We start from the raw sequence: 144,179 nt of genomic DNA, 5'->3' as shown, positions 1-144,179 counted from the left end.
TTAGCATGTTCTTGTATATGATTTATTAACTTTCTTTTCGCAAAATAAATAAAACCCTGAGGACAACACGCAAAAATAAATTTATAAACAACAAAAGAAGATCTTAAAGGTGGAATACGGTTCTTAAATTAAGCAAGAGGACTAACTTTAGAATAACGTGAAGCTTTAAAAAGTATTAGTAAGAAAACAATAATACTGCTGTATATAAATCGAACAAAGAACAGTATTATCGTTTTAGATAAAAAATGAATATTTAAGAAAAGCTGAAGAAATTGTATGTGATTCTACTAAGTTTGTAGAATTACAACATGATCCTACTGGTAGAAGTGAGACTAAGTTACAGCAATATTTGTTACAATTTAAGAAAGATAATTATTTCAATTAAGGACAGAATTGGAACATTAGACCATCAGGGAGTCATCCAATAATCCTTCATGGGTGATCAAATGTTCAAAAAGAAGAATACCTATATAGCGTCTAACGTTGGAATACAATCATGCTTTGGCTGAATTTTCAATGAACTTTTGAAGAAATGTATTACAAGTGAATATACATTAAAAGAAATTTTGCATTTGTCATGAAATTCAGTAACTTAAATCTGATAGCAATGTTTACTTTGCCTGTTGTGTCCTTACGTGAATATACCATTGGAAGAGACAACAGGATTTTGTATTAATCTAATTTACAACAGCAATTTCAATGGAGATAGCATTCCGAAATATTTTTCTTCAAGTTAATCAGTTTTGCTGTCGAGGAATAAAATTTTCATTTAATCTTTAACTAGAAGTTCTATGATCAGATTAATGATGCTGTATCTTTAACTAGAAGTTCTATGATCAGATTAATGATGCTGTATCTTTAACTAGAAGTTCTATGATCAGATTAATGATGCTGTATCTTTAACTAGACATTCTATGATCAGATTAATGATGCTGTATCTTTAACTAGACGTTCTATGATCAGATTAATGATGCTGTACCTTTAACTAGAAGTTCTATGATCAGATTAATGATGCTGTACCTTTAACTAGAAGTTCTAAGATCAGATTAATGATACTGTACCTTTAACTAGAAGTTCTATGATCAGATTAATGATGCTGTCAAGGGTTCAAGGATGGCCCTATCTCTTGCCAACCTGATTTTGTGTTTCCATGAAAAGCAATGTCTGGATAATTTTTCTTTAGAGTTTGAATTTATTTACTATTGTAGGTTTGTTATATCTTTAAGAATTCTGATCAAATTTCCAGAGTTTTACAACACTTTAATAGTGGACATGGTTATATGGGGTTTACTGTTGAAAACTAGTAAGATCGTAAACCTTCATTCTTGAACTTTCTTATGAGCAATAAATAACAATGATAATGAATAGTTTTAAAAGTGAAGTTTATCACAAAAATGTATATTATATATTATATTTTAATTTTTTAATGTTTTATTCTTGCTGCTTGTTTATGGAGTATGTAGTGAGATACGTTTCACATATTTATGTGATAACTAATATATGGGATAATTTACATAAGGAACTTTTGACCACCAAAACATTATTATATAAAAAAAAATAGTTTTCCAACACTTTGTTGTTATTTAAATAAGCGAAGTGTAATTACATTTTGTGTTTGTGATGCACCAAAAATATTGTGGTTATTAGTTTACCTTATACAAGTAAACATTCTTTAATCGTTAAGTCAGCTGAAGAATGTTACCTACAGATAGAACTGAGGTGCATGTTTTAAACATAACTGTCCCGTTTGTTCTTTTTTTAAAATCAAGGACCAAATTCCATGTTCACAAACTTCATTCGTTGTTTGTAAATTTATTTGTGCATGCTGTCAGTAGAGCTTTATTGATTCTACTAAGAAAAAGTTAATAAGTCATATACTAGAACAAGTTAATGCTAGCTTTCTAGTTAAGTCTAACATGTCTTAGATGGAATGTGACGTTCCTGTCCATTGTAATTTATTTAAGATCATGACTAGAGCCAATGATAAACAAAGCCTCTGTATTAAAGAGATCATACTGATTTATAAACTTCGGTTCAAGATCAATGTTCTGAGTTCGGTTTAACAGTTATTTCAATGTGAAACGTCAAGATACATAGTTAACGAATTAATTTTCAGTTTGCTTGTCACATCTAACTTTATTTACAGTTAGCATTGTAGATCAGGTTCCATAATAAAAAGAGAGAAAATTTTAGTAATCATAGGAGAGGTCAGTATGCCATAAAATGGCTAATTTTAGTGTGTGTGTTTTTTACAACGACCCTGTCGTATTTCGACCAATTCACGTGGGGTTTGGTTCCAGAGGTATATATGTAGACAATTTTCGTTACCTTTTATTTTTCATCTGTACAGTTTTTCAGTGAGAACATCACAATTTGAAATTTTCGTGAACTATCCATGTGTATGTCAATCAGCTTACATGGGATTTGGTACAACGTGAACTATCCATGTGTATGTCAATCAGCTTACATGGGATTTGGTACAAATGTACCTTCTTGTAGATCTCTGACAGTGATATACTTATTGAAATGAAATAAATTGTGACACAGCACATGCTCGTGTTACAATAGTTAAGACTGGAGCGTCATGAGAACATTCAGAGAATCATATACTTGAAAAAGGATGTGTTTTAAATTAGCATAAACATTGTTTTATTTTACATCACAGACTGTGTTCCCCAAATACCAAATTGAATGGATGTAGGTTTAGTGTTTTGTCACAGAAGAAATTACACAAGGTTTTAAAAGTCCTATTTATTTTAATAGGTTGTTATGTTGTGACGTCACATTATAAAATTATTTTCAGGTAGATTGTATAAAATTCTCTATGTTAAACCTCTAACGTTTTCATTTAAAAACAAGAGTTATTTGGTTTTTAATATAAGTTTTTACAGTATTTGTTTTAGAGCAAATGTTTGTTTAATGTTTCTTTTTTAATTTCGCGCAAAGCTACACGAGGACTATCTGCGCTAGCCGCCCCTAATTTAGCAGTGTAAGAGTAGAGGGAAGGCAGCTATTCATCACCACCCACCGCCAACTCTTGGGCTACTCTTTTACCAACGAACAGTGGGATTGACCGTCACATTATAATGTCCTCACAGCTGCCAAAAAGGGATACAATTTACAACGTTTCTCTTCATATTACTGTGATTTACTCTTTTACCAACGAATAGTGGGATTGACCGTGTTTGGTGCGACATGTTTTGTGCGACAGGGATTCGAACCGTCGACCTTCGGATTACGAGCTGAGTGCCTTAACCACCTGGTCATGCCGGGCCCAATACTTTAACGCTGACTCAGCAAACTGTGTGATACTAATTTAATCTTACTGACAATAGTGGTTCCCAGTGACACAACGGTATGTCTGCGGACTCACACCACTAGGAACCGGGTTGCGATATCCGTGGTGGAGAAAGCACAGAAAACACACTGTGTAGCTTTGTGCTCAATTTCAAACAAACTAACCAACAGAAGTAGGAATTAAGTTTTGTAACGGAATAATGAATTATATTAACATTATTAAACATTACTTGTATAAAACATAACAATACAAAGGCTGTCTGTAATATATATTTCTCTGAATATGTTGAAACTTCTGTGTAGCAAGTGGTACTCTGTCTTGATACTGTTGTAGACTATGTTTTATAATTTGTATTGTTGTTTGATCAAAGGGAAGCTTAACGTCACGTGATGAGTGCGAAGTTTAACGTCGAAAATTTCATCCAAAGTTATATAATAGTTTAAGCAACATAAGTCACGAGGTAGGCTATTGTAGATTATTAGTGATAATTAAGTCTATTAGTACGTGACATAGTGTGCAATATTGAGTTACTGAGTGAGTTTGCGAGTCACTTTTCTCAAGTGCAGTATTTACTGAGATTGTGCTTCGTCGAAGTAAAACTTATGTTATAGTGCGAACTTAGACTTGTTTGACTTGCAGTCCAAAAAACAATACAATAACAGACGTTTTCTTTATAATAAAGTGAACTAGGCTTTGTTTACCTATTAATCTGAATAAGAAAACTGCCAAAGAATAAAAACCGTTACAACTACATTTTAATGCATATTTCACTGTACTTTTGTAGGAGTAATGACATTATGACAGAGGACCAAGTCATCTGAAGTGGGTATTCAACAGCTTTGTTAATGTAGTTTCTGAGCATCTTTTATGAAGCTCGAAATAAATATTTTTGTATAAATAAACTAAAACGAAATACACAATTAAATTATAAATAAACAAAAACAATAACGTAATAAGCTTATGATAATGAAAACATTTCCAAATAGAGACACAACATCACTACAGTACAATGATGTAGATTACATGAAGTGTCTTCACTTGGAAAACGGCCTTGCGCTTGACCAAGACAAGAAAGTCCACATACATCTACGAGTTTCCACAGCTGAAAATATTGTGGATGGTGTCTCTCAGTGTCCTGATAACCACGTGATCACTGGTAGGATCTCTTCCTTTCTGTGTATAACTATCTTAAGATACGAACAGTTCAACTGGGTGATGAAAACTGTGGTTTATATAAAAACAATCGGTTAAAGGCCATTCTTGTGTTCTGATATATTAGCTTTACTTTGTGTCTATAAAAGTTAACCGTGCAATACTGGTATTAAATGTTAAGTTAACGAACCACATTTTAATTAATACAGAATGGATTTAGTGATTTTCTACCATTTTTGCTTTTCAAGCAGTTATCATCAGAGACAAAATCAAGGAAAGCAAATCCACTGCTAAAAGTTTCAGATATTTAACTTAACTATATTACTATAAAGATATAGTTGTAGCCACTATACATTCTGAAAATAAACAGTAGAGAACGCGAAATTCATATAAATACAGTTTGTTTATGTTGGAGAACGTGGGAAAAGTTTAAAGCAGGATAAAGAAAATATAATATTTTACCTTAAAATATTATCCTTATAAAATCCCTAAAGCCTACCTTAAAGAAGAGAACAAAATATATAATTGTAGTCTCTTCTCACATTGCTACATAGATGCCTCATTACCTTTGCTTCAGTTTTTGCGTATAGATGCTGATATATTAACATATTAACTTCCTTTGAACTAAAAATGACTCTGAAAAGGGCTCGGAAAAGATCCTATAACGTATGGAAAGTTCGATTCATATGATCTCTGTTGATGCTCTAAAAATACATTTTATCATCTCTGTTTCCTTTACCTGGAAACATTTTTCGATGCATACACTTTGAATACGAAAACGTATTATTAAAAACACAAGTAAAAGAGTACGGGTTTAGAAACAAAAGTTTAGAATATGATGATATAAACGTTACGATTTTAACATCATTTATTGTAAATAAACTATTGTGAACTATTGGAAATTGGGTCAATCTATTTTATTTTTCTTTCACCCTTATGAAAGGCATCTTAGTATGTGTAATGTATGTATATTTATATAACGACTTGGTCTGTCTATTTATTAATCTACTAGTGTATTTATGTAATGGTATACTATTAGGTTAAGTTTAAGGTCAAGACCATCAGAGGTCGCTCATTTTCAATAAAACTGATTTATATTTCTTAGCTGTAATAGATAATGACGGCGCTTTCCGAAGTGTCGACTATGCAACCTGTATGTCACTGACCAATGGATGGGAAATTGATTACTCCGACTGTTGGGTTCAGAAGCGACTAAAACAACACTATCTGGGAAGCTTCGATCCAAGCATGACCTGGAACTTTGAATGTCCTCGATCTCGGTGGGAGATTAAAGTTGTTGTGGGATATATTTTAAACGGAGATATTATCCTTAAGTGTTGCACCCTGAAGAAAATGTTTTAATTTTAATTGTTTAATTTTTTCCCATTTCATTTATGCGGATAAAAGCACCTCAGTAGAACATTTTTAAAATGAGTGTAACAGCACACAACCTTTCAACTTTGTTAATTTCTCTCACCCTCTACCCCCGTGGACAGACTTAAGTCTATAGATTTACAATACTAAAATGAGGAGTTCGATTTACCACGGTGGACCCGCCAGATAGGTCGTTGTGGCTTTGCTGTAAAACGCACGCACATACTTTTTTCATTTTCGACGTGTTTTATGTTTATAACAGTTAAACAACGTTAAATGATGTGAAATCAAACTAATACTATTTCCGTTAGGAATACTTCTAAATCCAGTGTTAACCGCTACAATCCTTAAATGATGTCAGGTTATACAGGGTGACCAAGACACGTTTCATCTGGCCTACAAGTAGTCTTTGATGTTTGATTATACTTAAAAAAAAAAAAAGAAAGAAGAAGAAGAAGAAAAGTACTTCATTATTAAATTTTCACTCAAAATTCTGTTTCCTTGTTTTACTATTCAGTATACATGTTATAGGTGCGTCAGCTTTTGTAATGCAGACAGTTGATAATTTTAACCCACACTTTCGTGGTTTTGTTTTGAAACAAACTGTTTAAAGAATGAGTTTTAGAATAATATAGAGAATAAAAGAATAAAAGGTGTTAAACAGTACAAGTAGACAACAAGAAATAATCACGGACAAATTAAACATGAATATTCAAAATATGAAGCTTTGTTTATTTTTTTAGATTTCGCGCAAAACTACACGAGGGCTACCTGCGCTAGCCGTCCCTAATTTAGCAATGTAAGACTAGAGAGAAGGCAGCTAGTCATCACTAACCACCGCCAACTCTTGGGCTGCTCGTTTACAAACGAATAGTGAGATTGACTGTCGCATAAAACGCCCCACGACTGAATGGGCGGTCATGTTTCATGTGAAGGGGATTCGAACTCATAATAGGCGTTAAACGCCCTATCCATCTGGCCATGCCAGGACCGAATATGAAGCTTCAATTGGTTATTCATGAGGAAATGTCTTTAAAATGGGTGAGTATGGTAGGACAAAAGGGCTGAAAGCAGAAAATAAAAATCCAGAAGCTCCCTTACAAAAAAAAGTCAAAAATACTTTTAGAGATTTCAGTTTGTAAATCCTTCCCTCCAAGAAATTGGATTTATATTTGTCTTTCCTGCAACTTACCCATCTTTTCTAAAGACAAAATTTATTAAAACCTACTTCTGGTGGCTCGGCATTACCAGGTGGCTAAGGCGCTCGACTCATAATCTGAAGGTCGCGGGTTCGAATCCCCGTCGCATCAAACATGCTTACCCTTTCAGCCGTGGGGGCGTTATAATGTGACGGTCAATCACACTATTCGTTGGTAAAAGAGTAGCCCAAGAGTTGGCGGTGGCTGCTGATGACTAGCTGCCTTCCTCTAGTTTTACACTGCTAAATTAGGGACGGCTAGCGCAGATAGCCTTCGTGTAGCTTTGCGCGAAAATTCAAAAACAAACAAACCTACTTCTGGAGAACCATCTAGTGGACAAAATGAGATTAAAAATATATCTACTGAGATATGTGAGCTTTTCTTATTCATACAACGATATTTTTGAGGACGTCAAATTATGTGGGTTCTAATAATTGGAAAATACTTAACATAGGATGAAATGATTTGTACTTTAATTTTATGTTATGACACAGCTACTATAGCTATTTGTCACCATCCCTTATTTTTAACTACTAATTAGAGGAAAGGCAACTAGTCAGCGACAAGCACCCTACTACTACCTGTACATAAAAATAAGGGATTGCTTGCTACACTTATAATCTACGCACAGCTTAAAATGCTGGTAATATATTGTGACATTGCACGAATTTGAACCCGGCTGGTCAGCTACGAAGCTTGTAAATCTGCCACGAGATGAGGATAAAAAATTATACAAGGATTGGATAAAGGGAAGTTTGTTTGTATAGAGTTAAGCTACACAATAAACTATCTGTTGTCTGTCCACCACGGACATCGAAACCCGGTTTTTAGCGGTGTGAGTCCGCAGACATACGGCTGTGCCACTGTGGGGGGAAGGGGTGTTACTTGTTCCATATTTAGTGTGGATAGAAAGGGCTATGAGAATGGTGAGTAGCTTCACTCACTCTTGAACCGGATATATTTATTGGTGAGTATTTCATTGTGGCTAGGTGCTGTAGTGATGTTTAGAACCACTTAACTTACAAGTTCACAACATAAAAACAAATAAACTAGCGAAGTCATATAATAACTTTAATATCATATGTATATATATATATATACTCACCAATAAAACAAATTTAACTTAGTAGAGAAACTATAATAATAAATAATTAGACAAAATTTTCCTTACTTTAGTCAAATGTAACAAATGTTGAAGTTTCTGTTCTCTACTCTCAGAATATAAAATTTTGTTTTAATCAACGAGCCTCCTTTGTTCCATTCTTCTGTGTCATAAATAATACAAGTATTTAAAATCTTGTCCGAGGTAGTTAGGGTTAGTGTACTTGGACTGTGATTTCGAAGGTTCTAGGTTCGTGGCTCTTCATTGGAGTCGTACATGCGCTATAGAAGACTGATGGCCAAATCCCACCGTTCGTTCAAACAAGAAAAGCCAAAGGTTAGGCAGGAGATGATGTTGACTAGCTGCCTTCTCTTTAGTCTATCAGTTTACCATTAAGAACGGCTTTGCAGGTATACCCTTTACGGTTCCTTGTGCGAAAATTTCAAAGAAAGCGACAAATATTTGTTGCATAATGTGTATGATAATCTATTTTCCTTCAATAAAACTAATATATATTTTTTAAATTTGAGTTCTTAAACATTTTATAATTATTCGCCTTAGTAAAGTACTCATAGTGTTTATCCGTGGTTAAAAAATATATGTTCCTTTTGTTTGTGAATTTCGTGCAAAGCTTATTGAGGGTTATTTGCGCTAGTCATCCTTAACTTTAGAATGATAAGACTAAATAGAGGGAAGCTAGACAACATTATTCACCGTTGGTTACACTAATCAAATAATGGGACTCGACTGTCTTGTCACTGAGTTTTACTGTTATTACTAAACCACAGTTTTCGTTTTGTTTGAACACAAAACTGGAAAGTGGATCATCTGCATGGTGCCTACTGGAGTGATCTAATCGGATCTCGAATTTTAACAACATAAACCGTAAAGCTTACTGACGTGTCGCAGGAACGTTGGGAATGGAGGAAAAAAAATTGAAAGATAAAAATGTTTTTGTCTCAGTTCTCTTAATTATGCTTCTTCTCAACATAATATTTTGTTTCACAATATGATTTCCACTATTAAGTTACCATTAAGAGAGAGATGGGGTTTATGCATTCTCTACAAGTGATATCTGATTTCTTTGGCTAAGGCTAAATCTATTTGAAGGGTTTCTGTCCTATTTGTTCTAACATTCTATTATTCTTTCTACAAATTATTTGAAGCCTAAAATTCGATAAATTTGAGAGGAATAGGGTAGTAATAATTAAAATAATCATACATCACTAAAGAATGTACCATCATTAATTATCCTAATCAGCACAGTATTTATTACTTCTAACTATCATCGCTCACAAAACTACAACTTGTTAAATTTGATTTTTTAAGCATTATAGTTTTTTGTTTTTCATATCGTATTTATTGACAGCTATCTATAAATAAGAGTATTAAAAATTAAACATGACATTAACATTATATATCTAATAACAAAAAGGAGTTAATTCACAACGATAATTACTCAGAGCCCATATCATCCGAATCTTCATACTTATCTTATTCAGCGCAGAATACTAATTTTTTTTACCTTTTTTTTTGCGATGCGTAAGATGATGTAGTTATATATGTGTTTATTCAAGTGTTAGTGAAATACAGCAGTGAAATACAGTAAGATGATGTAGTTATATATGTGTTTATTCAAGTGTTAGTGAAATACAGCAGTGAGACGTTTTAATTTTAGATATTTCGCAAAGTTTCTATAATAAAATCAAGAAACGTAATTTGTACAAAGTTACACACAGAGCTAGCTATCTGTGCTCCACGTATCGCGTATTTAATATCATTGATCAATTTATTATTTTATTATGTATTCAAGAGATGGCAGCACTAGCAATAAACAATTTCAAGCAATAATTTTCATGGCAGTGGAAAAACAACTCATTGTAGTGGTCTGCAATCTCAAATACCTTTTCTTTAATTATATTATTTTTAAATTGCTTGAGCTACAGTCATTTTTAATTAAATTTTCGTTATGTCTTTACAAAGTAAACTTTATTGTAATATTACTTTTCCTTGACTTCTATAGGTACTTATGTTATATAAGATACCAGTAGCATTATTAAAAAAATAGTTAAATATTCACTTTACCTTTGATTATACCACGATGTTTTATTAAACATACCAGCAGAATCTATATCCAGTTTTATTCGTAATTTAATAAATAATTATATACTGAGAAGTAAGTCATTAAAATAATATCTTTAATAGAAATGACACAACACCTGTTTTTAATTTTGAAACATTCACTTACACAAAACGAACTGAATTGCTTACTCATGCTTGTAGTTTCTGCACCCATCTTGACTTTAATTGAATTTACTTGATCGGAACTTCATGAACACTCTAATTAACAGTTAAATTATAACATTGAAAATTTAGTTCATAATATTTAGTTGATTGATTTGGTTTTGAATTTCGCGCAAAGCAACACGAGGACTATTTGGGCTAGCCGTCCCTAATTTAGCAGTGTAAGACTAGAGGGAAGGCAGCTAGTCATCACCACCCATCGTCAACTCCTGGGTTACTCTTTTACCTTCGAATAGTGGGATTAACCGTCACATAATAACGACCCCACGGCATGTTTAGTGCGTCGGAATTCGAACCCGCGACCCTCGGTTAACGAGTCGAACGCCTTCATCCAACTGACCATGCCGGGCCTGGAAGATAGTTAAGATTGTTGTTTGTACAATACCTCAATACCAGAAGTAAAGTAAAATCTGATATTGTAATACGATGTAAGAGTCTATTGGGTAAATAAATACGTTAGTAACAGAATACTGACCTGTTTATAGCGTATACGAAAATGTCAAGAAACAGAATATTTACAAATCTACAGGTTAACTACTACGGCTTCAACAACGTAATTGTTCGAGTTTAAATAAATAGGTGTACAACAGATACCACTAACTAGACTAGTGGGCATGGCCAGGTGGATAGAGGCGTTCGACTCGTAATGTGAGGGTCGCGAGTTCGAACCCCCGTCCCACCAAACATGCTCGCCCTTTCAGATTTAAGGCCTTATAATGTGACGGTCAGTCCCATTATTCGTTGATAAGAGTAGCCCAAGAGATGACGGAGAGTGATGATAAGTAGCTGCATTCTCTTTAGTCTTACACGGCTAAATTAGGGAAGGCTAGCGCAGGTAGCCCTCGTGTAGTTTTGCGCGAAATTTAAAACCAACGAAACTAAACAGGTACGCAATTTACAGAATTTGATAATTGCTCATGTTTGAATGATTTTTTTTTCTCGCGGAAAGTAACAAAAGAACAATCTTAGAGTACGATGTTACATTACACACTTACATCAAATGATTTATTGTTATTCTGAAGGAGATATTCAACTTGAACAATGTATATTTCCTGTCGGATTCTAATAACTTTTACAAGATTTCTCACACGATTGTAAAACACACTGTTTTGTTACGAAACATGGGATTAAGAGATAGAAAAGCCATACGACCTACAGGTTTATATTTAGGTGCACATTTATAAAAACACATTTTATTAAAAACTAACCTTAGGTGACACAAAAAGTGACTTGCGTACAAACACACACGCAACAATATATTTCATTCAAATATAATCTTAGCTCTAAATATAGAAGGAAACATTGATAACAGAATGACAGTTGACTGTACAACTTTCGATGATACAGTTAAGCCTGATTGATCAGAAGCTGACATACAAGCCGTGCTATTATATTTACCTATAGTTCATTGCTTTTATTTTACTCTCCTAAACCTGCAACATTTAATCTTTACATGTTAGTATATACGTTGATTCTACAACCTGTTCTTGCGTTTATGTCTGTAGATACAGAGAGACAATTACTACTTTGTTATGAAGAATTTCCCTATTTCGTTACCTACTTTCCAAGTTGTACTCGATTATTGCGTACTTGTTAAAGAGGTGTTGGTCATAGTTGAGAATGTAGAACCACCTTTTTTCCACACCCACTTTAAAAGAATAAAATCTAGGTTTCGCTACAGAGTTAAGTATTGCTGTGAAAACAAAACTAGAAAAACGTTAAGCACTATATTCAGTACACTCACCTACCACTATAAACTATATCCACAGCATCCTTTACCTAAAACGTATTTTTAAATAGAACATAATTTTGAAAAAAGTACTAAATATGATAACAAATAGAATTATTCTTTAAATATTCAAAATAACCAAGTACTATTTTTTTAGCTTGTTAATGTTAAAAGAGAACGTCTCATGTCAAAATTTGGTCTAAGGACATTTAGTACATATTTATAATAAAGACTTACTTGGGTATTGGGTAGTCAGTCGCTGTTGTTTCCTACGGTTCCATCGTTCGTTGTTTTGTTTTTTCCAGGAAATATCTCTCTTGTCCAGATAGAACTCTAATTGAGCACTTTAGTTATCATATCACCAACAGCACAATGATGACGTCTTAGTTTAGTTTGTAAATAAGCACATTCTTTTATATATTTTTTGAATGAAAGTTTGAGTCAACGTAGTTTTAATAGTTAACTTTATCGGGTAAGCTATATTCACATTGTAATGGGTTAAGTTTCAATACATAAACGCGATACTATAATCAACTGAGAGCCGTAGTTTAGAGTAGTGTTAATGCCGTCAATCTATAAATATTGTTGGAATTACGGCCAAAAAACATCGTTAATAAATGTTGTATACTGAACAGATGGTGATGCATAGTTTTATTTTGAATATTCACATTTTCTGTTTAATTATAAGCAAAATTATTGCAAGTAGGAACTTGTATGGGTGTGGCTTATGTTGATAACCGTGTTAGAAAAGTCCCCACAGTTTTTCACAACGCTCACTTTGTTATGATGAAAGCAAAACAGTGCACTTGCGTTTTAAGTTATAGTCAACGCCCTGTTAAAAAAACAGCGCAATTTAAGAAACAGGAAATTAAAAAGAGAATTATTTCATAATACAACAATATAACTTGAGAAAAAATCTAAAAACTGCTTTTTAATATGTTATCAATAATTCTCAATTCATCGATACTTAAGCATAAACATTTAAGGACAGGAAAGAAAGTAATAAATCCATGGAAAGTAAAGAAGCCATGTTTTTTTTGTTTGTTTTTTTAATTTCGCACAAAGCTACTCGAGTGCTATCTGTGCTAGCCGTCCCTAATTTAGTAGTGTAAGACTAGAGGGAAGGCAGCTAGTCATCACCACCTACCGCCAGCTCTTGGGCTACTCTTTTACCAACGAATAGTGGGATTGACCGTCACATTATAACATCTCCTTGGCTGAAAGGGCGAGCATGTTTGGTGCGACGGGGATTCGAACCCTAAGAATACGATTCGTACGCCTTAATACATCCGGCCATGCCGGGCCGCGAATGAATTACACCATCCTGAAATTCTAAAGTGTAGTCTGAATACATGAGGGCCTGGCATGGCCGAGCGCGTAAGGCGTTGACTCGTAATCTGAAGGTCGCGGGTTCGCGCGCGAGTCGTGCCAAACATGCTCGCACTCCCAGCCGTGGGGGGCGTTATAATGTTACGGTCAATCCCACTATTCGTTGGTAAAAGAATAGCCCAAGAGTTGGCGTTGGGTGGTGATGACTAGCTGCCTTCCCTCTAGTCTAACACTGTTAAATTAGGGACGGCTAGCACAGATAGCCCTCGAATAGCTTTGTGCGAAACCCAAAACCCAAAAACAAACAAACAAACTGAATACATGATTTATCACTGATTTATTATTTTCAACTAACGTCTATCTCTTTGTTTATTTATACTGTGTTTGTAGAAGTAGTAAAAAACGATAATAAAATACACGGAATTAATATAGGTTTGTGCCTTGTGCATGGCATAGCGACCAAACTGATTATGCAATCCAAAAACGGATACTTGCCCTAAAATGTGATGGATTATATTCAGCTATTCTAGGTTTGTTCAAGTATCGAAGAGTTTTATGACACATTTCTTTCGAAGTCACGACATTTCTGACCATCTTAAGAGTGGTATGTTATAGTAAGTCAGTAATAATTTCTGGAATATTTATCGTGAAATAAAAACATTTATTGTAAAGTAACCTAAGGATTTATTCAGCATTACACGTAATAGCGTACTATAAGACATCGTGACTTGATGATTTACTTTTATTTCTGCCATCTGTGTTGTTTGTTTTATAGTTAACATCTTAGAATGAGTATCGGAAGGTCTAACGTTCGAGCACAGGGTTTACTTCCAATGACTTACAGATTTGGATACGTTATAACAGTGTCAGTCTCACTGTTCGATTAATGATAGCCATGTAGGCTATGCTCTTCTACTGAAGTGTAAAAGTTACAAAAAATAAGTTGTAACAGTAACTTGTACACGACCAAGTACTGATCAAACTATTCTATCATAATATACACTAGAATTTCCGATTAACATCACTCGCATCTTAAGAGAAAAAAATGAGATAAATGGCTACAGGTTTGAAATTCTGTAGATAAGTTGAGAGTATCATAGAAATCCTCAAAAAAGAAAAAAGGGAGAATAGTACAAAATATGTAAAAAAAACATGAAATAAAATTGATAAAACAATAATGGTATTCAAAACCAAGTCGAACGACACATAAGAATAGTTTTAGAAAATGTGGAAAGTGATCACATATTTTGGAAAGAAATGATAACCCAGAAAACTATAAAGCTTGACCAGAAATAGTTACATTAACGTAAAAAAACAACAAATCAGTTTAAACATGCAGATATTGCAGACAATATCATTTGTTTGTTTGTTTTTGAATTTTGCACAAAGCTACTCGAGGGCTACCTGTGTTAGCCGTTCCTAATTTAGCACTGTAAGACTAGAGGGAAGGCAGCTAGTCATCACCACCCATCGCCAACTCTTGGGCTACTCTTTTACCAACGAATAGTGGGATTGACCGTACCAGTATACCGCCTCCACGGCTGAAAGGGCGAGCATGTTTGGCGCGACGGGGATGCGAACACGCGACCCTCAGATTACGAGTCGCACGCCTTAACACACTTGGCCATGCCGTGCCCGACAATATCATAAGAGCTACATCACTAAATAGTTCTTTCGAAAACAAATGCTATTTTAACATTTCAGGAACCAATAACGAAAACTAGGTTTATGAAATGTCAGGTTGTAAAAATTTACTTTGAGTTTAGAATGTTAAGACAAAAGTCGGTTGATTTTTTTAAATTTCATTTTTTCAAATTACTCTCTGTAAGATATTTCTTTACTCCTATTACACATGTTTGAAATATCGCTAACAAAAGTGAAAATGAGTACAAAAATTTTCAGAATGTGTGAAACGTAAACAATATAAACAAAATACTCTAAATGTTTTTTATTTTAAACTTCGCGTTGTGCATCACGTTTCATTCGATACATTAAACATAAGGTGCCATTCGACTTTTGTAAAGAAGGTGCCAAAAGAAGTGGAACAAAAGAAACCAGAAAACCTTTGGTGGGTGATTTCTTATAGCACAGCTACATCGGGCTATCTGCTGTGTCCGCCGAGAGGAATCGAACCCCTGATTTTAGGGTTGTAAATCCGAAGACTTACAACTGTCCCAGCGGGGGACAAAACATTTGGTACGGCTCCTGACTTCTACATTACAGACACCTTGTAGCATCCAGACAGATACTAACGTTATTTTCTTATACTGTTTGTCCTTAATATTATTAGCTTCATAAATTACCTTCTCATCTGAGTGACTCCAAAAAAAGGTTATTCTGACGTTTACCTATAAAATCCAGAAGTGATTTGGATCCAACTAGAGCTATAAGTGAGCTTGAATTTTTATTTTCACATAAATGAATACCTTCCCTTCACACTTGTTTTGATTTACGAAGCAAAAAATTTGTTAACCTGAACGATTTCGTTTTCGGAAGTCAGGTGTACTTTCGGATAGGTTTCGGGTGATCGGATTTCTTGTTTTCTCATTTTTCTGTTTTTAGCATCATACTTGTTTCAACTTTTGTTCACATTCAGATTTTTGTTTATAATATTTTTATTCGCGTGAACTCCGGTGTATTATTATTCAATATTTTTAACTATTCTTTGCCAATGTTTTATTTGTTTCATAGTGAATGAAGTTTTCCCTGCATATTTTATTAAAATTCAAACGACTAGTTTGTATAACTTGTCCATGTTTGATAACTTTCGTGTTTCATTCTCTTATTCACTTTTGGTATTACTGAGTGTTTCGGTTATAATTCATTTAATTATGGTTTGTCGGTTAAAAATAGAGCAAGCGTCATTTGTCATTAGTAAACTTTCTATTTATGTAAGCATATTACTCTATTTCGGCCACTTTAGGTTTAGGTTTGTTTTGCATTTCGTGCAAAAACAAACCAGTACCTAAAGTGACCAAAATAGAGTAATATGCTTACTTCAGGTTTTGGTTATTTGCGATTGTCATTAAACTTTTCACTTCTCCGCTATTATTTCCTGGTAAACACTAGTGGATACTGAAATTAAATTATTTTGAGCTCGCAGTTTACTTGAAAATATTTTTTTTTATTTAATCGCTGCTTAATGTCTGTATTCTGGATAATAACTTCCTCTGTCTCAACTAATTTGTTTTAAATATGTAAGTGAGGTAATAAACTATGATGTTGAAACACCTGTTCTTTAAAGAGAATAAAGCATAAGTTCGAGTGATTAGATTGAAAATATTGAAGTTAATGAAACATGTTAATGTACCCGTTTTGAAGCTAAGCACAAAGCTACATAATGGGTTATTTGTGCTCTGTACACCATGGGTATCGAAATCTGTTTCTGGAGTTGTAAGTCCACAGACATACCAGTGGGGGGATAACAAAACTGAAGCGTATTTAGTACCTCCATGATGTTACCTCACAACATTACTTTTGCCCTCCAGTAATACGGCTGTATGACCACGGACTTACAAGGCTAGAATACAGGTTTCGATCCCCGTAGCGGGCAGAGCACAGATAGCTCACTGTTTAACTTTGTGCTTAACTTAAAAGATAAACACAGAAACATTTTGTTGACTGTTTGTCTATGTCAGGGTTGAGGTGTGTGGGAATTTTGTAAATGTTGATCGAATGTATTATCAGGCTGGTCCCGTGTCGATCAAATGTATTATCAAACTGGTCTTGTGTCGATCAAACGTTAACAGACTGATCCTGTGTCAATCAAACGTTAACAAACTTGTTCTGTGTCGATCAGACGAATTAGCAGACTGATCTTGTGTCGATGAAATGTATTATCAAACTGGAATGTGTCGATCAAATGCATTATCATACTGGTCCTAATTAGGTATAGTTGAAAAAAAAAATACATCATTCAATTCTTTTATTTATTTTATATTCCTGTGAAATTTGATGTTTTACTGGAGATTTGAAGATGTATGAAAAGTTATCCTGTCTATATTTGTTTTTTCTGATTGTTGTCTGAAATATTGGTCCATCATGGTTTATGCTTTTGTCATGGGTGTGAAGTATTACGAGAACTGTTCATTTTCTTTGAACTGGTTAGATACTTACTGACACTGCTACATTTATGTAAGTTGTTATCCTCTTGTCCAGCCTCTCCAATTTGTGACAAGTATTTTTTATCTTCAATGGGCAAGGCGTAAAGAAACCCTCTCTTAAACTCAAACTTATATTGTCTTGTCAGAGAAAATCTAGTCCTAAGATCTTATAAATTACCTTTCTAGTTCAATACTATGTCTTAATCTTATGTTTTTCATTCCAAGTAATTTATTACCATTGACCAACATAACTGGTATTTTACTTGGTATGAGTTTATTTATTGCAAAAACCCCTGTAACAATAGAAATTATTATGGGTGTGATTTTAAACTGGCACTCTATATGCCCATTCATGGTTTTAAACGTTGTGTATGTGATTGGGGTTTGAAATTAGTATTATATAGGCTCACTTGTAGTTTCTTCTGTTCTGTACGGGATTGGGTTTTAGAAGTGGTACTGTAAAGGCCCACTAATAGTTTTACCCGTTCTACATGTGAATGAATTTTAAAAGTGTTATTCTATGGATCATTTGAGAATTTGAACTATTCTTTATATGATTGAGATTTGGAACTAGCAACTATAAGCCCATTAATGGATTCATCTTTTCTGTATGTGACTGGACTTTATAACTTATACTCTATAAGTCCATTGACAGCTTCATACGTCTGTATATTACTGGATTGCAGATTCTTGAATCAGAGTAGTTTTCGTTTGCTCTTTATGGTAAGTTTTATCTGAGTTGGTTACAGATTATTATGAGAGAAGATTCACTGGAGTGTTTGATCAAGTACTAGCATTAATCACTTTAAATCTATTAGATTTGCAGTGAGTTGTTCTTATGCGTTTGGTACCGGTAAACATCAGCCATTAAGCTTCTATTTGATCAAAACAATTTAAACTTTAGAAAAATTACAACCTTAAGTATTACACAAATTCAGTAAATGTGCTTAGTTATTGGATAAACCAATAATTAGACATCAATTCGCCTTACAATAAACGATTCAAATTAGTTTTTCGTGACAGTAAGAAAAGGAATGTCATCCTAAAAACTGGATATTTTATTCTTTACCAAGAATTGGTTTTCGTTCTACTTATTTTTAATTTTGTAAAACTGAAGAATGAACATAACCGAATAGAAGATAGCAAAACAGTAGAAGCAAAACAAAAAACTGAAACACAGAAACAAAGTATTTAATAAATCAACCCATAAGGCATTATTCTGTTCCGAGCAAAGAGCTAATGATATTTACTAAAATGAAATAAAATTTTAGGCACAAACAAAACTAAGGACAACAGTCCACTCCCATCTTTCTTCAAATGAAAGGACAGAAAGGCACAAACTTGTTGTATCGCACAAGATTGCTATGTATCTAGATGAACAGAGAATTGCATCAAACCTGCCACCCTTTCTGATGGCTAAAAGGATCAAAATAAAGAAGCTAGGAGCCAGATTTAATCGTAAATTAATTTGGTTTATGGAAAGTTAAAACAAAACATTGGTGTTTATGGATCAAGTGTCGTTCTAATTTTAGAAGATACAGCATTTTATTCGGTTAAATTATTTCATGATTATTTTATATACTTATATATTTATATTTGACCAACAGGTTTCTTGTTATAGTATTTCGATGGAAGATACATTAATGTAAGCCAGAGTTATTCGCAAATACAAACAACAGTGAGAGGTTCTACATAGTTATAAAGTATGTTACATTAAACTTCAATAAAAAGAAGAAATGAGGTTAGATGAGTACATATGCAGTATTTTTGGTATAATTAAGGTCACTGAAGGGTGATTTAAGTTAAGAGAGTATTAAAGAATCTGAAAATAGTCATTAAGTGTAGTTACTGTTCAACTTCTACTTTATCGTTCTAGTTAGGCTTAGCGAGTAAAGTTATACTCAAAACTAAAACTTTTTTTAAACGATTTCAGTGAAATTACCTATAGACTGGTCTCAGCAACCAAGTCGTTTTCCAAATGGAAACCCCGTTTAATGACTGTTGTTACTTCCTGAACCTTTCAACACACACAAAAAAGAAAAGAAACAAATGTTTAAAGAATATGTTATTAAACGTGCTGATGAAACTAATAGCAAGTTTATCTTTACCTGGGTGTTTAATATATTGAAACGAATGAGATACTTTTAAGGCAATTTCAGTAAAAAAGAATGACACTTTTTTTGTCGAAATTTGTTTCTGTTTTCTAAGCCTACATTGCATTACAAATGTTTAAATTTTTGTTTATAAAATTTATTTATGTGTTCTAAGCCTACATTACATTACAAATCCTTACATTTTTGTTTATAAACTTCACATTTGAAAGACATTTGAAACAAAACCCCAAAATTTCACAAATAATGCAAGTGATATCAAAAAACGCGACAGGATTTGGCATGGCCAGGTGGTTAGGACACACTTAACTTGCACTCTTTCGAAATCTTTCACCAAATATGCTCACCCTTTCAGCTGTGGTTACCGTTATAATGCGAAGGTCAATTTCATTTCCGTTAGTAAAAAAAATAAGTTTTTTGTTTTGGTGTTTGAGGTAGTCGACTCGTAATCTAAGGGTCTCGGGTTAAATTCCCGTCACACCAAACATGCTCGCTTTTTCAGCCGTGAGGTTTTAATAAAGTGATGATCAATCCCACTATTCGTTGGTAAAAGAGTAGCCCAAGAGTTGGCGTTGAGTGGTGATAACTAACTGCCTTGCATCTAGTGTTACCCTGCAAAAGTAGGGACGGCTAGCGCAGATAGCTTTAGTGTAGCTTTGCGCGAAATTCAAAGACAAACAAACAAACAAATAGAATTCTACGAGGATTAGCAAATGCATTATTAATTATGATGCATTTTTTTTTAAATCTCATTGTATAAAGTAATTATCTTTTAAAGAAACTTGTTGTGACGTTGAATTTCTTTTCGGCTAAACGTTTTACTTAAATAATTGAACTATTTCACTTTCTATATATAAACACATGACTTCAAACACCGCTTAATTTTCTGGATGAATTAAAATAGCAAAGTTGTAAAGATTACATCGATTTTTTAAAAATATAATACTGATGTTATACCGTAGGTTGTTGAAAGTAGGACATATTCATGAGAAAACATTTAGCCGGCAACGCCGAACGTGACATGTCCTATCTGTGAAGAAATGGGCTTCCGAGATTAAATACAATGGGCAAGTTTTTCAAGGTCGCTAGTTTTTATTTTATTCGCGATTAATGACTAAATCTTGAATCTTTGCGCATACGCACTTATTTCCACTTTTCGTTTAAGTGATTCTATTAGTTTTATTCCTATCTGTGTCGTGTCCACCACGAGAACTCGATCTGTAGATTTATTTTAAGTTATGAGCCTCACCGCTGAGACGCACCTTATTTCCATGAATCATTGGATATATAAAAAACATTTGTGACATCAGAATTTTGGTTCTTTTTATTACTATTGTTGATATAGCATTGAAAAATTAAATTATATTTTTTATCCATTGTGTGTGTATTTTTCCTCGCAAGCTTAGAGAACGTTTGTTTGTTTTTAATTTCGTGCAAAGCTACACGAGGGTTATCTGTGCTAGCGGTCCCTAATTTAGTAGTATAAGACTGGAGGAAAGGCAGTTAGTCATTACTACCCACCGCCAACTCTTGGGCTACTCTTTTACCAATAAATAGTGGGATTGACCACACATTATCACGCCCTCACGGCTGAAACGATAGGTATGTCTGGTGGGACGGGGGATTCGAACCCGCGACCCTCAGATTAAAAAAGAAGCCCAGTGGCGGTGGGTGGTGATGAATAGCTGTTTTCCCTCTAGTCTTACACTGCTAAATTAGGGACAGCTAGCCCTAGTGTAGCTCTGTGTGAAATTAAAAAACAAACAAACTTTCCACATAAAAATTATAACCAGATTTGTGTGCTGTAATTAAGTTGTTGCTGAGAGCATTCTAGCGTCTTTATCACAGATTAGGAGAGAGTCCGCTCCACGCTTGTACATTTACAATATTAGTAGGTACTATTTTAAGGTTACATATTTCGTCTATCATTTTAAAGCTAGAGTACAATGTTATATAATAGTATATTTTATTGGTCGGTATGTGTTTTCTTATAACAAAAGCCACATCGGGCTATCTGCTGAGTTCACCAAGGGGAATCGAACCCCTGATTTTAGCATTGTAAATCTATAGACTTACCGTAACATCGAAAAACGATGTATGATAGTGATATCAATTGAAATAGATTGTTTCCTCCCTCCCCTGCCCTCTAGTGGCACAGCGGCGCGTAAGAGGACTTACACTGCTATAAACTAGGTCTCCATACCCATGGTGGACAGATCACAGCTCGCCCATTGTGCAGCTTTTTGCTTAATTTAAAACAAACAAATCTCTCTCTCCCTACAATACTGGACGATTTTTTATCTTTCCTCCAGTAAATGTTTTGAATCTCATTTCATGACTTTGAGCACTTTTTCATTTTTTCGTTTAGTTCTGTACAACTATCTCAACCCTTTACTATTTTCATATCTCCTGTGTTTGTTACACAGATCTGATCCAAGAACGAGACTAGGGTGTGGTAGCTTTAATGTTTACTTCGTGTTGCATAATTAACATAATTTTGATCGAGTTATTTTCCGATAGACATACTATGTCTTAACATACCTAATGTCTCTCGTAGTTAAAATACCTAAAACTACGTTTTAGTTTACAGCGCAAAGAACATAACGACAGAGAGAAGACACAGAAACCGACGTTGCTGTAATATTCTAATTTCTTCAGCTTAGAAACCAGTTTTTCGGGTAAAGAAAGAAATATTAAAATCGAGGTGGGGTCACTCCTAAATGTTTTATTTTGAAATTCTCTAACCAGTTGATTAATGAGATCCAAATAAAATGCTAGCTTTAATAACTTTTTAACTGGCCAACTTAATGGATTTCAACTGGATCGTTCTACATTTTCAAACTTGATGAATTAAGGCTTACCTTTAAAATATTTACAGTGTTTTTATTTCACTATCTAAGTAAAAGTAAAGCTAAACCATGAAACCAAAATGCTTCCAAACTCTTGTAAACTACTCGGAAACAAAAACTCTCGGCCGTTGTTAGTTTTGTTAGAATTGTAATCTGCAGAATTCTGTTAAGGAGGATGAATCGCTTGTATTCTTTACCTTAACACACACGAATCTTAAGATCTGTTAAAGAGAATAAAGATACGCTTGCTTTCTTAACATATATGAACTTTAAGATATGTTAAAGAGGATAAAAAGACGTTTCTTTTTTAGCACGTGTATCTTAAGATCTGTTAATGAGGACAAAGAGACGCTTGTTTTCTTAATACACATGTAGCCTGGGATGGCTAGGTGGTTAAGGCGTTCGACTCGTAATCCGAAGGTTGCGGGTTCGAATCCCCCTCACACCAAACATGCTCACCCTTTAAGCCGTGGAGGCGTTATAATGTGACGGCCAATCCCACTATTCGTTGGTAAAAGAGTAGCTCAAAAGTTGGCAGTGGGTGGTGATGACCTCTAGTCTTATACTGTTAAACTAGGGACGGCTAGCACAGATAGCTCTCGTGTAGCTCTGGACGAAATTCAAAAACAAACACGTATGTATCTTAAGGTCTGTTAATAAGGATAAAGAGACGCTTGATTTTCTAACACTCACTCATATTCAAATTTCACTTGGTCTTATTTTTGTTTTTTTCATATGTTTAGAATATTAATATCACGCTTAAACACTATGAGAAAAAATTTGGACCAACAATTAAACAGCCAATTATTTCAATTTTTGAATCAGTGTACAATTCTACAGTATTCTGAAAACAGCCACTACATGTAACTTAGTGAAAACATTTTCTGTTTCTCTGCAGCGACGTACGTAACAACGTGGTACTCGCAAGTTATCAGTTCTAAGAGCTGAAGCAAAATTAACTGTACAAAGTTAACTTGAAAGTTCATGTTTTTAGTTTGACGACTGTTTAATCAATCTAGAAGAATATGTTATTTGCACGCAGAGAAATTAACACAAGACACAACTCGGTAACTTTAGTTTAATAAAACTTCTGTTATTTTAATTTTAATATTCGTTTTATTCCTCACAACTTTCGCCATAGGTTACATGAATAAAAACAATTATCTTTTATGTCTGTCTTTGATGTTGTATTTTTAACGACATGGGCTGTCTGTGCCATGTCTATCGCAGGAATCAGACCCTGAATTTTACTGATGTGAGTTCGTAAAGCACCTCTGACTCAGTACGGTATGTATGTTTTTGAACTTTAGAAGTCACAACCGTATTCGAGAATTTCGAGAACTTATGAGTCAAATTAATTGTTTGTTTGTTTGTTTTGGAATTTTGCACAAAGCTACTCGAGGGCTATCTGTGCTAGCCGTCCCTAATTTAGCAGTGTAAGACCAGAGGGAAGGCAGCTAGTCATCACCACCCACTGCCAACTCTTGGGCTACTCTTTTACCAACGAATAGTGGGATTGACCGTCACATTATAACGCCCCCACGACTGGGAGGGCGAGCATGTTTAGCGCGACGCGGGCGCGAACTCGCGACCCTCGGATTACGAGTCGCATGCCTGGCCACGAGTCAAATTAATAAAATAAAACATATCTGTTTAATTGGTTGTTATTTAGGGAAATTGTCAATACTTTTGCCCTACTGTTACTTATTTTTATTCTACTGTTTTTGGAACTCTTTTGTAGTATTTTTTAATTATACATTTTCTTTACGATTGTGTACTGGATTTTAGTTTCTCCATAACTGTTTAGCAACGAAACTTCATGTTAATTGTGTTTTATGGCAAACCCAGTAAGGCTATTTACTATCGTCCCTAACTTTGAACAACTGTGCATATGTGTGTTTTCTTATTGCAAAGCTACATCGAGCTATCTTGTGAATCCACGGAGGGGAATCGAACACTTGATTTTAGCGTTGCAAATCCATAGACTTACCGCTGTAACAGCGGGGAGCTTGAATAATTTTGGCTTTGAGCATTAGCGTTCCAAGAAGTCATCAAACCACAAACCAACAAGTGCGTGGTCTAGAATCAGGAAGATACGTAAAAAAAAATGTTACTGAAAAAAATTCAACTTTAAACATAAAGATCTTGTCGATTTTTCATTCTGAATTACAGTTTTGATCGGTAGGAAAGACGAGTGGTAATTTGCTAGAAACTTATATTGTACTTAAACAATTTGACACTCACTTTTTGTAATACAGTAAAAATAAATTGTACTTTAGCTTTCGACTTTATCATTTATTCACCTTATCAGTTTATTAACCCTTTGTATATGATTTTCAGTTTACTATTGACTATGTGCTATAAATGGATGAACACAAACTGATTTTGGTTTTCCTTGTTCTTAAAGCCTGATACTTTAAATATATATATACATTACCTGTATGATTCCTTTTGGAATGACTTAACATTATTTTATCTTCTGAACTTTCTTTATTTTATATTTCTGATTGTATTTTACCATTTTATTTCGACTATACTGCAAATTTTTACAACAGTCGTGCGGTACGTGTCCTGAGCTTCGTGTTTCTATTTTAAACTTTGCCGTTATACTTGTTCTAAAGCTATATGTTTATACCTTCAGTTCTTTAGGATTTACTTAATATTCCTCTCACTCATAATTTTGGTACGGGAACAGCTAACAAGTCCTTTCTTGAGAGCTCACGACAAATCTACCTATCTTAGACAGAAAACGAACCTGTTTACACAAATCAAGGAAAACGAGTGTTTGTGGACATCTGAATCACCGAAATACATCTGACCTTGTTACATCTGTACAAACAGGAAAAGTTTAAGGTTTGAAATACGTGACTACTGTAAGTAAGACCTGAAAATAACAGCCCATTTTTTTTGTATCTCAGTCCTGACCAACCAATATTAGAGATACTATTATTACATGCTCTACCTTTATCATAAATTAGGCCATGGTTTTGTTCATACATTATCTGTGCAAAAAAAAAATCAACTGAACGGTAAAAGTCGACGAAATATATTAGTTTGTGAGATCGGTTTATTTGCAAACGAGTTATAACAAAACTTCGAGATCTTTCGTTCTCTTAACATCTACCACCAATCAGTGCACGAGGTGAGCGTTACTTTCTTCGAGTTCTTGCGCAACAACAAGTTATATGACAGCGTGAGCTTTTTCGTATCGTATCAGAACTAGGTTGAAAGGACTTGAGCATGGCCTGTTGATGTTACCTTATTAGTCTGACAGCAAAGTAAGTATTCTGGCCTCCAGTTGCATCGCGATTATAGAATAGGAAGTGAATCAGGCTGTCCAATACGGAACACCCAATCTGAATAGATAAAAACCCAAGCGAGAAAATAAACATAACCTAACTGTTATCGCTGTAGTAGGGAATAGAATAGTTGTAGCTAATTAACCAGACTTAAACTTGAAAAAAATTGTGAAATTTCTCATGCTTTATCCCCAATTTACGCAGTAATAATATATTAAACCACCTGAACTTCATAGTAGTGGAAATTAAAAGAGTAATAGATGGAAACGGTGAGAGATTTTAGAGTTTCAACACTGGTGTCTGATCACAGTAATTTCCCTCTCACCAGTCATTCTAATCACCAGGTACCGTCTGACAACAGAATGATAAATCATTCGAATATCTGCTTCCGATGTCAGGGTCCAGTTTATCCTACAGAAAAAATTCAACCAAATCAAACAACCAGCTATCACGTGAGATGCTTCAAATGCAAAACATGTGATCTTAAATTAGCTTTACAGACGTTCTTCACAAATCAACGAAATTCAAATGATGGAAACGTTTACTGTCGTGCTCACGTACCCAAACTAGCACCTGGAGTTGTTGATAACTTGGCTTTGAGCATTAGCGTTCCAAGAAATCTTCCAAGAAACCATCAAGCCACAAACCAACAAGTGCGTGGTCCAGAGGCTGGGAAGGTATGTAAAAAAAACAAACCCCAAAAAACATTATCGAGAAATATTAAACAGAACAATTGTGTTTTAGACTGACATAATTCTCACCTTGTAAATTAAATAACGTCTGTTGTTATTTAGATGTATACGTTTCCTTAACAAACGTTATAACTTCAGCCTACTTTAATCAAGTGCGCTGGATAAAATATATTCTAAATGTAACTGAATCGACTGTGCCATGACTTTTTTACATCATACGTTTGGATTAGAAATAGGATTAAGGTGATTAAAGTAAAAACTTATCAGATATTATCTCAGAATCCGAGCAACCGATAAAGTGTAGGTATATTACAACAAGAATTATGTTTGTGAGGTAAGTTATGTGAAGTTAACTTTGATTTATTATCTCAAACACATTTTAACTTTCATGTAAAGTGTGGTTTAATTTGTTTGTTTGTAGTTAAGTGCAAGTCTACACAGTGTGCTATTTGTGCTGTGCTTTCTACGGATATCGAAATCTGGTTTTTAGCGTTATAAGCCTTCAAGCTTACCCACTGAGCCACTAAGAGACAAAGAAAAGAGAATTAGCTAATTAAATATTTAAATTTGGGGTATTTTTAATTTGTGTTATTACTAAAACCATTTTATGAATAAAAAAGCATTTACTCAGAAGCGACAGCAGACATATTTTGTGTTAAACATATTTTGTGTTGTTCATAAAATACAAATATATTTAAGTAATTAGTTAGAGAATGTAAATGGTATGTATACTTTCCTAAAACTCCCTCCCCAGTGGCACAGAGTACGTTTTCGGACTCATAACGCTAAAACCGGGTTTCGATACCCGTAGAGGGGGGCAAAACACAGATAACCTATTTTTGTGCTTAATTGCAAACAATCGAATCCTAATGCTTCAAATTATAAATTAATTATTTCCGTGTGGGCCCAAATATCTTTTTCAAACTAACTGGAGATAATTCATGTATACTTTCTCCACATTTGTAAAATATATGTATATATAAGGCTTTGAATTTGAAAATCATAAAATAAAAATAAGAAAAACAAAAAATGTATTTTTACGATACAAAATTTGATAAGATATCAAAATATGAAACCAATACTCAAACATGTTTACCAATACCTTTATATTTTGAATGATCTAGTATCACTTTAGAATAGTAACAATAGAGACTTCTATAGAAAAATATCTCAGTGTAACGATGACGTAGCGCTTGATACAGGAAAAACAGATGTTGAAAATACAAGCTTATTGCCCCATAGGAGTGAGGCGATATGAAAAAGTCCAACAGATCTTGAAACTTCGAAACACAAACACATTTTTAAGACAAAACAAATAATTTATAGTATATATTATTATAAAGAGAAAAAACTTCTACTTCGCATAATGTGGTATGAAGTGTAACTCGTTTCCATTATTTTAGTTAAACTTTCAGTTTCTATTAATATATATATTTACATTACAGGGAGCAAGATACGATAATGACGCCCTCTGCATTCAAACAGCACTTCGAGCACCGAGAGTCTGGGAAAAACCAAGAGAAATGTTTCATACAGAAAACATAGCTAAGGAGACTGTGAAATCTGATGTTATCGGTTTAAAGTACTTCTAGCACGTGACAATTGAAAGTATAAAATTGCGCAAATGTGATACAAAATCAATAAAAATTATACGATTTTTTCTTCAAATGCACGACTAATTTATTTAATTACAACAGACGAAATGCAAATAACTATATGAGTGTTTAATATATCTAAACAAATACAAGATAATTCAAACGAAGCGCATTGCCACGATATTATTTTTAGCCTTGCCCTTACATGTAACAACAGTTAAAGATGTGTACTAATGGTATTTTAACAACAACATAACATATTCTTGCAATGATAATGAGGCTTCCACATACAATTGTAACAGAAAAAAGAGACAATTAGTGAAACATAAACATGACTTAGAAATTTACAGCAAAGGTGATGTTTTTGTTTGTTTACTGAATTTCATGCAGAGCTATTCGAGGATCATATGTGGTAGTCGTTCTTAATTTTAAAGACAGACATTCAACATCGCAAACTCTTCAGCTAATGTTTTTCGATCGAATAATGGGTTTGGTTTGGTTTGTTTGAAATTTCGCGCAAAGCTACACGGAAGCTATCTCCTATAGCCGCCTCTAATTTAGCAGAGTAAGACTAAAGGGAAGGCAGCTAGTCATCACCACCCACCGCCAACTCTTGGGCTACTCTTTTACCAACGAATAGTGGGATTGACCGTCACATTATAACGCCCCCACGGTTGAAAGGGCGAACATGTTTGGCGTGACAGGTATTCGAACCCGCGACCCTCAGATTAGGAGTTACACGCCTTAACACGCTTAGCCATGCCAGCCCTTCAGGCAGAGCGAGAAACAGACTATTTTATTTACACGCTGGAGTTTGGCACAAATCTCTCTTCGAAGCATGTTTCTTAGTGCGCTCTTAAAGTAAAGTGAGGAAAACGCTGTTCTATTTACACGATAATGTGTGTGTTTTCACATAGCAAAACCACATGGGGCTATCTGCTGATCCCACCGAGGGGAATCAAACATCTGATTTTAGCGTTGTAACTCCTTAGACTTTCCGCTGTACAAGCGGGGTACTTACACGTAAAAGGAGTCTACCAAGGCATCTTCTCCTTACTTTTGCGAGTCCTCTCGTAGCATGTTTGACAATGCGCAGTCCAAGTAGTTTATTTAAATGATGGATAAGTTTTGTATAGGCCATTCTTTCCTCCAATTGCGAAAATATGACAGCACGTTTGGCAGAGCGAAATTCAGGTACGGCAACGAATGCACTTTATTTTATTGGAACAAATAAATGATTAACACATAATGCGCTTTTGTTAAACAAATTTTGTATTAAAACATTGTAAGAGATTATCTGTTAGAGATACTGTTATGTCCAAATGTGTACAAATCTCACATCATTTCGCGTTTTGAGTAAAACAGGCCCTCTTTAGTAAATTACAGTTAAAAACTGAAAAAATACTGTTGTAGTTGAAATTCTTCAGGGTTATGTCCATTAAATCACTTTACAAATAACTAGTGTGTTATTTTGTTAACCTCATCTTTAAATGAAAAATCTACACTTAAAGGCCAAGTTAAATAAACGTATGTTTCTATAGACCAAGTTATTTCTCTATATATATGATTTGGAAGGTATTTCCCTATATACATATATATTTTAGTGAAAATTAATACATTTTGATAAAGTTAAGTAAACAAGATCACAAGAAATATGCCATTAGTTCAGGCTATTATACTTAATTTCATTAAGATTGAACATATATATATATATAATTTGGAAGTAACCAAATCACTGTTTTGCATATTCACGAGTTTGAAAAAATACCGTTATATTATAACAACATATTCAGTTTTAATACTGGATGCACAAGAATTTAATAATAAAATTAATTATCGAGAACAATGAGACTGTTTTAGTTTTATATACACTCCAGTCGAACCGGAAGTGTTTGATTTCGTATGCTAAACATTTTCATGATTCTCTTTGCTACACTCTATAGTTGACTGACTTAGTATAATTAGAAAGTATAATTTACTACAGAGTAAAACGAGGTTGTAGATTTGTAGCACAGCCATTTCCGCGTTCTAAAAGAAGAACGGTTATTATAAACTTCGATCGTATTATTTCAATTCTTATTTTGTATGAGTTCTTTCTGCTTAAATAAAAATCAGTACAAAAGGCAGCACACGGGTAACATACTTTGAAACATGTATTGTCCAGATGAAATCTGTACAGGTTACAGTCTTCCTTGCAACTAATTATAGAGAGACAGAATTAACATACACAAAAATCTAAATTTCTCCTTAACTATATCAGCCTTTATATAAGTGACCAAATCAGCAACATTGAGTGATCTGGTAAAACTGTGCCCAAATGTTGACACTAACACACTGGGTGTTGCCTCCTTTTCTTATTCAAACACCAACAATCAGGCATAGCATGACAAGGATTTTTTGTTACAAAAATGCCTTCATGATTTTGATGACGTTTTATTCTGATTGTCTGAAGATTTCGAACTAGAGAAGCTGGATATTTAGAAGAGTTCTCTACTCTAGTAGACTGAACAGATGCAGGATGAGATGTCAGGAACTTCATTTTATGAAAAATAGTTTTATGTGTAATTATTACAAAGAGCAGATGTTTCAACTTCCTTTTCATCCAAGTAAGTTTTTAGATCGTCATGTTTGCAGCGTTTAAATTTCTCAATTACATATAATTAAACATAATTGTCTTAATTTGTTGAAACTGTTGCCAATATGCATAGACTTACATCATTGACCAAAATAAACCTCTTTTTCATGGATAAATTTCATATAAGTTTGATTATCTTGCTTGCAATAAACTCGAAACTTTTGCTTTGAAAATAGCTGCTTTAACCTTATCATAATCCGTCTTCTTGAGAGAGAGTGGCATAAGCTTCTTGAGTTTTACATGTTAAAACACTCTGTAATAATAATGACCATTTTTCGGTGGGCCATTCCATGGTTTAGGAAACTTTCTCATAATGTTGGATTAGTTATCAACTTCATTTTCATTGAATTGTCGTACTTTAATATATTGATTAAGTTTAAAGTTGCCATTTTGTCTTGGTCGTTCTGGAGTTGAAATTAATTTCCATTTATTTTGGCGTATTCGTGATAACGAGAAATCGACTTGAAGTGAAAATGTACTTCAGGCGGCTGGTATGGGTATCGAAACTTATTAATAAAGAGAACAACGTTTCAGCCTTTTTAGGTCATCTTCAGGTTAACAAAGAGAGAGTTTGCACTTGATCGTTACCGGGTACTTGTCTTAAGGACGAGAGTGTAAGTGGGTACGGGATTGTAGGGGGCGTTGCAATTAGATGTTAGGTTATTAATTGGTATAGATATAAAGGTGTTCTTTTATATTGGTTTAATTTTGGTTTTAATTGTCGTATAAATAGGATTTCTTTGGTTTTGCGTTTGTTTATATTTGTTTCCCTAGTTAGTATCTAGATGTTTTCTACGGTTATGTTGTGTTTATTTGATTTGCAGTGTTCAAAAACGTTATGAAGGTGTTTTGTCTTGTGTGTTATTTGAACCTGTTTTCCATTTTTCTGCTTGTTTCTCCAATACAGAAATCATGGCAGTTTGAGAACTTTGGCAAAGCTCGAGCAATTCACTTTTGTTATATGTTTTTAGTTGTTCGATGAAACGTAATTCAAGAGAATCGTGACAATCAGACATGATCAAATCTTGTTGGAACTGATAAATATAAATTGAATTATGATTGTATTTTGTCTCTGATTCAGATCCCCCCCCCCGCTGGTGCAGCAGTAAGTCTACAGATTTATAACGCTAAAATCAGGGGTTTGATTCCCCTCAGTGGACTCAGCAGATAGCTTGATGTGGCTTTGCTATAAGAAAAGATAAACACATTCCTTCAATTTATTATGTTACGTACAACAATTTCAAACAGCCTGAAACTGAGTTAAATGATAATTTAAAGTTAAAAGTTGAATAAATGTCAAAATATATCTAATTTATAATATTTACCAATAAGATTAATACAAAAAAAAATTATATAAAAATTTGTTATTATGCAGACACTAAAACAATTTACAATAATGATGATTACAAATAATAAATTACGTACAAGAGTTTTACAGACTTATAAATAATAGAGTTCTCTATCTAGTTTGGAACTTCATTGGTATATTATCAAGGGTTCACAATGAACAAAGTAATTTGAAGTGATGTAAATGCAATTCATTTAATAGTGAGCTAGCTAGTTCTGCGTTCTTCGTTAATCACACATCGAGTTTTTCACCACTGAATTTATATACTGTATTCGTAAAAATACTGATGTCCTGTGTGAAGCTGCTTTAGTTGAAAGGTTTATAGTGTTCGAAATGTATAAACTTTCTTGGTAAAATATCTGAAGTTCCCGATTGATAAGCCTTAATTACAGTTGTAGCTTCCGAGGTTTATAGTATACTAGCTGTAGCAAACTGATAATAGGTATAATGTCTTGGCGCGTCGTTTTGGTTATATTTATAGTCTCCTACTTGAATCCAGTTAAATTGCGCTGTAATGTTTGAAAACGCTGCTTAAGGCCATACACTATGAGTGGATATACCTTAGAAAAGGTGTGGTGGTCTATTCCATTAGATATGGCCCGGCATGGTTAGGTGGTTAAGGCACTCGACTCATAATCTGAGAGTCGCGGGTTCGAATCCCCGTCACACCAAACAAACTCGCCCTTTCAGCATTGGGGGCGTTATTATGTGACAGTCAATCCCACTATTCGTTGGTAAAAGAGTAGCCCAAGAGTTAGCGGTGGGTGGTGATGACTAGCTGCCTTCCTTCTATTCTTACACTGCTAAATTAGGGACAGCTAGCACAGATAGCCCTCGCGTAGCTTTGCACGAAATTCAAAACAAATCCACTAGACATATACCATTAATTGCAAGTGTTAATATTAGTTTCCACTTTGATGGTTTCAACGTTAAAAAAGAGTACCTTCTTTCTCGAGATTTTATGGCCTAGTACTTCTAGTCACATGGTGTATGTTTGTATGTATTGTACTTTTTTTATAAAGTCAGTAATAATCCCACATGAAATACAAGTTCTTAACAATGAAGCTATATAATAGTTTTATCATTTCATTATACTCTTTTTGTTAGATGTAAAAAATAAATAGACGATAAAAACAACATGCTTTCAATATACTGTACAAAGTAGAGGATGCTCTATATCATATTAGGGGTCCGTTTTATAGTGCGATTTTAGTTTATAGAAACTTCAGTGATGAATCTAATTCCTACATTATTAAACTAATCATTGTTTATATTTGTTGTCTGTCAGTTAGAAACTGTGTGATTAAATCATGTAGCAATATATACCGAATATAATGAGAAAATAAATATACGAAATTTATACATATACACATTTGTAAGAAAAATGGCGTTACTTTAGACTCCTGACCGTGTAGTTAGCGTGCCGGACTGTGGATCTAACGTTTTGGGTTCATGTCCTTTTATCGAAAAACAAAATCGGGTTCCACACTTTGAAGTTTTGGTTGGGTTATAAGAGTGATGGTAAAATCCCACCATTCGGCCGGACAAGAGTAACTTAAAAGGTGGCGCTGAGTGATGCTATCTTTCACTTCAAAATTCGGCATGGACTCGCAATCTTAGGGTCTTGGGTTCGAATTCAAAATTTTCTGTTATTTCAAAATTCGGCCCAACATGACCAGGTGTTAGGGCGCTCGATTCCCAATCTGAGAGTCGTGAGATAGAACCCTGTCTCTCCAAACACGCTCGTCCTTTCAGATGTGAGATCATTATAATGTTTTGATCAATTACACTATTTGCTGGTAAAAGAGCAACTCAAGAGTTGGCGGAAGGTGGTCTAGTTGCCTTCTCTTTAGTATTTCATTGCTAAATTAGAGACAGCTATGGCAGATTGCTCTAGTGTAGTTTTGCGTGAAATTAGGACCAAAAACAGTCGATACATAAACATGTGTATTATTACATTTTTACACTATATTATAAAATCATTCATTAAAGACACACTCAAAAATGTTCATATTAAAAAGCATATTAATAAAATAATGACTAATTAATTTAGGTTAAGGCTTGTTTTAAATAATCTAAAATGCAATTCTATACGGTTTTTGATAATTATGATACATTTGTCGTACCATACATCTTTCCTGTTTTGAAATATTTTGGCGATAATCCAAATACATGTTATGGTTTATAGCTTCTGTCGTTGAATTACAACAACATTGCGAGTTGCTGTAGTTTTACGTGTTATATAACGACGTATTTTATCTGTATTTTTCTGACTATCGGTTAATAATTATGTTATATGCCCTATAATTATAAATCACTAAATCATCGAAAGAAAGACAGAAAATAGTGGTACATTTAAATGTTGATAGCCACTTAAAATTATCAAAGTTGTACGTGTTTAGCTATCCACTTTTGAAGGCATTATAAAAGGCTTTTTAGTGGCACGAAATACTTCACTTTTACTTTTAAGAGTTTATTGAAATGAAAGTTATTTTAAACGGTAAAGTTATCCTAGCTGAAAATGGAAATACATTTTATTAATTTTGAAACTTAATATATTAAGCAATGTTACCATGATATTCGATCCGATGAAATGTGCTGAGTTTCGTATTTTCCATCTTCTTATTGTAAATTGTAAAAAACTAACCCTCTTTTGATTTTTAAGCTCAAAGCTGCAGAAAGGTCTATCTGTGCTCTACCCATTACGGGTATCGAAGCACGGTTGCTCGCAGTATGAATCCACAGACATACCACTATGCTACTGGGAGATATGAAACATAATAAAACAGAAAACTGTGAAATTTATGAAGTTATGAATAGAAAACTTATTGTTTCAAAGAAACAAAATCACGTGCTTAAGATTGTTTCTTGTTAAATATTAATTTGTAGTGGGCCAGATGTCGACTAGGAGTCGATGTGCCGGAAGTGAATCCGTGGATTTTAGGTTTGCATCCGTTACCGCAAATAAAAGAAATTGCATTCCGCACTTAGAAGCCACTGATGCGTCAGTTAAATCCCATCATTCTATTATTGTATCTAGTTTATCAGCTCAAAATTACAGACGACTAGTGAAGATAGATCTCTTGAAGTTTTGCGAAAATATCCAACAAATGAAAAAAATTAAAATTTGTTTATTAAAGTTTCAGTTTTGCATAATCGAATATTTTATTTGAGCATTGCTTTGTCAATACTTAATTAGATAATATTTCAACTTTCACTTAGAATTATTTTTATAACTAATATATAATATGATTAACAAACCTGTCTTCTTAATAGTTATAAATGAAAAACAAAATTTGAATATGACATCCAGTTTATAAAAAAATTAATTAATGAAATTCGTGCTCCTATTAATAACATACGTTGATTTCGTTTTGTTTGTTTTAAATTTCGCACAAAAATACACAAAGGCTATTTGTCATAGCTATCCTCAATTTAACTATAGTTATTGTTGTTTTAAATTAATCACAAAGCTACACAGTGTGCTATCTGTGCTCTTCCCACCATGAGTATCGAAACCTGAATTCTAGCGGCGTAAGTCCACAGACATACCGCTGTTCCGCAAAACGCGTTTCAAGTAGTAATTACGACATTACATTTTCGTGACGTTTTTCAAACAATGCAGACACATATGTGTAAAATGTCCTCAGATGATTATTCTGAAATACTACGAGATCTTGTTGGTCCTAACATGTCAGTGTAATATGTAAAACATTTTATTATAATCTTGATAAATACCAAAAACACAAAAATGATATTATCATTACACTAACGTAATAAGAAGGATTTTCATATTGTCTAATAAGTTTATCAACTACATTTAATTAGCACCCGCGTTTGCATATTATTGTCACAACTACTTTATATAAGAAATTATAGATTATAATTATATGAAATACTTTTACTTCTAGATTCTATAAGTGGACATGTAATCGTATCAAACTGTACATCTCTTAAATGTGAAAGACAGGTCATCTATACTGTAATTTTATGACAATGAACATTCTGTATACTGGTAGAAGTCATTATGTACACCACTTACGCTGCTACCACCACTTCATGGGACTAACATTCCATTAAATGGATCACGTTAGTATACAGAAATTGGAAATAGTTTTAGGTTCACTCCAAACGAACATACGGTTCTTATTTGACTGCATGTGAAGAACAATATATCTGTAAAAGTAATATTTTTCCACAGATTGTGTTGACACATAAGCAAGCTTTGCGAAATCTCTTTCTAGCCACATGCACCTGGCTCGTTTCAGCTATAAAAATTTGATTTCGTCTTAAAGCTACTATTTTATAACTGTGGCGAATCATAATCAACAGATAGTTGTGGTCAATATGCATTGCGAATGATGATCTGGATGACACAAATGTTCAAAAAGCTATGCCATTGGTCTGAAAACAGTTCCACATTATTCTAAAGACACTAGGACGAAACTGAAACCAATACGTAGATACCTAATGCGTTTTTGTAGTTTCCGTTCTTCTAATGACTCTCCAGGTGAATAAAACCTTAAGATGTTTTTCTTGAGATCTATTCACTACTCATGAACAAAATGGAGCAACATAAACTCAGTGACTTACTTCGAAGTGATAAGTAAGAAACGATTGTGAGAGAGACGACATAGATTAAAGGACCAATCATCTGCATTTCAAATCATATTACTGACCATCAGATGTGTGGTGTGTATAACAGTGCTAACAGAGATGACCATCGGGTGTGTGGTGTGTATAACAGTGTTAACAAAGGTGACTATCAGATGTGTGGTCTGTATAACAGTGCTAACAGAAGTGACCATCAGATGTGTGGTGTATATAACAGTACTAACAGAGAGACCATCAGATGTATGGTGTATATAACAGTACTAACAGAGGAGACCATCAGATGTATGGTGTGTATAACAGTACTAACAGAGATGACTGAGATTATTTTTAGAAGCTTACAGAAAATATTTATTTGTCCGTTATCCAGGCCACGTTTTTGATTCAACGTAGAACGTGATGGTGGGTAGAACAAAACACGCGGCTTAGCTAAATGAATAAACATTTACTGTCTTGGTAGAAATAAAATCCTTATAACAATATAGAAAACTTACTGAGAAACGCACAAAACATTATCAACATGCAAAGTCGTTAGTGCATAACATAAAAACTGAAATATACCTCAATTTTCGAATTAAAAGGATAACAATAGGAGCTCATGATTAAAACTTCTATAATATACCTTTGAAAACACCTCCTTAGAACTCATGAATATCACTAACACATTCTGTCAAAATTCTGTCGATATTCCAGATGAAGAAATTTTCTACTATTATTACCTGTACAACTCTTCACTGGAAGAAAAATAACTACAAAAGCTTACAAATAAACCTAATACATTCATTCTTTAAAAAGAATAACAAAAACCAGCTTTCGACCAATAACATTCAAAAATCGCTTCTAACAAAAGTATTTCTGTAATAAAGAAACTACCATAACATTAAGCTGTCTACCAGAAACTATTAAAACCCTTTATCTCACAATGAACAAAGTTTAAAAACACTTCTCATTCTGATGCACATAAGCCTTCTCGAACTAACAAATCTGTTGAAAAAAGGGTTACAGGTGATGTTTTTTTCATTTCTACCAAGACTTCTTGTTTTCTAACATCATGAATGAACAGTTGTTGTGAAATTCTTATCAATGCTATAAAAGTGTAACTACCAGTTTGGTAGCTAATTTTAATTCCCTTCCTTTAAGTTATACTCTCAATCTTTCTTTTGCAACACATTTTTTTCATACTTAATGTGTTTTTGATTGGATACTGATTTTTTTGTTTATGATTTTTCTATCAAATAAAATTTCCGTACCTTATGTGCGAAGAAAAAGACAAATATCTAATCAAAATTGGAAATTTTATATCTAGTATGTTCTCTGGTGGATAACATTGATGTTTGGTATCTGAAGTTAGGATCCAGTGAAGAACATCCATTGAAAACATGTGATAGTATTTTGTGATGACGAAAAAACCCACTTGAAGAGAAAAATATATATGTAAAACGGCTGGTATGGGTAGAGGAGCGAACAACGTTTTGACCTTCTTCGGTCATCGTCAGATTCACAAAGAAAGAAAGAGGTCACTGAGCGATAGCTGACCACATGTTTAAAGGTAGTTGTATAATTAATTGTAGGAATATAGAGGGCGTACTTAGATGTTGGATTACATTTATTAATATAGTTATAAAGGTGTTCTTTGTATTGGTTTATTTTGGACTTGAGTTGTTGTATAAGTAAGGCTTCTTTAATTTTGCGTTTGTTTATATTTGTTTCTTTATTTAGTATTTGGGTGTTTTATATGATTATGTAGTGTTTATTTGATTTGCAGTGTTCGAAAACGTGTGAAGGTGACATTTTGTGTTTTTTGAATCTGGTTTCTATTTTTCTACTTGTTTCTCCAATATAGAAGTCGTGGCAGTTATCACATTGTATTTTATAAATAATGTTGGTGTGGTGTTTGTCAGTGTAGTTTGAACGTAGTATAGACCTCAGTTTTGTGCCTGGTTTTTGAATACATTTGGTATTAACTGGAATGTCATATTTTGTAACTAGTTTTTGCCAAATGTTGGTTATTGTTTTGCTGATATCGGGAATATATGGTATGCAGCAGTATATAATTTCATGATTTTTAAATCGTAGGGCATATTTACTTTTCTTAGTTGATTTTTCTTTTTGTCTAGGTGTGTGCGTATAATGTTTTCTACGGTTTGTGGAGGAAACTTATTGATGTTGATGAAGTATTGTTTTATTTTGTCAAATTCATCATTAATTTTATATGGTGAGCATAGTTTTATGGCTGTGTTTATTTGGTTTCTTAGTACTTGAGTTTTTGTTTTGTTTCATGTGCTGAGTCCCAAGAAATGTATAGTCCAGTACGGGTGATTTTTTCGGTGGATTTCGGTGGAATAAAGTGTTTTTGAAAATGTGTTGGCTTTTTTCAGTTTTAGTAGTATTTTGTTTAGTTGCGTTTCGTGTGTCTTTGTTGGATTTGTGTGTATTGGTTTAAATTTGTTTGTGTCTGATAGGATGTTCTTCATTATTGGATGTATTCATTCGTATTCATTATGACTATAGCGTTTCCTTTATCTGATTTTAGAATTTTAATGTTTTAGTCTTGTTTTAGGTTTTTCATGAGATTAATGTCTCTTTTTGTGAGGATGTTTTTTAGTTTTCTGTTTTATGAAATTATGTTGATGGTTTTGTGAGAAAATTCTTTGAAAAAATCGTTTAAGATGTTGTTTTCAGATGTTTTTGGAAGATATAACTTTTTAATTTTTTCTGGGAAGTTTGGCTGTTGGTTGTCAATAGAATTGTTGAAGTTGCCATCTTTCTGTTGGTTGTTTTCTTGTTGTGTTTGTTTTCTGTGGAAAGTATCACAAGTCTCCTGGCTAGGTCTTCTGAACATGCTTTAATTTCTATGGTTGGAATGTATCTAGGTGCTATTGCGAAGTTGAATCCTTTGTTACGTAGATGTACCTCGTCTGTGGTCTGTGTTTAATTGTCGATCGGATCTGTTAATTATGAGATTAGTCAACGGTTTGTCGTGTTGGTGTCTTATCTGTTGTTTGCAGCTTAGTTTTTCTAGTTTTTGTTGTGGCAGTTCTTTTTGTCCCTGTCATTCCTAGTGTTCATTTGGTTTATGTTTTGTTGTATAAGTCTGTAAATCTCTGGTTTAATGTAGCATGCCAGTTGACGGTCTAGGTTCATATTTTGTTTCTGTAAGTCATGTAATTCTTTGTATTTCGTGTTCAACACGGCTTTAAGCAGTTTTTTTCTGTAAATTTTGGATAATGTTTGTGCTTGATTAGAATTTTTTTAATAGTTTTACCTTAACAAAGTTAGAGGTTAGTTGTTCCTTTCTAGATTGTTGAATGAAATAGATGTCATTTCTTCTGTTGATAATTCTTTGGTTTAAGTTTCTTAGTTTCTTTACGATCGTGGGGTAGTTCGGATAATATACGGGTTGAGATAAACCTCCACTTATATTAACAACTCACAGTATATCCTACAGGTTGTTTTGGTCAGAAGACATTTAGTTTACCGTTCGTCTTGACATTCATCTTCATTCTCTGAATTATGTAAATAGCTATTGTCGTCGACAGCGAAGAACATATATGACACGTTTTGAATAACAATATCATGTTATCTATCATTATTTAATAAAGGTGATAAATATAATTTTTTTACAAAGTGATTTTTTCTACTTTAATAATGATCAGGAATGTACTTTTAAGTATGAATATAGAGAAAAACATTTTCAATACGTTCAGTTCAAATCATTTATTGCAAAATTCAGGAATGGGAAAGCAGTAGGAAATTGTAGTGTCATCTAGCGACAAGCTAAAACATTAAACTTTGTTTTACAAAAGTTCGTAAAAGTAGAATATTTATCTACGTAAATAGATAGACAGACAAGTAGATAGATATAATAGCTAAATGTTTGTGTGTCACCTGCTACGCTCTGTATTTCCTGAACAGTTAACCGTAAAAATGAAGATTATGTGAAACGCTTATTTTCAAAAGTACATTTCAGTAAAATTAATATATTTTTAATGCAGTTCCTAAAATTTAGATCGATATCTACAACGACTTGTTAGTCTTCACATGTGCTGAACGGTCAATGTGAAAAACGTATTAAGAACAAAAATATTTTTTTTCTAAGGGAATTTCACGAAAAAAAACGAGACTTCATTGGAAGGCTGATTGAAAGAAATATATCAAAGGTGGGACATAAACGGGAAAAAAAAACGCATAAAGAGAGTAAAGTATTTGAGTATATATATATAGATAGATAGATAGATTTGTAGTTGTTCGGTTTATATATTGTCTATATTATGTGCATGAATAATTTTATTGTAATATGCTGAATAAATTTCTCTATCTATAAATATCTCTATAGATGTAGGGAATAGAATAGACCATTGAATAGCAATTAGGCTGGATAAAAAATGAAGCCCATACACAGAATGTTTGAAAGGGAGGTTCTAATTTGTGAGATCAAAAGTCAACACATATTTTGCAAAGCACAGTCAGCATACGAAGCATGCTAATGTTACGAGGGTCTGGGGAGCATACCCACCCTCAGACAATTTGTAAAATGTAGATGCTTAGAGATTAAATCTGGAAACAATTTGACATGAAATATAACTTCAACAATTCCATGGCTGTTCACATAGAATCCACAAACATCCAATGAAAAGTCAGCAGATCACCACTCTGTTGTAACACTGCATGAGAAGTTAGACTTAAATTAGCATAAATACGTATGGTTTATTATAGTAAAATACTGTACTATCTACGTGTAGAGTAGTTGTTGATTGTTACTAATTTAACTAACTCTGTATAACAATAGTAAATTAGGTATTTCAATTGTTGGCTATCATACACATACATGTATATATTACTGAAATAATATGCTAGCATGATCCATTCTTTTGGGGCGTTTTCCATAAAAAGAATTTACATATTGTTTCAATGTTAACAGTCTCTCTTCGGTTCGTGTATACCTCAGGTAATTATTCAACTGGCGGCTTGCAGATACAGAGCATTCACATGAACATAAATTTAGTGGCAGCGTGGCAAAACGTTTCAATGATATAAAGGCATTTGGTACACTGAAGCACGTTTTAAAATCATTCAGCCAGTATCTGGGGCCTGTCCTGAAGAGGTATAGAAAGTCATCTTGTCTTCCATTGATAAAATTATCGTAAAACATCAGTATTTGGTAAATCATTCCCATAAAATCTATAGCCTGTCTGATATTAGACACAGAAAACTCTTGTGTGAGATTTGATGGCATAAGTTCCTGAATTAATGCTGTTTGCATCAAATCTAGAGAAAAGATTTCTGATAATGTGGCCAAGAAAAGGAATGGCTGCTGTTTTCTTAAAATATGGAACTGTATAAGCACGTTGGAGCCAGAGAAAGACTGAGATGGTAATTGAATTGTGTAATTAGGAGTATCTAAAAACAAAACTATATATAAATTTTGAAGAGGCGACCAGTAAGTAGTTTTAACTTAACATTGTCATTTATATGACACATAAAATTTATAATAAAAATTGCTGTTGTACTCATATGGTTATATATATACGCATTATAATATTACGTATAGGTAGTCATAGATTAAACACAAACTTTGTAATATAGAAAACCAGACATATAATATAATATAACATAACGTTTAGGGACAACAAAGAACCTCTTGTTTCATCTCAGTTTCACATCCTCAAAATTAAATTATTATAACTTTTTAAAAAATCTTAAAGCCAGCCTTTATTATTCATATATCTATCAAGCTTTCTCTAAACCTACTCAAATTTACTGCCTGCACAACATCTGAAGGCAACCCGTTCCAAAGGCTAAACACCCTTATATAAAAATAAAACTGTCTTAGCTGAAGATGCCTCTTACCTTGTCAAAGTTATATTCTTGTCATCTACTCCTACAATTCTTGTCATTAAGTATGAAAAAGAACGATGCATCAACACTATCAGTTCTCTTTCAATCAGATCCCCTTTAACTTTTCTTTTTTCTGAAGAACTCAATTTCAGAGATCTTAATTTCTCCTCATGTGATGGACCATCCATCCCAGGTATCATCCTAATTACCCTCTCCTCAACAGTTCAACGTCCTTCCTAAGGTAAGGAACACAAGACTGAAAAAAATTACTCCAAATTAGCCTAACTTGTGACCAACACAATGAAATTATAACATAATTAGACTTGTATTTAATATTTGTCTAGATAAAACTAGAATTCCTACCACTAGCAACAACAAACTACTTGAATGCTTCAGAGATTAACCGATCATTATATCAAGAGCATACTTACTAGCTGGGGTACCCGTACCCTGGATGGAAGTTATGTAAATTCATGATTAATGCAAGGTTATCACAGGAAATGCAAAGCTGTTTCCTCTACATATAATTTTAAAAAATCAAAACACCTATAAGAAGAGTAAAACGGAATATATGAAACGGTAAATTTTCATATATATCCTTATGGACCCAACAAACCTTCATGCCAAATTTGGTGAAGATCCATCAACAGGAGCTAAGCACTGATTAAAAAACATCCCCACATAAACACTAATAAAAACCGCAAAATGTAAATCTGAAAATGTGTGCGTATTTTCCCGTGGATCTAAAGAACTTCCATATCAATTTTGGTGAAGATCCATTCACACCCTCAAAAGTATTTACATGAACATACAACAGAGAGTACTATTATTTTATATAGATGGCGCTAGTGCATTTGATCCGTGTGTGAAGTATTTATAACGTCATATCTGTACCCTGAGAATGGAAAAAGTAAAGTTCTCCATGACGGGAAACGGAGGCGTAAGGGAAAAATCGTGATCCTTATTACAAATCTACAGGCACACACGATAAAGCTCGGCATGGCCAGGTGGGTTAGGCGTGCGCCTCGTAATCTAAGGGTCGCGGTTTCGCATCCCCGTCGCGCCAAACATACTAGCTTTTTTTAGCCGTGGGGGCGGTATAATGTGACGGTCAATCCCACTATTTGTTAGTAAAATAGTAGCCCAAGAGTTGGCGGTGAGTGGTGATGACTAGCTGCCCTCCCTCTAGTCTTACACTGCAAAATTAGGAACGGCTAGCGCAGATAGCCCTCGAATAGCTTTGCGTGAAATTCAAAAACAAACACAAAAGATAAAATTTTTGCGAAGCTGGACATTGCATATCGCGTAATAAAAACGTTTTTCCAGTATCATATAAACAAAAGTTCCATTATAGTATGATAATTCAAGTTATTATAACTGATATACATTATCTTGCATTTATTATAATTACAACCCCTTTGCCCTTTATGTGTCCAACTTATTAAATGACCTAAATCCTATTGTAAAGCAGCATCCTCTTCACAACTATCAACACCTAAGACCTTAATATCATCAGCAAATTTAAGTAATTTATTGAACAATTCTTCCTCTATATCACTGATATAAACAAAAAAAGTCCTAAGACTGAGCTTTGAAGAATCAGACTTGTGAAATTAATCCAGTTTGACTGAACTTCATCTATACCAACTCTCTGCTTTCTTACATCCATTTTATTTCTTATTCTTCTAGCATTGCAATAGTAACAATTAAGCCTATCATTAGAACTACTTCTATACTTATTTCCCACATTAAAGTTTTCTCTACACTTTTTTTTCGCATTTAGTTTCTCCTGGCCCTCACCACTGTCTAGACGAAGTTTAACTCTTCTCTTACAGCTGAGTTAATTAATAGCCCTTGCAAACAGGACAGACCTTATCATATTTAAGTGCAAACCATCCATTCCAAGAAACTCCATTCTGCTACTGAACTGATCTCATAAGTCTAACAAGTCTATCTGATCTCACAAGTCTAACCAGTCTATCTAATCTTCCTTGCGTATTAATTTAAGCTCAGCATTTAGCTTTATTGACATTCTAATAATTTAACCACACAGTTAATTCTCGGCAGTATTTCTGACACAATTAAGCTGCGGCGTTTTTCTTTAAGTGCTTCTAGCAACCCATTGTACTTATTAACTAGCTCCTCTGACGTACCTTTCCCCATATCATTAGCCCCTACATATACAGCAAAAACGGCATCTTTGCTAGCCCCTTTATTTTATCTTCTGCTTTCCTAGTTATATCCTTTACATGTGCCTCTGGGTAGAACAATCTGATTATTTATTCCCTATTTACCCCACATACTACTCATGCCTTGTCAAGAAATCACCTATAACTATAACCTTGTTACCTTTATCATCATCCCTTTCAACAGTTGGCCCGGCATGGCCAAGCGCGTTAAGGCGTGCGACTCGTAATCCGAGGGTCGCGGGTTCGCATCCCCGTCGCGCCAAACATGCTCGCCCTTTCAGCCGTGGGGGCCTTATAATGTGACGTTAAATCCCACTATTCGTTGGTAAAAGAGTAGCCCAAGAGTTGGCGGTGGGTGATAATGACTAGCTGCCTTCCCTCTAATCTTACACTGCAAAATTAGGGACTGCTAGCACAGATAGCCCTCGAGTAGCTTTGTGCGAAATTCAAAAACAAACAAACAAACCCTTTCAACAGTTCCTCATCTGCACCAGTTACTTTATGAGATCTGTTGTTCAATAGAATAGGCTCGTCACAATTAAATCCACTACTTGTAGTTTTAGACCTAAAAATACTCTTTTTGGCTTCTTGAAAGCCATTGTTAGCTGATGCATCCATTAAATATAAATATTTCAGCTCTTCTTTAAATATTGCTGTCATTACCAACACAGCACAAGGTAAGTATTCTAACTGCATGTCAAAAGCCATATTCGATACTCAAGCAGCAAAGCTACTTAGTATTGTACCTTGATAGTCATGAACCAATCACCTTCTTCAAAAACATTCATATATTCAATTACAGTGTCAACATAAGTCATTACATGCGACTATTTCAAGCCAAAAGAGACTGATGTTTCATCAGAATATTGTAGACTGTGAAGAACACATTGAGTAGCATAAGCAGCTGCTCTATTACTATATCACCTATTAACAATAGGTGGTTCAGCTAAATTCCCTTGAATACCCCTTCCCTGCATACGAGCGTGAAGATTGGCTTGACTTGTTTTAAATTTCATGTAAAGCTGTTCGAGAGATATTCGCATTAGTCATCCATAACTTACTGATAATAGACTAGAGGGAAGGCACTACCCAGTACGAACTCTTGGGCTACTCTTTTGCTAATGAATAGTAGGATAGGCCATCACGTTGTAAAACCCCATATTCTGTAATGGGAATTCGAACCCGCGACCTGTAGACTGCGAGTTGGCAGGCCTAATCACTAGGCTATGTTAAGCTGCGGAGGTAAAAAAACCAAAGGTTCAATCAAACTGGATTAATATCACAAGCCAGGAACTTCAATCTTCAGTGTTAGGGTCTTTAAACTTTCTAATTTACATCAGTGACATAAACAAATGTATGATAAATAAATTATTTAAAGTTGCTGAAGATACTTAGATTTTGTAGGTTGCTGGATATCACAAGAGAGGTACCTCGAGGCTCATTCTAAACCTTTTACTCTTTTTTTATTTAATCCTTGGCATAAATAAAGGGTATGTATATGTATGTATGTGTATGTTTACTTGTAGCAAAGCCACATCAAGCTATCTGCTGTGTCCAGAGGAATCGAACCCTCATTTTATCGTTGTAAATCAGCAGACTTACCACTATCCCAGCGGATGACCATAGCTAAATAAATGATCAATAAATGGTTTAAATTAGCTGATGATATGAATGTCTTGGGCATTGAGGGTACTACTACTTTACAAAATAATTTTTACTATTTGATGAATTGGGCAAAAAAATGGCAGATGAGTTTTAATTATAACAAATGAAAGGTAGTACATATAGTTTGTCACAATTTGAATTATAATTTAGATAGGAATAGTCTTATGAAAGAAGGGTATCTTGGTGTTTTAGCTGATCATTCTCTTGAGATGCGCTGTTGTTAGTGGAAAACGAAATAGAACTTCAAGTTGTACCTACACAAATATTGAATTACAGCTTAAATCGGTTATACTCTCATTGTATAGATCATTGGTTAACCCAACATAGAATACTGTATTCAGTCTTCAGTCCTTTACCTTAGAAAGAATATTGAATTATTGGATATGGTTCGAAGAAGAGCCCCTCGCTAGTACAGCGGTATTTCTCCGGATATACAACGCTAAAATTAGGGGTTCGATTCCCTTGGTGGGCTGAGTAGATAGCCCTTTGTGGCTTTGCTATACGAAAACCCACACACTCGAAGAAGAACTACTAGAATTAATTCTGAAACCGAAATGATGTCCTTTATTTTTATTTCTTAAACGTGTTTGTCTGTAATTCCTGGGAACGAGCTCTTTTGTACTGCAATTGAAAATCTCACTGTCCTGTGGTTTATTTTTTCAGTTTTGAGTTGCCAATTGACTTGTTATCCTTTAAGTTTTTAATAGAAGGTTCCATATTATTTGATTTGATGATTCCACAATTTCTCGATAGTGCTTTTAGATATTTATCTGCAATTCTAATTTATTCAAAATCCATTGTTAACCGTACAACTTTCTTTAAATAAGTACATTCACTTCACTTTAGTCTAATTCACATATCCTCATTCTCTATAGTATCAATGGAATGTATTAATGAATCAATCATTTAACACAGATAAGCCTTTTTACATCTTCAGAAAATCCATATTCTTGCAATAAAGGACTATGTAATGCATTATGTACTCCGTAGTTAATGTGTATATTTGCAAAGTTTCTTTTTATGCAGTGTGGAGGCAAAACGTTGTTCGCATAAGTCAATCAATTTTTTTCCTTCTCAAGTGCACGTGGTATGTGAATTCATTCATCCGCAATTACTCATGTTTTCTCATAAAAAAAGGACTTGTGGTGTTGTGAAATAGACAACTGTCTTTTTTTGTCAGCAAATCGGGTAATAACTAAGGGTTACCATGCCCTTGAACTCAAATCTCAGTGAATGAAGTTAACGTGTGCATAATATTTTGTACCTTATTTGACATTAATTCTAAAGTTCACTATTTCAGTAAACTATGATTTAAATCAGCATTGAATTGTTGCAGTTTCTAACTTTCAAAGAAATTGGAATTTGTTCTATGTGTTTAACTTATAGTTTAATTATTTGACTTTTTTTCTGATTTAATGTGGGTTATTTTAGACTTTGCTTTTTACATTTAACCTTACTTTTAGTGTACCTTACAAAAGGAAGACAATGAAATGGTAAGAGAAAATATTAAAAAATTCTCTACTTTTTCTTCCTTTTCAGTTCAATACATTTACTATAAAAATTTACTCCTGTGTTTTATTTTTGTCTTTATTTATAATATAGATTTTGATTGCGCATTTGGCTATTCCGAAGAAGATCTACAAACTTGAAAATAGCACAGAGTAGAAGAATAGGTGAGGTTTTGGTGATATGACCAAAGGATATAGTTTTTGTAAAGGTTTATGGTATTTGTGAATGCATAAATGGCCAGACTTATCTATACCCCAGTGAGTGATGCACATTCATAACAGTGCACAGTTAGTTTTAACTGTAGAATGTGGGATGTACATTTTGTAGGAGATTGAGGAAGGAGCCAAGACATGGAGGCGAACAAGTAAGATGATAAGACCAAGGGAAAGCTCTCTCTTGGATATGAGACTTTTGTTAATGATATGAAGGTCTTTGGAAGCTATCATTCTGCAGCTGCAATTTAAAGTAGAGCAATGAATACTATATGATGTACACAAAAGGAACAATAAAAGTTCCTCTTCATGCTGAGCCTTGGTATGAGTGTACTCCAGAAAACTGAAAAATTTTGAAGTTACAGGTAAGCTAGGGGATCCAAAACTGAGTGGGATGGTCTCTCTATGGCTTCTAGATATTTGCCAACCAGAAAGTAGATCTTTGTATCTGTGCAAGTCAACATCTGAAACAGAAGAGAGAAATTCTATTGGAGGACGAAGTCCACCACCAAAAGCTGGTTTGCTGGTAGACGAGACTGTAAATATTTTATTGCCGATGAGATGAGTAAACAGCAGAGCAATGGAGAGTTCTTCCATACTAAAAATGGCCCTTGCAGACCCAAGACTCATTGCCACATGGTGAAAAATACCAGAAATAGGATCTGTTTTGCAAGCAGGAAAAATAATGGCCATTGTCAAGAAATCAATGATTATTTGGATGGGAGGGAGTTTCTCTGTAAAGGGAAATGCATATTCCCACTGTGAGTCAGAAGCAAGAAACTGTTGATGTGTGTGTGTGGTTTCTTATAGCAAAGCCACATCGAATTATCTGACGTGTTCAGCGAGGGGAATCGAACCCCTGATTTTAGCGATTTTAGTGGTGTTTCAGCGGGGGAGAAAGTTGTTGGTGGATGAACTGTATAAGCAGAAACTGTTTAACCCACAGGTAAAATGATGATGACATTAAGTGAAGTGACTGATCACTGAGTTTAGGGTCAGAAGTGAAAGGCTACTGGTGGATTAAACCAAAAATAATACCTGCATTATCAGTAGACGAAACAATAGACACTCACCAATAATGCTAGCAATTGGTAGAATAGAGGAATCTCTTCAAAGAGAGGCCTCCTTGAGAATTAGAAGTGAGGCAACATTGGTGGATGATTTCTATTAATATGAACTACATTGATGACTACAGTGCAGTGAATACTCATGGAGAAAGAGGATTAAGTATGGAGCAACAGAGACTTTCTTAAAGAAGAGAGGCAAATTGCCATGACAATCACAGACTTTAAGCTGACTAGTAGTCTGGTAGGATCCATTTAAGAAGTGTCGTGACCCTTTCATGATTCATCTGATCCATGGTTGGAAACTGAGCTCCTGAGAGTGTTTGGCCCTCACATTCCACTTAATTGAAGGTACTTCATCATACCAGACAGTCTAGTCTGTGGTGGGAAGCTTTGAATCATCCTAGAAAAGATCTATTCCAAGACTACATGGGTGCATGGTAGATGCAAAGCAGTTCACCTTCTGAAGTTCAGAGGAGAATCATAGACGACTGACTATTTATTGAGGCATTTCAAATAAATAATTGCTTGTAATCATTGGGCTCAGGAACAAATAATGTAACACCTGTTTTGAGCTTGGATGACCTGACCCTTGACGCTAGTGAGTATGTGATGGAAAAACAGCTTGAGAAGTGGGAAGCAGTTTTAGCCAAGCTGTGGTGACTGTTGAGTCCAGTATAAAACTGAGCTGTCCATCGGGTTCCGTTTAGAGCTCACAGAAGGGGTCTATCTGAGGACCTAAGTGTCTTTGCTCATGAGTTAAATCATTTGCATCGAAAAACAAATCTTACAATGGTATTGGCAGGTAATTAGGATGCCCTTGGCGATAAATCTCTCAAGGTACAACTGAGTGAGACCATAATACATCGTTTAAAAGTAAGAGATATTTATTCTTTGGCTGAGGTGGTATTAGTGGCACTGAGGTTTGAGATGATTTTCTAGAATAAATCACAAAAAAAGAGAAAAATTACAGCAGTAGCTGTCATGGTGCCTCCTATAAAATTGGGCTGTGTCAAGAATGAAGTAAAAGCTGATACCTCAGGATAACTAGTTTCGTCAATGAGTAGTGCTGCAAAGATGCTCCTTTGGTTTTGATTCAAAAGCGAGAACCCAATAATGTGCTATATTTCTAAATTAAAGAATTCATTTCCACACATGAATTTTTCATATTTAACAGAGAGCAGTATAAATGAATCCTTTCACCCAAACCAACTGCACAGAAAATGATGGAAGGCCAGCAACAAATTGTCACTACTATTGCTAAAGCTTTGGAAAACTGGCAGGACCTGACTTGGGAGAGCACAACAGACAGTTTGTGGTGAAGAGTGATGGTAAGCCCAGCTCTTTACGAGTTGAGTAGTGCTTGGTATGTGAATGAATACACAGTACTAAAATGGAAATCCTTGGTGACACAAAAGAAACAAGAACTCTAATGGATACTACTGTATATTGGGCACTCTAAGTAAAACCGCCAATTATAGATGCTCACTTTATTTTGGCAAATGCAGCACAATAAATGTGAAAGGAGAGGCTTGTCTCTCAGTATGACTGGACCACCTGAATCTTAGAAAGAACACTATCCTTGAAATGGACATGTTGCAAAATTCCTCTACCAACTTTGCCTGTGCAACAGATGAAATGAGTTTCAGTAAAAAAATCCATTCAATGCCATTCAGAACTGGTCCAGGGATAATGTATTATTTGTGTGTACTTTGCATAAGAAATAATATTACCTCCAAGTATGCAAGTGGTGTGCTGGTTTACTAGTAACCAGATCGAGCTTATTGATGCTACCTCATCCAGCAGATAACCAATGCACGAGACACTCTGTCTTTTATCCAGCTTCCCAAAAATGAATACTCTGTTACCAGCCCACCAAAAATCGCCAGTTGAGGATTTCAGGAGCAAGATTGACTCAGAAAAGTACTAGAATCTTTGTGATTTTTGGGCTAAGTAAACTACCGTACTTTTTGAACTGGAGAGCAGTTTTGGGAGAACTTTAATCACATGCCATCACTTAAAAAATGGATTATGAAATCCTAAAAAGTAAAAATTGTGCAGTCTTCTTCGTAGGTCTAAAAATGTTGTCAGTGTTAAAATAAAATAGATATTAATGGATGAGATGATATAACCCATTAAGAATGCATTAGCATATCCAGTGATGATTTTTAGGAAGAAATATTCTAGTAACAGTTTTTTGCTGCTTTTCTTTTTCTAAATACTGTTAAATATATTGATTCCATTATATTATCGCCAAAACTTGAATATCTGGATGCACTTGATGGAAATCCTTGGCGACACAAAAGAAACAAGAACTCTAATGGATACTACTGTATATTGAGCACTCTAAGTAAAACCGCCAATTATAGATGTTCACTTTATTTTGGCAAATGCAGCACAATAGATATTTGGTCTCTGTAATGCTCCTACGACTTTTAGAAGTTAATAGAGCTTATACTTAAGGCTTTGTAATGAGAAAAATACCTAGTATATGTAGTTGATATCTTGGTAATTGACCAAACATTCATGTCTGATGTAACGAGTTTTTACATGGTTTCGCAGTGGATATGATAAGTAGAATTTCAATGAAAACCCAGAAAGAGTATGTTGTCATTCACGTTTGTATACTTTTTGGTATTATTTTAAGTGTTGTAGATGATTTAACTGACCCCGCAAAAATTTGTCTTAAAACATGACAAGATGAGAAATTAAAAAGATTCCTTGGGTATTTTTTCTTGTATTGACACTTCATGGCCAGTTTTTTCAAAATTGCTGCACCAGTGTATGCTCACGCGAGAGCTGACGTACATTCAGGTGGACCAAGGAATTCAAGCATCCATCCTGTTCTTGAGGAATGCTCGGGTGGAAGTGCCAATGCTGATGTATCTTCTTCAGTGTTGTGAGTTTCCGTTAGATACTGATACTGGTAGTGTTGTCACAGTTGTAGGGTGTGGCTGGAAAAGCTATAACATACACGAGAAATGCACTAACTGCTTCTAAAATGCGGATACTGCAAGACAAGAAAAGAACTGCTTACAGTTTTACCAGTACCTCAAGAAGAATTATGAATCATTGAAAAATGATACTGGCCTGTTAGGCGTTATTTAAAGCGCAGCATGCCTGTTGATTTTATTAACATGGGTACGAGAATTCATCAGTTTTCATATTGAAACATTCAACAGAAAGAGAGTTTTATGTAATGAATTGAGAGTAAGTGATAGAGTATGATATGCTTCCAATAAAATTCAGTTTGTTTTGTGTTTCGCGAGTATTACCTGGTATATTTTCACTAGTTTGAATTGAAATGGGCGAATGAAATGAAATTATTTGTGAAAAGTAAAATTCATAAAAATAACTTAAAATAAAATTTCAAACTTGGTTTACCCAACTTTTCCTTTGAGTATCTGAAATATTCTTAATCACATAGATTAGAATATTTTTAGTGTACATTTTTTAAAATAATATTCTTAAAATTTTCAGCATAAGACAATTTATAATGGAAGAAAACATAAACTGCGTAGGTAGTGCTGGATGAGAGAATTAACGGCTTCTTATGAGATACATATCGTTCCTTTTATGACTTTATTCAGCTACTTCAGATTGTAGTAGCGGAGAAATGGGGTGTCGTTATAAAATATCTGTTGACTATCATCATGAAAATAATGGCCTCAGAGAATGCAGCTGAGGATTCATAATATACATAGAGGTTAACTACATGTAAGCCTTATTATTTCTATAGGTTTTGTTTTTAGCTCTTCATTCGCGAAAATATTTCTAGAATGAAACATTTTGGAAAGAGAGTCATTACAAATTTAACTCACGCTCTTGACTGTCTTTTTTTTATAAATCAGAGTTTTCTTTCTTTCTTTTTCAATTATGATTTTTTTTATTTAAGGTCAAGTTCTTAAACCTTCTGGCTGGCTATTTTTACTTTATTCAACTGGTCAAAGTGTATTGCAGAAAAATATAACAATAACTCCAAAACAATGGAAAGAACTAATGACGGATCTTTTTTATTTGAGTTTTTAGATGTTTTGGAATTTTGAGATTACATGCTTTATCTCCACACCAACAGAAACAATCAGTGAAGGTACGTTGCTATATGATGTGTCTGACATTTGGGTTCTGTGTAGTTCGACTTCCCCACTTCAGAATATCAGAAATCACCACCTGACCCATGAAGCCATGGATTATGGGTTTAAACAAGCGTATCAACCTACGGCGAATTCTACCCACCTTAGAATAATGAAACAAACCAAAAACCGAATTCTTTTTTGTATCTCAAGTTATTTTCGTACAGTGTTTATATGCTTAAAATTGTAATATCTTTGTGCAATGTGTATACGTAAATTTCATCATACCTAGGTTTACGACTCACATTCGTATAGTGTACATATGTATATTTTTTCTCATGTTTAATATTAAAATTATTGTTTGTGTAGTGCGCATGTATTCTTTAGTACTTAGATTACGTTGTGGTAAGATTGTTTTATTTAAAGGTTTTTTAAATATATTTTCTTACGTTTTGCACAAAATATCCCCTCCTACAGGAGATAAACAATTTTTGAAGGTTTTTATAATGTTTTTTTGAAGTGTGAGATTTGTAATATATTTTTCATATTTTATATTATGTATATTCAAAGGAAATTAGTTTATGTTTGCACTTGCATTGTTGAATAGTATTTATTTTTATTTTTATGTTAGTGTTTTGTCTGAATAACTTTCTCTTTCTCCAGTGTCTATGGCGAATCAACTCGCTAAACGTCAAGTACCTATATACCCTCACAAGAAAGATAACTACGGACATTCTAAGATAGACGTTTGTCTTTCAGCAAATAGTATAATGGCTAGAGCGCTGTCATGCTCTAGTGTTTGGATCGCAGTGGATAAAATTAGAGTGTGAAAGGTAAATTCGTGTGTAAGCGTGGCTTTATATGATGTAATTTTAGTTTGTATGTCAGGTCAGGGTTCTCCACATAAGACGGATTTTGGTAACTTTAGGAAATTTATTTTTAATTTTTCTGTTTCGGTAATCTTTGCTTCTAAGGTTATATTAGATTGCGTCAGACAGCAACTTACAAAGGAATTATAATTTGTTTTCTTTATCTATGGGATTTATTTTTAGGTTTGACATCTTTTGCATTAAACTTTACTTTCAGTGAACAAAGAGAATCACATTAGACAAAAGAAAATTTTAAAAGTTTCTTCATTCTTCTCTTGCCAGTTCAACACATCCACGATAAACACTTGCCCTTGTGTTTTGTTTTTGTTATATTACATAAATACAAATATGTATTTATGCATTTGCGTACATAAGTTTAGCGACTCAATATTTTCTAAATCTTCAGCTGCGAGACTGAAAATATTACAATTTTCACATTGTTTGAGGAACTTCCTTCTGGTGTGACAGATACAATAAAGCAGCTAATAATATATGATAGTTGTCATTGCTTGTGAAGGCTACTCAATGAACGACAGCTTGTTGTTCATTGCTTTATCACTTCATTTTGGAAATAATTTCAATCTGTACCTAACATGCTTAACATAGTGTCTTTTCATCATAACTTGTTGGTTTCTAAGCTGAGTGATGTTATTAAACAAGCCTTCTAAATTATATAAATTGATAAAATAAAGTCGTTTCAGTGTACAGTAATATATTATAAACACAAAACAAGAACAATTTATTACAGTCGTTAAGACGATTAGTTTTAGAGATCTGTAAACATATTTAGTTGAAAACGTCTGAGAGTACACATGTTTACTTATTCGTTTAAACTATTGTGATCAACACAAACATAATCAGAAACAAATTGATCTAATTTAATTTTTAGTCTTACTAAATTATATGCTCTAACTTGCAACACTGAAACTGAAATTCAGTTCTTTTAATGTTTTTTTATTTTTATTTATTAAGTAAATTTTATATATAACGTGTAGTAGCTGGGATATAGTAAAGTTTTTACGCAGAGAAAATATTCCAAGTAAATTTCTGAAATAAAATCATTACCCGCAAAAAACAATTCTTTCTGTATTTACATGTTTTGCAACAGCTTGTTAACGTTTTAACACATTTAGAGTTTAAAATCCCACATCAATACGTTTTCTAAATGCAATTATAAAATGAGGTGATATAATGCATGCGCAATGTCATATGTTTGGTGTACAGACTTGTGCAAATTAACTGTACTACTTAGTTAATATAATATATTTTCTATTGATGCATATTGACAAAACCGTACTATTTGTTTGACAAACTTTACGCTAGGTGAGCTTTGTCGAAGAGGTCGCTAACCGCAATACATTGGTGTGACGTCAGGTAGACTGTTTTCGACTTTTTGAGTAAGAAAAAATAAAGTCGAAAAAACTGAAAATGGCGGCTTCGTACGGGAACATAACTAAAAGTGAGGGGCAATCTTGGAGTTCTTGGGCTGATAATGTTGGATTTAAAAGTCCAGAAAGTAAGTAGGAGCAACAACTTCACTTTTGGCTTTGCAAAATTACATATTTTTGAATTTTATTTTAATAAACAACTAAACTAAAATTGTAGTAACAGAGAATAAAACATTGGTAATTAAGATTATAATTAGTCTGTTTTGACACCACCTGAGTACAATTCATTAAACTCTCGAGTACGATGATCAAATTATAAAAAAATAAATAAAATTTAAGCTTAGTTTAAAATAATTGCACACATAAACAATTTTTTTTATTGTAATGAAAGAAAATAGCTTGACATGCTGGTATTGTTTTATATTTTAAAATTATCCCAAATACAAGCAGTTTTTTATTTCGGTAAAATAGTGATCATTAGCTATGTTTGCATAGTCCAAAAGTTGATATTAATAATAAAATCAGGTTTAAAGTAGTAATAATATAGCGACAGTGTCACTGTGCCAGAAATAAACACAAAAACTGTTAATGCTAGTACATACACTATAGAAAGTTATTCATGCATTCACAAATAATTTTGTTTGAATGTAATTACATATATTATTAATTTGCAGAATCACTTATGTCATGTTTTTATGTTAAAGTTCCATAACTTAGCTTTTAATTTTAACTATTGAGGCATTTATACATGGCTGGAAGCTATACTATTTTTACTTGCTCTAACAATTTTCTTAAAATTTTTGTTGACTCAACAATAATATGTGGTCATACTCTTACATTTATTTAGTATTTGGAGTTTGTTTATTATATTGTAGTTTAACATACTGAGATATCACACATGGTTATAAATTATATGTATATATTTTTTCTCTGATACAAATATTACAAGTTTAATGTTATGTTCCTTGTAGTCATCTCAGATAATGCATGTAATTGTATTGTTATATTTAGCTTTCCAAACAACATAGATAAGATGGAAGATCAAACTTAATTAACTTACCAAAGAGAAAGAGGAAATAATCAAGGATAAATGCAACAGAGTTAAGGATTTCAAACTGATTGTTAGTGTGAGATTTGGTTAAAGAAGTTTTTAGGAAATTAAAACAGTTAGGAATCTAGCTGCTTCTGTTAAAATAAACAACACTGCTCTATATGTAAGCAAAATGTTAAAATTTATATTGATCATTTAAAGGATGCAGGTAGATGGTTTCAGTTCTTTTCTGTTTTTATGAGGGGATAGCAGTATTCCTGACCTTGAACTCTCTAAGGGATTGAACCAAGTAATTTAGATATCAATCCTTGGTGATAGAAAAGAAAGGCAGATACACAGAATGCTATGGCCATTATGAGTATCAAAATATTGTTTAGCATCATAAGCCTTCAAACTTGCTGCTGAGCTAGTGGGGAGGAAGTGGGGAGCAACTAGAGCTACTATTCTAAATTCTCTATTTTTACATGCTTAGGTATGTAAGTATGTAAGGAAATACTTGAGAGAAGGGGGTACAGATAGACTAAAAATAAAGAACCAGGGCAAGATGATATTTTTCACAGATCAAAGATCAAATATGTAAGCATCTCTTTCTTTTTTTGTGTATTAATAGGCAGTGGATAAATGCTTGAGGATTGGTAATATTATTTCTGTTTTTAATGGATGATGATAGTTACCCTAGAAACTATATACAAGTTAATTTTACTTTGCAGTAAGAAAAATTGTAGAGTTTGATATGTGACTTAAAATATAATTAAGTGAAATATGTCACTAAAGAAAAGAAACATGGAACCACTAAAGAGAAATATTTCATCATTAATCTCTTGACTTTTTTATACAACAGTATCACATGTTATTTGGATTATGAAAATGGTGTGGACTTGATGTATTTAAATTTTAAAAACTTTTGATAAAATGCCACACAGAAGATTAACTAAGAAAGTGATATTAGTGAGAGTTGGGAAAAAATACTGAATTGAATTATATAATGGATGGATAAAAGAAATGAGTTTTATTGAGTTCTGTCAAACTAAATCCTGGTGAGTGATAGAGTGCATTAGGTGTTATTCTTGGGATGCTGCTTTTATTTACTACTAATAATAATATTGATAAGTTCATAATTAGTAAGTTAATGTTTGCTGGCAATTTTAAACTCTTGGGCATTTTTTAGCTGTATTGTAAGTTTGAGGTACTACACAACTGACTTAAATCAAGTAGTTATTTTGACAAGTATTTGGCAAATGGCATTTATAGTTAGTAAGATAATACATGTGGCTTATAATTGGGCTCGCATGGTTAATACAGGTGGAAACTTAATAGGATGACTGAAGGAAACTGAAAATGTAATTGGTATAGCTGTCAAGGCAGTGAGTGTTTTGTTGCTTGTGGCAAAGCTAATAGAATTTAGTGTGTATTTATAGATATTTATTACAAGTTATGTCTCGCATGGAATGTTAAATATTGAATTACTGGAAAAAGCTCAGAAGGCCCACTAGGATGATTAAAAAAAAATGGAAGGTTTATCGTACAGGCTGAATAATTTGCAAAAGTAAATTAGTAGCATCAGTGTTGCTTATTATTAAAAATTCTATAGTAGTATAGGACCACTGACATTTCTAAAACACTATATAAAACCTAGTTTCATTCTTTTGACTTACTATTGTCAAAATTTAATGATGAGGTATGTAATTCCCTGAAGCCAGTATAACTTAGTGACAACTGGTGAATCAAATGATAGATTGAGCTTTACATTTGTTTCTTGATATCTCAGCTTTATTTTCTACAGAAAAAAGACAGCTTGTAAGTGATAATGAGATTTACAAGATTACTTGGGAAATCAGTATTATAGAAACCTTTCACTTTCTTTGATGCATTCTGAAGATAACAGGGTAAGAGGGTACAGATTTAAGATCTGTATAAGTTAAGGTTATTGGTTTATGGATTGAGTTTTGACTTGGAGTTGTAGAGGTCAGCATTTTACCAGAGTTTGAATGGGTATCGCTAATTTACTAAAAAATAAATGGTGAGTATAGAGAGACAACATTAAAAAATCAAATAGTTTTATGTTGTTTGTTTGCTGTGTTATGAGAGCAAACACAGTCACACAGTCAGTATATCAGAAATGGGCACTTGACTGTTGAAATAGTGTTAAATGGGGTTATATATTACATACATTATTTGTTTTATTTAATTGCATATATTAAATTTTTTTTAATGTAAATAATACAGGTTAAATGAGAATATAAAAAGTACCTTCCAACAACAAAAACCAGTACTACATGCACATACAAGTCTACTATTTTGACACTTTGTATCATAATTAAATGCTATTATCATGAAGTTATGTTGAAAGTCTAAAAAATAATATATGTTGGCTCATGAAATTTAATAATAATAATATGACATAGCGTAATGTCACTTACCTACTGCAATGGAAGAACAGGGACCCATTAAAGTTATCCAGTATATTCATATTTATATGTAGAAAGATAAGAAATATTTGGGTGTGACATGGTGAATACAGTTTATTGTTTGCATTTAATACTTGATTATTTTGAAGTATATTAGAAAAGGTGTAACTTCAAGACTTGTCTTTACGTTAAAAGGGTATTTTAAACCTTAAAATGAATAAAAACCTTGATTAATAAGTGTTTTTTATGGTATTTAATATTGGTTTTGATTTATTTTAACTGTTCAAAAAGTAAGCATTCAGTTTGACCAACTTGCCAAAATTGAATATTCATACTAAAGGGTAAACTTCAAGAGTCTAATTGTTGCACTGTTTTGAAATTAAGTTAGTATAGTAATAAATATTACTTTTGTTACATTAAAACTTATATATGTTTAATTTTAAGAATCTATGAGTAAAAGCAAGAAAATAATATGTAACTACACTATATCTATCTTATCATAGTGCTGCTGTATGAAAAAAAAGTAGATATTCTTTGAGGTTTAATAATTTTCACATGCTTAATGTTCTTAGGTCCTGTGCTGGGACCATAAGAATATCTACCAGATCATTAAACTATTTTACATCTTAGATGGTGAAGTAAGTCTACAAAACCCCAAGTTTAGGTCTGCTTGTACAGTATACATTTCCTAAACTTGTAAATTTGCTATTTAGGAATTTGTTGTATTTCCAATATAAAAGGTGTAAAAAGTAATAAATGTAACTTAACATTTATTCACATATTTCTTTATTTTCAAGAATTTTGTATTTTAGAATAAGTTAGTGAAAAACAAAGCTATCTATAGGAAAAAGGTGTTTTTCTAAGATATGGCTTGTAAGAAGTTAAGCAGATGTTTTCCAGGAAACACGGGTTAGTTTATTCAGTATTTCTATCCTACATGTATGCATAAGTGTAAATTTTGCAAATTTCTAAAGTTTTGTTCACATGAAGCCTATCTAACAAGCAAAAGTGCACATTCGGTAATGTTGTTTTTTGTTTTGTTTTTCACTGCTCTTGTAGATCTGTTTGTAATTACATACAAATGGAATGGTGTGTCATTATTGAAATATCATACTCAGCTGAAAGTCTTGGTTATTTAGTAGTGTTAAGTCTCTGATTTTATGTAAAGATTTCTTAAGTCTTAAGTTTAGTGTAAGTCCAGAATTTGTAATTTACTGAAAGTGTGGTGAAAGTTTGTCTCTACTTCTAATACTTCAAAAAGAGTAAAGTGCAGTTATTTATACTAGAAAGAGACAGTTGAAAAGGTAATAACAGTATAGTAAGAGATCATCAGCAACAAGGATACTAGATTAATTTCCATTGTTTGAACCATTTTGTTTATAAAAAAATGTTGTAATGACATGTAAGTAGCACTATAAAGGTATTCATGTAATTATGTTACAGTTAGGAGTGGAAAAGAAATAAAGAATATAGTTTGGGGATATTATAAATGAAAAGATTAGATTGGTTTTGATATTGTTATAAGTGAGGTAAGCTTAAGTATTCAAATGACTTGTGCTGTTTCCATACAGGTCATATTTAGGATATACTTACTAAATCAGAGTTTTCTCTGCTTCACATTATAGTGTAAGATGTTTACATAATAGAAGTTACAAAATTAAGTAAGATGAATTATGTAAAATATTAACTGTAGAGCACAGTTGAAACACTTGGGTTAAGAAAGCATGTTAGATGCAATTACCAGTGAAAGTGATTTGAACATATGCTTTACGTTTTACGTGGTGTCTACTGAATTATTCAGTACAACTAGGAATTCTGTTTGCTGAAACATACTACATTGATAATGGTAGATGTGAGGAACTACATTAGATATTCTACTGTGATTATTTGAAAGAACAGAAATAACGTTTTTAATCTAAAGTAACTTCAGCACTTCTTTCCAACCAAGCACAGAGGAAACAAAATTAATAGGCTAATAAAATAGAAGGAATTTAAAATTCATAACATCAACTATGAGTTTGGTACTAGAATGGAAAGGTTTGTGCTCATTTTAAACATCAGAAAAATACTATAAAACTGCTATCACTTAAGCAACTAGAAATTTAATCAATTTGAAACTTGTTATCAGCTGACTTGTAACCCACAATTAAGGAAAGTTGTGGTTATTGTTTACAGTTGCTAGGTTGTCTCAGTTATTTCTTGTTTATTCTACTATGTCATGATTGGTCCATTAAAATACATTTTCAAGTAGTTCTAAATATTGATTTATTTTATTCTGTGTGTCTGCATTTTATAGTAGCAGTTGAATGTAGTTGAAGGGGAGATCTGCAAGTCTTTTTTTAAAAGGGTTAGAAGCTCCAAATCTAAAATAATTTCTAAAGCATCTATAAGACACTAAAAATGTTGTTTCTAGGGGATACAATTTCATCCCTTCATTTTTCAGTACATTAAAAAAAGTTCAGTTTGTTACAAAATGTGGGCTGATGGAGTGAATTTAAAACCAATACTTGTACATTTATATACTAAACTGGTTTAATTAATGAAAAATAAAGTTTTCTTAAAAATGAGTTTAGCTCTGCTAGCATATATGGGTCAGGCTCTCTCTGTAAATAAGTTTTTTAAGAAATTGTCCTCTTTCTGTAAAATCAAATAAACAGTACACATTCAACATTGCAGTGTGAGGGTTCCCTGTTTCTACATAAAGGCTCCTTAGCTGTTAATTATAATTATATAATTATACTTGTTTAGACACAGAAGGAAAATATCTGTATATATTATGTTGAGTCTTTAACTATTCATTTTTATTATGCTTTTTAAGCATGTTGTAATTTCATTAGGGTATTAGTTTCACTAAAGTGAATATGCACATCTAAAAATAACTTGCATCCATGTTCTATAAAACTAGATTTTAACACAAAGCTTTTACTTCTTATTTTTTGTTTTTAGAAAAGAGGAATTTTCACAGCTGAAGGGAGTTAGGTGGGCAGTTCAAGTTGCTGGGGGAAATCCCCTTTTCCTGATTCTTAATCACATTGATACATAATCATGGGTCACAATTAATTAAAAATGTGTAAGATAAACAAGTTAGATTAGCACAATAGTTTAAGACAATAATTTACTAAAAGGGAATGATTCACAGATAAGATTGTTAGAATCAGTTTCATTGTATTCAGGCTAAATCTAAATACCTTGACTCAACTACACTATCTGTCACTCAGCCCTGTTAATTTTTTGCTATTATTGCAATAAATGACTGTTAGTGTCAGGTGGTACCTGATTAGTGAATAATGGCATATATACTACAGTGAACAAGAAAAATGCACTGTTTCATCATCTTATTGGGTCTCTCCTGACCAGAAAGTAGCTATCAGTCATCACGCACATCACTACCAAGAAAATCATTTGGTTGAAACATAACTATGTAATTGTTTTTTCCAGTTATACTGTATTTGTTGTCTCAGTTGATGTCATTTGGTTGTAACATCAACAAATAAATACTTTTCTTCTTGAATTGATTTTTATCCATTTCTTTGCATTTCTAGAGGTTAGCGTATTGACCTACTTTTACTTGTAATCCCAAGGAAGACATTTTGTTTGAAACATCATTGTATAATTTCTCATTTTTATACTGACCAATGACAGCCATTTCCTTATTTTCCAGAGTTTATTGTGTTATAGCTAAACTTGGTTTATACTTGAGGTGCTTAAAAATGCAAAGGAATGATTGAAAAAGTTGTATTTCTCCTGTAGTGTTCAGACTTACTGTGATAGTTCATTGATAATTATCCTTCGTAATTGTAAAAAAAAATTGGTAAAAAGGTTTTACCTTAAAATATATGTCTACAATGAACTGTAGTTTGTCATCCTAAATAAGACATTAACTTAAGTGTTGAAACTTGTTTCTTGTGAACCTAAGTTGTTCAATGTAGAATTCCTTTTACACTGTCTGCTCTACTATACATAAAGTGCTGGCCAATCTACATCTGGTTTTGCAGCTGACTGTTATGAGATACATGACCAAAATTAACAGAGAAAGCAAACAACTTTGACAGTGATTATATCATCTGGAGTTTAAGAAGTTATCCTGCAATGTGCAGACAAAATGTTAGTTTTTCACAAAAACTGTGTATATACATATGCATAAATATTAGCACAAATTTACATTAACATATGCTCTGATTAAAGTACTTTAAGAGCTCTTCATTGAGTGAATACCAGTGTACATGCGACTAGCAACTGTTGAAAATGCTTGAGATTTTTGTATTAAAATAAATATATATATATATAATGATAAAAGAAAATTCTAATGGCCTTTTTACCAAATATCAAAAGTTATTTCATTTGAATTTAACAGCTATTGTATAAAAATTATATTTGACTGTTGTCCATGTGAAAGATTATTTTGTATAAATAAATGTCTTAACTGGTAAGTCATTGCTTGTAAATACAAATGTAGAGAGAAATATTTGTTGCATACTCTTATGTTTTATTTTTAACATTATTCTGTTTTGGAAAGTTTGAGAATGTTTTGTGTGCAAGTTTTTTTATTTTTAGGCATTGATGAAGATGATGATGAGGAAGCTAATAATTCAGAAAAGAAAGAAGCAGGTGCATTGCAACTGAAGAAAGAAGGTAAGTTTTAATCAATTTGTTATGTTTTTATAGATTTAAAGACATTTGGCAATAGAAATGATAATAAAGTGTAAATTAAGATGCATTTCATACAGATATTTATTATTTTTCTTTTTGTTCTCAGGGGAAGGTAACAAAAGTAAATTTTTTATACTGTTTATCCACTTACATATCGCACAGTAGTAGTTATAAACAATGAAAACTTTCTTCAGTCAGTTGTGAGTGAAACTGACAGTAACTTGTTATGACACAAATGTTATAAATATTATTAGCTTAAAACTGCTTTTATGGCTTTGAAACCTTCATAAAATGCAGTAAAATTTTCAAAAACCTGGTTTAAAATTATCGTTAAATAAACTACTCCAGTAAACTGTTTTGTCTCATGACATCAGTGTTTCTCTCAGAATTAAATAAATAAATTTAATAAGCAACACCACAACTAACATTATAATGTTCTTGTATTAATGCAGATATCTGTATTGTTTTTCAGGGCAAGGACAAGCAGCAGCTCCAGTTGTGCTGTTTTCTTTACTATTGTTTTTCTAGTTGTTTTGCAAGTTATAATAAAATGTCTTTCAATTAATTTTCAAACAGTAGTTTTCTGAAAAGAGTAAAAAAAGTCACTTATTATCTGAAAAGTAAACAACGTTGCTACTTAGGAAGGGTTTATGTAGTGATTAAGCAAGCTCTTGTTAACTGTCATCAGGAGTTATTAGAAAAATTAGAAATTTCACTTGCCTCATCCTTAGTAATTTTCATAATGTTTATTAACTGTGCCATAACCCTTTTGCATTTCTCTGATTTCCATGTACTGTTGGTAAATGTAAATGAATATATTTAGCTTTCTTGCATACAGCATATTATTTTGATTCACTGATAACAGAGGTTGTTTTCAAATTTGATTGCAGACTTTTAAGAGAATACTCTTGTTTCTTAATCTAATGATGGCTATTGAGTCTTTCCGTAGCTGAAGATCTAAATATTTTACCATCTTTCTAATATTCAACTGTGAATTTATTAAGACTGTTTTTGCTATCCCAAGAAGTTTGTTACAGTTAGCTTGAGAAGTCAGTTCATTTATCTTTTTCTAGTGGTCTTTCCAGGTTTTTCAGATATAATCACTCTTTCATACTTGTGTAACTTTCATATGTTCCATTCACTAAGTCTTGCATGTAGTCTAATCTTGATTTTTCCAACATTGAATGATTTTGTTTTTCTGTTAATTTTCATCACAAACAATTTTGAAACAAACTGTTTGATATTTACAGGTAAATCTAAGTTAACTGTTGAGCAAATGGAAAGGTCAGTTTAACTTAAATTTAGTTGGGATATTGATCAGGAATTAACATTAAATCTGTTACTGAGTTGTGACATTAATTAGAATAATGACACTGGATATAAAGTGAAATGGAAAATTAAAATACTTTATAATAGTACTAAATGAGATTATCTCAACTACTTTTTTTTCAAGATCCTTTTCCAGTTTGTCTAAATCCAATGTCTTTTAGTTCTCAAGAAATATGATATTCATTCAGAGTGACTAGTGATATTCACATGACTAGTTATTCTTATTCCAACCTCTAAATATCACCTGAACAACTGTTGAAAGTCACTTTTGGTCATGACTTTGCACAATGTGCAGTGTTATAGGAATATTCCAGTGGACAGAATAATAATTTATACTAAAGAACTACAAAGGAACAAAGGTAGCTAGAAAAAAATTGACTTTCTCAACCACATGCTATCTAAAACCTGCACATATAAAGAACAAAGAATAAATTAAAAAAAAACTATAATATTACAAGAAGATAGAAATGTGTGATGTATTTATATAACAAGTGTATGCTATTCAATGCAAAGACACTATTCAAGTACTATCTACTTTAAAAATAGTCTTAGATTTTTATTCCATTTATTAGTTTGGTGTTAACAAGAGTGGTAGCATGTCTTTGACACCTATGAATTATATTGAGATATTTTTTTGGATGGTTTACCCTTCTATTGAAGAACTGAGACATGTTCATCTGCTGTCAAATATAGTATTTATTAGTGAATAACAATTTTGATACTCAGTGTCCACCAAGATATGTGTTTGGCTTGATTTACATGGCATTTAATGTTATGCCTGCTGTCGATATGTTTTATGAACACAGCTGTATAAATATTACATATAATCATGTGTAAGTAGTTTTGAATACAGGAAAAAGAATTACTGTTTTCATGACTTAAATGTAATGCATGGAGTAATGCTTCAATATTTTTTTTTTTTATGAAATATTTATGGAAAACACATGAAAACATGTTATTTTTGAATAATAATAAGTGGAAATGAAACTTGTGTGTGAAAATAAAGAAGTACATGTGATAACATGTTAACCACACTGTATTTTCTATATTGTTATCTGTTTTGTTTCTGAAGATCACAGAGCCCTTTTTTTTTTTTCTTTTGTATTTTATTTCAGACATGAGCCTTTTCGGTTTCTGCCCCGCGTTGGATGATTTTTTTCTGGTTATTTGTGAATGGTGTGGAAAGATAGTTAAACCTCAAGTGTTGAAAAAGCATTTTGGTAAGTTTTATAGTTATATATGTTGGAAAGTCATTGTAAATGTTTGCTGTATACAAAAATGCTTTGGTTTAAAAATGTAAGGATATTCATGTAATCAGAAGTACGTCACTCTAAATATAAAAGGATTGAGAGCTACTGTATATTTTCTATGTGTATGAAAATATATCTAAACATTATTTACCATTTGTGAAGAAAAGTGTTTTTAATGTTGCAATATGTTTCCAGTTAATCAATAAATGTATTTTTTGTATCATTAATATTGAAAATGTACAACAAACCTCACTCACTAATGTGATGACTTAATCTACTGTAATCTACTCATTTTTTAAATTATTATTAGCATTTGACATCTATTTAATATGAAACTTGATATTAAAAAAAGTAAAGCAAATTTACATTAAAAATGTTTAGCAAGAAAGTCGAAAATAATTATGTATTTAAACATATCTCATTAATTCTTTTGATGTATCAATAAAATTTCTTCTTGCATCGAATTCTAAAGCATATTATAAACATTTTAGTACATATGGATGTACTTTGTGAAAAGTGAAAGTGTTTATAACATCTGTGCAGCTAATCAAATACAAATACCCAACATGAAATGGTGTTTGACTAAGTTAAGAAATATGTGCTCATTCCTATCCTATACATGTACATTTATTCATGTACTATGCACCTGTACTTGTGACATTTAGGCACAAACATTTGTACAGTTGTTTCCTTACATGAGAGAACTTTTTCTGCTTTTACATTTTGAAATTAAAAGAGTATTATACCTTTAAATGAGTAAATAATTTTCTCTATTATTTTGCTTTGATAAACATGTGTACACTATGTTGCTAATGTTAGTATTCAAAATTTGTGAGTATAACTAATAACACTTTAGTTCCACATCATTGGCAAACCAAGAATGCTATCCATTTTGTTACATATATAATTTTACAAATTTTTTAATATTCTGCACTAACATCCTTTTTTTTTTTATGATACCTGTTTGTTCATGTCATTGATATAATCCTTTTTGGGTTTTGAAGTTGGCTCACAGATTTGTTTTTTGTTACAAGATAGAAGATTAACACCATAGGTTGATGTATAATCATTACTTGCTAACATGCACAATGTACCTACATGTATGATAAAATATTTTGAGATTAGAAATGACTTCAGTTCATGATAATTCTTCATTTATGGTATTATAAACTTTGTGTAGACAAAACACTATATCATAGTCATTTGAAATAATAGAAATACTGGGAAACAATGCTTGTATTTATATTAACAAAAAAGCATATGCTTACATTTATATGTATACTGAAGTCTTCTTTGTTCATACAGTTGTAATGTACATGCTTTATTAACCCATATTTACATTTATAAATGTACTGAACATCTTTGCAGTATTCATGTAGTTGTATATTACATTTTTTTATTAACTCTTGAACATTTACACATGCTAAGGATATTTTCTCTATTCATGTACTTGTATATTACATGCTTTATTAATTCATGAACATTTTTATATGTACCAAGCATCTTTTCAGTATTTGTGTGCTTGTATATTACACGCTTTACTAACTCATGAACATTTACACACATTTTTTTAAGTGAAGACATTGTGATATGTTGTTAATTTTGAACATTTATATTAATTAAAAAAGAATTGTACACCCACACTATCTAATAATTATGCAAAGAATCTTTCTTTAAACATCCTTTAAGAGCCTAATTTACATTTTAACATTTTACTTATATGTTTAAAACAATCTTTTTTATTTATTTTTAACACTATTGGAAGCTGTTTATCATAATCCCTTTTTTGATTTTCTAATTTCATTTTCAATCAGATAGTTAACTTTCTGGTAGTCCTGTAAACCTTTTACTGTGTTTAATTTAAGCTTTATAAATTTATAGGGTTTATGTCTGGTTTTCTCCTTTGTATGTGTAGTAAATCATTTAGGTTTAAAATAGTCTGTTATCCTTATGTGATGTAGAAGGAGCATGCCTAACTTGAATTAATTTTTAATGTTTTCTTAAACCAGTACCATATGTTTTAGCTCATTATCCCAGTTCACTAAGGATAATAATTCTCATGTTTTCATAAATAATATTTTGAAAATTAAGAACTAAAACTTGTATCTAAATCTCATCATATACAAAACATCAAACCTAATTCTGCTTTGATCACTCTTCTCAAGGGTTTTCCCACTTCAACTATTGTAATCACATCTTCCTCAATAAATCTAAAATGCTTTCATTCTGGTTAGTTCCTTGGTCATTTTGAATAGAAAACCATCTTGAACAATTTCAAAAAAACCTTTCTCTCTTGTTATTACTCATTGACTGGATATAATTCCAAATTAATATGTTAAAAATAGTATTTTTTTTATTATTGCATCAATATTCTCATTAGTAACAGACCAGATCCCATCATACAATTTCTCGTTGATATTATTAAACATAGGTTCACTTGCAAAAAGATGAGTGACTGTTTATGTATTATGATGGAATATTTATGTTGATATTATATAAACAAATTGTACATCCTTTAATGGGCAAAGATAGAATCCATAACCCTTAAGATATCTCAATGCTTTGGGAGTAACATTTTACCACAGGCAGGTTGAGAGTCCTCCTAAATGTGATTCCTCTCCTTCTAATTTTTTAGGTTGCTTATCATATTTTAGGATGTTTTTTGTAGATGATAATTTTTGGTGTGAAAATATTTGATATCTTTAAAACTGTACCATTTTAGGCATGTAAATAAATATAGACAGTGTACAGCTAAACCATTTATGTAGACAAGCAGCTACTGCACCTATGGCACTGCAGTGCCCTGTGCAAAACCAATCACCAAATAAAATCTCTTTTTTTTTTTTTTTTCTCCTCCTCAAAAAAATTCAAAGAAAACCCATTTACTGTTTTTATAGCATGGCTTTAAGCTCATAATTGCATTATCCCACAAATCATCTTGGATTGCAACATAAGTAAATAAGCAATGCTAAGATGACGAAAACTGTCATCCTTTCTTCTGTTTGTTTGAAAGAAACATTTATACCTTATAATACAACACCAACAACAATTTTCACAAACACAACTAGGGCAACTGTTAAGATTGTTATAAACACAAATTTAAAATTCAATTCATTTAGGTTGTATTGTCCTGCTAGAGGTTTGATGGCACTAGTTGGAATGTGACAAAGAAATCTGTCCTGACTAATGCAGTGTTTAAACACAAATCTTTTAGATTACATTGGTGTTCCAAAGCAGATTCTTTTAAAATAGTTTGTGAACCTAAATTCTCCAACATCTTGAGCAGGTGCCCTTTGTCAGACAGTAAAGACTGTGATACTGTTTGACAAAGGACATGTTCCCAAAATGTCACAGAAAATAAACTATTAAATTTTTTTATTTAGATGTGTTAGTTTATTATCTTTTATCAAAGTTTTTTTATTGCATCTTGCAGAACAACACTTGTTCAATAACCTACTGTTAGCAACTTCCTAATTTCAGCATACCATAAGGTGATCATGATCCAAGGTTTTTCTAGGTTCTGCATTTACAGCTGTGGAAATATGATATGGCACAATGTCAAAACGGAATCACTTCCACATATTCTTGCAAGGTTAATAACGTCCCACATAGTTATTGTAATTTTAAAAAAAGTTAGTGAAATACAAGCATGATGTAAGAAAATAATAACAAAGATGGGATTTAGAAATGTTATGACTGCACGTGACTTTTGCATCATTTTGAATATGTATAAGAATTCAATGGAACATCTGTTTTATAGTGACTTGGTTCTCCATATCCCAACTACTTCATATCAATATTATAATAGTGGTAGGTCAGAATACTGTTTTATGTTTTAGTCTTGAACTAGAGATGTATACAAATAAAAGAAGCAACAAACACACAGTTGTTTTGAAAGCTAGTGCAGTTATGGAAAACTAGATTCTATGAACTTGAAATCTTTGAGATCAGCAATTTTTAATAAAAGGGAAAATCTAATCTTTGAGCTTTCTGGATATGATTTCCACTGAATTTTATGAATTTATCTGCTTGTGTAGTTAATATGGTAGTAAAACTTGTCATAATTTGCTTATTTAACATACGGTCTTTTCAGATTTTTCTACTTCTGGTTCATTACAGTCTACTGTAAACACCATTTAAATATCAGATTTGAATAAGTTTTTTTTGTTGTTAAAACAAGGTAACAATATATGCCATATAGAACATGTAAACACTTGTCAAATAGTTCTGTTTGAACTTTTATTATAAATGTATATGGTACTGATCACAAACTATGGGGACAGAGTATGGTTCTTTAGATTAAACCATGAGGAATGCATATGGTAACTTTGAGATTGAATTTGTAAGTAAATTAGCACAGATGTGAAATGCTTTGTTGTATGATGATATTCTCTATGTTTAGAGGTTTATATTTGTTTGATTATTTGTTTGGGTTAACAAACATCTGTTCTGCTACTGTTACTGTATTTTGTAAGACTAAGAGCAATGTTGTTAGATTACTTGTATGGAGTAACAACATATTTGTTCAGTTTCTTGTTGCTTTATTATAATGGTTGTGTTTGAAAAACTTAATTTTTTTCCATTTGAATATTATTAATGTTGTAGTTTAAATGTTCACTAGATGGAGGTGCAGGATATTAAGATAGGTCAAATATACAAAACAAAGATCTAAGAATGTAACTTAATGTTTTCTCAAATATATAAATATAATAGTACTGTCTATTGTATAACCCCATAGCTACTTGGCAGTGTTTGGATGGATCTTTGCCCAAGTTGGTATGGAGATTCACGAGGTCCAAGCAATGATACTTAAAATATTTTGATTTAGCACTTTATGTTTTCTGTTATTTTTAATGGGTATTTTATTTTCTTACCACTACCCCCCCCTGTAAATGGATTTTCACCAAATTTGGTATGGATGTTCTTTGGGTCCAAGGGAAGATGCATACAAATTTTATATTTTGTGTGTTTTGCTGTTTTTATGGGCTGTATTTCATTTTTTTACAATCACATATAATTGAGCAACTTTATGTCCTAAGGTAATCTTTCATTAATCATGAATTTACACAACTTCTGTCCAAGGGATGTGTACTACAACCATTAACAATAATTCAAGAGTTCCAAAGAATGTAGGTATGTCTTAATAACACTCGAAATCTTAATAACATTACTATTATGTTATGAAAATAACAATTGTGATAATATGTAGATTTAAAAAAATTAATCACAAAAGTGAGAAACATGTAACTGGGCATTTTCAAAAGGCAGATGTTTACTCTTCTGATAAAGAAATGTCTACCTTTACAAAGTGTTTAGGGTTTGTTATTTTTGCTTATTATGAAAATTAGACTTTGCTCTACTAGCACTACAGTATTTATCCTAACTCATCAGATGTTTGATTTAGACATTCTGAACATTCACTGTTAACATTACTAATACACTACAAAAGTGATGCAATGATATGTTAGCATTACAGTATTTTATATAAAGTCAGGATGAAATTTGGTGAAGACATCTTAAGAGATATTGCTAATAGAACTTGATTATCTTGAATCTGAAAATATAACTCACAGTTTTGCTTGAATAAGGATACATATGTGTTGCAAAATTATTAGGATAGCTTGATACTATGAGGTTAAGTATCTTATATTTAGCCATCTCTGTATCAGCGTTTATGTGTATAGTGTGTAGCCAATATTCAGTTTTTATTGTATTAACACCATACGTACGTGACAATATTATTTAACATATTTTGTTTGAGGTTAAGGTAATGTTGTTCAAAGAAACATATAATATTAAAGCCATTAAGTAACCTCCCCTGCTGAATATGTCCAGCATCCTATGTTGAGAAGCTTCCTGTAGTTATTATTTGTGACGTCACGAATATTGCCAAGTTGAGTTGCGTGTTTGCCGGTTTTTTTTTGTTTGACAAGAAATCTTTTGTGACAGCAATCAGCTGACGTAACGTCAGTTGTTTTTTTCAGTGCTCACACTACTGTTATTACTTGAAAGGAAGTTTTTGTTTTTTCACTTTCAATGTATTTTCTTTCATAGATAGAATTTGTAAAACTATCACGAGTGACCTATATCCTAAGCAAGCCAGGAAATGACCTGTGAATGTTTTTATAAACACGTTTTAACGGCTAGACTTTGTATGTTGTCTACCAGATATTAAGTGAAGTGATTACCATAATATTTGTATAAATTAACTGTGATAAGTGTGATTCTATATACACTCGTGACAGCTAGTCAGTTTGATTAATCGTTATTTGTTTAAAGTCCACGATTGCAATTTGAAGCTTGCTTACAGAAAAACGAGCCGTTAAAGTATAAATGTAACTTTTCACGCGTATATAATTTGTATCGTATTTATTTTCATATTTCACACAGACAGTTGTTATCTGATGAACGTTAGCGGAGAACTTATGAAATAACGGCGCACCCTTATCAGCTTGCTGTGATTTTCATGCCCGTATTTATCGGTACAATAACGCACCATCCTTTCATTTCAGTGAAATAGACATTTCACTTTTTTATCGCAAGTAATTTGTACCATTTTTTTCACAGGTTATGTTTTGTTCAGTTAGCCTTGTATGATATTCGTAACTATTTGACTTTTGCAAATCAATGTACAAGGGACGTTTCCGAACTCAAATTGGTGATTCGTTAGTTGGTAACTACCTTGAGTTGATTTAAAATACGACTTGTATGATATTTTCGTAATTTGGTATGAATCGCATTTTCCCATTAAATTCATAGCGCTTAGGTATTTTAATTTATTTTAAAAAAATGAAACATTGATGACATTATCTACCACGGAAGGCCATATTGGCGCCATTTTAAATTCTGTAGACTTCAGAATTTTCATTAAACCAAGTCTGTGTTTGAAAGACCTTAAGAAACTGACGTGCTTGCGAGTGTAGTGTCGGCCTCTGATGAAGAAACCTAAATATCTCAGATAATATATTGTTAAAATGAAATAATAAAGAATAACACGAAATATTAAAGTAGATATATTAGTTTTAGAGTAAGGAAATACTTGTTTCTGAATTTTCTCCAGTTTTGCTATTTATTTTCATATCTGTGTGTCGTTTACTTCAGTGCTGGCATGCATGTTAATTGCTGCTCAATAAAATGACTTGAAATGACGTAAGATTACGTTAGCACATCGTGCGTGCGTCAGTAGCTGTATCACAAACGTTTGTTGTGCTATGACGTTCTTTCTTACGTCACGTGAAAATATTAACGTATTTGAATACATACCGTTTTGGATGTCATACTCCCAGCAGTCGTGACTGTAACGTTTTTAATATTTTCAGACATATTTTATATTGTGCGACCATTATCTTATGGTCGATAGGTGTTTGTTTTATCCAAGGATTTTGTTTGCTTGGAGGAGGAGTGGCATAGTGAAAAAAAGAAAAAAAAAAGATGTGGGCAAAAAATTAATGTTCGTGACAATAGGAGTCGCACTGTTGAAGATTTAAAGATCTTAATATGAAGGGGAGAGCTGTTTAGTGGGGGTTTGTTGCCGCACAGCAAACCCGATAGACTCGACCTTTACGTATGTACACAATGCTAGATAATTTGTTCCCAAAAAATTAAAATACTGTCACTGGACTTACGCAGTGTTGCATAGACACGCGATATAAACACTGTTTATTTGAATCACGTGTTAGGCACGATACAGCGAATCGCCGTGGTAGTGAGTTACCTTGTAATGCTGCTCGTTCATGTTTCCTCCAGATACCCAAAGTCTTAGGTAGATGGCACCCTCACTAGGAGTTTTTACGCTTGTATCATAGTTTCAGTAAGTATCAGCGCATATGCTTCTTTAATATTTTTTCGACTTTAAAATTTAAAGATGCGTTTGTGTAAAACAGGGTGATAAATAAGCGATACGTGTTCTGAAGTACTGCTGCCATGGGTATTGTATGGATAGTGTAGCTTTTTTGTCAACTTCAAAGAACAACAAAAGCTGAAATCACAATTTACTTTGGTCACATTTCAGCCTTACCATATTTTGCAGCATAATTTTTTTATTAGTATATTTAACATAATATACAGTTTGTGGTTATTTTTTTTTCCTTTTACAAATAATAAAGACATTGTGTGGTTTTTAGGTTATCTGTCATGTAATTATATAATTGTACCAACTTGACCATTCTTTGTATCAAATTGAACTGAATTAGATTGAACTTAAAGTGTTTGCTGTTTTTCAATGTTTGGAATTAAAGTCAAATGCATTTCAGATTCAATGAAACTGAACTATATATTTGTGATATTTTTTAAGGCAATCATGCTATACCTGGTGTTGAACTAGTCATGATTATTTTTGTAACTGTATTACAACACACTGTGGATAGTTATTCTGGATTATCAGTTTTGCATTTCCCTAATTGTAGCTGTGATATCAATTGTCATCTTGTCTCCCTCTAATGTATCCCACAAATGCCCATAAACATGGACATTCTAATGTGACATGTCGTAAAGCCTTGTAGATTTTAATATGGTTATTGTGCTTGGCTGGGGATAAAAAAATCATAAGTTTGAGCCATAGTGTCACTGCACTTTCAGTTTTTATCTTTATAGAAGATAGAGTCATTCCTTCTGTTTTGTTAAATTAGTTGAAAAAGTAAAGGTGTTGTATCATTAAGAGCTCTTGGTGGTCCACCCTATTCTAGTCAATAGCTTATTATTACAATACCTATACCTCTGAACTGACTGTTTTGTCCACGTGTTTATAAGGAGCTGTTTTATAATGTTTAATATCCAAAATGTCTCTTGATCCTCTCAAAAACTTTAAAATCAAGATTGGGTTACGTACTTTGAGCATAATGTACACAGCTTTATTGCTCTAAAATTAGAACAGCATTGTGCTAATAATATTGCTTATGCTGTTATGTATTATTATGTAAGTATCTTTTTAATAAAACAGTGTTATTTGAATATGAGTATGTATTTCTTCATTCTATTTTGAGAATGTTTATATGTCACATTAAACTTCATGTTATCACCTTGTAAACAAATAAGTGACATGTTGGCCCTTGTGCCTACATTCAGCTGTTACTGATTGTATTCACAGGTATACTGCTGGAGAAGAAGAGAATAGGATGATCCATAGTTTCATTCTCCATGGTTCATAGAAACATTACTGTTCTTTGACATAGTTATGTCTTTTTGATATTGTAGCAGTTACAGTACAAGACTTCTACCTTGCTTAACTGGTATCAGTAGCTCTGTTAATAGAAACCTTAGTTCGTCTTTGCAAGTGTACCTTTTGTAAAGTTTGCATTTCTTATATGAAAAACATACACCAATTAGAAAGCCCAACAAAAATACAAAAAAAGTGTTTTTTTTTATACCACACTGGATGATGAAAGTCAGTGTCTAGTCAGGGTATGATATGGTATCGGGAAGTGGGGCAGGCCTTTTTTCAGTCTTTCTCTTCCTTACCCATTAATACTTCATCCACTGTTGCAAATACATCACAGTTTCCTTTACTCACAGGCCCTCTTGTTATTTAATCATCAAACAAGATAAAACATTTTTTTGGAAAGTTTCCAATAGTTTTGTTTTTAACACCACAGATGAGATGTTTTTTGTTCATACATTATTCATGTGCATTCATCACAGCAGTGTTTCCCAAACTTTGGTCACCTATGACACCTTTTACTATATTCTTTTGTTGTTTTTGTGTGCCCCCTTTATTTTAAATGAGTGAAGGAATGAGTTTAATGCATATCAGTGCATTAAAGTATTATATATGTTCTTGTAATCATTTATTATTTTCACTAATAAAAAATATATCAAAACCTAATTTTTCATTATTGCACTATTGACTCTATCCTAATCGCTCACACCCCACACTTTGAGAAATGATGCACTATAGTATATGGAGTTTAGGGTGATAATGGGGATTGGAACCAAAGCAAAAATTAGTACCTTAACATGCATAGATGACCAAGAGCAACCTTATTTGTGCTTTAACAGTGGTTTCTGATTCCAAAGTCACTGTTATACTGGGGTATAATATACATTGTTGATTTATGTATGCTAAGTTCATTTGTATTTTACACATAATCTAATTTTGGCAGTTATTTTTCAGGCCTAAAAGACAACCTGAAGCACTCAATAATTGTTGTTTCTCTTCACCATGCTAATAGAATTGGTTAACATTTAATGAAAAAGGGTAGGAATAATTTTGGCACTTTGCTAAAATTATTCATGTTTGAAAAATTTCATGGTGGAGAAGTAATTTCTTACAGTGAAGATGAGTGATTAGATATTGTTAGGTGTAGCATTGACATGAGTATCAAGGTAATTTGGCAAAAACACGTTTCACTATCTATATCATGTGATGGGTTTAAAAGATATGAGAAAGAGCTTAAGCCACTCTACCCCAGATATTATGACGTAACTACCCATACTTTCACCTATGGTATGATTCTGTTTAAATGATCATTTCTTGTTAATACTTTCACCATGTTTTATATAGTTATTTTTAACATTGTGCTCTAAGTTTTGTATATATTTACTATTTTGCTCCATGGATGCGAGGATTTTCTAGTTACTTTTTGCTAAATCATGGAAATTTACGCAAACCAAGACACCTCTTTATAATCGTTAAAATACTGAAAAATCCTACATTTTAAGAACCTAATCTGTTTACTATTGAGCATTTATTTTATTCTTTATAAAATAACTTATTAGTTAATTCAATTCTCAGATAAATTCAACAATTTGTAATAAATGATAATGTTTTTGCCAAGCTACATCAAAATAGAAATGGTAAAGTATAATTTATTCAAATTGAAGTATTAATGATTGTTGAAATTAAGTAGGTACCACTTTATTGGTATTTATGACATGAAATGAGCTAATTGTCATCATGATTTAATAATGAATTTGGTTGTTTTTATTTGATTCAGTTTCATTAATTCTGTTTTGCCAATTTCTGGAATTTTACTCAAATTTAGAAATTTCTTTCATCTCCAGTATTTTAACCAATTTTGTGAGTGAATAAATTCTCATATTTGAAAATAGACATAACATTGTACTATTGAATGGTTAAACCATGAGTCATACAAGTTTCAGACATGTTGCCTATAGCACTAAGGCTTTGCACTATAAGCAATATGCCACTGTATTAAGTTTATGCAGTTTGGTTTTGAAAAATATATATTAAACCACCATTCAAATGCTCCATCATTTGACCTAAAAGATCAATAAGTGCTTAAACCACAACTTCTAAAGCCCTTATTTTTCTCCTCAGTATGAATTATTTTAATTATCATGGATAAAACAACTTGTTCTGGTTAATGCTCAAAACAGAAAACCTTACAAGCAGTAATATTTGCCAAACAACCATTTAGTTAGAAAAACTAAATGAAACATTTGACATCCATAATTATGTTAAACATAATAACTTGATGTCCTGGAACAAATACATTAGCTGTTCCTAAAATGGATATTATACTGAAGAGTAAAACATTGATGATGGTCATATTTTTTTAGTTAACCTCAAAACATTCAGATCATAGCTGTCCATTTATAAATTATATGGTGGACAGAGGAATAGACTTACCATTTGTGGCACTTGCTTTTATTTTTAAATGTGTCTGTTTTCTACTTGTGTTTGTTTTAATTCAAGTTTTTTTAATCCTTCCATTTAGATGAACTCTTAAATTGTTGGTTGTTTCAAGTATTCTCATATATTTGATTGATAAAAGAAAAGCAAAAAAAAAAAAAGGCATAGCATCAGTGCATCATTCTGAGGAAAGTAAGAAACAAACAAGTTTGGATTAGCAATAATGTGCAGCTAGGCATACCTACAATTCTGATATTATACATTGGGTCACTTGCATACCTTATAATTTGCTAACATGGATTTTTGTAAGGCAACCTTCACCTTTTTCTGGTTCTTGTTCTAAATGAAATTCAAGCACAAAACTAAAGGATACTGTACCACAATAACCTTAAAGTTAATTATCTCTTGACTTGGACAAATTTTACTTTCAAAATATTAATTCAACAGTTCTTTAAAAATACAACAAAAACCATTAAAAAAGTAGTAACTAGCATACTGGTATTGGTGGCTGTATATAGAGGTTAAGTGCATTGTATTAATTAATTAAAATTATTTTGAAACCTTAATATTTAGTTATAGTCCATGCTTTTATCTCCAGTCATGCTGTGTCTGATGATCCTGCATTTTTTATAATAGTTCTGTAACATACACCCTTGCACAAATTAATTGAAACAAGATGGAAAATTATGATTTTTTTTCAATTTTTTGTGTTTTATTTCTGATAATCCAAAAAATTACTCGCAAATTAATACATGATATGAGCGCCTTTATTTTTTCAGAAGATCATTAACCCGCTTTGGCATCGAATCCACGAGTTGAGTGCAATCTTTACTAATTTTTGGCTTGCAGTACCACACCTCAATTATGGCCTCATTTAGCTTATCTTTCATAGTCCAGTCTTTTCCTCCAAGTCTTTCTTTACAAATCACCCAAAAATTTTCAATAGGATGTAAGTTTGGAGAGTTTCCAGGCCAGTCCAGCACCTTTATTCGTGTTGTAGTTATAAAATTCTTCACATGTTTCAATGTGTGGCAAGGAGCTAGATCTTGCTGAAAAATGCCATATCCATCTGGAAATCTCTTTCTCAATTCTGGAACGACTCTTCTCTGCAAAACTTCAATGTACTGTGGTCCTCACATCATACCTTCTACGATATGTAAGCCTCCGATGCCATAGTAGCTGAAAAAGCCCCAAAACATCTTCTTCAAGGGATGTTTTATGAACTGATTGATGTGAGATTCTCAAAGTTTCTCACCTGGAGATCTGTGAACATGCAGACTTCTTTGACCCTGTACGAAGAAACGAGTCTCATCACTGAATAACACCTTCCTCCAATTTTCTTCCATCCAGTTCTTGTATTTCAGACCCCATTGATACCATTTTTTCTTCATTGAGTTGGTCAGAAGTTGTTTTTTGACTGGTCTCCTTGCCCTTCTAATGCAATTTCAAATGACGTAATATTCCTCAAAATTTCTCATAATCCCAAAAATAGATCGACCGTACTGCAAAACACAGCTAATGACACAGTCTGTGTGAAAACATGACTATTAAAAGAAATCAGCAGGTCCAGCAAGCCTACACAGACTGTCATGCTGAAAATATTGTAAAATGACCATTTGTTTCAATTAATTTACACAAGGGTGTAGTTCCATTGTAAAAGGCTTCATTTCCAAAGTATGCTACTTCTCATTTTGTTCTTTCCTTGATTTGTTTATAATATGATAGTCATTTCTCAGCACTTGTGTTAACAATGTGACAACAGAATAATTCATATATATTTAGTGACATGTTCGGTATGGCTTAATATAAAATAGTATGAATACCCATTTCATTCTCTAGCTCTGTTGAACAAATAGGGTTTTGAAGATTTTGTTCCATTTTAGTAATTACAAGTATCTTTATTTTTGTTTAGAGGTAAGGCATGGTAAAAATCAACTGGCATGTTCTGAACGAGCGTCTGCTGGTGCTGATACTGACTCGAAGGTTAACTCGGTAAAAGCAAACTCAGCCTTATCTCATGCAATTGTGCCTAATGAATCATCATCATCATCAGTTCATATAGACATGAAGTCATCAGTTGGTCATTCTGCATCTCAGTTAAAACCTTCAGAAACTTCTCTAGTAGATAGCAGAGCAAGAAACATTTCAAAGTTAAAGAATGCAGAGACTCCAAAGCCACAGAAAAATCATGCAATGGCTCCAGTTGTCCGTGTGGAAAGGATACTGCCTGATATTCTCATGATGAAAAAAAAAGTAAATGCTGCATCCATGAACAAGAAGGAACGCTTACCTACATCATCTTCACCAGGAGGCTCGATCAACCTGGTTTTATCTCCAGTACCAGTACCTGAGCCAGAATGTCAAAGCATTCCTATTTCTGTGCAACAGAAACATCATGCTGTTGTGAAGTCAGTTCCTATGGGTAGTTCTCTTTCCCCTACTAAGCCTTGTGTCAAACAAGGGGGAATGAAGATATTAAATTCCAGTAAAAGTAAAATGGTACCAAGAGAAAGGAAACTGTTGCCATGTAAAGGTATTTTTAGAGTTTATTTTTATTACTCAGACCACTTTATTTTATACTATTACATAAAATTATGTAGAACAGTAATCAAATAACACAAATATTATTAATTTAAAAGATATTTTTGTTAGGGAGATAAACTGTTTGAGTTATTGCTGATATGATTTTTAATGTTTAGAAGTGACAAAATGTTGTTTAAATTCAAGTTTACAGTATTTGCTCAGTTTTTAAGTAAGGCTTAGTATCATTCATTTACACCACAAATAGTTGTACATTAAGAGAACTATTAGCCTATACAAACTTTAAATTTTAGAAATTACTGTAACATATTTGCTGACATTCCTGAAAATTATATCATGATGGTTTCTGAAATAGATTAGTATATGCAGTGTTTTTTCTCATAAACAAATATGCTACTTATCTTACAGTTTTTACATTTCATTTGCATAATCTCTCAAGCCTCTTAAATTAATATCAAATGCTTTGTTAAAGTAAATTCATACATTTTACTTTCAGTTTTCTTTATTATATCATTAACTATAGATGTTATCATCAATGTACAGTGCAATGAAATGATTAGGTTTAAGAAACTTGCATACCTTTTAAATGTTCGGAATATTTTATAACCTTTATTTTTTGTCACATGAGTAATTTCATGTCTTTATCTTTTCAATTAGTTTATTTTTAATTTTTCTTTCCAATTCTTTGTTGTTTTTTTCATTCTTGATATAAGTATTCCAGCCTGTTTCTGCCAACATCACTTTACAATTGTTAGTTATTATGGAGCAAATGTCATCCACAAATTCTTTTACTAAAGCTTGCACATGCAAATGATACCATCTTGCTTAGACATTTGCACAAATCGAACTGCATCAAGTTAAATGCATACAGTCATAAAATTTTCAAATATACATTTATAAACACAACTAATACATAATTAAAATATAAACTAAAACTTAAATGCAATCTTACCTTTTCAGCAAACTGATACTTACAAGGTAAGAAACACTTGCCAAATACTAGGTACACTCAAAGAGAATAGTGGACTAAACTTCATTTCTATCTCATGCTTTGAATTCATTTACTTGTAGAGGTTTCATCAGGTTATAATTGAATAGTGTGAAATCTCTATTGATTTATTGTAAGCATGACATTCATCTTCAAGCTGTCACCAGGCAACATAGCAATAGAACTATTAGAATGTAAAACCTACATCAATTCTTAGAAATTTTCCAGACACTAATGGAAGACAGGTGGAAGTTGAATTTGAACTTCTATACTGACAGTCTTTATTCTGTTCTCACAATATCATGTACAATAGCTCGTAAAGTTTAGATGGATCACGTGATAGCAAAAACCTGTAGTTCTTATTGCTATTTTAAATGTTTCTTTTTAAAATTAAGGAATAAAACTTAGATAATGTAAAACTATGTTATAACGTACTTGGTTATAGTAATTCTATTAAAATACATTCATATTAAAGTGGTTTGATTAAATTTTGAATGTAACTCAGTAACATGTACAGAAGGGGTTTAAAAATGGCTTTGGTGACACCTGTGGTTATAAGGTTAATATGTGAAAACATACTGAATTACCTTTTTATAGAAACTTCTCACCTAATGCAACATTCTGACTGTGTTCCTTGCTTCTGGTGTCTACTGTTGAGTGAAATTTTTAGAACAACCATGACTATTATTTTATGGGGTCAAAGCATACATGGAACAGTCCAAGAAGTTTAATAAAGAAAAGTGCCAAAATGGTTTTTGCCATTAACAAAGATCTGGTTTGGGTGACAATCAAATTCAACTGCAAAATCCTCCATTCACACTCACTGGATAAAATGGGAATAGAACACAGGGTATGTTTTGAATGCTGCACTTTTTTTCCAGAACCATCTTTTCAATCAGACTGACAAAATCCATGAATCATATCTTCTTCATTTAACTGAAGTTTTATTGATAATTATCTGATCTCTATTTCACCAAATGTTGAATGAGGATCAACATTTCAGGCCAGTGTTGTTATCAAGCATGCATCACTGTTCTATATCTCCATCTTCCCTGTCAGACAACCTATTTTCCATCAATACTTTCAAGGTTCTGTAAAAAGCTTCCAGATTAACGTAATCTGTGTTAGGAAGTGAAGAATTTTGAACAGCATTTTTATTATATGAACCTGGAATCATTTGTCTTTTTTCAAAAAATCTGTATAAGAGCTTTTATCTTTTGATCCACCTTGTACAAGTGTATATTGTGCTCTTGTAAGTCAAAACTCAGTTTGGATAATACTTGGAGAGTATCACACATCAATCCTAGATCCAGTAGAGATTCTGTGCTTGTAATTTTTTGCTGTAGGCCCTCATATGAACATCACCATTTTTTGTCTCTCATTGAATCATGTTTCCCCTCTTCGAAATGTTGCACTAAAACTTTATAGTTTTTCCAAGCAACTGAAACTGACTGAAAACTGAATGCTACCCATTAAGTGCTAAAAATTTGACCAGTTTTTAAAAGTTGAATCTACAGCAAGTTTGTGCTCACTTTTAGTTTTTTGCGATTTGTAGGTGATTCTTGATACATTTTGTGAGTAATTTTCTTTGAACAAATGTACAGTCCAGGCCTGCATACTGGTCACCTAAGTTTGTGGCCACCTGTTTTCCAGTCCCAAGCTGTCTCTTTGAATTCAGTAATTCATCCACCCAGGCTAGTTATCACATTTTGCTGACCAGTTGAAACTTTTCAAAGTGAGGCCACTGCTGTACATCAACTGAAAATAGCTGCATCTTGTAGGTGTTAAAACTAGGTGATCATTGATGTCCATTATTAATGTCATTCTAATCCTACATTAAGATTCATAATTCATGCTGCACTGATGACCTCACAATCAAATAGAGTATATTTTCACACTCCTTTAAATGTTGTCATTTGTAACACTTATGTGTCTCCTTGGTTTTCTTCTATATAAATGATTTGTTCAAAAGGGAAAATTCACACATTCATTTACATTAATTTTTCAAGTTTTGTCACCTTTTCTCTAACTTGCAATATGAAAAGTGGTGCTGGTATGCCATACCAATGAGTACCATCTGAAAAAAAAAACTAAGTATATGTAACATGTTTTTAAATTGTTACATTATAGTTATAAAGTTTAATGATGGGTGTTAATTTTTTGAAAGATAAAAGGTGGTTGATATATTCTATTTATGTACAATAGAAAAGGTTACATGTTTAAACTGGTATTTTGTAACCTCAAATGTATTGTACCTTTATCATTAATAGAGCTATGTCAAAATGTAAAGAATATTTTCTTGTTTGAACAATTTCTTATTTTAAACAGTTAATTTTGGATTAATGTGTATATTGAAAATACAAGGTGCAGTCATTTTCAACCACAAGTAAATACAGCAAAGGTATCGTTGAAATTTATGTATGCTATCAATATTTCACTGTTAAATTTTAAAAAGCACCAAAATTCTTGTGTTATTTTGTCCCTGTCTCACTGAAATATGTATCAGAAAGGTGTAAACTGCATCAGCGATTTGGATAATCCTTTATTGTTAGTGCCTGAAAAGCTAACTTAAGACTGAGGAGTGTTTGATAGGTGTTATTATACTGATATAAGTGCTTGCTTGTTGGAAAATCTGTGGATATTTTTAGTGCTATGTATAACTATTATATTTGAAACATTTAAAATATTTTTTATTATATTTTTGTATAACTGTCAGAAATCTACATTTTAAAAATATATATATAGTAAGTTGTGTGTGTGTTGGCTAAGGATTCTTCCACAGTAGTTGTCTGATTGTTGGTGATATATTTGGTAGTAAATGAACATCACGAACTCCACCTGTTTTTAAAATAATGTACGTATTTGAAGCAAATTAAATGTATAATAAAAGTTTTTACTCTATGGACATCATAGTCATATCTTATTAAAGTATACAGTTCTCTTCTTCTTGTGAAAAGTTCACTAAGGCCAATCCCATTGCTTTAGAATTCAGTTGACAAGCCAAACTGTTTGTCTCTATTATTATGTCAATAGTAATTGTATAAAATTCAGGTATGCTGTCATGTGAGTTACCACATTTGTATTCTGCATTTTCAATAACCATCTGCCTTTTTCATACTTCCAAATAATCTGTTTTCTATTAAAGTCCAAACAGGTTAATTTACTGTAGAACAATATTATCTGTTTCAAACTATTAATATCACCCAAACATATTAAGTGTTAGACCCTTCACTTGTACAAAGGCTAACTTTGTGTTTTCTAACATTTCTTTCTTCATACTTCTCTTTCCCATGACATTAATTCTTGCGCATGCTCTGTTTCCACTCATGTGGTCACATTTATCAATTAGAGCTTTTTAAAATCTCTAAAATTTTAACATCGGTGAATTACAAATACAAAATTAGTAAATTAATAATTTCTTACACCAAACATTCTTTTATATCTGTCAATATCCATTTGTCAAAGTCCCAATTTCTGAATTTTTGTTTTTGTTTGGTAAGGGCTAAAGAGAGTGTGTTAGAATACATTTCATTACCTTGTAGTGTGATATTGTTCATGAGATATTTATTTGCCCCAGATTTGAAACTGAGACTTCTTGCATGCTAGGTGAATACTGCACCAACTTTTTAACTACCAAGACTTACCAAAGTGACAAAATGTTGCTTTATTTGTTTTAGAAGACAATTGTACCTATATGTTATTTGCAGTAGGATAGTTGTAAAATATCTACTTTGTGAATGGTTTTTATACAACTTGTATTCTGAGAAAGTACAGGTAATATATAGATCCAGCTAATAAATTTGAAATGCAGGCAATATTATATACCAAAATATAAACAAAGGTTTAAAAAGTATGTTGTGTATTTTAAATATTATTTACAAAGATATGATTCCTTTAAAATATTTTTTTATTTTAATAATTTCCAAATAAGTAACAGATTTCTATATCATATGATTTCTCATTTTAAACTGTAGTTTTGTTGACATCATTGATAATTTAAATAATGTTCTTGCATTTGTGTTTTATCCTTCAACTTGAAGTTAGATAAACAGGTTAACTCAATTTATGCAAATCTCATGTGAGATTGTTTCAGATTTCATTCAGTTTTTCATAAAATATTAATGAACTATGCATGCTCATACTTGAGTTTGTTTTTTGGGACTGGTGTTTATAACAGGTCCGATATAGAAAAGTTGTGTAATGTGTTTTGAGTTGATTGTAATGTTATGGTACAAGACTTACAGTTTTACTCTAAAACACAAAGGGTTCATTATTAAACTTTATTGTGTAAAATATATTAAACTTCAATCTGTGCAATTATTAATAGAAATAATCACTGTGATATCAGTTATCTAAGCAGGTTATTTCAGAATAGGTCTAATCTATTCACTACTATAACACTGTACAGTGTTTTGGAATTCCTAACTTATCTTCACTACTGTTTATATTAGGAAATAGGTGCTGTATTTATTTATGTTCACAGCAACAAATGTAAGCTAATGATCACATAATATCAACATCCATTTAGTAGTGTTGCCTGAACTAACTGCCTTTGGTCCACCCTGAGTTTAAACATGTGCATTCATTGGTTGAATTGAGAAAAGGAAGTAAAACAAAATGGTGTGAAATTAGTAATGTGTTGTCCAACTGCAACTCTTCATTCCTGAAGAAACATTAAATAGTGTATCTGCCATTAAAATCCCAGAAACAAAGTTTCATTTTGGACTCAAAGAATGAAAATAGCTTTAGACTACCAAGAGTCCAGATATGTTCTAGGTTCGAGTTCTATTAATCTCTATGCTCAAATAAAATGGAGTAAAATACTGTGTGTCATGGTGTAATTTTTAGTTGCCATGGTGACATTGTGCTAGGGATTTGAGACCTGTGGTTTTAAGGATCTTTTCTCTAAGTAGAAAGAGAATGTTATACATTCTGTTTTAGGAAACATTTAAATTCAAGTATTATTATTACTACTACTTTACTGTATGGTCAATTAAAAGAAAAATACTCCTGTGGTTAGTAGTAGAAATTAATAACTACAACAGCTAAAGTATTTTTTATGGATATTTTTTACCTTAGATATTGAAAGATGCCTGATTAATGCCATGATTAACCAAGATGTTCATAAAACTGTTTTCATTTCTGAAGAGTGACTGATAATATCATAGTGTATCAATAAAATATAAAGCCTAGAGCACTACTGCTAAATTTATATATTATGAAGAAAAATAAGATAAAAAAATTCAAAACTAGTGATTCTAAAATTTCTATAAATAGGATATGTATAGCTTAGTAGTTGTCTTTTTTTTTTTGCCATTTTCTCACTAGATCGGGAATATGATCCTGACAAACATTGTGGAGTTGTAGCTCCTGAAAATGGGAAGCCATGCACGCGTTCTCTCACGTGCAAGGTGAATATTTAGTTTTGTAGTTGTGTTCCTCAATTAATTGCAACCACTTTACATGTTTATGTTACTTATACTCTCTCCATTATAATTGTTCATGTAACGTACTTTGTGTATCCTTTTTCTTGTTTCTATCTGAATTTTAACAGGTTTTTAACCTTTATATTTTGGTTTTCAGGCTTGTGGTTAACTAATTTCCACTGATTGTAATAATGTGACATTTGAGTTGTGAAGTGCTCTGTAAATAATGAATTTCCACTCAAGTGAAAATAAATTTTATGATGAATAAAGTAAAACTAATGGCAGTGCCAAGGCCACATATCATCCAAAAAGGTTTTTCACTTAACAATTTGTGTGTGTGTGTGTGTGTGTGTAGTTCAGGGTAAACTGGGTGATATCCAACTCTGCAACAACCCATTTGGTGACAATATTATCAACTGTTCAACAATACTGTAGCATTTTTACTATATAAATCATTATGATGTCATTTTTAGTTTTTGCTATAAGGTTTCTATAACATATTAATTTTCAGTATATTTTATATTCTTTTCTTATTTGGTTCATTTTCAAAGTATAAATTAAGTACTTTGCAAACTTATTTTGTCTGTCATATCATTGTTTTTGTATTTATCTATTAAAAATACAACAAATTACCCAAATACATTGTAAACCTAATTCATGTACATGTAAACATGCATGTATTCCCCCCTAAGTAAACATTAATCTTATAACAAATCTATCTCATGACACAAGTGTCATGAATTTGCTGTTGACAAGTTAATGTTTGGATGAGTTGTCTTTTGACAACCTGTCTTTCAGCATAATTTTCTGTCACCCAGTCTGCTCTTGCTGAATTCTCCTGTTGCCTGGCTTGCTGTTACCCAAATGTCACTGAACCATGTGTGTACCTATGTGTGAAATATATTTGAAATAAGTTTTCCTCATAACAAGTTTTAATATTTTTTATTCTTTCCAGAAACATCAGTATTGCTGGTGAAGTCTTGTTCATTATTGTTTTGAAAAATGATTTTATTTATGAAAGTGAAAGACTTTCACCTAACAGACACCTGATGTAGTTGTATGGCAAAAGTTATCAGATTTTTTGAAATCACTAATACGGAAGATTTTTTTATTTTAGCATAATAAATTTATTAATTTTGTATAAAAAGTTGTTTTAAAATAATAATTATGTTTCTATCAAAAATATTAAGTTGTTTCAGTACAGTAGTTTTATTATGGCATGTAGAAAAAACCTACTAAACACTTAGTAATATTTTCAGTTTATTACAGGTTTTATATAACAATTTAGGATTATCAAAGTAAGTTAATCCTAAATTAGTGTATCTGAAGATAGAGCTAGGCAGTTATTGTTATTTGCTAATATATTTGTACCGTATTTTCAAACTATGATATCGGCAAGTTAAAAAAAAAAAAAAGGCTTTAGGTGCTGCCTAAGACTTTACGTTCCTTCTAGTCAGCAGTTCGTCAACAAAAAAAAAAAAGAAAAAATGTTGCAGTGGGTGTTGCCAGCCAGTGGCCTTCTCTCAAGTCAAAAGTTAAATATTAGTGATAGTCACAAGTAGTTTTACTATAATAAAGATGATGTGAGAAAGTGTAATGGCAATATTTCAATAACTCAAATAGTTGGAATCACTAAAAGTAGTAATAATCTGGAACCCCAATTCCATTTAGTTGATCATTTTCATGATGATCTATTTCATCACAAGTTTGATCAATCAGTTGTTGACATTATCAAAAACAGTAGTGATTTAGAATACTGTTGTAATTGTTTTAATTCTAATTTTGATTAAATGACAACATTATGTGGTACTAATCAATGTAATCACTGCTCGTAAATAGTTTTCTTTGTATTTTGATATATTTAAGCATTGTAAAAACTTCGTCTTATGCTGTTGTGATAAAATCTTAAATACATTTAATGATCAAGTCAGTAATTTTAAGAACTAAAATTAAATGTGAAAGACAAGAAATTTTATTTTAAAACTTATTGAGGTGTTAAGTGTTCTTCACACTGTTCATGTCAAATCTGAAAAAAATGTTTTTACAAAGCTTTTTCATTGCACAGTCTCACTCCCTGTCTCTACGTAGAAAGGTTATTGGCAGGAAAAAGAATTTTGACGAACTTCTTGCTGACCATCGTTCCACAAAAGAAGCTGCTCTTAGGGCATCCCAAGCATCTCCAATTTCAAATGCATGTGATGGGCAAAATGGGAAGTTAAAACTCCAAAATGCTACAAATGAAAAGCCAGTGCAGAGTTTATCAACCACACTGATCAACAGAACCCTAGTTATTCCTTTAAGCCCATATTCTAGAGATATTTCAGGTATGGTAACAGTTTTAACTATAATAAGCTTATTAATAGGATACTTGCTTTTGGGATCAATTTAGTCAAAATAACCTTTTTTTTTTCTAAACATTTTTACTTACCAGGTTGTTATACCCTTTTGAAATGTAGGTTATTAGGTAATATATCAAAGCCACATTTAAGAAATGGGTAAAAACTGTGACAGGAAGATTGTAATATTGATGATACACTGCAGCCAGGCTTATATGTGAAATAATAATATGGGTACGTTGAAGCCAGTCACTGTACTTTAGTACTCTGGTGCAGTTTTGTTGGTAATGTAATTAAACATTGAACACATAATTCATTAGGTTAACTTTAATTGAAAGCTAAACATAGATTTGTATTGATTGAGGGAATATTTAGGCATTAACAATATGGATGAATGTTTTTCTTTAGTAATATGTGAATTGTATAATATCACAAGAAGATTGTTAATAATTAAAATTATGTTATGTGTTACTGGTCTAATAATAGCCTCCAGTATGAGAGAAGCTTTTCAACTATATTGTTGAATGTGATATGTATGTACCAGTACTCAGTTTCATGCTCCACCAACTAAGGTGTTCTACACATTACAACTTGTTGCCTTTTAAATGATTAAACAGTTTCATACAAGTCATTGTATGTTATAACCAACCATGTTTTTTTCATCATAAAATATTTTAAAAATCTGTGTAGAATTTAAAAATGTAAGTGTTGTTTAAAGACTGATTCATATTTCAATGTGAATTTTAACATGCATTAAAGTGATATACACATATCACTGTGTGACTCTGTGATTAATTTCCTCTACTTTGAAAAGTGGACCTTTCTTCTTCAGAGCAACAATGTTAACAATGACATTTTGTATTGAGAAGCATAATTTCAAGCTCAGCACATTGGCTTTCTCAAGTATTATGGAATAAAATACTGTGTCTAAATGTAAACTGTGGAGAATAAGGATAAGAAGTTGGTTAGTTTTATTTGTAGTTAACATATTAAAAGTTAAATTACATAAGGTGTGAATTGAAAACCAATGTAATGTTTAGAATTTCAGGTGTACAGATATAAATGAAGTGCTATATTCATGAAATTTTATTTGGAAATGTGTAAAATTGGCTCAAATGACCAGGGCTAATTCAGTGTGTTAGTAAATATAGTTTTTGAATTAACGCTCTCTCTCGTGGACTTGGTAGTTTTGACCGACCATGTAACCATGAAGTTTGACACTTCACAAGTTTTGTGTACACAGAAAAAATCAGATTTTTCAAAATGTTTACTCAAGATTTGCTGTGATTTTATGGAGTCAGAATGACTTCAATTTTGAATAGTCCAACTACAAAATGATTTCATGTTGAGATTAAAAATACTTCTGTTCATTATACAGTTCTCAAATTTAATTGCATTATTTTGAAAACCTCATAAATTAATATCAAAAGGTTTTTTTACAGTAAAGCTTTAAACTTTACCTGTTATTGTATACACTGTATATAAGCTTAGTTCATTTGATCAATCTTGTAACAACCAGAAAAAAGTTCTCTTTCTTTCTATAAAATGACTGTAATCTATTTGCTCACTTGTGTGAGATGTTTGTGTTATAAAGTTTTCTGGTTGCTTTGTTTCTAAATTTTGTTATTTAATCTAACAATTTTCTAATTTTTACACTTTATTTTTGTAACAATAAATGAAAAATAAAAAATGTAATACTTGCATATATACCTTTTTGCTTTTGAAATCTGGATGAAAGTTGACCCTCTATTTTTGTAGGAGTGTTGTTAGTACATTGCATAATTTTCTGTTATTTTAAATATGTAATGTAGAATGCAAAATATTAGCATGCAACAAAAATATATTGTCCAAGGATTATTATAGTGTAATTGGTTTTCTAACTGAGCTATGTATGCATTAAAATATTTTCCTTACCTTGTCAAGGTGATACCAGTGGTAACAGACTCTGAAGAACTAATTGTAAGAATGAGTTAACCTTGAAAGGAAAACAGTGGATTAAAACCCTTTTATGTTGATCAGAAATAATTTAGTAGCAAATGAAAGAACTATTCATGAGCTAGGAGGTGTGTGGTATGCAAGTTTCCATTGTATGTAACTAATTAAATCAAGAAAAACTTGTACATTTGAATTTTAGCTTGGTGATATTTAATGTACAAGTGTGTGTAAGTCTATAGAAGCAGTGACATATTTAGGTAGGGGCTAGAGGGAGTTCAGCCTTAGGGCCCATTGATAATTTTATTCTATGTAACATTACATGTGGTGTGGGGCTAACAAAGATAATTAGCTCCTGGGCCCACACAACTTTAAATCTACCACTGCTCAGAACCCCCCTACCTTTCCTGTGACACAGCTGTATATCTACAGACTTACAATGCTAAAATGGTTGGCAGAGCACAGGTAGCCCATTGTGTATCTTTGCGCTTAATTAAAAAACAAGTCCTGACAGTTTGGGCAAAGAAGTGTCATGTGATACAAAGAAATAAAGAAAAGATTGAGAATTGAACTAAATATTTTCTTTTGAAGTTAAGAAATTTAAATTTAAATTATAAACTACATTTTAATACCAGGTTATTGAAACATTGATAATTAAGTAGTATAGTAAAATTTTGAAAGTTTTAATGCAAGAAAGTTTGCATTATTTGAGCAACCAATATCTAAAGGGTAAAAAATAACTTTAATGTTGAAAATCTGTCATCAAGAGCTCAGTACAAAGTTGGGTCTGGTATGTGGTGTATGTAACCAATAACACAAATATTTTAGTATTTATGTTACAGAAGTGATAATTTTATTACTTGCATATTTATGTATTAAATTTAGTTAATTAATATATAGCCTCTATATAATTCTAAGGGTCCATAAAAGGTTCTAGTTTGAACTGTAGTGTCCAGAGGACAGCACCTGCACCTCAATTAAAGTCTCCTAAAGCTCATTCCAATAAACCAGTGTCTCATATCATTCCACAGAGCAGGTAAGGTAACTGGCATCTGTTTAATTAATTATTCTGAATCCTGTAAAATAAACTATGATTTTATATTTTGTAGCATTAGAAAGATTTAGTTTTGAGTGGCATAGTTTTCATTCTCATGATCTACATTGGAACAGCAGTACATCTGCAGACTCTCACCTTTAAAAATCCAGTTTTGATACCTTTGGTAGGCAGAGCACAGATAGCCTGTTGTGTAGCTTTGTGTTTAATTCCAAAACAATCAGTTATTCAATTCTCATAGTGTTCTGTAGCACTGCAGTTTGTTAATGTTAAATTAGTTATCTTTAAAATTGTTGGGTTTTTTTGTGTGTTTAGATTTTAATTGTTTATATTACAATTTTTTTTTATAAGTTTTATATCTATAAAGTGCACCTTCTAATTTATCAACTATAGCACTGTACTTTTCAAATATTCTATGTATCTTTGTTTTGTAAAGTGTAGTTGTATCCTGTATTTCATTTATATTATTCATTGTAGACTCCATGTGATTTGCAACTTATGTATTTCTTGTATCCATTAATAATGTTTTACATAAATTTAAACCAATCCTATTAGTTAATTTTAAAATAGTTTATATTAGTTTTTGAGTTCTTGCTAGTAGTATTACATTAAAGTGTTTTGTATAGTATGTTTGATATTTCAGTTGTTTGTAATGTACTGAGTAGTTTGACTTGCCATATTATGGCATCATCTCATTGAATATTACAACAGGCAAATTGAACCAGCAAGAGATGTTTTTCAGTTTAATGTATGATGATTCATTTACTGACACTAGTTGCTTTAGTATTTGGCAGTTGTGAAAATACCATTCCTACATACAATTTGATATTTCTGGATTTTGTAATGTACTTGCTACAGTTAAATGTCTGTGGAAGGGTCCCAGTGCATTCTATAAGTTTTCATGCCAATAACTTAATGTTGGATAATAAAGCTGTTGTCCAAGAAAATTACATATTAAGTTCTATGAGGTATTTGTTAGTGTTTATGGTATGTACTATAAAAAAGGTCAAACATGAAGTGCAGACATTCACATGTAAACACTAGGCAGAATGAATGTTTTGGTAGATAAATCCATGTCCTATATGGACAGTTAATTATTGAGGTAAAGAAAGCGAGAGAAACAAAGATTAGCATTGATTTTTATGTTATGAACAGTTGGATTCTTGTGTAATGATCATAGAACCAGTCCTAGGTTATATTATACATTTTAGGATTCACTTCATTTGTTCTTAGGATTTAAATTTACATTGTTTGTTACTTTTTTCTGTAATTGATGTAACAGATTTAGAACCAAAAAATAAGTGTTTGACATAGAATCTAAACTCTTAACAGCTGTAGATTGCCTTCATTATTGAACTTTGGTCCAGGAAGGCCTACTTCAGCAACATCAATTAGTAACAAGCAGGAAGTGAAAATAACTGCCCAAAGTAAACAGGAAGACACCAAAACATCTGCATTAGATCTTCCTTTTATCAAGCATCATCCCCGTCCAGCTGCAGTAAGTGAACTTTAACATAATAATATATATACGAGTTTTCTGTGGTTTTTAGAATAAAAAGTACAAAAGCAATAAATGGACTTATTGTCCTTTTTATGGAAACCTAAACTGAAAAAAGATGTTGATATCAAATAACAGTAAAAGAAATAAATTATTTGTTGTTACTATTACTCATATAATAGTATGCAACTGATGTACATCTTTCAAACTTTTTTTTTTTTTTGAACAGTTACCCTGTGCAAATATAGTCAGAATATACAAGAGAATATGCCAGATTTTTATTTTATAGTCAAGAGCTGGTATTAAAAAAAAAAAAATATGTGTTCTTTCTAATTAGTTTCCTCCATAATTGTTCATGCACATTACAAGTCAAAAGGAATATAAATTACACTTAGTGCAAAGCTATATCTTAGGTATATATTTGTTGAATTAATTCAATGGACATGTGATAAACGTGAGAAACAAATTCCAGCAGGTGTAGGAGATACATTATTGTTTATTCTAATTTTGTACAGTTCACTATGTATACTGTTCCATTATATTGTTCTTACACTATTTTTATGCATATTTCCTCAATTACGTATACATAAAAGGTATTTACAGTGACATGTAAATCATTGGCATTAAAAAACAGTAATTCTCTTCAATTTCAAACTTTTTAAGAATCTTATTAAAGAGTTTCAATGATAATACCAATCTACATCTTCTGGATAACACATTTAACTTTCTTGTTGGTTTAAATATGTAGTTTTGTATAGCCAGTAAAAAATGAAAACTTATTGTATGGCAACTTGTGCAGGTCTAAAATCTTGTCTAACAGTTAGTCAATTGAGTAAGTTAATATCTGTATAAAACACTTTTTGAACCCAGATCTTTTCCCCAGCATTTTCTATAAATACATTTAACAATTCTGAGTTGTCATGTTTTTGTCATAAATTTCAAGTTTTCTATCATTTGCTTTATTGTTTCCAAGAGCTTTGACCAAAATTTGACATAGAAATGCTTTTATTCTATAGAATTTAACAACCTTGATGTAGCTGTGAAACATCAATATTGTTCACTATATAACTTAGTTATGAAGTATTTTTGTAAAAACAGCTCGTTTGGGTTGAGAAAATGTTTTACGTAGAGGAGTGAACAACGTTTCGACCTTCTTCGGTCATCGTCAGGTTCACAAAGAAAGAGAGAGGTAACTGACCGTAAGCTGACCACATTTTTGAAAGGGGTTGTGTAATGAGTGTCAGAATGTAGAGGGTGGGCTTAGATGTTGAATATACAATTTTATATTATTTATTTATTTTTTATTATTATTTATTATATTATATTTTAAAATAGATATAAAGATGTTCCTTTGTATTGGTTTATTTTGGGCTTAGGTTGTTGTATAAGTAAGGCTTCTTTAATTTTGTGTTTGTTTATGTTTGTTTCTTTATTTAGTATTTGAGTGTTTTCTATGGTTATGTTGTGTTTATTTGACTTAGTGTTTGAAAATGTGTGAAGGTGACTTTTTATGTTCTTTACATCTGGTTTCCATTTTTCTACTTGTTTCTCCAATACAGAAGTCGTTGCAGTTATCACATTGTATTTTATAAATAATGTTGGTGTGATGTTTGTCAGTGTAGTTTTTACATAGTATAGACCTCAGTTTTGTGCCTGGTTTTTGAATAAATTTGGTATTAACTGGAATGTCATATTTTGTAACTAGTTTTTGCCAAATGTTGGTTATTTTTCTGCTGATGTCGGGAATATATGGTACACAGCAGTATATGGTTTCATGATTTTTTGATTCGTATTTGATTTATATTTACTTTTGTTGGTTGATTTTGCTTTATGTCTAGGTGTGTGCGTATAATGTTTTCTATGGTTTGCAGAGGAAACTTATTGATGTTGATGAAGTATTGTTTTATTGTGTCTAATTCATTGTTAATTTTATCTGGTGAGCATAGTTTTATGGCTGTGTTTATTTGGTTTCTTAGTGTGTTGAGTTTTTGTTTTGTTTCATGTGCTGAGTCCCAAGGAATGTATAGTCTAGTCTGGGTGATTTTTCGATAGATTTCTGTTTTAAATTGTGTATCGGTTCTTGTAATTTTGAGGTTAAGAAATGATATTTGATTGCTTCCTTCTTGTTCATATGTGAAGTTGATGTTGGGATGTATAGTGTTAATGTGATTGAAAAAATTAAGTGTGTGTTCTGTAGATGTGAATCCCGCAACCGTGTCGTCTACATATCTGTACCAGTATAGTGGTGGATGTAATGCTGTGTTAATTGCTCGTGTTTCAACTTGTGTCATAAAAATATTGGCTAGAACTGGTGATACTGGGTTGCCCATGCTTAGGCTATTTGTTTGTATATAGTTGTGGTTGTTGAACATGAAGTTTGTCTTCATCGTGGTGAATTCTATGAGGGTTGCTAATTGGTTGCTGGGAATGTCTATAGATGGGTTAGGGTCTCGGATATAGAGACCCTTAAGTTGATTAAGATTAGACTTGAAATTAAAATAGTCTTTGATGAATGAGCTTGCTGATGTTACATATTTAGAGAATGCCCATGCTATGTATTTACCAAGATTGTAATTAAACGATTCATATGTGGACATTATTGGTCGTAATGGACAATCTGGTTCATGAGGTTTGGGGATGCTGTATATTTGTGGTGTGCGTGAGTCTGTTTTGCATAGGTAGGAATAAAGTGTTTGTGAAATTGTGTTGGCTTTTTTCATTTTTAGTAGTATTTTGTTTAGTTGAGTTTCGTGTGTTGGTTTAAATTTCTTAGTGTCTGATAGGATGTTCTTCATTTTTTGAATGTATTCATTTGTATTCATTATGACTATAGCATTTCCATAATCTGCTTTTAGAATTTTTATGTTTTTATCTTGTTTTATGTTTTTTTAATGGAATTAATGCCTCTTTTTTGTAAGATTATTTTTTAACTTTCTGTTTTATGAAATTATGTTGATGGTTTTGTGAGAAACTTTTCTGACGATGACCGAAGAAGGTCGAAACGTTGTTCACTCCTCTATGTAAAAAATTTTCTCAACCCAAACGAGCCATTTTTACATATATATTTCTCTACAAGTGGGTTTTCTCGACATCACTGATTAGTTATGAAGTATTTCATGCTCACGCCATATATAAAAAAGTATAGAAATTAATATTTCTCTAGCTGACTCCTCAGTGTGAATTCCTGTACGTGGTGAGGGGAACTCCCATGGAAGGTTATGGTCTTTCAGGTTTCCTCCTCTGGGATCTAAACATCCACCCATGTATTTGCCGTGCGTGGCGACCCATGAAGGAGAGGAGAGGATCCTGGTGGTTGAGGGGTCCAACCCTAACACACCACTTTGGCATTGAATTCCTGTAGATGGGCAGCCTTTGGGTGACCCCCCTTGGGTCAGTTGGCTGGTCCACTTGGGCTAGAGTCAACCAAGTACCAGTGTTGTAAGTTCTCAACATGTGTTGTGGACATTGTGTCTGATGCTGGTGTTTTGGTATAGTGCTCATGAAACCCTGGTATTGCTGCAGTGTCCTTGCTTGACATCGTAGGGCTTCATGGTGGGTGGGGTCAGTGAGCACCAAAATTTTCTTTTTTTCCTATGGATCCTCTTAATAAAAAATTTAAATACAATAGTGAAAAAACAGTCAATAGGTAAATGACCACATCTTGAGGACTCTTATCAGCAATCTTTAACATCTGTATCACAAGTTGTACCTAATTTTCTCATCCTACATTCTCTATCAGAGAAACCTTTAGGGCAAATGTCCCTCTTTTTTTATTCAGAAGGGACTGGAGGAACTTGCTGGCTCTCCAAAGTCAGTAAGGAAGCTTTGATCTGGAGACATATTGGTTGAAACATCCACATCCCAACACAGTGAACTCCTCTTGAATTCAAAGGCGATTGGGGATATACCTATTGAGATTGCACCTCATGCTACTTGAATTCATCACGAGGAGTTATTGTTGAGAGGGATTTGAAGAACATTCCAGAGTCAGAGATTCTTGCTGGTTTCTCCACTAGAGTTTCTGCAGTGAGGCACATCTCCACCCGCAAAGATAGAGTTACACTGCTGACAAATATCCTTGCAGGTTATCTTAATTGCAAGGTATGCCCCTACATTCCAAACCCTCTCTGATGTTTCCAGTGTCAGAGGTTCGGTCACTCAAAGACATCATGTCGTGGTTCCCTGACATGTGCTTGTTCTTGTGGCAAGGATCACGATGCTTATGAGTGTGAAATGGACCCACATTGTGTCAATTGCAATGGTTTTCACCCTTCCTACTTTCATTCTTGCCCTAAATAGTTGGAGGAAAAAGAGGTGCAGCATTTGAAAACAACTCATAACATTACTTATCCTGAGGCTCAAAAATTGCTCTCCACCACTTTTTCTCAAACACATACTGCTGCACGTCGTTCCACAACTACAGTGGAAGTGCAGACAGATCTCTTTGTGCCTCTGAGAGAATTGTTCTCAAAACAAATAAAAAGCCTTAAGACCTCCATGATTAAAAAAGTTGATGAATCAACTTCTACACCCATCTCTGATCCTCCCATGCATTCCAACAAACCTCAAGATTTACATCCTTTGGTTCCAGGAACAGGTATTTCTTCAGATATATCTTTTTCTCTCACTCCCAAGATGCAAAACAGTCATTTGTTCACGTCCTCAGTCACTGGAATCCCCTTCCAACAACAAAGACCTACTCAATCGACCCAGGTCAGGATCCATGGAGGTTGATAGATCTCCTCCGAATAAGGACAGTAAGGGAAAAAGGTGTGGTCGTAAACAGAAGGGTTCTCCAGCCAATTCGCCAACACATCATTAAAAATGGCCACCTTGATACAATGGAACTGTCAAGGTTTACGATCTAATCTGGATGACATCAAAACACTGATTGCTTCCTACCATTCTGTATGTCTTTCCTTACAGGAAACATTTCTTAAACCTGCTGATACAGTCACCTTTCAGCAGTTTTCTCTGTACAGAAATGGCAGGCTGTGTGATGGATGAGTATATTGGAGGGGTGGCACTGTTGGTTGATCAGCATGTGTCCACCCTGTCTTTGTCACTCAACATACCCTTGGAAGCCTTAGCCATCGGTGTTTCGTTGGGTCATACCATCACTGTTTGTTCTCTCTACCTGTCACCTGGAGAGACATATGATCAATCAGACCTTGATGCTCTCATTGTACAGTTGCCATCTCCCTTTCTCATCTTGGGGGACTTTAATGGAATCACCCCCTCTGGGGAAGTGCTGTTATTGATGGGACAGTATTTGAAAGGTCAGTGGGCACTACACTCTGTCCCTTTCTCGATCTTACTCTCTGATGGCCAAGAAGTAGCTGATATCCAGAGCATTGCTGATACTCTAGGTGAAAGCTTTTGCTGGGTATCTAGAACTTCTACTTGTTCCTTTATTTTCTTGGCCATCAAGACTTGGACAGAGTGATCACCTCTTTCCTTTTGAACTGATTGTCTCTATGACTATAATCGTCCTTTTACGCTGGTGGAACTGAAACTGGCCCTTCATCGGTCTGGCAGTACATCTGTTGGACCAGATGATGTCCACTATGACATGCTGCGCCATCTATCTCCTGCTTCTCTTGATATTCTTCTAATTGTTTTTAATCGGATCTGGCAGGAGAATGATTTTCCTAATGCCTGGCACCAGGCTGTTATCTTACCTTTCTCTAAGCCTGGGAAAGATCCCAAGATTCTTTCAAACTACCGTCCAATTGCTTTGACGAGCTGTCTCTGTAAGACCTTAAAGAGGTTAATGCTCGTCTTTGGTTCGAGGAACCAAACAACCTCCTCTTGCCCACCCAATGTGGGTTATGACAACAGAACTCTACCATGAACTACCTGATTCGACTTGAAATATCAATCAAAGAAGCCTATCTCAAACAACAACAGTATCAATATTCTTTGACATTGAGAAGGCTTATGACACAACATGGAGGTATGGCATTTTGTGAGACCTCCATATATGTGGGTTATGTGGCCACTTACCCATTTTTATTAATTTTTTAATGGACAGGAGATTCCAAGTTCATGTGGGTTCGACACTTTCCCGTTCTTTTCTACAGGAACTTGGAGTTCCTCAGGGCTGTGTTTTGAGTGTCACACTTTTCAGTACAAAGATTAATGCCATCACTGAACAACTCGCTCTCACTGATGCAAACGGGCTCTATGTCGACGAGTTTCATATCTCATGTCAGTCGTTGAACATGAGATATATTGAGTGGCAACTACAAACTGCCCTCAATCATGTACTGAAGTGGACCACAGCAAACAGCTTTAATTTCTCTCTCTCTAAAACTGTTTGCATGCATTTTTGTCACCAACAGGGTATTCACCCTGATGTTGATCTCCATATAGGCAAAGTCGTGCTGCATGTGGTCCCTGACACAAAGTTCTTGGGGCTTATCTTTGACCATAAGCTGATCATTATACCACACATTAGGCAACTACGGGTCAAATGTGCAAGAGCACTGTACGTTTTTGATGTCCTCTCTACCACCGGTTAGGAAGCGGATTGATGTTCTATGTTAAAGATGTATCATGCACTTATTCAATTGAAACTCGACTATGGATCACTGGTCTATAGCTTTGCCAGACCCATGTCCTTAAAGATGCTGGACCCCATTCATCATCAAAGACTTCGGCTCTGCACTGGGGTTTTCCACACCTCCCCAGTTCAGAGCTTATACGTAGAGTCTCGTGAACCTTCTTTGCACCTTCGCCATTTGTAACTGTCTTTACTGTATTCTTTGAAACTTCATTACTTACCAAAGTATCCCATCTGGGGATGTGTTTTCCTTCCTTGGTGGCCATACTTTTTCAGAACAGACAATCTACCATTGCTCCTTTTGGCCTTTGCATCCAGACACAGTTGGATGAATTGGGTCTGTCCTTGTATAACATTGCAGTATTCATTGGTCAGCCCATCCCACCATGGCTTATTGCAGTCTCCAAATGTGATCTTTCTTTAAGTCATCTGAAAAGAGCAAATACTCATGATTGGAAGTACCGTCTTTTATTTACTGAACATCTTTCGAACAATCTTTCAATTCCAATTTATATGGATGGTTCTAAATCAGGTGACTCTGTGGGCTCTGTCATGGTTTGTTGCACACAGAATCCCATCTACAGCTTCTGTGTTCACTGCTGAACTGTACGCCATACCTCTTGCCCTGGATCATATTGAAGCTAAGCAGTACTCCAACTGCACTATTTATACTGACTCACTTAGTTCTCTTCTGGCTCTGGAATCGCTTCACGTTGGTTCACACCCTATTCTCACTGATATTCAAAACTGACTGACCCATTTTTCGTTAACATTTACTTCTATCTAGTTTTTCTCGATACCAGGCCACGTGGTATTCACGGGAACGAGCTTGCAGACACGGCAACTAAATCTATCTGCTCTGGCACTATCACTACAGTGCCTATTCCATACATGGACTATGGTCCTGTATTCAAGGCTCGGCTCCATGCCAACTGGCAGTTAACTTGGAGTGAGCAACGTGAAAACAAGCTTTTCCAAATAAAACCCTATATTGGACTTTCGCCGCCTTGCTTCCATAAGGATCAGAAGGAGGAAGTTGTTCTAACTAGACTACGCTTTGGTCACAGTTTTTTAACTCATCATTTTTTTTATTTGAAACTTATGCACCAGTATGTAGTCTATGTAACACTCAAATCACTATAAGCTACTTTTTACTTTCTTGCCATCGTTATGACTCTTAATGACGGCACCATTTTAAACATGTTCTGTCCCAAGGTTTGTCCATAACATTAGACAATGTTATTGGTGACGGTGACACTGTACACCTTGATAAAGTTTTAAGTTTTTTAAAGGCCATTAATCTTTTTAATGTCATTTAAGTGTTTTATATTTATTCATTAAACCTTTTTTATTGTGGTTCCCTTTTCAGTCTCAATTTCTCTAGTTCAATTTGACATTGGAAAATGGCCAGAACATTAAAAAACTCTACACCAGGACTGGAAAGGCCAACTTCAGGTGACTAATGCTGCTGTTTGAACTACCTGTTAGTCATCCTGGCAAGTTATTATTACAATTTTGCTGCATATCTTTTAAAACTTTTATTACTTTACTTTTTGATATTGGCCGTAATGACACATAACCTGGAAAGGCCAACTTCAGGTGACTGATGGTGGTTCTTGTACTTACCTGTTAGTCTTCCTGACAGGTTATGATAATTACCATTATGCTACAGAAAGTCCTTTACAACTTCTCCTGCTGTGGTTTCTCTCTTAACATTGTGGACTATATGTCAACATTGGTTTTATGCTATTTATGTTTTTAAATGCTGTTTTGTTTTACCTCCATCTCCTTTTATGAATTTTACTACATTTACTTTATTTTTACCTTTTTACTGGATGTTTGGCACACACAGCCTAGCTGCTTTGTGCCATAAAACATTAAATCAACCAATCAACCAATTCTCTGACTGAATAATTATAATTTTAAGATGGAACATTAATTTCGGGTTTTCTGTTTTTATAACTGAAATTCAAATTGTAAAATTATTCAAATTCTCTAATATAGCCATTTATTCAGGGTTCAGTTTTTACTTTAAATGAAAGTATGTATATATATATATATATATATATTTGTGCAACAAATAGCTGGATTTCAAATTAGATATACATTTTACCCCAGAATATTGGGTTTCAGTTAGATACATTTTGAGGTACAGACATCAAGCACTCACTGCACTATTGTTTATGTAGCATTTGAAATACAATAATGTAAAGAGAAAAGAAAGCAATAGACAATTCTTGTAACTGTAAAAACCAGGAAACATTGTATATAGTTTGCATTTAAGTATTAAAATGAAAAAAAACAAGTTTGTTGGAACAGTTAGTGTGTATTGTTCAGTAGCTTAATTCTGCAGCAAACAACACATGCTAAAAGTGAAACCTTTTTAGTTTCACAATTAGTTTTATTGTTTTCTGTCTCATTTTATATGGTAGTGTTAAAGGAATTGCATATCCCTGTAAAATAACAAATCCATCACATTACAATTTACATAGTTGTAGTGAAGCAGCTTGGGTATTTCTTGTGTTAGTGTTATTTCTTTATGTTCATATTTTTTGTCATATATTTTTTTTTTTTACATTTCTGTGTTTATATTTGGAGAAATGAAAACAAAGGTTGTGTTTAATTTTATCAAAGAACTACATTATCTCTTACTCTATGAAAGCTTTGCATTTGTTTTTGTTAGTTTGACTCAGATTTTGAGTGATATGAATAAAGTACAATTAATTTTGCAAAAGCACTACACTTCTGTAGCTCACTGTGATTGTTTTGTGTGTGTTTTTGTTAATTCTTTGTGGACAAAATTAAAAGAATATGTAACAATTGGCAGAGAGTTTGACACAAACAAAATCACACAAAGCTGTTTTAATGAAACAAATATTAGTGTGTGTACAGTCGCTTATTTATTGTGTTGTTACAACATTATTTAGATCTTATATGTACCAAGAGGCAATCTTTCATACCATGTTCAGTAGTTTATTTTTTTCAACATATTATATATGTTGATTTTTGAGAGTTAAACCTTCTGAAATAATTCAAATCACCAGTATTACATCTAATAACAGATGTCAGATTTTTGTCCTTTTATTTTATTGCATCTTGGAATTAATTAACAAAATACTTTGGAACATGTCTTCTGCCAGCTGGAACAGCAATTCCAACACATTTGTTAATATAGGGTATAGCTTGCCCTAGTGAGTGTTGAGAAGATACCAATACACTACCAGCCTATCTCTGTACTAAAAGTACTATATTTATTGCTTGTTTTTATCAATAGATGGTGCTGTGATTAATAACAAATATAATTGAGGTTATTCTTTTATTTATGTCTTTTATGATGAAAATAAAAAATTACCTGTTTTCAACTGTTCAAATGTACACAAGTTTGGAGAAGATACACTACTTAGTTTTTTTTTCACCATGTTTACCTACAGTTACACATTATGCAAAGCAAACATCTTTGACTGTCAATAAACAGATGAAGTGTGAAGACCATATGTCACAGTAAATTTTGAAATTTTTATATACACCTCGGTGACATTTATCTGTATGAAAAATTAACTTTTTCAACTCATTTCAGATTTGTACATTTGGCTTGAGACAGCTAGGGAATGGAATGTTTTTACTAGATCGTCGGTGGGACCTTCAAAGGGCAGCATTCAGAGCTGCATTGTGCACAGAACATGGTGGAGATCCTCCTCCACTAAAGTAAGTAAAACTTAGATACTTATTTTCTGAAATGTTACCAGTTTTGAGCTAGATTGATGATACAAAATGTTTATCCAAAGTAATATTGTGTGTCTTTAGGTTTGCAACACACACTCCTTGGTGTAAATTTTGTTTAAATTCACAAAATTGTGCTCTTTAGTAAGTGAAGAAAATATGATGTGACATAGCTTTGGAGTACAATATAACACAATGTAGCCACTGGATTGAAACATGAAATGAATGATAAAATGTATGTTGGTTGAGATGGGGGGGCATTGTAAGAGTTTTTGATTTGCTGAGTTTTAGTTTAGAAGTATCCCATAAATGTTTGATATAGATAAAGAAAAAAAATTCTAAAAATAAAATACGGAAGAATTATATACACGGAATTGATGTTTTACCAGACTCTACCTAATGAAATGTAAGTACTGTTTATGTAATTTGTTTATTTTATATTTTAGCATTTGTTTATCTTTATTTTATTGTATACAAATTCTCATCAGCTTAACAGTTTAAGGAATTTGTTATCCACTATATCTTAGCCTGTAACAACTACAAGGAAAACAAAACTTGAAAGCTAAATCTAACCACAAAAGTACAGGGTGTTTGGAAAGTCACTGTGCAGTTTTGTAATCATATTTTATTTAGTCTATTTCAAGCCAGCAACTGTGATAGCAGTGTTTAGAAACAAAATAAGCAGGATCCAGGCCTGTATTGATGCCAGTGTGGGTCACTTTCAACATTGTTTATAATTGTCATTCATATTTATCTCCTGTATGCTATATTGAAACGTGTCTGTTAATAAATATACAAGTGTACAGTGACTTTCTGAACACCCTGTAGATGGTTTCAAACTCTTCTATAAAAGAGCACAAATTGAACAAATAATTATTAATATTTAGTTATGGCTTTAGGTTTTGAATGAAGAATCTTTAATATGCAGAGTTATCTTTTCAGTAGCATTATACAGACTTTAGAAATTGGAGCTAGTATCTGTGCCATTATCACTTCTGAGATAAGGTTGATAAATATGCAAAAAAATACTCTTCAGTGGGGTTTAGGGTTTTTTACATATAGAAATGTGATAAATTATTAATTTTGTGAAGTCTTCTCTAATACCAAAATGATCAAAATCATAACACAAGGATATTGAAGTGCAAAAAAAACCTTTATCCTTTTTTTGTTGTTTTTTATGAATTTTGGGTAAACTTTGGGTTTAAATAAAATTAAAGTTGATGATTAATAAATGTGACAGTAAGAAACAGAAAATTAGTTATGTTGTTCTGTTGCATTTCTAAAAAGACTGTTTCAAAAATAAATTTAACTATCACTTCATTCAAATTTCTTAATGATAAGAGAAAACAGGATTGTCATAGTTCTAATATTCAAATCCAAAACAATTTATTTCCCACAATAAATTCGAAATTTGAAAGCCACCCATATTAAAACTGAGTACATGTGTTCTGTTTAAAAATAACAAAAGTATCATCACTATATCTGTGGTGTGGTATATTGTTTATGACATTGTTTTAACACCTTGTTTATGTTTTAGTTAAATGTATTAAAACTAATTTGTTTAGTTTGTGGTTTATCAAATGTTTTTGTGTATTTTATCTAAGTGTAATGTGTTACATGTGCAATGCTAAGGACACCTTTTTTTTCTTTATTACTTGAAAAAGTAAATAAAATTAATCACACAATGGAGGGAAAGATTGTGAAGAAAGTGTAACTTGATGTCAAATGTGTTTTGCTCAGAAGTTATAACTTCTAGCCTTGAAAAGCATTCAAAGTTCTTGTGCTAAAGGTAAAACACTTTTAGATATAAATAAAATTTGATATTTTAATTTATGACAGGGAAGTTTATGTAGTTATATGTTTTTATGTATTTTCCTTACAAGTCTTGTTTTTTCTATGAAGGAAACTGTGTGTAGAATCACAGCTTCTTCCAGTTGAAGAACTTGCCAATTCAAGTGATCCCTATTACTTCACCTGTCCTAATGCTTCCTCTTCACCTCCTAAGTCTGAATTGTCAAGTAATACCACAAACAACAATTTTGTAACAACTTGTCCAGTAACACTTGCTCATCTTGTGTCCTTTACAACTGTCACTAACACATCTTCAAAAGTATCCACAGCAAACAAGTCATTGAAATCAAAGCCTAGTGTGAGTAAGGCTTTAAAAACCAAAGACAGTGATTTAACTCTTTCAAGAAATAGTATACATTCCAGCTCAACAGGTAGTGGTCTCAAGAAGAAACAACTTACTGGATCATCTACTCAAATCAATGCTCCAAATAACAAAACTTTGGGAAATATGAGGATGCCACTGTTGTCTGATTCTGTGGCAGGAAACTCACTATCTTTGTCATATCCATTTACACTTGGTGAAAACATTGGTGTTTTGTCAAGGTTGCAAACTGTGTCTTATTCTACTAGTGGTAGAGATAGCATTTTTACGAGCCATTCAACAAGTCTACAAAGTACAGTCACCTCATCTAGTAGTGCTAGAAAAGAAGAAAGTATTGTGGTCAAAGGAGCAGATGTAGTCAATGGTCAATTGCCAGTCACCAGTACACTTTTACATTCTGTTACAATAAATAGATTTGCCAATTCTGGTTCAAAATTGCTAGCAACTCCTGGTGGTGGTCTTGGAATAACTCTTGGAGGTGCAGGACTAATTGGCCAACTTTCTCACATACAAAACCTTCACAAGTCATCAATATCTGACCATTTAGGATTGGTTAACAGTCAATCTATTGGAAACCAAAAAATTCAGGCTTCAGCAAACTGTAGAACCACTAGTACTAACTCCTCCAGCAATAGTGCCAAATCTAAATCAAAGATCCATAAAGCTTTAGGTAGCTCTATACCGACTACTACTACTACTACAACATCAAATCACATGGCATTATCACATCCACTGGGGCTGGGGTTGCTCATCAAAGGTTCAACAACAGGAGGATTCTTTGCTGCCTTAGAAGATATTAATAGTGCAAGTAGTAACCTCAATAGCCACCCAGTCTCTCTCACTTCTACTAGCTCAAGACCACTTTCTAAACATGTGAGTGATAAAAATGTTTTAAGTTCACTTATAGCTTAGATGTATCTACTGTCGGTATGTTGTAATGCCTCAAGTTTGTTTTTTTGGCTTCTTCACAAAAGTTACTTTAACTGTTGTGTTAGTGACAGACCAGAATTTGAGTTGTACAAAATGCCTTAATTGCAAAAAGACATGAAATTTTTGTATTAAGGATATATATATATTTTTTTTTTCCTAGTTGGAAATAAGTATTTTTAAAATAGTATTTAAATAGCTTTGGAACTATTTTTATGAAGACCACCTTGCATAGTTTTGTATTTTACAGTTTTTAGCTTTTTTAAAAATGTATGTAGTGACCTTCCTTTAACAGTTGTGTTCAAAATGTGATCTGATTGCTTTGTGTGAAAACTAACCATTTGAAATGGTAACACATTTATTGCTTTATTTGTAACTGTAGTGTTTAAAATAGGTATTATTTTTTGTCTTTTTTTGCATGTAAGTATGATTAATAGTGAGTTTCATATGTGAATGTATATCACTTAGTAGAAACAGGCAAGACATAAAAAAACACTCTCACAACAAAGTTCTGTATGGCATGAACATTGTTGGTAAAGCCACACCCAAATGTAAATGTGTTTGTTTGCTTTCAAAAATACATTGAATTAAACATTGATTTTTAAGTAATATATAAAAGTTACATACCAAATTACAGTATGTCTTGTAGTAGCATTAGGGTTGTTTTACATTGGACTTGATGAATAGGATGAAATATAATATTCTGTCGGTTAAAACACAAGATGTCAAAAGGTGAAGATTGGAGCTGGTGATTTAATAAATATAATCAGTTATCTATGAGCAGCAGTTACACTGATCAGTGTCCTGTAAATTAGTTAATTAATCAAAATTATGATTAAATCAATTCCCACAAACATAAGCAACTACTCAAAATTTGGTTATTTCTATTATTTGCTGTATTATTTATGGGTATTTAAAATATCACCATTATATTTGTTGTTAAACACAAACTATAAAATGGGAATCCCCCTCTCCTTCCCAGTAGCTCAGTGGTAAGAGTGAAGGCCTTATTGATGAAAAAAATGTGCTTTAATGCTTGCTGTGGACACAACAAAGATAGCCTATTGTACATCTTTGTGTTTAACCACAAACAAATATAATGAGTGTGTGATAGGTGTGATACTTTGTGATTAGAGAGTCTTAGGTTTGATCCCCATTGACACTAAATTTTTTTGTCTTTTGTTATTGCAAAGCTACTGAGGCCGTCATTAATTTTGAACTGTTGACCAGAAGTAAGACAACTTGCTGGTATCACCCACTGACAACTCTCTGGCCTCTTAAGTGTAAAATTACTTGTTATACAGTGTTATGTTTCTAATTTATAATTGCATAACTCTACTCTGTAATGTTTTATAAGTGGGTGGAAGGGGGGTCCACAGTATCCAAATCCCCTCAGTTTTTGTTCCAGTCATTGATGACCACATGCTTCAATGGTGGATAAACAGGTGTGGATCTATCAGAGGGTCTAGGGGTAACCCACCCAGGTTTGTTTTTTTAGAATTAATAACTTCATTATTTGATGTTTTATAAGCAGGTTTGAATTTTAGAGAGGGGTTCAGTTAGGTCAAAATTTCTACCTCCTTCCACTTGTTTTCAGAAATTAATAACTATTGATTAACCTTTTATAAACATTTTGTTTTTCAAAACTTATTAAAAAAAATAGCTACTGGTATCAAAGAAAAACATTAGATGTCACTACATCATTTGATTGATCTAATTATTACTTTTAAATCATTTTTTTAGTTTCTCTAAAGTCAAACCAAGTGGAGTGTGTAGCAGTTTGGTTATGGCCTCAGCCAATAATTGATTAATTCTAGATAAATACATTCCTTTAGTTATTATACTGGTTTTGGTTGAAATCTTGATATGGTCCCACATGAAGTGATTTGATCACTTATTAATAAAATAAAGTTTAAAAATGATTGTATAAAATAAGAACTAGATGATCACATATGGATTTCATTATTTTTTATCACAGTTTAAATGTTCTGTTTCTTGTGAAATATGAAAATAGTAGTATGTTAAATTGCATCTGTCTAAAAGCTACTAAAATTATCTTCACTGAGAAGACATCAGATATCTTGAGATAAGGTAGGTAGGCTTATACAGTTTAGAAGTGTATTGAATAGGTAACAAAGAAAACAATTAAAGGATTAACACAGTACCAAAGGCACAGTGTTTAGTGATGTTATTGTCATTAACAGGTTTAAGTGCTTTACCTATGTGCAGGAATATTACATTAGGGGTAATATAGGTGTTTTGTTATTTGTTTAAATATGGATTTTTTGTTCTCTAACAAATATACTTTACAAACATTTCATGTCTCAGATCTGTATTGAATAGCATTTTTGTTTATTCTACACAAACAACAGATGCAAAATAAATAATCTGAGTAAAATCTGTATGTAAAAACGGCTTGTTTGGGTTGAGAAATTTTTTTTACGTAGAGGAGTGAACAACGTTTTGACCTTCTTGACAATGACCGAGCCATTTTTACATATATATATTTCTTTACAAGTGAGTTTTCTCGATATTACTGATTATTAAATCATCTGAGTACTTAATTATTTGTAATTGTAATATGTTTTAAATAAAAATTCTGTTAACTGTTATTGTGAGTTAAATGTTTTTATTATTTAGTTATCAATTTATTTGATTCGCAGAAAATCTTTGGGGATACTGTTTATTTAAAAAGAAATTACCATCTCTGGTGGTATTTAGTCAATGTTATCAATTTTTTACTCACTAAGAAATGTCTGTGAAACTTGTGGGAAAATAATTTTACCGAAAACAAAATTTTTTATAAATGCTGAAATGGCAGTCTTTAGAAATAGTATCATATGCAGTCAAGGGTAACTAAAAATTTATTTTATAGCTAAACAGAAAGTCAATGTGAAATGAAATAGCCAAAGTAGTGGTTGGAAAAGTTAAGATGGTGGCATAAACACAATTTTTTCTTATTTGTATACTGATTAATCAAATGTAATCAATTAATGAACCTGTTGATTAGCAATACCTTGATTGAACCAGCTTTGATGAGAATACTAGATACTTTCTGTGTGATTTATAAAATTATTTCAACTATCACAGTTCTTCTAAAACAGAAGAAAGCTGAAACAGTTCCATTGGTTTGTTAAATTTTAAGACTCAAAATACTTATTTATTAAAAGTAACTTGACAAAAAGTTGTTTTGTAATGGAATGCTTTTAGTGCTTTGGTGACATGTATTTTAGATTGAAAGAAACATTGTTCATAATTTATAACATGTTATGAAAAATTCAGTTATTTTAAACAGATAGAAAATACATGAACTGTATTTACTTAATCAGTAATTCAGAGTTCAGTTGTTAAAGATTCTTGGATGAAAAATGAATACACAAATGAGTTCTTTTTTTAAGTGGATAAACTTCAGTTTACTTGCACATTATATGCATGTTATTAGAACATATTGTTCATTAACCTGTTGACTGCCAAATATTTCAGCTGCTACAATACAACTCTAATGCTTCTTAATTTTGTAACTTTTGTTGTGATGCCATTTTGGATCAAAAGTGAAACAATTTGCAAGTAGATCAAATGTGTGTATGGTGCTGACATCTAGCGTTGTTCTTAACATTTTGAGTATTTTGGATTTCATACAAAATGAAGCCTTTAGCAAAACATACATATAACTTAAATCAGTTTTGTTTTATAATTAAATTCATAATCCCAAAAGCAGTAATAAACCTTTTTATTGGGTTGATGAATAATTCGTGAGCGTTTTTTCAAGTTAAAAAAATATATTCATAAATGAAATGCTTTTGCAAAATATTTCATGTCATTTGGTAGATAATTTTTTGCTCTAATAGATGGTGTGTTTGATTTTCAGATGTCTTTAATTTTTGCTTTCATTTTTAGCTCATTAAATGGAATGTCAAGTGGACAAAGTCGAGCATTTTCGACACCATCTGCTTTTCGCATTTAATTTCTTGCAATTTCATTTAAAACAATGCATACTATATACCTAGGTATTGCATGAAATAAAGTTTCATAATAAATGTTTTGGGTGTAATGTGTTCATGCATTGAAGTATTGTATAGTCTTGCATGTAATGCTTGAATGAAATTATTTAAAAATGCTCACGAATTATTCCTCAACCTAATACTTTTTCTTACCACCAAAGTATGCCAATAATAGAAAATCTGAAAGTAAGAAGCCTTTTTCTTTTCTGTTTATACTTAATTGTGGGGTTTCCAAGTTGTCTTTGCAGTAGTAATTAAAGATAAAGCAAATAGATGTGTAAGAGTTTTTTCTGAATTTATCTTGGGCAGAGTTTTACTGTAACTATAAATTAATGAGTGAAAATATATATGTGTCCATGTCACATGGCATCTACATAAAGCCCTGAGTACTGCCATTTAGAAAATTAAGAAAGTAAGATTAATCTTTTGAAAGAAGTATTACATTAAAAAGATTTTATTCAGTTTGCAAAATCTTGTATTTCAATTTGTAAAACATAGCCTTTTTTTATGCTAATAGAATCTGTAGTTAACATTTGGAATTTTTTGTATATGTTATTAGTGAAAGTGAGCTGGTAAATGAAACTATAAAGTTGTGTATCAAGCTGTGCATATACAGTTCCTAAATTTGGTATTTGTCAGATTCCTTTTATATTTCAAAATGACTTGAGAAGTGCCTTATTACTTTATAGCAGTTTGAATGCTTTATGAAATGACAAATAATCCTTGTGCTTCATTTTGTTCTGAAATTTCTCCAAGACAAAGTACTTTTTTTGCATCATATCTAAGATTGTTTCCCAAAAATTGAATGGATGGGATGTCTTCATGTGTTGTGAGAACATTATTATAGACTGTTAGTAGGCTACAGATTACCAGTTCTTTTTTTTTTTCTTTTAATCAAAGTTTTGTCTTATGAATATTAAGTTTGCTCAGTTTTCTTTGGATATCTAAGTATATACAAACTTATTTCACAGGAGTCTAGCTGCATAGTTCCTGACCAGACAGCTTCACTTCCTAATGGACTTGGACCTTGTCCTCTAGATATCCTTCAGACAGCAACTACAACAGTTAATGTGTCAAGTTTAGTCAACCATATCACATCCACTGATGCACCATCTGGTTTAGCACAAAACACAGCATCAACTGTAGAAGGTAATACAATTACAAGTCATTTAGATACACATACACTTAAGCTATGCTATGTTCCCATTAGAAATATCACCATCAAAATAATGTATTACTCTTTTTACTAGTGACATAAAATGCTTTGCTATATCTGAAAATGTATTTGTTTTATTTTTATGACAAAAAACCTGCTAATAAGAAATTATATGACATTGGCTTGTGATATAGGTCCACTCCACTTTGTATGTTTGGGATATTTTTTACTTCTTCCAGTGATGAATGTGGATGTATTTGGTTGGGAATTAATGAGGCTCAGATAAGACTTGTTAATGTTTTAAAAAAGCATTTAATATTCTATAAAATGTTTAAAAATATAATTATTTTTAACCTGCATCCTGTATTCTTTCTCCCTCTCCCTTTTTTAACCTTTTCTTACTGTACGTACATGTGTGTAGTATATGTATGTACTTTATGTATACTAAGGTTAGAAGGAGGTAACAACTGATATCACACAACTTGTAAAAAGCACTCTCATATCCAGCAGATGGCAGTATAGTCTTGACCCCAAACATCTTAATGTCTAGAATACTGCAACCACAAATTCTGATCAAAGCAGCTTCTGATGTGCACATGGATATTCTATTGAATACAGAACAGCATTGAAGCCTACGAAGCTAGTAAAGCAGTTATTTATTTATGTACAAGATGGATGTGGACTCAGTAAGTTTTTGTTTCATGTAATGAATGTGTATTATGAACATAACTCTTGAAGAAACGATGTTTAACTAAATTTTCCAGAATTGTCACAAGTTGTGATGGTCACTTTCATCGTCACATATTTTAATTTTTAAACAACTGTAAGTTTATTAGTATGTAGGCTGCTCAATGTATATATAAAACAGTTTGAGAAATACTTTCACTTTTGCATAATTCTTTTAATTTTCTGAAATTATTTTGCTATTCATTTCTTTATCCACTTTCAATGTGACATCTATGGATATATATTCTTTTTTAAATATATTGAACTGAATTTTAACTTTTGAGAGAAATTTATAACCTATCATAATACTTCTAAAGTAATTAATGGTAGTTTTTAATTGTACATCTTTTCGGTTATCAGCAGCTAAAATCTGATGAAGATAACAAAAGTTTAACAAAAGATCAATTATGAGTACTTATACAAGCATGTAAAGAACTAAATACATATACATATGTTCTGGAAAGGCTGTTAGAACATACACACACAGATACAGAAATACAAAGCTAAACAGTTATAAAATTGAACTAAGGTGGAAGAACTAAAAGGGACAAGAACTGTGAAGTTTATTTATGCACAGGTGTTACATACCAAAAAACTATGTATTTATATCCTTATAGTAAAATGTTTGTGTATGTGTGTTTTCATCTGTCATGCATACATTGTGTTTTGGATGCTGAAATTCTCAAAAAGCAAGGGGGTTTTCCTCACCTTAGTCAGTTGAAAGCTTAGAAATTAAACATCCATTAAATTGCAGATTAAAACTAAATCATCCTTGTCATTAGTGTATTTCTAATCTGTAATTTATAACACTTAGTGTATATAGCTCTGCAAAAAATTGAGCAATGTTACAGAATGGTATATTATTTCTTCAAGCACATTCTTACAGATGGTAGATTTAGAAATATATTCTTAATTTGGATTTGGATTCTAAATATGTAAATGGTTGTATTTCAAACCCAATCTTTATGTATTATTTGCTCTCCTAAATCAGTAAACTATTCAGAAGACCTTGTATAATAAAGGAGTTTTAATATCTAAAGTGATGTTTTACTGTGTAACTAAATTAGCTGCAGCAAAAGCAGTTCTTCCTCATTTTAATTTCTGAAGTGATGTTTTACTGTGCAACTGAGCTGTAGCAGAAGCAATGCTTCCTTATTTCATTTATTTTAAGGTGATAAATCAGTTTCATACATTTACTTTTCAGTGAAAATTTTAGGGTTTGGGGTTGCATACTCTGCCAGCAACACTATAGTCTTATTTCAGTCATTTTGTATGTTAAATTAACTGAAAATAGGAGGTAAATTTGGCACATAATGAAATACAGATGTTATGTAACCATTCAGCTAGTAAAAATACAACTACATTTACAAATTACGTACAATCAGCTATAAAAACTTAACATCTAAAATGAGCAATGGTAGTGACTGAAATTACATTTATTTGTGCCACAGAAGGTAACATGAAAAAGGCTTATTATGAAATATCATGAATTTTCCAAGTGTGCACATTTCTCATTGATTCATGAATGTTTTCTTTCAGATCAGAAGATAATTTTGATGTATGTATAGTTCTTTAAATAATAATTACACTGAAAAAATAGGTAGTAGGTAGGGACAAGGTGTTTCGATAAGTCAAAACTAAATTGTAGTTAGAAAACCTCCAAGCACTTAGTTAGTACCTGTTGTTAAGCTATGATGATGAAAAAGTATGCAACTGCTTATTATGAAAGATAATATTCCACATTTTCTGGTCTTTCAACTCTTCCATTATTTTGTATAAAAACATGTGAAATAATAGACAGTTATGATTGGCTTAATTTCATACAGTGTATAAGTTATACAAATCCTTTACATCTAAATGTTTAAGCCAGTGCTTGCCAAGGTTATTATCATGTGGACACTACTGATAATGTTTATTAACAGTAAAAATGAATGTATGAACTTCAATACTTGAGTCTATCTAGCTATACATGAGAAATAAAAGGAAGTGGCATACTATTAGAGAAGAACGTTATTTATAGACAAAAGAAGCAGCAGTTTAACTAGCTATCATTTGTTACATTCCTGTTTCAATTCCTGATTGAATGATGTGTCAAGAAGCAGCAGTTTAACTAGCTATCATTTGTTACATTCCTGTTTCAATTCCTGATTGAATGATGTGTCAAGAAGCAGCAGTTTAACTAGCTATCATTTGTTACATTCCTGTTTCAATTCCTGATTGAATGATGTGTCAAGAAGCAGCAGTTTAACTAGCTATCATTTGTTACATTCCTGTTTCAATTCCTGATTGAATGATGTGTCAAGAAGCAGCAGTTTAACTAGCTATCATTTGTTACATTCCTGTTTCAATTCCTGATTGAATGATGTGTCAAGAAGCAGCAGTTTAACTAGCTATCATTTGTTACATTCCTGTTTCAATTCCTGATTGAATGATGTCAAGAAGCAGCAGTTCAACTCGCTATCATTTGTTACATTCCTGTTTCAATTCCTGATTGAATGATGTGTCACAACAAATCTTCTATTTCTTTATCCTTGTTTCTTTATCCAGGAAGATTTCATTTGTTTTTGTGCATTTTTCATTCTACTACATTCTAGGCTTTCTGTTTTCAGTGAGACTTCTGGCTCATTGTGTCAATATCAAGGCTGAATTTTGATGACTACATATTTGTTGATTATGAAAATTACTTACATACTGCATCAAAATCTTTGTCCTTCACTAACTGTTAATGAGTTATAATGTCAATGGAATTATAAGGAATGTGTGTTTAAATGACTACATTGTTTTAATAAGTCATGAAGAATTATTTATCTATGAAAATGAGATAACATGCTAGGATGTAGGGTGGGAGCTTTTATTTAATACACAGTAAACAGAAATGTAGCATTTCTGTTGGGTTTTGTTTTTTTTGTTTAATTCCCCTAACAAAGTATGCTAGACAATCAAGAATTATGTGAAACTTGTGAACAAATTTTGAGCTCATTCATCATTCTTATCATTATTAAAGAAAGTAAATTAGAAGAGAATGTGATTTACAATTAATATTTTACAAAAAAAATATATAATAATGACTTTTATATAGTTTTTATTCTATATTTCTTAAACATTCAATGATGTATCTGACAGAACCTCTGACAGTTGTGGCAAACGGCTATTACTTTGCATTTAGTTTAGTAATAAGTTTTATTTATTTCAGAAAAAGATTTTGAGAATCAAGTACCAGCTCATTCAAAAACTTTGTCACTTCATTCAGTAATAACTTCATCCATTGCCCTTCCAAAACTACCACTAGTTACTTGTGGTACCACTAGACAAGCCACCTCACAGACCAAGACGTATCAGCAGGTGTTTGCCACTCAGATGCTCTCTTCTGCAGAGCTTAACCAGTTACATATTCAACCAGTTATGAAACAAAGACAGGGTTGCAAAATCAAAGCTCCAGTCATAAACTTTCCATTAAAACTGCCCCTGTTGCCTTCTTCTGGAATCACTGCCAACATTACCTCATCATCTCAGCAGCAAGCATTAGTAGATGGAGATGGATATAAACTGAGAGACAGTCAAACAGAGAGCTAAAATTCTTTTCAAACTTGATTAATTATATTTTCATGCTGAGTTATAAGTTGGTAAAATAGAACCTTTGCAGTTTGAGCTTGGAGTAGCAAATGTGGTTACCTCTTGATAAGTTTTGTTGTATTGTGGAAGGTGCCTGGTCAACACTAAATGGTAAATCAGGTGTGCTAAAAATATCATTTCATTAGTGTTTTCTGTGCAGAATTACCCTCCAAGTTACTCTTTCAAGAAGCCCAGATCTGTATCAAGTCTGTGATTTTTAACAACCTATTTTATACGTTTCATTTGATTGTGATGATCTCTGTTGTACAATCACATAACATGCCACTAATGCTTTTTTGATTATCAGTTGTATTCACCTATTTTTATCAACATTTTCTCATTGTTAAAGCCCCTCAATAATGCATATTATTAAAATAAAAGTGTATCATGTTGTTACTTGGTGTCTCACCACTTGTTAATAAAAACTTAAGATATATGTATCAGATGCTGACTTAGTATATTAGGAAAAACTTAAGAAACTTATGAAATCAGTTTCAATAACTTACCTCTTGTTAATGAAAACTTAAGATGTTTGTATGTATAAGTATCATTCTGACTTATTAATTTAACACTTGTTACCAGAAATTTAGGGAACAGATATCAAACCTGATTCAGTAACTTACCACTTGTTAATAGAAACTTAAGATATTTATATCATATTTGATTCAATAATATAAAAGATATATGTATCAGACTCATCTTTAGGTTAGAAACTTCAAGTACATAAATTGTCGAAATATTCTGTATTTTACTACTTGTTAAATTAGATCATTATTTAGAAAATATTCTGATATTGTTAATGCAGAACCTGTCCATTTGTCAGTAAATTGTTCATTTTGTATTTGTACATAAATGAGATAAGAAATATTGTGCTCAACTTATGGAAAACTGAAATGTTCATAGTGACTGTGTGAAACTGTTATCTACCATTTGGTGTTCCTAGAATGTATGTGTAGAAAGTAATTTGTTTAGTGTGCAAAAGGTTTTCTTTTTTTAGATTTTGTGTTAATTTTTAAATAAATACTTTATATCTTCATTTGTCAGTACTTGAATATGATTACACTTGTGTGTGTCACAGATAATAAATTATCAAGTATAATACATTCATTATTAATTAGTGAATTTAATATATTTTTTCTCAATAAATTAGTGTTATGTTCTGTTTGTAATTTATTCAGTTAATAAACAGACCTCAGTTTGTTTGTTTTTTCCATTGTTGAATTAACAAGAGAAAATTATATGCAGTCACACTTTTTTATTTACATTTTTGTTTGTTTGAATAACTATTACATTAGCAGTATCTTTGTATTGTGTTTTTAACTTATAAATCAACAATGTAAGTTGTCTTTTCTGTTATGGTAATGGCATTGCAATTTTTAGAATAATAATGACCATGGTAGTTGCCATATTTGTCATGCTTCAAAATGAAAGACACTTGCAAAATTAGGTAGATACAATTTTTGAGAATTTGTAAAAAGTACTGTTAAGTGCTGTGTGTTCATTTTCTACATAAAGAAAAAAAGGCTTTCACATGGAAACCGTACATTTTCCACTAACTTGTCACTACATTTCGATAAAAATTTTATTGTCAGAATAAATAAGATTTATTATATATAATTTATGTTGACAGAGAACATGGCTATGGATAAATGTATACATATCTAAATGGTATGTGTAGTAATTTTGTGTTAAGCCAAAATTACTGTGTAATTCACTGAAATGCAGCTATTCCCTGTACCAAATATTAGTCAAAGGAAAAAAAAATTTTTTTCAATTGATAATCTTAGTAATTCCTTAAAAGTGATAACATGATGTATTCCATCGATGTGGTTGTATAGTTATGAAAAAATTGTAAGTTTTTAAATGCATATATCCAAATATGTGCCTTTGTAAGTACAGTTACAGGTTTTCATTGCATGATAGTTGGTGGAATGATTCTTTCAACTGTGGCAGCTTCAAGATATCTCTTGCGAATTAATCCAGACTGAAATGGGTTAAAACCATATATAAATTTTTACTCTGTAATATGTCTAAAAATTTTAATCATAATTCATTTGACTAGTAACACTTTTTGTGTTATTTTCTTATCATTTGTTTGGACATAAATATATCTGCCTTAGAAATGTTGTATTAAAATCTGACCTGATAAAGGTTTGTTTTATAGTAAGAGGAAGAATTTTCTATTAATTATTATTTTGAGATTACACTGTACCTCAGTTATTGATTAATTCAGTTTAAGATGTCTCAAAAACGTTTACTGATGAGCAGTTGCTACTTATTAATACTAGAAAATAACATTTGTTTCTTTAATAAAATTCCTGGTTAAGTTACTAAGTGTTTTCTTTCAGGTAAAAACTGTACTGGTGATATATTAGTAGTTGTATGTTTTCACACAATAAATGAATTTCTCTCTGAAGATGGACAGCTATTAGGTGTTCCTCAATAAAATTTACTTAATAAATCAGTAACGTTTTTCAGAAGAATTAAAATATTTCTAGCATTTTGATATCATATTAGCTAACTTTCAGAAATTACTTGAGTGCATGAATTTTGCATTTTGTGTTATTTCAGTAATAAGAATTTTAAAATACTCCTTTCAGTGCTCATTTTCTTCTATATTACTATCAAAGTATTTAAGAAAAACAACACAAAAACCTTTACTTTTACAAAAATAATAATATATGTTGAATATTTTAATCACAGTTTCATTCTTTTTCTATGCATATGACTAATGATTACCATAATAAATTCTCTCTAAAATAAAGATTATCTACTAAATGTTTGTTTTTAGTCTATAGATATTACTAGTTCAAGTAAGTTATACTTGTTTGGTTTTTTTTGTAGTATTTCTATTAGTAATTATATGAACAAAATCAAATATTAAAAACCAAGTAGTTCATAGATGATGATAATTTGTTTTCAGTCAAAAAAGAAAATGGAATCCATGCTGTTTTAATAGTATCACTTTTTAATTATTATTGTTGTTAGTAACTTATTTTTGTAGACACCAAAGAAAATATAAAGTACATTTAAGAAACCAATATTTGATATGTAATGTCTATAAGAGAAAAAATATGCATTTATATACAATGAATTGTCCTTTTTTTTCTTATTAGTTTAACTGTGTTCATAATTCTTTTTACTTAAAAAGGAACCCAATTATTATAAAACCTGTGTATTTAAATAGTGTGGTTACCGTATTATTTTTTATTTGTTTCATTTGACATTCTACATCTTTTAGTTTCCATTTTATGCCTGTTTAGCTAAGGATTGTAAGGTTATTTGTTATAGAGAGTTGTTTGCAGTGTGACTTTGGTGGATTAGTTTGGCTGTGATTTATTAAAAGGAAATTATTAATAGGCTATGAGCAATGTGATTGATTTTTAAAACCTTCAGGATCTCCATTCTTTTTTATATATATATAAAAATGTCACATATTTGTGTTTTTTGTGGCAAAACATGGCATAAAATGTTTGGGAAGTTACTCCAGTTATGTTACACAAACATGTACTAAACAAATTGTATTTGAAAAGGAAAAGTGAAGGTGTGTGTGTTCACTCTTAAGAGTTTTTCTTATTGTGATTAACCTAAATTAGAATTTTCAGTCTGACTTGTCTTCATAAAAGAAGTTTAATAATTAGACAAGTCATTTTCTAATATTTAAATGTTTATTTTTGTTTGTGAACTGTTTTCTTTCAGTATGTATGCAAAGTGTGAGGTAATTTAATACATAAGAAATAGTTCTAAAAGTTTTTTTTTTTTTTTTTGTAAATTACATGTATATAATAAAGCCTATTTATCTATGTTGGAGTGACAGGTATTTTCTTTTTCCTTGTAGGAAAACATGACAGAATTCCAAATGTTTTTGTTTTATTTATTTAAAAGTTTATAGCTTTTGCTCCATTAGAATTAAGCACTGTGTTGTGCATATGTTAGTAATTTACAAATTCACCTGATCTTTTAATTTGAAATGTACTATGAGAGATTAATATTAGCTTTTTATTGCAAAAATAAAATCTTAAAAAATGTAGGTAAAGTTAAACAGTAACACAAGATGGAGTTATACTGCTTCCAAACATTTATAACAATTTTTAAAACTATTTCTGGGGCCTGTCATTAAAAATCAGATACCAGACCTGAAAGGAGAGCTGAACGTTTGTTTATAAACGTTTGGAAGAGTAGGACATCGTTCCATGTTTGTTATCAGGGAATATTTTTAAAACAAATAACGTTAAGCATTTCCTTAATAAGATCCTTTTAAAATGTACGAGAAGCTATTAACTTGCCTGATTTTACTGTAGAAGCAATGGCTCACAATGGATGATTTTTAAATGTACACAAATCTTTTTGAAATCACCTGTGTTGTGAGAAAATGTGTATTGTTGCCAAGAAGTTACAAAATGAATAGCCCTCTGAAGGCTTTCAGAACTTATTTTTTTATATTAGGTGATGAAGTACTTCTGTTTCTTAAGGTATGATCGCCTTTTCCAAGATGGAGAATCATGATTATAATAAATTATATTTGTCATAAAACAATAATATTAGATCTATTATACATTTTATTACATTTTTATAAAATCTCTCAAGGACTTTCAAGTACATTAATAGTATTTCAACTACACTGCTCACTATATTTATTGTCAAGGTGCATTTTACTGAATTCAGAGCTCATCAGGCCAGCTGGACCACAACAAATAGTGTTAGTAGGAACATTATTTATACAATCAGTGATGATGGGAAAACCCACTTGTAGAGAAATATATATGTAAAAACGGCTGGTTTGGGTTGAGATTTATTTTTATCTAGAAGAGCGAACAACGTTTCGACCTTCTTCGGTCATCGTCAGGTTCACAAAGAGGTAACTGACCTATCGCTGACCACATGTTTGAAGGGGGTTGTGTAACTATATTCCTACACTCAGTTACACAACCACCTTCAAACATGCGGTTAGTTACCAGCCGTTTTTACATGTATATTATTTATACAAGTCATTTGATATAGCGTGAACACCTTTTCCAAAATGGCGAAGTATGATTACAATTAATTATGCCTGGTGTTAAACATTAGTGTTAGACATATAATTTTCAACACAATCTTTATCTAATGCAGTCAGCATAAAGATAAGTGTTATTTAGCACAAACAAATCAGTAACTTGAGAAACGCAACTAGTAAGCTATTTGAGAGTATGAAATTAACTAGGATTACCGGTAAATGTGGTATTTTGAAAATGTTATTTTAATTTACACACGATAGAAAACTCGTAACTTTTTGCATTAAAGCCTCCAGTAGGAAGTGTATACTCTTGGAAAAATTAAATAAAACTGTGATTTCACCAACAGTTTTTCGAGTATTTAAGGTTTGTCTGAGTTTTACATGTGGTTCTCTGGTGGGAATAGTGAAGGGTATTTTGGTGGCTTAGAATCAAAATATTAGAATTAAGGAAATTATCGATAGTGCATGAAATCCACATACAGTGGTGCAAACGTCATAACACGTATAAACGTGGTGTATCCAGTGTTTTATCTGATGGTGATATACTTAGAGAAGCGCTTAGTTTTCTGAATATTGTCTCAACGTTGTCTCAATACAAAAATCAGCCAAAATGCATGAAAATGTATATTGTAAGAGTATCCTTGTAGTGGATGTGTGAAATATTGTCACTAAAAGAAAATTTGTACCAAAAAAAAAATCTGAGTAAAGAAAATGGAAAACTTCATGTTTGTGACGGTCGAGAGAAAGGTTGGTTTCGCCTAATTCGTATGTGTACATGAGTAGGACCTAGTTAGATTGGATTTTTGCTTTTAAGAATTTACTGTCCCTTGCTTCATGAATAACAATAGTAACATTTAAGCTAGAAGGGTATTGGTCAAGAGTAACCCAGTGATAGTCTGAGGTTCGAGCCAGTCGTGGATACATGTTGTACAGTTTTGTATGTATGTTAATTCTATTTATCGAGTTTGTATGGAAACCTCGAGAACTACGACCCAGTTCTACTAAACATATGTCAGGGATCTGTCAAAATCCACATCTTTTTTAACCATAACAACTACTCTTCTCTGTGCCACCTTTTCCCGTTCACCCAGACCGTTCATTTATTGTTATGTGAAATTATATATCTTCAATACATACCAACTAACCAAACACATCTCCAGTTTTTCTTATACTTGTTACGTGTTCTGTACTTGAACTTTCTCTATAAGAATACGAGTTAAAACCCTTTACAAACAAATGATTGTCCTGATTTTGTTTAAACACATGTCATTCTTTTTCGTAACTTTTGTTTATTATATTTTTATTTTATTACTTGTGGGCTGCTCTTCTCATACAGCTTCTATTGTTCTGTTTAATGTATTTACATTTTTTTCTCATTATAATTTTTTTTAACTTGTTACTGATATTACAAAGATCACTTCTGTGTTTCCTTATTAACATAGTACTGACTGGGTTTTCCAGTTGAATGCGAGAATTATTCCATTCCCCTTTCGTGTATTAGAATACCGAAAACCTAAAATAGTATTTGTAAGTTGTGTTTTTATCATATGTTGTCCATCATATCTAAAAGTAACAGTAACCTAATTTCCTTTTCTACTTATAAAAGTATAAACATTAGCTATCAAACATAAATACTTACCCTGTATTGTTTTCATTACAGATATACGCAATTAAAAGACATATGTGCAACAGTTACAAAAATTAACAACGATAACTAACACCTACTAATATTTGTTTTTGTATTAAATGCATTAAGAATGCTTGAATAATGAAAACACCGTCAACGTGACATATGCTTTAATAATTTTATTTAGCTACAAAGTAAAACCATTGTGTCTCAACGTCATCTAGAGAAACGTATAATACTTGAAAACTATATTACTGTCATAAGACAAATCACTGCATGAATTTAGTACAATTACAGCCGATTATAAGCTAATATCTATTCAAAGGCATGTTAAAAAGCCTTACAACTGAACTTCATAAAGTATCCTCAATACACATCAGTTATAATATTGTAAAAATGTTCTAAAGTCCCAAATCTCTTAAAATCTTTGTTTTATATTAAACAATTAAGATTTAATTCGATATATTTAGGGAGAAAGTTCAATATGTAAATTATGAGGAATATTGATATAAATGCGTAATTCCCGAAAGTGTTAGTATTACGAAGAAAGATCGAGCATTCGAAAAACTTTCAATTGTCCTAAAGTAACACTGTTTATATTCTACACTTTCGAGTATGTGTCAAATCCTAACAAAACTGAATAGACCTTAAACGCTTTTACAATAATCCTTGAAATAGTTCATGTTTCCAATGACTTAACTATCTTTAAATATTTTGTATTATTTCTATCACGTCAGTAAAATATTATTTTTATATTCAAGTGTTGGTAACAATAAGAACAGCAATCTACATTACGTGTTATAACACTCACTCTAGGTCACTATTTATGAACAAAATTCATTCTACATAATTTCCTAGAAGATAATACACGTTACATTATTTTTTTGTGTGTTTGTCACTCAGCGTATGCAAGTTTAATGTATTGCATTCACTTTATATTATTTCGCGATTTCTATAACAAGATTTGGATAAAAGGCGCGGACTTGCACACTAAACTTCCAAACGAGCGCCCGATCTAAGTTGTCGTGTTCTAATGTTGTCTTTCTCCATTACGATGCGCCCCTGAGTGGTACAGCAGCATGTCTGCGGACTCATACCACTAGAAACCGGCTTTCGATACGCATGGTGGACAGAGTACACGTAGTACACTGAATAACAAAAAGAGTCTGATGTCCTAAACTTTATAGTTTAGTATTTATACTGCCCGTTAGAAAGAGAAATTATATTTCTATCGACATGCATAACGAATACTAACTATTGATGGACACGTTATGGATCCACAAGGAAAAAAAAAAAAATTGAGAGCGAAACAGCACACACCAGCAATGTTAATTAAAAAAAACAACTAATAAATGTTTAATTAAAAACTAGACTACCGACGGTCAATTACTAATACTATACTTTTCAGTTCTTTACCTTAAAATATTCTTCACCATTGTACACAAGACAAAAAAAAAATCGTCCTCCAGTGGCTCGTCTGCGAACTTCCAACGCTAAGAATAGGGTTTCGATATTCTTGGTGGCAAGAGCACAGATAATCCACTGTGTAAGGTTTGCGCTTGAATACAAACAAACAAGACAAAAAGTCACATAAGTTAACATTATCTGTGGGTAGATAGAGACGAGTTATGGAAACAATATTACCAAACAAGTTTAATTTTGCTCTCAATCAAATTTAACTTTAACAACACAGAAATGTATGTAATTTTTTTTCAAACTGAGCAACAAAACATTCACCACAATATTTACAAAGTATATAATATTCATGAAATTTCCTTGAATAACAGAAACTAAGATAAATACATATGCACAGTTTGAAACTTAAAACTAACAAACATTTTCAAAATTCAATAAAATAACTGATTGAGTTTTAAGTTACCTACACAACAGTTACAGATAAATGCCCCATGATCACTCTTTCTCTCACAAAAATACATATTTTAATAAGTCAGAAATACTTACAGGTCGTGTAAATAAACTAAATAAACTAATCTTACATCCTATTTATATTTTCACTGTCTAATAACTACTCTCAGACAACCACAACAGGACAACACACAATCATAACTTTTTAAAATACCCTCTAGTAGCACAGCAGTATGTTTGCGGGCTCACAATGCCAGAAACCGTGGTGAACAAAGCACAGATGGTGATTTGTGTAGTTTTGTACTTAACTTCTGATAAACAAATCTTTTAAAATTTTCATGTGAATAAAACATTTCTTTACTAAATAGTTCAATGTTTCGTAAAGCAGCACATGAATTCCACCTTTTTTACAAATATTTAGTAACAATACACATCTTTAGTTTACTTTAATAAACCGTGTTTAATTAAACGTGTGCAATACCTTGAAATATACAATGGAATAAATGAACGTGTATAATCAAATACAGATTTCAGTAGTGTGCACGTAACACTAAAATTAACTATCTTTAATTAAATAACTAATTTTGTGATCATATTGGGAAAAAAAGTTATTGATAAGTCAAGAAAACCTTGTTCCCCGGATGTTCACTTAATATATTACATTTCTTAGCTTTTTGTTGTTGTTTTTTCTTTTCACATTATTTATCTGGCCCGACATGTTCAGGAGGTTGGGGCACTCGACTCGCTATCTTAGGGTCGTGAGTTCGAATTCTCGGCACATGGAATAAGATTACTCTTTCAACCGTGGGGATGTTATAATGTTACGGTGAATCCCACTATTCGTTGATAAAAGAGCAACCCAAGAATTTGCGGTGGGTGGTGATGATTTGTTGCCTTCCCTCCATTCAATCACCGCTAAAATAGGAACGGCTAGCGCAGATAGTCCTAGTGTAGTTTTGTGCAAAAAACCAAACCATAGTATTTAACATCGTTTAATTATCATAAGCTAGTTTACGAATGTCGATAATGTAAGAATATATGTGTTGTTACATTTATGCTCAAAATGTTTTACTAAAATGTTCTTGCCAGCATATATGAAATGGGAAAATATTAAATGAACATTTTCTTCAGGGTGCAACACTTAAGAATAATATCTCCGTTTAAAATATATCCCACAACAACTTTAATCTCCCACCGAGATCGAGGACATTCAAAGTTCCAGGTCATGCTTGGATCGGAGCTTCCCTGATAGTGTTGTTTTAGTCGCTTCTGAACCCAACAATCGGAGTAATCAATTTCCCATCCATTGTTCAGTGACACACAAGTTGCATAGTCGACGTTTTGGAAATAGGTGTTACTGTCTAATAAAGCTAAGAAATATACATTGATATTATTGAAAATAAACAACCGTTAACAGTTTTATCCTAAAACTTAATTTACTGGTATGTTAATAAATTAAGTCTAAACAAACCTATTAATAGGTTACATTATTTGAATATTTGAACAAAACACTTCAAATTGTTTATACTTCATTTAAATATTGTAGTGTTAGTTTACATGAACAAATTATATTGTTAAAAATTTCGACATTTCTTATGGGAGTAGATTAATTTTAAGTGATAAAGAACTCTATTGGTAGATTAAACCATTGTTTGTTGTATATATGTATACATTTTAAAATGCCTTCACGAAGCGATGGAAAATAAACAGATTGGCCTAGTTTCACTGAGCTGATTGTAGTTTATTTGAACATTGAAACATTTATACAACCAAATTCTCAGCCTTTTTTGTTCGTAACGACTATGATAAATTTGTTTGTGTTTGTAATTTTAAACATTCATACATAGGCACACCGAGAAATGTACTTAAAACAGTACATTTATTTATCAATGTCAGCCGTTTTATCTCAGCCAGTATAAAAAGTTATATTATCAACACTAAAGTAATACCTTCTCTGTCTCTGCACCAGAAAACAACAACAGAATAGGTTGGGAGAGAGTAATATTTTATGTATACTTTTATACAACAAAACATAATACATTTTCGGTCCAAAGGAAGCTAATATGTTAATAAGTCAGTATCTAGATGCAGTATCTAGTACTCAGGACTTTAGTTAATTGAATATTTTAACATAACTGTTCATATTTCATTCTAAAATTTCGCTGTATTTTCCTGGATAAACAAACTACATTTATATAGATTTCTATATATCTTGTTAACCTTACTGTTTTCTTAGGATAAATGCAGAGTAGAATGTAAGACATGTGGATACTGTCATATGTTTTTTAGTGATATAGTTAGAAAATCTGGATCTTATGTCTAGAGATTTGCTTTTCTTGACTTTTCTCTACTGTTGCTCTGATCCTAAGTGTTTGGAAAGAGTAACTGGTATAATATTAAGTGATCTGTTTTATATTAATTAAAATGTGGTTTCGTTAACATAATATTTAATACCAGTATTGTATGGTTAACTTTTATAGACACAAAGTAAAGCTAACATATCTGAAAACAAAGATGGACTTGAACCGATTGTTTTTATATAAACCACAGTTTTCATCACCCAGTTGAACTGTTCGTATCTTAAGATAGTTATACACAGAAAGGAAGAGTTCCTACCAGTGATCACGTGGTTATCAGGACACTGAGAGACACCATCCACAATATTTTCAGCTGTGGATACTTGTAGATGTATGTGGACTTTCTTGTCTTGGTCAAGCGCAAGACCATTTTCCAAGTGAAGACACTTCATGCGATCTACATCATAGTACTGCAGTGATGTTGTGTCTCTATTTGGAAAAAGAGTTTCTCGTCTTCATTTTTAAGACTACAAATCATCTCACTAATTCACCAATAAAAAAGTTTAATGTGAGTGAAAAAAAAACAATTTTCACAAGTTTTAAAATTCAAATTGTGAATTAAAAAGCTATTTTTTGTCATACCATGTATATATTTTTAAAGTTAATTGTACAATGTGTTTATCTTATATCAAAGCCGCATCAGGCTGTCTGCTGTGTCAACCGAAGGGAATTAAGCCCCAGATTTTGGGATTGTAAATCCGCAGAATACCGCTGTCCCAATGGAGGACTAATTGTATAGCAGTTGCCCACCAACAATACTTTCATTGTTGGATATCGAAGCCAACTTTTCTTTTATTTGACGTTGTCTCGACATTGCAATAAATGTCAAACACTTTGGTCGTTTTCTAAACAAGTATATAGGTGTTGTTTTTTTTTTAATTTCGCACAAAGCTAAACAAGAACTATTTGCGCTAGCCGTCTCTAATTTAGCAGTGTAAGATTAGGAGGAAGGCAGCTAGTTATCACCACCAACCGCCAAATCTTGAGCTACTATTTTACTGTTACAGCGGTAAGTCTACGGATTTACTACGCTAAAAGCAGGAGATCGATTCCTCTCGGTGGGCGCAGCAAATAACCCCATGTGGGTTTGCTACAATAAAACACATACACTTTTACCAACGAGTAGTAAGATTGACCGTCACTTTTTAACGCTCCACGACTGAAAGGGCGAACATGTTAGATGTGACAGGGACTCGAACCCGCGATCCTCAGATTACGAGTCGAGCATTCCAACCAGCTGGCGATGGCGGGCTTCAAGTATGTAAGGTGGCATTAATCGATCTTTTTCTGGATGGGTAAATTTTTGTAATTTGTTAAAAAAATATTTTAGTTAGCTTTGTTTACGTCAAAGCTAATATCACGTATTCTGTACATCGTTAAACGTGACTGACAAAAGTATGTTCTATTATTAGTAGTATTATCACATTACGATATCTTATTGAATTGTTTTGGTATGAGCTTTGTTCAAAGTACTATCTACTTCAGCCGTCCCTAACTTTGAAGTAATAGACTAAGAAAAAAAACAACTAGTCAATAACACCCACCGCCAACTCTTGGGTTACACGCTTGTTAACAAAGAGTAAGATTGGTGAAAAAATTATATCGCCCTCACTGATGAAAGAGCGAACATAACGGATATTCGAATTTGCGACTTGCAGATTGCCAGTCGAACCCTCTAACTACCGTGATATACAAAGTCTACATTTTTCTGAACTACAGGAGAAACAAAGATATTTAATCTATTAATGTGAGAAGTTTGTGAACAATAGAATAATATTTAAATTTTAACAATTTTTGATAACAAAATTAACAGGTTTTACAAAATTCGTATTAGTAGTTAAAGCCTAATTTTGTGTCAAAGTTCTGATTTTTGGCTCAAGATGAAAGAGCGAACATAACGGATATTCGAATTTGCGACTTGCAGATTGCCAGTCGAACCCTCTAACTACCGTGATATACAAAGTCTACATTTTTCTGAACTACAGGAGAAACAAAGATATTTAATCTATTAATGTGAGAAGTTTGTGAACAATAGAATAATATTTAAATTTTAACAATTTTTGATAACAAAATTAACAGGTTTTACAAAATTCGTATTAGTAGTTAAAGCCTAATTTTGTGTCAAAGTTCTGATTTTTGGCTCAAGACGTAGGAGTGAAGGGCTAGAGACACTGACGTCATAGTGCCACTAAGTGATTCGAGAGGGGGTTACAGAGTCGTCATAATTCCACGAAATGACGCTAAAAGACGCGTTGCTAGGAGCTATAGTTCCAAGAAATGGTAAAAAGAGAGTGTTACTAATGCAAATAACATTACTACAGTGTTTAGGCGGACCAAAAACAGTTATACTGTGGTGTCTCGACTTTTGTTTAGTTTACTACTATGTTTGATATATACCACAGCTACTGTTTGCTTTTATAAGTTAAAACTGCATGAAATTTGTATTTCAATTATTTATTATAGTTTTAACATATGGTTATATGTGTCATGAACGTTCTTCACATCTTACAAGTGAAATAATTAGTTAATGAGACAGTAATTTGTATTAGATACATCATATAAAAAGTTTTATCACACATACTACCTTTATTTGTCCATTAGTTGAACGAGGCAGATAGCATATCATAGTCAGTATATTACCTTACATAATTATATGTTTTAATCACATCCAATGTTTGGATTTTATGAATAAAAGTATAACTTGAAACAGACAGCTACATTATTATTTAATAATCAATTTCTTATGATTTAAGTATCTATTTAGTACCATTTAATGTACTTTAGTGTACGACTATCGTTTTTGCTTCTATATTTAATTTGCACAACGTACTTATTGTATTTTCTAACTTTTTACATGCAATTACTTTGTTCTATAATAGACTTTTATGTCTATCTACCCTAAAAATGGATTATTATTGAAAACTCTAATTGGCACAAATTAATTAAAATTTCATCTATATATATATATAACTGTTCAACTAAACTTTGTTTTTAAAGGGTTTTCATAAATAGCTTTTACTAGGAAATAATGCTATTATTCTTACCTTTCTTTAGAGATGCTCCCAAATCTTTATGAGTTCCTTTTTTTTCTAGTTTGGAACTTTATGCATAATGCTGATTGTTTTAATTGATTGTTTAATTATAAAACTAAATGTTGATCTAGGATCATAATCCTCTAATACTTGAAGTATTGCTAATAGGTTTATTTATTTGTAATTACGCACAAAGCTGCACAATAGGTTATCTGTGCTCTACCCACCACGATTGTCGAAACCCGTTTTTTAGCGTTGTAAGTCCGTAGAGGTACTGCTGTGCCACTGAGGGTGCATTCTTAATAAGTGTTAAAAACATAGGTAATAGCTATACAAGAACTTTATGTTAACATGAATGTATTTCATTTGCATTAAACTTAATTTCATCTCAACAATCTAATATATTATAATTCATACATGTTTTATTTCTTAATCTAGAAGGTAACAGTCAGCGTTATGGGTAAAGTTACAAAGCCACCAGAAGCAAGTTTTAGACAAATATTTGTGAAGATTGCTACAGGAAGGTAATAATAGTTTTAATTTCTACAATAGTAATGGTTGAACATAACTATTAATTAGATAATTTAAAAGTAAACTTTAGTAGGACAGTTGAATATATTAACGTGTAAAACTGAACATGACATTCAAATAATTTTATATTATTTAGAGATTTCCATAGTCATTTCTTTCAGGAAGAATAGATGTAAAAGTATATTATCCAATATATTAATTAGGGAAATTAAAAATATATATATAGAACTAATAAATTAGCAAATGTCTTATATATAAAGTGATGGATAATTGTAAAAGTGTGTTAGGTAAATTATTAGCTATAGTATAATATTTACGTCATTCAAATAATGGATAAATTAAGATAGTATGATTAGTTTTATTATGATTATTGTTTTACCTATAAATTATGCAAAAGTTTTATAATACACGCAAATTAATTTTAACTGAAAACACAATCAGCTGTCTAGTAGCTTCGTTTCACTTAGTATTAACAAAGTTTAATGTGTGTGCGTGTTTTGTCAAAGCAAAGCCACATCGGGTAATCTGATTTGTTCACCGATGAGAATCGAGCCTCTGATTGCAGCTTTGCAAATTAATCAGAAAATTTACGGTTGTCTTACTGGGGAACAAAAATATAATATTTGGGATTTATAAAATTAATGCCTGGCGACTGAGTAGTGGTTAGGGTTCGTCTGTTGAACTGTAGGAGCTTTGTAATGTATCATCAATACCAATTTTCGTTAATAAGAGAGTAAGTAGCGCAAGAGTTAGCAGTAGGCGCTGTTGCCTTTTCGCTGGTATATCACTTGTGAAATATGAACAACTAACTTTGCACTAAATTCAAACAGAAAACGTTCAATGAGATGTCGTAATATTGATAATAATAAAAACACGTTATGCTTTTTTTGTAGATTTCTTGCATAAACCGATTAGTATATATGCGAATTAACTGCGTTCCCCCTTTTGTTACACCCAAATGTATTAGCATCTTGTTTCTTTGATGTGAATGATATTTTTCAAATATACTTGAATCAAAGGGTTTAATTTTATAAAATATTAGATAACTAAATGTAATATTTCAGCTGGTCCACTAAGTGATTACGTCAACTAAAATCTGTTAAACTATTGAGCTTCTCAAGCAATATATTTAAACATGAAAAATAAAGATTTTTGTAAGACTTAGAAATAAAGCTTATTTCAGTCTCACTTCCAGTTGCTTCTTTTGTGAGAAAACTTAGCTACAATTTTTAATTCAGTTTAGTTTTACAAAGGTTACTTTCAAATATATCAATCAAATAGACTACATAAAGCTGAGATCCAGGAAAGGAACAAATAATAAACATTTCATTAACACTGAGTTTGCGCAGTCATATAAAAGACATGAGAGTCGGACGCTTAAATCAAATTACAAACGTATTTATGAAGATAATTAAAGTGAAAATAATGAATTCTGTAAAAACAGAAAATGGGCATTAATTTCTTTACTCTAATTTAATGTACTTTTTGAAAGATAAGGTTTCGTTTTTATAACTTTATTTAAATTGTTGTAAATTGTTAAATGTAAAATAAACGAATTCAACTTATGATACGGTAAAACATTTCCAATGAAACAAAGAAACTACATTGTAACTTGTTGTTTTTTTTTTCAAAGTATTAATATATTGTTTAATTATTTCATGAGAGAATATAGCTCAAATGAGACCTAGAGAAAATAGGTTCAGTCTTTTACTTCACTTTATAGGGAAATATTTTCAAATAAAGAGAAATAGACTGTAATTAATTACAACTCGTACTAACAAAGAACATTAATGTTCTGTTTCGTTCATTATCATTTATCTCTTTGGAGTTAAATAAAGTGATTAATTTTAAGATACGTTAAATTACGTTTCGTGACAAACAAACGATGTTTCACATTTAGTCGCTTAATGTAACTTAAAACAATATACTTCTAATTTACATAACTTTTGAAATCCTTTTCATATTTAAGACTTCAACATGCTGTAACTGAAGTTATTAAGTTGTTTTCTATTATTAGAAAATATAATGTACTTTTTTTTGAATAGGCATATTAACTCCATTGAACAACATAGTTTGAGCGTGGTACACTTTATATAAGTAACAAAAAAGCGTTAAAATCAAGTAATTTTGGTATCTGGAATGTGTTTACTTACAGCACTGCCACAAGAATACCAGGATAGGAAACGATAGCTTTATCCCAACATTCAGCATTGAACATTGTCTGACCGTTTATTTTAACTGAAGTAGATTTAGCACCGCTACTGATAACATCAGTGTAAATCTCAGCAGGCTGTAATTAGAACATTTACAAGCATATGATTTACAAGATAAAGACAGTTTGTTATAAACTTTGTTTTGCATCGTCATCAAGTAATTATGAAGATTAAGTTAAGATAAAATGAGATTAATGTTTATCAAAACAATTTTGTGGTTAGAAAAAATAATATAAATCATTTAACATTATCTAATTAGTATATAAATGGTAATGTTTCAAATATTGTGCATTTTCATTTACTTATTACCTTCCTAGGCCCGGCATGACCAGGTGGTTAAAGCGCTCGACTCGTAATCTGAGGGTTGCAGGTTCGATTCCCCATCACACCAAATATGCTCGCCCTTTCAGCCATAAGGGCGTTATAACGTGTTGATTAGTCCCACTATTCGTTGATAAGAGTAGCCCAAGAGTTGGCGGTAGGTGGTGATGACTAGCTGCCTTCCCTCTAGTCTTACACTGCTAAATTAGGGACCGCTAGCACAGATAGCCCTCGTGTAGCTTTGTGCCAAATTAAAAACAACAAACAACACTCTCTTCCTACAAACGTATTATTTTATATTTTTGTTATAATATGGATATTATTTTCTAAAATCTTGAATTACTTTCGTATTTTAGTCACAAATAGTAATGTATTATATACTATTCAAAATATTTCTACATTTTTTTCACAGTAGTTTCTGGTTGTGGTTTTCATTCAATAAACATTTTTGGACCTTCTTATCAAAACACTTAATCAAAAGTGTTTTTAAAAAGTTTATATATAATTTCTAAATAAAGACTGTAGATTGTTTTATGTAATTAACATTCATAATTATATTCCTTAAACAATCATCAGTATGAAGCAAGTAGGTTTAGTTAACTATAAGTTTCCTATTTTTGTATAACAATATACCTGTAGAATGTTTGCACGTGTTGTAAAACCTTTAACTGCGTGAGAACAACATTTTCACGATGGATATCAAAACTAATATTTGAACCTCTGTTTGTGTAAAAAATATTAGTTGAATTATATTTTCGTTTTCTATTGATTCGGCTCGCGTTAATTGAAAGTGCCTCGTACGTAAGGGAAAAGAAAGATATTAAATATACAGCAAGGTTTTTTTTATTTATACAATGTTGAACAAAAATTTTGCATATTTCATAGGAAAGAATGTTATTATTATTAAGATAGAATACAAATATACTTTAGCACTGGTTCTCTGGGTATCATGAACAATTGTTTAGAATAGCAAATAATTTTATCAGACACAACAAAACATATTTGTAATTCAGCATTTCATCTATCACAACAAAATCTTACCAAAACATATATAATGGTAAAATATAACGCCAAATTATTATAAACAGCGCCTATAACCTTATATCAGTTCATGTTTGTTTGTTTTGCTTTTTTTATTTCGCGCAAAATTATACGAGGGCTATCCGCACTAGCCGACCCTAATTTAGTAATGTAAGACTAGAGGGAAGGTAGCTAGTTATCACCCACCGCCAACACTTGGGCTAATCTTTTACCAACGAATATTGGGATTGATTGTAACATCACAATGCCCCCACGGCTGAAAGGACGAGCGTATTTGGTGTGGCGGGGATTCGAACTCACGGCCCTAAGATTACGAGTCGAGCGCCTTAACCACGTGGCCATGCCGGAACACATCAGTTCTTATTAAATGTTCAGCACTTGGTTGATACTTCTTGTTCTTTAATTAACTTTTCAACGCGATATGGCAAGCAAACGATGAAATTATTTATATAAACTACCGTGATTTCATCCCAATTTGCCACTAGAAGGCGTTGCGCCTCAGATACAGTAGCTGGTTTAGGGTCGTTGTTAGCAATTTTCTAACTTCTTTCTACCTAATACTTCTCAATAGGATTACAATCTGCTAACCATGACAATCTTGTAATATCCTTCTGGTCCAAATAATCCTGTACAATACGTACATTGTAAGCAGTGGCATTGTTATCCCGGAACACAAAGCTATTGCCAAGCCTTGCCCTATATGACATAAATATCTTCTTCATGTGATGCCTGCAGGAAGCGCCATTGACTTTTCCCTAGAGGATATGAAGAGTAGTTTTCCACGATGATGAATAGCTGCCCAAACATGTATTGAACCACGTCCTGTATGTTCCCTGTGAGAGTGACAGACTTTCCTCATCTGTTCTCCAGACAAATGACGAACACGAATCCTACCATCAGCTTTAACAAGCCGGAAACAGGACTCGTCTGAAAAGATTACATGTCGTCAGTGAATTTTTGTTAGTACCAGTTTGCAGATAGCCCTTATTGTAAAATAGCCTTGTTTGGTTATTCTCTTATTCACTGCTCTTCTGAATACCCTGAAACGAATATGTTCGTGCCATTCTTATTATAAGGCGTTGTGAGACTTTTTACGAACTTGACGTGTTAACCTTATCAAAACACGGCCATCTTGGGCATTATTTTTTCGGTATCTACCCGTAGACTTTTCTGGAACAACGTTTCCTGTAATACAATGATGTTTCGGGATTTTTTATAAGTACACTATAGATACTCTACTGTTCTAGCAATCTCTGCTTCATAACATTTCTGAAAAAAATTGACGCCCTATAACTTCTGGCATGTGATAAGGTATTATTTTTAACAAAGTACAGAGAAATTGCCTAGAAAGTGTTGATATGTTTCGAAAAACATTATACTGAAAACATAGTCCTTTATACAAAACAGATTTTTATGTGCGTTGTGACGAGCAAATGCTCAAAACAACTTATACAGACCAGAATAACAACTCGTACTTGTATGACCGATTATACTTTACCTTCTCTGTACTGGGTGTTACTCAATAATTACTCCATGCATGCAGACAATAACAACATGTAGAAAATTACGCAAACATCTCGGCGAAAACTTAATCAATTATATATTACATATCAAATTATGTCTGCTCGCTTTAACAACAAGACCTGGAATAAAAATATTGGTAGAAACATAAATAAATTAATTAATAAATCAGTTTTGAAACTTTATGTTTAATATAAACTTAAAATAACTTGTAAACCTTTTTATTAGAGATGCGCAGGTTAATCTTTACAGACAAGAACGAATGAGAACAGGGAACAATATGAAATATACAAAGTTTGTGATTCCATGTACAATTCAATTAAAGGAATTAGTCACAAATATTGTAAAAACGATTGAAATAATAACTATATGATAATAATAACTCTCGTTGTGTTCATCATAAATATCAAGTATTATTATCTAGTGTATGTTCTGAATCTTAGTTGAATAATTCAGATTCAATTGTTGAGTCTGTAAGTGTGATGGTTGTGAATATAAATAAAACAAGTATTTGAAAACCTTTATAACCAAGAATTAAGAATAAATAAACTTTGTTTTAGATTTAGAGCAAAACTACATAATGAGCTAACTCTGCTGTGTTTACTGTACAGAACGATCTTCATATTATAGCGTTATGTATTTGTTTTAGTGCAAAACAACACAATGTGCTAATTGCTTTGTGTATACTACGGAAAAAAAAATATTCCGGTTATGAGTTTTGAGAGTCACAACTGAGCCATTGAGGGGCACAGCGCGCAGTATTCTGTATGTATAAACACAGTTAAGATATAAAACACAGTTTATAACTATGTTGTTTTTTGTATTACAACTTAAAGTGATGTCTAGACCTTTGTCTTTTATACAACTACACCGACTTGTAATGAATCTTCCATTATACGAGTGAAATATACAAACTAAACTATTTGGAATTATTCTGAATTTTAATGAAACAGATCTTCATAAAACGATTATTGTTTCATTCTGTGCAAAGTTATTATCTATAAAAAATTATATTTTTGTATGTATGGGTGAAGAGTGGTTTGATTACAACATTCTCACCTAAGTAAAGTGTTATAATTTACAGCTTACTTAAGTGTATTCATACTGAACATTCTCACCTAAGTAAAGTGTTATAATTCATAGCTTAAATGTACTCATATTTATCATATTTCACAAAAAAAGTCAGTATAAACACAAATTCTCTCTCCAGATTGGCTAACTTGTAGAATCGCTTTTCAGATATAAAATGAAGTCGTCTACTGATTGGTCAAGTAAATGAAAATAATTTTGTAATCATAATCATTTCTGAATCCTTAAAAAATTAGTTTCTGTAATTTTGTAAACTGTAATATTAGTTATCAGATTCCACTACTTACAAAGAGTCCAGGAATGCCATACAATTTCCAGCCATGCTTTACTTCCAAGACACTCTCTTGAAGACTATGAAGAAGGTGACAGTGAAATTTCAACGTAGTGGGTTTGGATTCATCCGATTCGTCAATAGAAGCAAGAGCAAACCCAAGACAGTTGATATTTTTCACACAAGATCTGACACAGAAGAAACTAGAAAGTACATCTCTGAAATCTATTACAGCAGAAGGGGAACCATCTGTATTATTCTGGACCAACTTAAATAATTCCTGACTTAGTTGTTGTGATGCTATCAAAGGAAAAATTATCCACAAAGTTATTACCAAGTAGGAATGAATAGAGTAAAATTGCATTCTAGAGTTATATATATATATGCTCCACTTTATTTTGGTAATTATTTGTAAACTGGGAAGTAGCGTATGATACTGGGAGTATATGAGATTGTATGAGAGATTAAGAAACAGTGAGGAGGGTTAGTAAATTATCCTACTGCTTTCATGGTAGATCGACTTATAATCGATCTTACATTCCCTAACAGTATTGTAATATCCTGGACAACAGAATTATCCTTCTAAGTGACAGTACCGTCGAGATTGTTTATCATATAGCAAGAAGGACCGGATGAAATTAATAATTCACCGGCTAGTAGAAATCGGTAGCTGTTCCTATTGGTCAGTCTTTATTTAACAAAAATTCGAGCCACCAAGTGTTCCATCAACGTATTTTCCCACAGCAAATCACCTGAGTAATGAATAAATCAGGAATATAGCGAATAAAAACCTGTGTTATGTTTGAAGAGAAGGTTCACCGATAAAAAATAAATAAAAGTACATATACTAAAACGTGAGTATTTGTTCGACAGTCCTTTCACTGTAATTGTTGACCTGTCCAACTCCCTCTAGTGTTTCACCTCAACTTTGTATTTTAACATCTTTAAATATTCGCAATGATTTTAATGCATCAAGATCGTGGTAAGTTAGAATAGTATTAGCTTTAAACTATAATGTAGCTTAAATCCAAATAGTGACCTTAATATCTAATATACATACGTGTATCGGTAAATAAACACCTATGCTATTTAACTTCAAGCTCTTTTAAACAAATTTTTCTTTTTAACAAGCTGATGATTTTAAACAATAAACATCACAAATTTTGTTGATTTAAACACGGAACATGAGTTTCATCTAAAGAGTCGTTTCTGTTTGTTTGTTTTTTTCAGAGGAATCCCACACATTTCACAAATCAAATTATCTCCACTGTAGAAAATCGAACCCCGCATTTTAGCATTGTAATTTCGTAAACGGACCCCTGATTCGTCGGGGAACATAAACGTTACTAAGTATGTTTATTAAGTTAGTGAATTAGATGCGTTAAAAACCTGATTATGTTTGTTTGTTTGTTTTTGAATTTCGTACAAAGCTACTCGAGGGCTATCTGTGCTCGCCGTCCCTAATTTAGCAGTGTAAGACTAGAGGAAAGGCAGCTAGTCATCACCACCCACCGCCAACTCTTGGGCTACTCTTTAACCAACGAATAGTGGGATTGACCGTCACATTATAACGCCCCTACGGCTGAAAGGGCGAGCATGTTTAGCGCGACGGGGATGCGAACCCGCGACCCTCAGATTACGAGTCGCACGCCTTAACGCGCTTGGCCATGCCGGGCCTAAAAACCTGAACTGACATTATCTTGGAAATTGAAATTATGTTTTATTAATTAGCTTCAAGCGAGAGTTCTTAGAAGAGTTCTTTCACTAGCGGATATTCAATAATAGACGCCCTAGCAAACGTATGCCCAATAACATACACCATAGTACTCATGAATTTATTAACGTGTCACCATAAAATAATTAAAATTCTTCTTAGGAAAAATAATTAAATCCTTTAGTAGAAAACATATAGAAATAAAATTCCAAATATATATCAAGTAATTAAATGATATACATATCAGCCTAGGAACGGACTTACTGAAACATCATACGTAGTTTCAAAACATTTCTCTGAGAATAAAATTTGACGTTAAGTTAGATAGTTTGGTTTGTTTTGAATTTGGCACAAAGCTGCACGAGGACTACCTACGATAGCCGTCCCTAATTTAGCAATGTAAGACTATAGAGAAGACAACTAGTCATCACCACCTACTACTAACTTTTAGGCTACTCTTTTACCAACGGACAGAAGGATTGACCGTTACATTATAAAGCCTCCACGGCTGAAAGGATGAGCATGTTTAGAATAACCGAGATTTGAACCCGCAACCCTTAGATTAGGAGTCGTGCGTTAAGCTAGAAGTACCATGACACAACTTTAGGTTTTCACCCGATAGGATATTGCTCTAATTTTTCTTGTTTTGGAATTTTTTCACAGTGCCATCTACATACATGTAAATGATTATCTGAGCACGGCCGTCTCTAATTTTGAGCTAGTAGGCTTCATGAAATTAAAATAGACTCTTGGTTCCATGTGTTTTATGGGCAACAGGTTGCAAATAATGTACCCTGAAATTCAGACTGTGCACGTTAACCACTAGACCATGTTACACCTCATCTTTAATTTCAACAATAAACTTTAAGTTTCATTATATTAACTTCGATTTCTTTTCAGAAAAAAAAAATACCTTCTTAAGCTTAGTTAGGATGTTTGTTAAAGTCTAAAAATAAAACAACACACATAATAAATGCTTAGCAGGTGGCACAAAACCCAGAAGTCTGTTGATCAATTTCACTTAATCTGTTTTGTTTTGTTTTAAGTTGTGCTCCTCATGTGTTTTTATAAACTTTAAACTAATTGCAGAAATTCTAGATGTATAACTCTTGTAGTATCTGTGCTCTTCTAATCAAATTTTTAACAAAAACGTGATGCTGTTTTTGACGTTCTGTGTACTCTATAAACTGGTCATTGTTCTGTTACTTTTATGTTACTCTGTAACTTAGTCGGTGTTTTGCTTTTGACGTTTTGTGTCATCTGTAGATTAGTTGTTGTTCTGTTTCTTCCTTTTTATGCACTCTGTAAACTAGTCGTTGTTCCGTTTCTGATTTTTTATGTATTATGTAAAGTAGTGCGTATTTTTATGACGTTTTGTGTAGTCTATAAACTAGTCGGAGTTTCGTTTTTAATGTTTTGTGTTCTCTGTCAATTAGTCGGTGTTTTGTTTTTGACATTTTCAGTCCTCTGTAAACTAGTTGGTGTTTGTGACGTTTTTAGTTTAATATTTACAGCGATTCCTAGAACTTGTAACTTAATCATTACATAGATTTTGTGATATCGATATACTTATTGTTACTGTCAAAAAGTTGTGATAACATATTGAGGAGATATGTCTTCATGTAAACAAAAGATTATAAGGGCAACATAGTAATACTTTGAACTTATGTTTATTGTATTTTAGCATAGCCATTATAAATTATGTTTACATAATAAAAATACACACTGTAAATGCAACACATGCTTTAATATTTTTATTGAATCAGATACAACAGTTTTCGTGTCTGAACGCCACCGAGAGAAATATGCAACACTTGTAATGTACAGTATTATCATCAAGATAAATAAGTGCAAATAATTACAACTGTTACATGAAACTAGATTTTAGCATATATATTCAAACGTGGCTATACTGATGCTATAAAACTCAGTATTAAGTTTACTAAAATATCCTCAACACAGAACATCACTCTCATACTATTGTTAAAATGTTTTCAACGCCTTTTTTTAAGTACTGAGTAGTTAAGGTTTCATTAAATATATCTAGGAAGACAGTTAATTGTGCAGATTACAGAGAATATTTATACAAATACACAATTCACAAAATGTTAGTATTATAAAGAAAGATGGAGCATTCGAAAAACTTATGTCTCGAAGCACACTGTATATATTATACACTTTCAAGTACATGTCAAATCCTAACAAAATAAATGTGTAAAGTCTCTGTAATCTAACATTATATGAAAGCACTTATAGTCACTATGAAGGTGGAAGTGGAAGAGGTGATGGCGTTACATGTAATTAATATAAATGATATGAAGATTAATAATTAATATAAAATTAATGCTTTATTGATTAAAGCTTAATTATTTAAGTAGGTGGTTAATATGTAAATAGTATGCAAAGTAATGTGCATCTTCATAATTAATGTGTAATTAGTACTTTCTTAATTAGTTGATTTATGGCCAAGTGTGTTAAGGCGTTCGACTCGTAATCTGAGGGTCGCGGGTTCGAATCCTGGTTGCACCCAACATGCTCGCCCTTTTAGCCGTGGGGGCGTTATAATGTGATGGTAAATCCCACTCTTCGTTGGTAAAAGGGGAGCCCAAGAGTTGGCGGTGGGTGGTGATAACTAGCTGCCTTTCCTCTTGTCTTACACTGCTAAATTAGGGATGGCTAGCACAGATAGCCGTCGAGTAGCTTTGTGCGAAATTCAAAACAAACAAAAACTAATTTTTTTGTGAAAGATATTGAAAATAATTAATATGCATATGACTTACTTTCTAACATTTTCTAATTAATCATTTTATTAGTAAAGTTTACTATTCAGGTAAGAATTAAATTTAATGCCAAATTAGTTTTATTGATTAATATGCAAATTTTACAAGAAATCAAACTGTGCCTAGGTGGCTAATATGATACATCATCAACGCCAGAAGCTGCATTGTTAAGAGAGATGATGACATCATTTACCGATAATAAATTAGTGACATTGATATTTGCGTATTATTTCTTAGATTTACATTTTCAACTTTTATAATAATCTTTAAGTATTCTTCTGTTTGAACGTAATGAAATACGATAATTTTAGTAGATTATAATTTTTACTTTGTGACAAAAAAGGATGATTGAGCCATATCACACGTTTTATGTGTATTCAGATAGGTTATTCTTACACATATATAAAACGCCAATCTGTTTTAAGTAAATGTTTTTTTAACATATGCAAGTGATATCACAGAGTGAATGACACTGAAACATTATAAATACATATATATAAATGTGATACATAATTCTATTACATGCGTTTTACAATGGGAAATGGTACTTCTATAGGCAAGTAATGTAACACGTTTAATGTACAATAAGATATTTGAATATAGTTTAACTTTTATATTTAATTTGGATGGCACACTATGTATCTTGTTGACATTTTTATACCTGATTACTAATTCATTAGTTTTCATTTCTAAACTGATATATAGCATTTATTCCTCCTTCCCCAAGAGGGATGCTTATTTAAATCTCCCAATAATGCACAATAATTCACTTTTTTATGTTTAGCTTTATATATTGACTGGTTTCACTAAAGTTTACTTGTAAAAGGTCTCTGAAAATAAAAATGTCTATCCATTACCATTATAGAAAATTATATCCTTACCTTTCTGTGAACATATTGGCAAATCTTCATCTAAAGTTTGTTTGTTGCTGATTTGGAACTTAAAGCATAATGCTGTATAATAGAAATCTCTGTATAGATATGCTATCAATGTATCTAATTAAAATTACAAGTTTTAAGTAAGACTGTTGCCACACGTACTACTAAAACATTTATTTACAAAACTTCAAGTAATAGATTGGAGATTATGATCTGAGATCAAATGTTCAGATTTCTAACTAATTATTCATTGAAAACGTACAAGGAAGATCAGACAATAGATTAAACCTGATATGCATTGTAAATATGAGAAGTGAGAAAATATTGTATTTTTCAGTGGACCTACAGAACAATGTAATAATATTTATGGTATATCCAAGTATTCTAGCATGTAAGTAATAAAATAGAATAAATCACTGTAAATGAAACAGAAGGGACATTCCCCTAAGTGATTTGATATAAAATGACCATAGAATATTTCTTCATTTAAAAAATTCTACAAAACATATTATACACTCAAACTTCATAAAATAATTGACTATCTATGTTGTGCTGGAATTTTATACCATAGAAATTTGACACACTTGCTTATAGTCTACCACTATATCATATTATTATGGAGAATCTTTTTACTTTGGTAAGCTCTAAGAAACCTGCACATTTAGCAGATTTCTAACCCCAGTAGTGAAATTCTGTAAATGTAATTCAAAAACATATGGTGCATCTTTTATTTCAAGATAATGATAACAAAAGTTTTTCACAAAATATTTGATCTCTGCATATTATTTCATTAGATTCAATATGCAAAATTACAGTTTATTGACTATTTTGAATTTCAAAATGGATATTTTTCTCACACATTTATTGAAATTTTGAAAAAAATGTTATGATAATGTGTGATACATTCTTTCACTTCACTCATACTTTATACAATAGTCATCAGGTATATTAATTGTTTTTTGTAGGTTACAACTAGGTGTTCTGGGTTGATATATATCAAATAAAACCTAATAATTCTTATTTTGAGTTATTGTATGCCAGAAAAATAAACTTGCACATGAATCACAATTGTTGTACAACTTTTGTTCATTTTTACATTATGTCCATACCATTACTTCTTCATTTTAGCGCAGTGTGTAAGATTTTTAATATAATTTATAAATGAAAATGTTTATTATGTATTTCTTGTATTTTGGCGAGTTCATCATGCCATACAATAAAAAAAAATTTGTTCACTACTTGGTAAGGTTAAACTGTGCCCAGCATGTAATAAATTGGTCAAACTTGCAGACAGAGCCAGTCAGTCTACAAATACTTGGAAAATGAAAGTAATTGTCAATTTTAAGTTGCTAACTCACTAACAAAAAGTAACATTGTTTGCTTTTCTACATGAAAAATTTTCTCAACCCATACCAACCGTTTTTACATATATATTTTAACTTAATTCTACTCTGTTTACACCAAAAATCAAATAT

General features: G+C 32.2%; 4 protein-coding genes across 12 annotated transcripts in view; 3 read left to right on the top strand and 1 right to left on the bottom strand.

Annotated features, from left to right (window-relative positions):
* The window catches only part of LOC143238111 (uncharacterized), an 11,348-nt gene extending 4,748 nt beyond the window's left edge, over positions 1–6,600 (top strand). Inside the window, exons 3-4 of the mRNA XM_076478068.1 lie at positions 4,285–4,454; positions 5,556–6,600. Of these exons, the coding sequence (XP_076334183.1) occupies positions 4,285–4,454; positions 5,556–5,812 (427 nt within the window). The 3' untranslated portion in view covers positions 5,813–6,600. The remainder of the gene's footprint in view (positions 1–4,284; positions 4,455–5,555) is intronic.
* A 16,960-nt stretch (positions 6,601–23,560) lies between these two features.
* Positions 23,561–28,209, top strand: LOC143238169 (hillarin-like). Of its 3 annotated transcripts, none has more exons than XM_076478161.1 (3): positions 23,561–23,617; positions 26,194–26,526; positions 27,987–28,209. In XM_076478161.1, exons 1-3 carry the CDS (start codon positions 23,576–23,578, stop codon positions 28,131–28,133), a joined length of 522 nt encoding a protein of 173 aa, XP_076334276.1. In that variant the 5' UTR covers positions 23,561–23,575; the 3' UTR covers positions 28,134–28,209. The 3 variants fall into 3 exon arrangements, with proteins under 3 accessions (XP_076334276.1, XP_076334277.1, XP_076334275.1); XM_076478162.1 differs by lacking the exon at positions 23,561–23,617 and adding an exon at positions 25,114–25,828; XM_076478160.1 differs by lacking the exon at positions 23,561–23,617 and having other exon boundaries at positions 25,132–26,526.
* Positions 28,210–53,962: 25,753 nt separating this feature from the next.
* On the top strand, positions 53,963–120,273 carry LOC143236671 (uncharacterized). 7 transcript variants are annotated; one of them, XM_076475061.1, is made up of 13 exons: positions 53,963–54,113; positions 55,473–55,665; positions 63,551–63,628; positions 66,091–66,195; positions 79,728–80,348; positions 86,673–86,755; positions 88,836–89,094; positions 91,957–92,074; positions 93,425–93,590; positions 103,733–103,860; positions 105,778–106,921; positions 111,948–112,125; positions 116,052–120,273. In XM_076475061.1, exons 2-13 carry the CDS (start codon positions 55,578–55,580, stop codon positions 116,429–116,431), a joined length of 3,348 nt encoding a protein of 1,115 aa, XP_076331176.1. In that variant the 5' UTR covers positions 53,963–54,113; positions 55,473–55,577; the 3' UTR covers positions 116,432–120,273. The 7 variants fall into 7 exon arrangements, with proteins under 7 accessions (XP_076331176.1, XP_076331178.1, XP_076331177.1 ...); XM_076475063.1 differs by having other exon boundaries at positions 112,643–120,273; XM_076475062.1 differs by having other exon boundaries at positions 112,640–120,273.
* Positions 120,274–123,262: 2,989 nt separating this feature from the next.
* On the bottom strand, positions 123,263–137,917 carry LOC143236673 (uncharacterized). The gene is made up of 4 exons (XM_076475068.1): positions 137,349–137,917; positions 133,030–133,166; positions 127,573–127,742; positions 123,263–126,326 (listed from the first exon to the last, which is right to left on the bottom strand). Exons 1-4 carry the CDS (start codon positions 137,694–137,696, stop codon positions 126,067–126,069), a joined length of 915 nt encoding a protein of 304 aa, XP_076331183.1. The 5' UTR covers positions 137,697–137,917; the 3' UTR covers positions 123,263–126,066.
* Between the last annotated feature and the right edge of the window lie 6,262 nt (positions 137,918–144,179).

Source organism: Tachypleus tridentatus, chromosome 13 (assembly GCF_004210375.1).
Source record: "Tachypleus tridentatus isolate NWPU-2018 chromosome 13, ASM421037v1, whole genome shotgun sequence".
In the NCBI taxonomy this organism is placed as follows: domain Eukaryota; kingdom Metazoa; phylum Arthropoda; class Merostomata; order Xiphosura; family Limulidae; genus Tachypleus; species Tachypleus tridentatus.
Note: the sequence above shows the minus strand (reverse complement) of the source record. Positions and strands in the feature narration are given on the sequence as shown.

What these genes read in the sequence shown, in the direction of transcription:
- LOC143238169 (XM_076478160.1), top strand. Translation starts at nt 26,110, where the DNA reads ATGGAAACGGTGAGAGATTTTAGAGTTTCAACACTGGTGTCTGATCAC. An exon ending in GTGGTCCAGAGGCTGGGAAG is followed by an intron (nt 26,527 to 27,986) that starts GTATGTAAAAAA and finishes TTTACATTACAG; the next exon opens with GGAGCAAGATACGATAATGA.
- LOC143236671 (XM_076475061.1), top strand. Translation starts at nt 55,578, where the DNA reads ATGGCGGCTTCGTACGGGAACATAACTAAAAGTGAGGGGCAATCTTGG. An exon ending in GGAGATCCTCCTCCACTAAA is followed by an intron (nt 103,861 to 105,777) that starts GTAAGTAAAACT and finishes TTTTCTATGAAG; the next exon opens with GAAACTGTGTGTAGAATCAC. An exon ending in CAAGACCACTTTCTAAACAT is followed by an intron (nt 106,922 to 111,947) that starts GTGAGTGATAAA and finishes CTTATTTCACAG; the next exon opens with GAGTCTAGCTGCATAGTTCC.
- LOC143236673 (XM_076475068.1), bottom strand. Translation starts at nt 137,696, where the DNA reads ATGCAATTTTACTCTATTCATTCCTACTTGGTAATAACTTTGTGGATA. An exon ending in ATGGCATTCCTGGACTCTTT is followed by an intron (nt 133,167 to 137,348) that starts GTAAGTAGTGGA and finishes TTCTAATTACAG; the next exon opens with CCTGCTGAGATTTACACTGA. An exon ending in GGTATTCTTGTGGCAGTGCT is followed by an intron (nt 127,743 to 133,029) that starts GTAAGTAAACAC and finishes TTTTCCAAATAG; the next exon opens with AGACACAACATCACTGCAGT.